Source organism: Malus sylvestris, chromosome 13 (assembly GCF_916048215.2).
Source record: "Malus sylvestris chromosome 13, drMalSylv7.2, whole genome shotgun sequence".
NCBI classification, from domain to species: Eukaryota; Viridiplantae; Streptophyta; class Magnoliopsida; order Rosales; family Rosaceae; genus Malus; species Malus sylvestris.
The window spans coordinates 2,339,930-2,471,592 of NC_062272.1; the positions used below are offsets into that span (position 1 = coordinate 2,339,930).

General features: G+C 38.4%; 14 protein-coding genes and 2 pseudogenes across 17 annotated transcripts; 10 read left to right on the plus strand and 6 right to left on the minus strand.

The window, feature by feature from the left end:
- The first annotated feature begins 7,018 nt into the window (after positions 1-7,018).
- On the plus strand, positions 7,019-8,783 carry LOC126596744 (inositol-tetrakisphosphate 1-kinase 1-like; annotated as a pseudogene).
- A 4,835-nt stretch (positions 8,784-13,618) lies between these two features.
- Positions 13,619-14,556, minus strand: LOC126596478 (uncharacterized). The gene has a single exon (XM_050263076.1). The coding sequence runs from the start codon at positions 14,341-14,343 to the stop codon at positions 13,852-13,854; it is 492 nt and encodes a 163-aa protein (XP_050119033.1). The 5' UTR covers positions 14,344-14,556; the 3' UTR covers positions 13,619-13,851.
- A 7,517-nt stretch (positions 14,557-22,073) lies between these two features.
- Positions 22,074-24,739, plus strand: LOC126596475 (uncharacterized). Of its 2 annotated transcripts, XR_007613975.1 has the most exons (4): positions 22,074-23,229; positions 23,347-23,424; positions 23,704-23,793; positions 24,560-24,739. XR_007613975.1 is itself a non-coding variant. In XM_050263073.1 (3 exons), exons 1-3 carry the CDS (start codon positions 22,387-22,389, stop codon positions 23,707-23,709), a joined length of 927 nt encoding a protein of 308 aa, XP_050119030.1. In that variant the 5' UTR covers positions 22,074-22,386; the 3' UTR covers positions 23,710-24,048. The 2 variants fall into 2 exon arrangements, 1 of the variants encoding a protein (XP_050119030.1); XM_050263073.1 differs by lacking the exon at positions 24,560-24,739 and having other exon boundaries at positions 23,704-24,048.
- Positions 24,740-25,696: 957 nt separating this feature from the next.
- Positions 25,697-27,293, minus strand: LOC126596476 (uncharacterized). The gene has a single exon (XM_050263074.1). The coding sequence runs from the start codon at positions 26,846-26,848 to the stop codon at positions 25,970-25,972; it is 879 nt and encodes a 292-aa protein (XP_050119031.1). The 5' UTR covers positions 26,849-27,293; the 3' UTR covers positions 25,697-25,969.
- Positions 27,294-29,959: 2,666 nt separating this feature from the next.
- On the plus strand, positions 29,960-32,769 carry LOC126596481 (mannose-6-phosphate isomerase 1-like). Its single transcript, XM_050263079.1, has 5 exons — positions 29,960-30,458; positions 30,673-30,849; positions 31,281-31,484; positions 31,744-32,010; positions 32,241-32,769. Exons 1-5 carry the CDS (start codon positions 30,129-30,131, stop codon positions 32,580-32,582), a joined length of 1,320 nt encoding a protein of 439 aa, XP_050119036.1. The 5' UTR covers positions 29,960-30,128; the 3' UTR covers positions 32,583-32,769.
- Positions 32,770-33,088: 319 nt separating this feature from the next.
- Positions 33,089-39,779, plus strand: LOC126596449 (glutamine--tRNA ligase-like). Its single transcript, XM_050263032.1, has 23 exons — positions 33,089-33,432; positions 33,571-33,621; positions 33,900-33,971; positions 34,089-34,188; positions 34,385-34,480; positions 35,037-35,098; positions 35,220-35,321; positions 35,426-35,518; positions 35,811-35,963; positions 36,043-36,098; positions 36,727-36,817; positions 36,896-36,982; positions 37,180-37,377; positions 37,461-37,559; positions 37,757-37,888; positions 37,980-38,116; positions 38,232-38,331; positions 38,409-38,504; positions 38,598-38,698; positions 38,786-38,891; positions 39,003-39,092; positions 39,204-39,333; positions 39,529-39,779. The coding sequence occupies exons 1-23, from the start codon at positions 33,289-33,291 to the stop codon at positions 39,621-39,623; spliced, it is 2,391 nt and encodes a 796-aa protein (XP_050118989.1). The 5' UTR covers positions 33,089-33,288; the 3' UTR covers positions 39,624-39,779.
- Positions 39,780-41,862: 2,083 nt separating this feature from the next.
- Positions 41,863-43,471, minus strand: LOC126596450 (MYB-like transcription factor EOBI). Its single transcript, XM_050263034.1, has 3 exons — positions 43,148-43,471; positions 42,930-43,059; positions 41,863-42,781 (listed from the first exon to the last, which is right to left on the minus strand). The coding sequence occupies exons 1-3, from the start codon at positions 43,281-43,283 to the stop codon at positions 42,157-42,159; spliced, it is 891 nt and encodes a 296-aa protein (XP_050118991.1). The 5' UTR covers positions 43,284-43,471; the 3' UTR covers positions 41,863-42,156.
- A 5,779-nt stretch (positions 43,472-49,250) lies between these two features.
- LOC126596421 (transcription factor bHLH75-like) lies at positions 49,251-51,309 on the plus strand (annotated as a pseudogene).
- Positions 51,310-53,636: 2,327 nt separating this feature from the next.
- On the plus strand, positions 53,637-54,646 carry LOC126596423 (universal stress protein A-like protein). The gene is made up of 4 exons (XM_050263008.1): positions 53,637-53,910; positions 54,021-54,112; positions 54,198-54,316; positions 54,406-54,646. The coding sequence occupies exons 1-4, from the start codon at positions 53,718-53,720 to the stop codon at positions 54,482-54,484; spliced, it is 483 nt and encodes a 160-aa protein (XP_050118965.1). The 5' UTR covers positions 53,637-53,717; the 3' UTR covers positions 54,485-54,646.
- Positions 54,647-57,368: 2,722 nt separating this feature from the next.
- Positions 57,369-58,960, plus strand: LOC126596422 (uncharacterized). Its single transcript, XM_050263007.1, has 4 exons — positions 57,369-57,666; positions 57,792-57,883; positions 58,415-58,533; positions 58,622-58,960. Exons 1-4 carry the CDS (start codon positions 57,414-57,416, stop codon positions 58,713-58,715), a joined length of 558 nt encoding a protein of 185 aa, XP_050118964.1. The 5' UTR covers positions 57,369-57,413; the 3' UTR covers positions 58,716-58,960.
- Positions 58,899-61,244, minus strand: LOC126596420 (endonuclease 2-like). Of its 2 annotated transcripts, XM_050263006.1 has the most exons (10): positions 61,015-61,244; positions 60,716-60,860; positions 60,401-60,572; positions 60,208-60,315; positions 60,013-60,068; positions 59,852-59,935; positions 59,678-59,770; positions 59,518-59,585; positions 59,293-59,366; positions 58,899-59,186 (listed from the first exon to the last, which is right to left on the minus strand). In XM_050263006.1, exons 2-10 carry the CDS (start codon positions 60,827-60,829, stop codon positions 59,092-59,094), a joined length of 864 nt encoding a protein of 287 aa, XP_050118963.1. In that variant the 5' UTR covers positions 60,830-60,860; positions 61,015-61,244; the 3' UTR covers positions 58,899-59,091. The 2 variants fall into 2 exon arrangements, with proteins under 2 accessions (XP_050118963.1, XP_050118962.1); XM_050263005.1 differs by lacking the exon at positions 61,015-61,244 and having other exon boundaries at positions 60,716-60,930.
- A 4,820-nt stretch (positions 61,245-66,064) lies between these two features.
- LOC126597362 (uncharacterized) lies at positions 66,065-67,359 on the plus strand. The gene has a single exon (XM_050264149.1). It carries the CDS (start codon positions 66,202-66,204, stop codon positions 67,111-67,113), a length of 912 nt encoding a protein of 303 aa, XP_050120106.1. The 5' UTR covers positions 66,065-66,201; the 3' UTR covers positions 67,114-67,359.
- A 4,597-nt stretch (positions 67,360-71,956) lies between these two features.
- Positions 71,957-72,991, plus strand: LOC126596745 (uncharacterized). The gene has a single exon (XM_050263415.1). The coding sequence runs from the start codon at positions 71,957-71,959 to the stop codon at positions 72,989-72,991; it is 1,035 nt and encodes a 344-aa protein (XP_050119372.1).
- A 12,710-nt stretch (positions 72,992-85,701) lies between these two features.
- Positions 85,702-86,475, minus strand: LOC126596747 (VQ motif-containing protein 20-like). Its single transcript, XM_050263417.1, has one exon. The coding sequence runs from the start codon at positions 86,473-86,475 to the stop codon at positions 85,702-85,704; it is 774 nt and encodes a 257-aa protein (XP_050119374.1).
- Positions 86,476-95,863: 9,388 nt separating this feature from the next.
- LOC126597165 (adenylate isopentenyltransferase-like) lies at positions 95,864-97,759 on the minus strand. The gene has a single exon (XM_050263930.1). The coding sequence runs from the start codon at positions 97,320-97,322 to the stop codon at positions 96,210-96,212; it is 1,113 nt and encodes a 370-aa protein (XP_050119887.1). The 5' UTR covers positions 97,323-97,759; the 3' UTR covers positions 95,864-96,209.
- An 18,314-nt stretch (positions 97,760-116,073) lies between these two features.
- On the plus strand, positions 116,074-118,760 carry LOC126597801 (uncharacterized). Of its 2 annotated transcripts, XM_050264636.1 has the most exons (6): positions 116,074-116,299; positions 116,752-116,884; positions 116,994-117,097; positions 117,376-117,547; positions 117,657-117,797; positions 118,226-118,760. In XM_050264636.1, exons 1-6 carry the CDS (start codon positions 116,250-116,252, stop codon positions 118,571-118,573), a joined length of 948 nt encoding a protein of 315 aa, XP_050120593.1. In that variant the 5' UTR covers positions 116,074-116,249; the 3' UTR covers positions 118,574-118,760. The 2 variants fall into 2 exon arrangements, with proteins under 2 accessions (XP_050120593.1, XP_050120594.1); XM_050264637.1 differs by lacking the exons at positions 116,074-116,299; positions 116,752-116,884 and having other exon boundaries at positions 117,363-117,547.
- Positions 118,761-131,663: the final 12,903 nt, after the last annotated feature.

Genomic DNA, 131,663 nt, shown 5'->3' on the forward strand with positions numbered 1-131,663 from the left:
CATCGATTTCGTGTTTCATTCGTATAAAAAAAAAAATTCTCAATCAACGTATTAGTTTCATTGGTTAGAATTTTATTTTACAATGGAGGATGAAAGGGGATTTGAGAATTGAAGATAAATATACTTTAAAAGTGATTTGGTGTGTATTTAGAAATTTCTTTTTTTTTTTAAATCTTATAATGTCGAAATTGTCATTGCATAATAGGGTATATAAGTCATTTAATATTAAATTTCAATGTGGGGTGTATTCAACATTACGTGGGGTGTTAATAAAAAAAGCATTTTTAAATTTTATGTCACAACAAAGCATTCATAATCTCAAAAAGTACTCATTCCTAATTAGGTTCGATTCTTACCAAAGTGAATTTGAATCACATTATTACTAGCTCATTAAGAGGCTTAGCCCACTCTCCACCATTTAGTATGGATAATATTGTTTGTTCAAAAAATAAATATAAGATACCAAAAATTGTTGGGGGCCCTTCAAATTTGGCGGCCCTATGCGATTGCACCTTTCGCTCCCCTATTATGAGTACTTTCTCTTACTGGAGCGGCAAATAAAAGAAAGTGACAGAAATTTGTATTGCTTTGCTTTTTAAGTAATAAATTTTTTAATAGGAAAGAATTATTAGCATAAAAGGAAATTAAATCTGCCAAAGATTTTTAAAATTTATGTCACAACAAATCATTCATAATCCAAAAAAGTAATCATTCCTAATTAGAATTTTGAGAAAAAACAACTTAATTTGAAAATTTTATACTTTTCGATCAAAATATTTTGAAATTTTCCATTTTTTAAGTTGGCCTTTTTTAAGGTAATAAAATTAATTAATGGTTATTTTTGTAATTTAAATTCCATTAAATGTTAGATTTTAAATTTTATAAAATGTCAAACTTAATTGATATGAAAATATATTAATATATTGAGATGCACAAAGTCAAAAATACTTTGATAAAAACTGAAAATCTCTTGCTTATGACTAGGACTTGTGAGGTCCATGAGAAATGATATACCCCAATATGATCTAGGCCCAGATTCTACAACCAACATTTCCATTGATCTTGTCGATCCACTTAGATTGTCGGAGACAAGTTTTGAGATGTATTTCTAGCAAAGTTCTAAAAGGTAATAGGTACTAATCGGGTGGCGGGTATAGACCTAGCGCTTAGAATCCTAGGCAAAGGTAAGAGCATCTCCAATAAAGATCTCAAAAGATAAATGTCAAATGTTAATTTAATGACTGACGTGACAATGTCAGATTTCCTCTTTTTCCAACCAATATGTTTTTAAATGATTTTTGTAGGACCAATTTAAAAAATAAATCAATTAAATTAGCTTTTTAAGATCTATAATTTGTGCATTAATGAGACCCACACAATAAAATAATTAAAAATTATTTGACATCACATTTTCTCATATGTCAAATTTGACATATGAAAACTCATATGTCAATCCACATAGGATTGACATATTGGTTGGAGTTTGCTCATACCTTCAAATCTGATTACATGACATTCTACTTATGATTTGACATCTCCTTTGGAGACGGTCTAAGGTGGTTTGTTGCATTTTATTAAAATTTATTATATAACTGTAGACATCAAAATTGCGGTGAAATAAATGTTCACCAACGCATTAAAATTTTGACGTGTCAAAGCATACATGGCATATGCCACGTGTCATACAAATTGTACACATGGTGTGTGACTCAACAAAATAAAAAGAAATACCCTTGGAGGATTACATAAGTTTTTTCTTCTCATTTTGGGCAATGACAAGGCAAGCACATTTCAATCCATTGAAGATCAAAACAAGGTTTTCTTCTCATTTTGGGCAATGACAAAGCATGCACATATTAAGTTTAAAATGATATTAAGTGGAGAATTAGGCCATAAAATTACCACTTCAAGTTTAAAATTGTATTAAGTGGGAAATTAGGCAATGGTGCTTGGAAAAGAAAAAAATATTTTGTGGTGGTGATTCATTCTCAAAGCCTATAAATAGGCTTCTACATCAAGGTATCATCAACCAATTCACAAATACATTTATCTACTCCCAAAATGGAAGAGAATACTCCCCACACATCCAAAATCCTTGAAGCTTTGAAACTCTAAAGCTTTCAAGCATCCAACCTCCCAAATTCAAGCAAATCCCGAAGGATCAAGAAAGCCCTCTTCGTTCTTCGTCAAATCCTCCTTCAAGATCAAGCCCTAATGGCCCTTGAAGAAATTTCTCCTTCAAGAACAAGCCCCAACAGCCCTTGAAGAACTTCCACTAATTCAAGATCAAGCCTCGACGACCCTTGAAGAAAGTGTTCAACAAATCCACACAACTGTTCATCCTAAGATCAAGCCTTGACGGCCATTTTGGATCAACAACATCACCAAATCCACATAACTGTTCATCCTAAGATCAAGCCCCAACGGCCATTTGGATCAACAACATCACCAAATCCACATAACTGTTCATCCTAAGATCAAGCCCCAACGGCCCTTTGGATCAACAACATAAACAAATCCACACAACTGTTCATCCTAAGATCAAGCCCCAACGGCCCTTTAGATCAACAACATCAATAAATCCACACAACTGTTCATCCCAAGATCAAGCCCCGACGGCCATTGGATTAATAATCATCCACATTCAAGATCAAGCCCCAAAGGCCCTTGAAGAACTTCCACCAATTCAAGATCACGCACCGACGGCCCTTGAAGAAAGTGTTCATTGTTCATCATCCGTTCATCCCGAAGAATCAAGAAAGCCTTCTTCGTTCTTCGTTCATCGTTTTTCCAAGATCAAGCCCCGACGGCCCTTGGATCAACAATCATCCACCTTCAAGATCAAACCCCAAAGGCCCTTGAAAAACTTCCACCAATTCAAGATCAAGCCCCGACGGCCCTTGAAGAAAGCACCATCGTTCATCATCCGTTCATCCAAGATCAAGCCCCGACGGCCCTTGGATCAACAAACATCAACAAATCCACACATCCAACCGTTCTTCAAGATCAAGCCCAAAAGCCCTTGAAGATCCGTTCATCACCGTTGTTCAAGATCAAACCTTAACGGCCCTTGAAGAAACACTCATCCTCAAGATCAAGCCCCAACGGCTCCTTGAAGATCCGCTCAAATCCACATTCAAAGATCAAGCCCACGGCCCCTTGAAGAAACTTCCAACAGTTCATCCAAGATCAAGCCTCGACGGCCCTTGGATCAACGAAACATCCACAAATCAACACCTTACGGAGATCGAATCAGAGGATCAAAATAGAGAGAGATTGTAACCCAAAATCATCAAAATACATAATATTATTTTGTGCACGTTGTTCTTGTCGCTTTCGTTTCAGGAAAATTTCGTGTTCACAATTTGGCACGCCCGGTGGGACAATCTCTACCTCTCATCTCTTTCTCCGTTCAAGGAATCCAAACACACCTCAAAGTCAATGGCATCAAGCAAGGGACAAGCCGTTCTCGCAATCACTGAGGGAATGATCCTAAGCACTTCTGCCGCAAATGAACAATCCATTGGCGCCACAACCGCTCCTCAACATGCCACTTCAAAGTTGGTGTCGCTAAAAGAGCAAATGGAGCATCAAAGGTGTGAGTCTGTCATCAACCTGACCTCGCTGGGGGCACCGAAGCATGCTGCTGAGGCACACAAGATGACATCCCAAAACAACCAACGACGTTCTTCGTCAGCATCTTGGATGTCTAAAGGAAAGTCACGTCTATTGGTTGCACAAGTCATGACCATCGGCGTTACCTCCATCGAAGAACAATTGGCTCAAATAAATGAAGCAATCGCAAGGTTAACCCGAACTGTGGAAGAAAAAGACTTGCAAATCGCTACACTCGTTAGTCGACTAGAGCCACAGGACGGCAAGAACCCTAACCCAGAAGATGAGCCTACGGTGGAGATAATCGATGTGAAGCCAGAGCCAGACCAAGAAACGGCACTCATGGGATCTCTTTCTATCCAGCAGTTGCAAGAGATGATTGCCAGCACCGTCAAAGCACAGTACGAAGGGAGCTCAAATACCTTCGGGTTGTACTCAAAGCCTTATTCAAAGAAGATTGATGCCCTAAAGATGCCGAGGGGATATCAACCACCAAAGTTCATGCAGTTTGATGGAAAAGGAAACCCAAAGCAGCACGTTGCACATTTCGTCGAAACTTGCAACAACGCGAGGACGGAGGGAGACTACCTCGCCAAGCAGTTTGTGCGCTCGCTGAAAGGAAATGCCTTTGAGTGGTACACGGACCTAGAGCCTCAGTCCATCAACAGCTGGGAACAGTTGGAAAGGGAATTCCTCAACTGCTTCTACAGCACCCGCGCACTGTGAGCATGCTAGAGCTAACGAGCACAAAGCAGTGGAAGGACGAGCCAATCATTGACTACATCAACAGATGGCGCACTCTAAGCCTCGACTGTAAAGACAGGCTATCGGAAACCTCTTCAATCGAGATGTGCATCCAAGGCATGCAATGGGGTTTGCAATACATCCTTCAAGGCATTAAACCACGGACCTTCGAGGAATTGGCCACCCGCGCCCATGACATGGAGTTGAGCATCGCCCATCATGGGAAGAAGGAACCGATCGCCGACTACAAGAACGACAAAATTCTTGAGACAAAGGTGGAGAAGGCTACGTGGAAATCCACCAAGGAAGCAATGACAGTCAACACATCTCCCGTCAAAATCCCTACACGAGGCAAGGCGATTCAAGCTGAAGCTTTTCGTGATCAAGAGATGCGTAGACGCACTTTGAAGGAGCTTGAGGAGAAAACTTATCCATTCCCCGACTCTGATGTGGTTGCCATGTTAGAAGACTTGCTGGAAAAGAAGGTGATCGGCTTGCTTGAGTGCAGACGGCCAGAAGAGATGAATCGCACCGACAGTCCAAGGTACTGTAAATTCCACCGCTTCATCAGTCATCCGACAGAAAAGTGCTTCGTGCTGAAAGATCTCATCATGAAGCTGGCTCAGAAAGGAATCATCGAGCTAGATCTTGACGATGTGGTGAAGTCAAACTATACCACCATCACTTCTGGCTCTTCTGACTCAAAATTTTTACCTCAACCTCAGGGGGCATCCTCCAAGACAAGCAAAGTTGAAGGATGGACTCAAGTCACTCCTAAGAAATTGCACAAGAAGCATACGTCTCATTCACAAGTCCGCCAATCGGAAAGGGGGCAAAGCAGCTCTTGTCAACCTTCAAAGCAATGTGAACGTGTTGAAGATGATGAAATTTCAACACATAGATTGTCCATCCCCATCACAATGCACGATTTCTTTCCCAAAGACTTCTTCAAATCACTCGGTCAAGGCTCCTTGATATGAAGATTGTGAGGAACGCCTCTCCAAAATTGCTTAACAAAATTCACAAATTCTCCTCGCCCGCACGAGTCTAAACTGCATGGCACAAAGCTCCTGGTCTGCACGAGCATAAAAGGCAACACCAATGCTCCTTGTTCGCACGAGCCTAAACTGCACGAACCAATGCTCCTTGTTCGCACGAGCCTAAACTGCATGAACCAAAGCTCCTTGTCCGCACGAGCTTAAACTGTAGGACACGAGGCTCCTCGCCTGCACGAGCCTAAACTGCATGGCACAACGCTCCTGATCCGCACGAGCATAAAAGGCAACACCAGACGCTCTTTGCCTACACGAGCTGAAACTGCAACACGGCACCAAATGCTCCTTGTCTGCACGAGTTGAAACTGCAAACGACACCAACGCTCCTTGCCTGCATGAGCTGAAACTGCAAACGGAGCAAAAAAGAAAATACCAAAAAAAAAAATATATGTATGCATTTGAACTACGTTTTGACTTGATCTCTTTGGAAGGGTACGTAGGCAGCTTGAATATTCAATTTCAAGTTCAGTCACATCAAATAAAAATAATAATAATAATGTTTTATTAGAAAAAAAATATACATATGTTTTATGTATTTAAAAAGAAAGAGAAAAAGAAAAAAAAAGGGAATACATACGTTATTACTTGTTTACAAAAAAAAAAAAGGAGTTCTTTTACATACATATACATACATATATATATGTATGTATGTATGTATATCCATCAGCAGCAAGCCTCTCAAAAGGAGGCCATCCAGGCCCAAGTGGCAGACTCCAAGCCCAATCCACGGTCAAGTCCAATGCCTGCTCAGACTTCAGTTACAAATCCCAGATCCCATATTTGGTTTTCTTTCCTCTATGTTATTTCTTTCCGATCCAAACAACCGACTTTCCAAGGAAATAAAAGGGAACGGCGAGAAAAGAAATAGGGCTCCCCATATCAAAGACCTCAATCTTTCTAATTTTCCCGAGAAAATAAGATAGAAAAATGATGCAGAAGCCACAACAACCACCACTGTCTCGACAGCAAAAGCCATTCAAAGCGCACACCAAACGCCAGAGAGCAATCAGTCCTCCATTTTCTGCCGTAGTTGCAGCAACTCAGCTCCTTTTCGTTTTGGGATAGATTTTTTGCAACCGCAATGTCGCAGGTGAAGAGATACAAGGCAGGCATGGAAAATGAAAAGGCATTGCAACAACAACAGTTATTGCTTTTGCAACAACTGCAAAGGCAACAGCATCAAAACCCAAATCATCTTCGAGAAGCTCGGGATCCCGACCTCGCTCCCTCCAGAAATCCCAGTCAGACGGAATCCGCTCATTCGTCTTGAAAATCAACTGGTCCGACAAGCGCCGTGTGTTCCGCCAGTACTTCCAGCACATCCTCACCGTCACCGACGAAATCGAGCAGCGGAACAGAGAGATCAAGCTCTACATGAACCTCTCCAGCGAAAATGAAAGGTGGCGATCGGTTCCGTTCACGCACCTCGCCACATTCGACACCGTGGTGATGAACGCTGAGCTGAAGAATAAAATCTGGTCCGATCTCGAAAATTTCCGCGTTTGGAAGCGGAGTTTTTTGCTCTACGACCCCTACGGCACCGGAAAACCAGCTTCGTCGTCGCTATGGCGAGGTTCCTGAGCTACGACAGGTACGACGTCGACATGTCCAAAGTCACCGACGACTCCGATCTGAAAATGCTTCTCCTCCAAATTCCAAATATAATCGGACCATTTCCGATCAGGTGGACGAGGAAATAAAGGCAGTCATCGGCAACGACCTCTCTGCCAAATTCGCTGCTCTCAAGTCTTCACCACCGTTCCGCCGCTCTACTACCTCCGTGCTCTTCAGTGCCGGCGTAACCCAATTCCAGCAACCGCTGGACCTGTGTCCTTCCTCACCAACCTCGCACTCACCACCTTCGGCTTCGGCGCACACGCCAACATCGATTGCTCCTCCTCAGATCCGAGAGCTACGAGCACTACCACAATCGGGTCTCTATGCTTGATGTCGTCATCGCCTTTGAATCGAAGCTGCATCAGTCAGGCGACAGATTCCAATCGAAGATCTCGGTGCCCAAACAGGTGCTGGTTGACCATTACCCAGAATGCGAAGAAGCAACTAATTTGTTGGCGGGGTTGGAGTTTCCGGTGATTGCAAAGCCGTTGTTTGCGATTGGCAGCGCCGAGTCGCACGAGATGTGTTTGATTTTTAGCCCCAAGGGGTTGCGCAGTCTTCTGGCCGATATTGATAGTCTCATTTTGCTGCAACAATTTGTGAACCACGGCGGGGTGGTGTTCAAGGGTTACTCAATCGGAAAGCACGTCCAGTGCGTCAAGCGGAGGTCACTGCCGGACGTTTCGGAGGAGCAGGTGACCACATTGGAAGGGGCAGTGCTTCCTTTTTCACAGATATCAAATTCTGCGAATGACGAGCATAATCTGGCTCATGATTCTCACGAAATGCCTCCGCTGGAGTTTGTTGAGAAGGTGGCGAAGGGGGCGTGGGCCTCAAACTCCATTTTTCAATTTTGACGTGATAAGGGATTCGAAAGACCCTAGCAGCTATTTTGTGATCGACATCAATTACCTTCCTGAGCATGCTAAATTGCCTAACTATGAGCATGCCTTGACTGACTTTTTTTGCTGAATCTGCTTGCAACAAGTAGTCATCCCCAAAGCCAAAACCAAAAGAAACTCCTGCAGCTCAAGGAAGAAGAAGCTGCCACAAGTTTGGAGTCCGGTGTCAAACAACACAGGGGTCATAAGGAGGAGTAAGAGGAGCCGAGCAAGAAAAGGAAATTGACAATTATGTTACTTGGATTGGGTTTTTATTTCTTTTCCAATTTAGGTAGCTGTGAATTTCTTTTTGCGATGAAAGGCTGAAGTTGTCTGAGCTTGTGTGACTCGGTTGAATTGCTGAACGTGTTGAAGCTATCGGAGGAATCACATGCATAATGTTGGCATGGGCTCGGTAGGAATTGACGAGGCGGAGTCTATTGGCCGTGCTCAGTGGCTGCGATCTGCCCTCTGCTCATCACCCAGCGCCGTTGCGACTTCTCACCTTCTTCTTCGGCCCTCAACTCACGTCCGTGCTATCCATGCTCTTTGCCCTCTTTCTCCAACTTCACAACCGCCGTCAAACGACTAGCCGGTCGTGAAGCTCGAAGCACCATCTTCTCGGCCTCCTTGCTCCGCTCCCTGCAAATTCCCCAGCCCATCATCGAAATTTATACAAAAAAAAAATAATAGAAAATGGGATGGTGGATCAAAGATGGGGAACAGCCCCATGGCAGATCAAAAGTTTCTGGTGGTGCATGGGCACTATGTGCAGAAAGAAAAAAAAATTGTAAAAAAATGATGATGGAACTTGGTGCATCCAGCACCAAAAGAAAAAAAAAAAAATAATAATAAAATAAAATAAATAAATAAATGCATTGAGAGAAATAAAGCTCGTTTTTATTTATTCTGGAAATTTTACATAAATTTGCATTATACATACTTAAAAAAAAAAAATCAAATTTACAGGAAGGGACTTTCAAGGTTGATCAAATAGCGCCTCAATACTCGGCGGAGCCCCAGATCGAAGAGGCACCAAAGAGTGATTATTCAGAGCCTCAGTACTAGGCAGAACCCCATGAGGAAGAGGCACCGAAGGTTGATCATTTAAGGCTTCATTACGCGGTACAGCCCAGAAGACGAAGGCAAATGCTGCTGGAACAAACCCACAAACCTCTGATGATCAAGTAAAATATGACCATCAGATTCTTGCATCTGGTCAATCTTCATCTTCATGTTTGTCGCATAGCTATGTGCGAGCTTATGCAATTGTTTATTCTCCTGCTTAAGCCCTCTAATCTCCCGTTTGAGACTCGTCACTTTAGCCGCCAATGATTCAACTTGACGGGTTCGAGCAAATAGGCGTTGGGCCATATTAGACACAGAACCTGCACACTGCACACTGAGAGCCAGAGAATCCTTAACAGCCAACTCATCAGACTGTTTGGAAAGTAGTATGTTATCTCTGGGAGTGACAAGGTTTCGGGCCACCACCGCAGCGGTCATATCATTCTTCACCACCGAATCCCTGACGGTAAGAGGACCAGTAGGGGATATGAAGGATGGGCGCCATATGTTGTTTGGAGAATGCGGAACTGCCTCTTCACCAAGGTTCAAATCAAGACGACGGTCGGAGGGGCTAGACATTTTCAAAGGTGTTGAAGAAATAAGAAGTCGGACAAAATCAAGATCTTAGAAGTGCACGAAGGGAGTTTTCTACAAGCAAAAAAAAAATTCAAGTGTGCTTTGAAACGAACTGCGTGCCTCTATAAAAATCAACACTCGACGAGATTTCAGAGATTGAAGAAGCGAGCTCAGAATTCGAAGAGGCCAATTCAAAAAATCGAGGAGGCAAACTCAGAAATCGGAGAAACATCTTGCTTTTCCAGACGCGTTAGCACCCGTCACGCGCAAACTCAGCTTTGCGGAAATCACGGGCAATTTGTTAAAGCGCCAATCCCAGATATCGAAGAGGCGCCAGTCTTTTTCAGCCTCGTCGGCACCCGTCACGTGCAAACTCAGCTTTACGGAAATCACGGGCAATTTGTCGAAGTGCCGATCCCAGATATCGAAGAGGCGCCAGTCTTTTTCAGCCTCGTCAACACCTGTCACATGCACACTCAGCTTGACGAAAATTACGGACAATTTGTCGAAGACTTCTGATAAAGAAGAAAGCACGTGAAGCCATACTGATCAATCACGCATTGGTTGCCGACACGAGTAAAAGAATAGTACCTCTACAGGTACTAAAGAATTTCCTATAACTGTCCACCTTCACCCTCCATAGCAAGGCAGACATACATAACCTTTCTTCATCTCCGAGAACCTTTCTTCATCTCCGAGAATGCCTTCCCAACGAAGCCTCTCGAGTCACTCAGTGTTTCTTATTCCTTGGGGTACCTCTGCAAACAAATGACACCAAAGCAAAAGTATCTCATATCACCAGGGTAGAAAGCAAGAGTATCTTATATCATGCGTTCTCCCTGTCATTTCCTTTGTCCTTGTTCTTACCTACAAAGACAAGGATAAAGAAAACAATATGCCGGAACCTCCACTCAAACTCGGATGCCACATTTTCATGGAGAACATATAAGGCAAGTGAAAATGATACCTTTCAGCATGTGGAGACAACGTGCAGAAGAAACAAGCAGAGAAGAATACAGTCTTCACAGTCAGCTCAGCAGAAGGAGTCCGAGCTGAGGAACTCAAGAAGCTGCCACATCTGCCTAAAGAAACAAGCAGAGAAGAATGCAACCTGCACAGTCAGCTCAGCAGAAGGAGTCTGAGCTGAAGAACTCGAGAAGATGCTACATTCTGCCAGAAGAATAGATAAGACAAGGGAAAATGATACATTGAATCATGTGGAGACAAGCACAACAAAGCACGTGCCGATTCATCCGCTACTTCTTCAAAATCAAAAGTATCTCATATCATCAGGTTTGCAATCATTATGGGTGGATGACTCGTTTTGACCCTCAAATTCTTGGGTCGACTTGCTAGGCGTTGTGGGCTGCATGTGCCGTTTCACCACCCTTGAATCAAATCCTTAAAGATCAAGTCACCAACTGGAAGAAGAACCCATCAATCTTGAAGATCATACCGTTGACCAAACTGCTCAGGTGTGAATTAGAAAGATTGAACAGAGCAACAAGTCGTCACCTTCACCTCGTGCCTGCTTGTCATGTGTTCGAGTCAACCTTCAAGAATCAAGCCTCAACGGCCTTTGAAGAAGCTTCCAGCCAAATTCAAGATCAAGTTTCGACGGCCTTTGAGGAAATCACAAGTCCGATTCAAGATCAAGTGTCTACCACTCTTGAATCAAATCCAGTTCAAGATCAAAGCTGTGGAAAGTCAACAAAGCGCAAAAACAATTACGTGCCGATTCATCCACTACCAAAGCCAAAGATCATCTACCACATGAAGTTCCTTGTGGTCCAATTTCAACCTTCAAGATCAAGCCTCGACGGCCCTTGAAGAAATTTCAAACAAAAGTTCAAGAACAAGCCTCAACGGCCCTTGAAGAAATTTCCAGCCCAATTCAAGATCAAGCCTCGATGGCCCTTGGATCGACATCTACAGTAAGGGACTTCAAAACGCATCTCCTACACGTGACAAGCACATGTATACGACGCGCCTTGAAGTGGGGGAATTTGTAGACATCGAAATTTCGGTAAATAAATGTTGACCGATAAATCAAAGTTTCAACGCTCATGTATTACATAAATTTTACACGTAGCGTGTGTCTAAACAAAAAATCGAAATAAGTTGGAAAAGTCATCAAACAGAACACGTGTCAACACCTGGCAGAAATGACTTATTTCATCTGAAATATTATATTCAAAATTAGGCCTTGGAAAATTCTATAAATAGAAGGCTAATTCATTCATTTGGGAGGGAACCAAAATCATTAGGCAAAATTCTTGAAGCTCTGAAGCTCTGAAACTCCGAAGCTCTCAAGCATCCAGGTTCCCGAAGAATCAAGAAAGCGTTCTTCGTTATTCGTTCATCGTTCTTCCAAGATCAAGCCCCAACGGCCCTTGGATTAACCATCCACCAATTCAAGATCAAGCCCCAACGGCCCTTTGGATCAACCATCCACCATCGTTCATCATCCGTTCAGCCAAGATCAAGCCCTAACGGCCCTTTGGATCAACCATCCACTAATTCAAGATCAAGCCCCAAAGGCCCTTGAAAAACTTCCACCAATTCAAGATCAAGCCCCGACGACCCTTGAAGAAAGCACCATCGTTCATCATCCGTTCATCCAAGATCAAGCCCCAACGGCCCTTTGGATCAACCATCCACCAATTCAAGATCAAGCCCCAAAGGCCCTTGAAGAACTTCCACCAATTCAAGATCAAGCCCCGACGGCCCTTGAAGAAAGCACCATCGTTCATCATCCGTTCATCCAAGATCAAGCCCCAACGGCCTTTTGGATCAACAACGTCGACAAATCCACACATCCAACCGTTCTTCAAGATTAAGCCCAAAAGCCCTTGAAGATCCGTTCATCACTGTTCTTCAAGATCAAGCCCAAAAGCCCTTGAAGATCCGTTCATCACCATTATTCAAGATCAAGCATCAACGGCCCTTGAAGAAACACTCATCCTCAAGATCAAGCCCCAACGGCTCCTTGAAGATCCGCTCAAATCCACCTTCAAAGATCAAGCCCACTGCCCCTTGAAGAAACTTCCAACAGTTCATCCAAGATCAAGCCTCGACGGCCCTTGGATCAACGAAACATCCACAAATCAATACCTTACGGAGATCGAATCAGAGGATCAAATTTGAGAGAGATTGTAACCCAAAATCATCAAAAATACAAATATTATTTTGTGCACGTTGTTCTTGTCTCTTTCCTTTCAGGAAATTTCCGTGTTCACAATAACATATAAATAAATATAACTTACCCTAAAAAAATACATAATTGTATTGGAATATTATAAATTGCAAAATAGAATGACATATAGTGTATAAAATATTAGAACATATTGAAAACATGAGGAACAAACATATAATGAGTGTTCATCCAAGTATTCAACAAGTCTTTACAATTATTGAAAAAATAAAATGCAAAGTGAAAGTTATCTATTTTCTATCTAAGTGAGAGTCGTGACCTAAGCTTGATAGGCGGAAGCCTAGGTAGGTCTAGGCATCATTTCTTGATTTTCAAACGCCTAAAAATTAATCAGAACAATGGCTAGCAGCCTAATACCTAAATGGTGCTAAGCGGGATTTTTAGAGTGATTTCTAAGAGCTCTTTCTTTTCTTGCTTATGATAACATTGGTAGCATGTGAAACCATTAAGTTGGCCTATTGTCATGGCCTCGATTTTAGAGATTTCTAAGACACTAACTACCATGTTTAGAGATTTGTTAAGAATAATCAAAGATCTTATGAGAATGTGCACTAATGATGATGGCAGATTTTTTATACTTTTTGTATGTTTTTAGGGAGAGTTGTCATGTATGAATGCTTCTATTAAACAGCCCAGCTTCAATGAAGTTCTGCTATCTTCCCCGTAGGCAAAGACACAGTACTATGCGGTCCATTTACTTCACTTTCTGCCAGCTTAATTTGTTAGATTTCTACTACGGATTACCATTCTAATTATCTAAAGAGTGTAAGCGCAACTATATCGATTAGAACATATGAAAATTAGTTTAATTTAAAATATTGTTTATGTGAAATAAATGATATCAAATGTTACACAATCGTGGTTTATTATCAATAATTCAAAAACTTATTAAAAACAACGTTCTTCTGCCCCAAAAATACAAATTGCCACCCATGTCATGAAAAAATGGAATAATTTCAAACCTATCTCCACAAAGTGAAAAATATTAATGTGGAAAACTGAACAAATTGAATCGATAAATAAAACAATTCATTCAAAAATCAACAAATACGCAAAAATTTGGACTCAAATTTTGATTAACTTAACACGACTGCTGCCTCTGCATTCTCATTTCTTCATAGAACCTCTCAATAAACATCTGCGCCCGCAAATCAATGGAAGCTTCTTCTTCGTGGTCTTCCCAATCCAGCGGCTCATATAAAGCCACTGCATTGTCATCATTTCCGGTGGTCGGCAGAGCTTCCAACGTGAAATCTCCATCTTCTCCTTCAACTCTCAAGCTGTTGCCCCAACATTTGCAGAGAAAGAACATCGAATACACGTCTCGAAGGCTTTCGTTCTTCATGAGCTGCCTCCTTCTGTGGTAATGAATGAGGGGAGTGTTGGAGGGAGAGAACTGATATTCTCTTACAAACCCATAGTCGTAATTCTTCAGAAGCTTCATCTTCTTTGAATATTGCAACTTCCTAATAAATGAGTTTTCAAATGATAGTTTTCTCACTCTGGCAACGGAGATAAAGACCTTCAGAAGCTTGGAGAGATTCTGAAAAACGGGTAGTCGTCTTTTCGACATTTTTTGTGAAAACTTTGAATTAACAAAAGAGAGACTTACATACAACGAGTCCACTTACCCGACCAACAATCTAGAAATTCAGTCACTCTATCTTTTAGTTGCAGGAAAGTTTGAGTAGGGGTTTGTTAAGGAGGGAGAGAGCATTTTTAAGGAGGCAAAAAGTGGAAGAAAGTGAAAGGAATCTAATTGGTGGTTGGGAGCCAAGCTGTAAAGAGCGGGTATAATGGTCGGTTGCTTCTTCTTGTTGTGTTGTTTAGGGTTTAATATATAAAGGAATAAGCAAACTAGCCGTTGGATTTTGGACCCCGATGGGTTTACTTCCTTCCCTCTATAATTCTATGAGTTTAATTGGACTTTTAAAACCGATCGATCTCACGTTTAAAAGGCTACTTTCTGATGATTTCTATATGTATTTTGATGTTTGCCACGTGATAAGAGAGCGTATGAGGAGCTTTCTGAATTGTGCGATGGCTTTGAGTTTAAGGGCAGTTCAAAAAGGGTTTATTACAAAAATATCCCTCAAGAGAATGTTTACTTATTTGGATTAGAGAAAGTGAAAGAGAAAGAAGAATTGAGAGCAGAATCAGCTTCGTTAGTTGATAAAATTCATGATTTTTTGAAGTACTAGATTAATAGTTATAATATGGAATTACGAGTTATTAAACACGAGAAGTTAGAATTTTAAATAATTCCAATAAATTACAATAAATGTAGGTAAGTAAACATTTCATATATCCAAAGGGAGTTAAGTTTAAGAGTGAAATTTTACATGCACGAATTTTTTTTTTTTCTTCCAATTATATGCATGATTACATAGTGAGAATCCTGATTCACAAATGACAAAAACACTCCATAATGTTTAACAATTTTTTTTAATGTTAGAAGAGGTTTCAAATTCTTGTCATGCATTCATAGACGAATATAACTATATATTATCAATCATGCATCCAAATATGAGAAATTGAACTTCTAAATGTTATTGCACTTCTTGTTTTTTAATTGTTAAACTAATGTATACAATAATACAAAGTTAGTTTACCTTGTTTTGTATTCAAGCATGCATATATACGTACCGTATGGAGTTGGGCATGCAGATCTCAAGTGTTTCTTTCTCCTTACACATTCCTTAATTTTCTATCACCTTCAATTAATTTGCAGTTTGAAGATGCTTTTACAGCTTTGGTGGGTTGTCCGACCCGACTTGATTTGTAATTAGGAGATTGATGGTTAGAGATGAAAACAAGGATAATACTTCCCTCCTGAGAATAAACCCTACATGGACGAGGGAGGAGTCTTGTATGGTTTTTTTTATAAGTAAATTGAGTTACTCCCTATTTTGACAATTAGTTTTACAGTAGAAATTCAATTTGCTTCATGATATTAGAGCATGTTATTTCGGGTGTGAAGCACAACGGTCACTCGGGCTCCACGTCATCCCATTTGCGTGGTTCATGTGTTATGCTTAAAAATTCGCCACACGTGAGGGATGTGTTCATAATGAATCCCACATTAATGGTAGGACGAGCCTTGCATGAACTTATAAATAAGTTAAACTATTCCCCATATTATCAATGGATATTATGATAGAATCTCAACTTTATTTAGAAAGTCCTTATTTTCTCTAACGTGACATTATTTTATCATACAAATGTCTTAATCATTTATGTTCATTATCTTTACTTCATGCAGAGATTGTATTTGAAAAATTTATACGATTTGAAAATCATTTAACCATCTATATAAATAATAAAAAATTAATAATCATGAGGATGCTACATATTATACGATGAACAGCTAAATGACTCTAAATCAAATGAATTTTCTAAATGGAGTTTTAATGAAAAGGGTTTGGACCAACAAATATTTAACCAAAAACCTCCCAAAATATTATTTAACCAAAATGGCTCAAAGTTTAATAAAAAATCATCCAAAACTATTGTACACGGTCCAAACTTACAAACCCAACCCACTACAAATATACACTTCCGCAAATACCCCAAAATGATTTGATATTGTCTTGACTTTTCACCAACCTCAAACTAGAACAAAACTGCCATAATAACTCTTTGTCTTCCTATCAAATCGAATTCCCCCGTTTCAAAAACCACCAAATCGAAGTTCAAATCGAAGTTGAAAAATGAAGCATTCATCGGAACAAAGCTGCTGAAACAAACCGGTGCAAAATGTACCAGAACCTTTGTCGGAACAAACCAGCAAAAAAGATGTGGAAAATGTACTAGAACTTTCAAGTGAACAAACTGGAGAAAAAGAAGTGCAAAATGCACCAGAACCATCGTCGAAACAAATCAAAGAAAAACTAACACTGTTTCTGGGAAAAAAAAAACTAACACTGTATTTGGAGAAAAAAAAAACCAAAACATAAAATAGTTTTTGGAAAAACTAACACTGTTTCTGAAAAAAAAAAAAAAAAAAAAAAAAAACTAACACTGTCTCTAGAAAAAAAAAACCAAAATATAAAACTCTTTCTGGAAAAACAAAAAAATAACACTATTTCTGGAAAAAAACTAACACTATCTCTGAAAAAAAAAAACCAAAACATAAAATTGTTTATGGAAAAACAAAAAAATAACATTGTTTTTTTTTTAAAAACTAACACTGTCTTTGGAAAAAAAAAACAAAACATAAAACTGTTTCTAGAAAAACCAAAACATAACACTATTTCAAGAAAAATAATCTGATACAGTGTTTGTTTTGTTTGTGTATAAACAAACATTGTATTTGAAAAAAAAAACCAAAATATAACACTGTTTCTAGAAAAAAAAAACACTATTTCTGGAAAAAAATGTTGGCAAAATTGTATCTGGAAAAAAAAAAACATTGTATCTGGAAAAATAACTGAACAAAAAGCTAACAAATCTCAAATTTATTTTCTTGAAAAACAAACGATGAACTCCACTGAAGAAGAAAAATTGAAAAACAGTACCTCGAATACACTATGTGTCACATCCCTACCCGGGTCAACCACATCCGGGGGCCCGTTCCACCATCATAGCACGATATTGTCCGCTTTGGGCTTACCATTCCCTCACGGTTTTGTTTTTGGGAACTCACAAGCAACTTCCCAGTGGGTCACCCATCCTGGAAGTGCTCTGGCTTTCTTCTCGCTTAACTTCGAAGTTCCTACAGAACCTAAAGCCAGTGACCTCCCAAAATGTCTCATGTTAGGTAGGGATAAGAATATACATTTAAGGATCACTCCCCTGGGCGATGTGGGATGTTACAATCCATCCCCCTTAGGGGCCCGACGTCTTCGTCAGCACACTTCCGGCCAGGGATTGGCTCTGATACCATTTGTCACATCCCGGCACGGGTCCACCACATCCGGGGCCCCGTTCTACCACCGTAGTATGATATTGTCCGCTTGGGCTTACCATTCCCTCACGGTTTTGTTTTTAGGAACTCACAAGCAACTTCTCAATGGGGCACCCATCCTGGAAGTGTTCTCGCCTCCTTCTCGCTTAACTTCAGAGTTCTTACGGAACCCGAAGCCAGTGAACTCCCAAAATGTCTCGTGCTAGGTATGGATGAGAATATATATTTAAGGATCACTCCCATAGGTGATGTGAGATGTTATAATTGTCACACCCCATCCCGAAATTCATTTATCGGTGATGTAAAATGACAGTTTTATCCTTGGACGGGGAAATTGTAGTGTGTATATGTGACATATTGAGACTTAGAGGTTATTGTGTGGTTTTGGCTTGGTGACCCACGTGGACCACACACACATACCACACTTACTCCCTCTATCTTCCTCTCCGTGCTCTCTCTCGCAGACTCTCTCTCTCTTCTCTCTTGTACGGACGACACCCAAAACCCACTGTAACATGATAGATCGAGGAAGAAAATGGTACCATTGTGTTCTTAAGGTCCTCGTGAGTTCAAAGGTACCAAATATAGGTAAGATTACCTTTAATTTCATGTAGAACCACAAAGCCCGATTTCCATGCATTGTTCATGCAACTTTTATTCTTTAATTTTTAGGGGATTTCAAGCTTGTAGGAAGTTTTAGGAGGTCCCAAGGAGGCTCGGAGTAGTTTGTTTGAAGAATTTGGACGTCGGGATCGCAAGAAACGATGAGTTGCAGGTTTGGTCAGAATTTCGAAGCTTCTCCAACGTGATTTCGTGATATTTGAAGCTTCAAACAGGTATAACGTTGTTATACTCATCTCTAGCTTTCCATTGGTGCAAATTTCTCAAAAAATGGTGAAGAAATGAGTGAGAAAACAAAGTTTTTCGAAATCCCCAGTTTTCGGCGACGGCGACGGTCGCCGGGGATTTATGAAGAAGACGACGGAATATTCTGATGCCGTCAGTTAGGATTAACGGTGACAGTTGAGTTTTAACGGAATATTCCTAACGGTAGTTAGAGAATCCGTCAGGATTCCCTGCTCATGGCCGCGTGTCTTGCAGTGCACTCACCGGCGTGTGGCGGCGCGTGAGGGGTCCAAAAATTAATCTAAAAAATTGGGGATGATCCTGAGGTTGTGTAGGTCACTATGGTATATTCATATACCCAATTTGAGCTATATTTGAGAAGTTATTAGCTAGTTTTGTCTATGGGCTTTAAAATAACGTTTTTATAGTTAATTCGCATATAGGTGAGACTTATCCCGAGGACAAGCGTATCCAAGGGCGACTCGGGGGCTACGACCCTTCGACTTACCAGTAAGTGGGCTTTTGGTTTTCAATATATATTTATATACTTGATATTTCCCAGAAAATATGTTTAAATAAGATTATGCCTTGAATGCCATGCATATAAGTTTATAATTCATATACGAATTGGTATATGATGCATTATATAAAATTGTGGTGCTGTGGACGCTCAGGTAAGTTGATGTGAGTTATGTTTGGTTATGTGAATTATCGATGATGTGAGATGTGATTGAATAACGTTGAGCTCATAAAACTGCACATAGGGTGCTTGTGATTTAGCCAGAGATATGGCACATGCCTGTTTATAATGTCACCTCCCGCACCATATGCTCATATTGGATCCAATTTAGGTTCACAGTTTTGTCGTACAGACCTTTACTATGGTTCCGACTCGTAGGTGATTAGCGATTTATCGCCCAGCTATTCTGTGAGAGTAATATTGAGCATAATTCTATTACACCCAATATTGTCGTATAGACCTTTTCATTTGGTTCCGACTCTTGTGCAGTATAGTGCCTTATAGGTCATTGTAGTGACTCCGGCTAGATTGACTTTTGAGCTATGAATTCAGCCGTACAGACTACCACAGGGGTTTCGGCTAATATGTTATATTTCTATGAAGTTATTCTCACCTGAATTACATACTCTGTTATATCTTGGTATGACATACATATGAGTATGATTATGTGAAGCATGTTTTGAATTGATATATTTACATATATATTTATGTATGTGCTTATATTCTAATTTTAGGAAAAATTATACATGTTTTACAGCGAGGGGTTAGTTATGTTGATAAATGAAATGGTTTTGTAAAACATTTGTTTTTGCTCACTCACGTTTTCTGTTTTGCACCCCTTCAAGTTTTAAGTAAGCTTGCTTTTGGTGGCTTGAGGACGTCGGTAGTTCTGACCTATCTAAATAATAGTAAGACATTTCTGGTACTGTATAACTAGTACTTGTCCTATTGGACTGCACCTAGACTTATTATGCTTTGATTGGGAGTGTTTACTGTTGTAACTAACTTCTATCACTTCTTGTTTAGTAGTGCACTCTAGTAATTTGGTTTTTAATTATTCGTATATTTCTTATCTCTATTGCTTCCGCACTGTGCACATGGCTACGTCACTCTCACGTGACGGCTAGCATGCCTTGATCTCGATCGGGGTGTGTCACTATGAAAAATTGAAAAACAGTAGCTCAAATTCTTCCTTTCTTCTTCATCAAATTGAAAGGTTAATAATCAGATGAATGAGAAGGGAAGGGCAGAAATTCACCTTTGGCTTTTTGCCGATGTCGGTGAAAGTGCATATCCCTTGCTCATCTTTACATAGAAGAGAGAGAGAGTGTGAGAAATTTTAGGAGGGATGGAGAGAGAGAGAGGGACAAAATCATATCGTTTTGCTTGTAAGAGATCGTATCCAATTTTCATAGAGATGGAGACGGCTCAAAATTAGGTTTGGGGTTGAAGCTGTGGTTTTTACATAATGATAGAAATGAAGTTGTTATGCGAGATTAGAAAGAAAAATGGAAGGTTTTGAATGTTAGGAAAAAATGGGAGAGAGAATTTGAGAGAGATCCATAATGAAGAGAGATTAATGGACAAAAGCTTGTCGTTAGGGATAAAATCGTAAACTCAATATTTGGGCCATTTTAATTAGACTGATTTAGTATTGGGCTTTATCCTAACAATTAAATAAAATTATTACATGGTTTTTCGTTAAAACTTAAATTTTTAAAACTCTTTTCATTAGTTTTCTTTTTTCTAAAATTATCTTTACATAATGATGCAAAAAATTGAAACAATTTTATTTATGACGTTGCTACATGAAATGATTTTCTTTCCATCGTCTTTCATTTGTTCAAGAAAAAAAATAAAGAAAAACTAATGAAAATTGCTTGAAAATTTTGAGTTTTAACGAAAATGACAAAATAAATTGTAAAGTGAATAGTATAACAAGTTTAACTTTTTAGTGTAAAAATATAATTTTTCGTTAAAATAAATATTACCGAAAATTTTTCGTTAAAATTTATAAAAAATAAAACATGCTTCTACATGAAAATAATCCATGTGTTGACTTCTTATCAACATGGCTCTTCACCCGGATGAAAAGCAATAAAAAAATGGTTCGCCATTGACTATTTCAAACCATCGGGCTTGACCTCTTGTTGAACCCACACGATACAATTCAACTGCCTTGTTATAGTAGCCGTTGGCCAGTTTACATCTATGGTATAATATTTGTACATGGGTATCTTTTTTATTAATTTTTTTATTCCTCAAATGTTTATTAATTTCATACAATTTCCTCTACGATTCGCATCAACATTTCTTTTTATTTTTGGATTCAAGGGTTATACACACATTTTCAATTTTAGATGTCTATGACTAGTAATAAAATAAAATAATAACTTCGTTCATAATAATTGGAAAGAAAGAATAAAAATTGACTAGCGTGATCTGATCATATATGACAATGTATAGCAATAAAGTAATTCAAATAAAATTTCATTAAGAATAATTAGAAAGTAAGTACAATTTGACTAGTGCGGCCTGACCGTATCCGATGATGTATATCAATATAGTAAATAATTCACCATAACCAGATTTTCTTATCTGCACGTTGGTTCAAAATTTGACTAGTGCGGCCCAACCGTATCCAACAATGTAAAGCAACACAGTAAATAATTCACCGTGATAAGATTTTCTTATCCGCACGTTGATTTACGCTTCTTCCACTCCTTTCTATAAGTGCTTAAAATTGCGAGATTCGATTATTATTGTCAAGGTTTGTACACTACACAATTATATTTGCACATGTTCCATTTTTTGTGAAGAAAAGAAAGGCATGCTTTACAAAAATGAATTTTGCCATCAAAAGGAATAATATTAAGCGAAAATAATTTTCATTTTTGAAAATCAAATGAATATAATTTTAAATCAACGGCTGGGAGAAGAGATCAAAGAGGTAAAGTTCAAACCGGAGGGTGGTTGAGGGCAAAGGCACTCAAAAACGACGCATCACCCGGGAAACCTCAGCGGTGCGGAAAACACACCAAGCGCGCACATTAGCCGTCACCAAAAAGAAAAGGAAAAAAGAAAAAAAAATCCAGAGTATATATAACCCGAACGTTAAAACGCCCTCTCTCGGAGTCTCTCAATTCGCTCTCATCGTATATAAACTTACGTTTCCCGGCGAGTTGCGAGAGAAAACCAAAACAGTAACAACAAACCCAATAGAAAAATTCTCCCTTTTTCCCAGAAAATCCCGAGATTTTCCGAGAAAATCAGAGGAGGCGCGAGAAACAGAGAAGGAGAGCTGTGATCTGAGAGTGGCTCTCTTTGGTCTGAGTTTCCGATAAATGGTGTATATAGGCGGGTCGGAGGAGGAAGAGAGAGTGGCGGCGAAGTCCATGGCGATGGGTTCCGAGAGGACGAAGGCTCTGCACAATTTCAACTTGCCGTGGGATTTGAAGTGGGGGAACCAGAGGCACCTGCGGTGCCAGAAGGAGAGCTCCGAGGCCGGCGGGAGTGGTGGGGAAGGGTCGGAGGCTAATCGGCGATCGTCGGCTCAGAGGATGGAGAGCTCGCCGGCGGTAACTCGGCGGAGGGATTTGGAGTTCGAGAAGCGGAAGTTTCGGGCCCCGAGGCCGAGGATCGAAAACGACGACGCGGAGGAAGGGATCGATGCGTTTAGGCAGAAGCTCATGTTTGATCTCAAGACGGCGGCGGATAAGATGAAAGACGCGATTTTGAGGGAGGAGGAGGTGGCAGTGGCGGGGGCGGCTGCTTATACTGACGTGGCGGCGGCAGAGGAGGATGTTGAGATGGCGGAGGTTGGCGAATCGGAACCTCCGATGGCGCCGGAGCCAGAGCCGCCGGAGGCGAGGCCGTGGAATCTGAGGACGAGGAGGGCGGCGTGCAAGGCTCCAATGGGCGGCGGCGGCGCTAAGGTGGTGAGAATCGAGGAAAAGAAGGCGAATTACTCGCCGTTGAGGAGTGAGGGTAACAATGGCGTGAAGTCGCCAAGGCTGGTGAGAGGGGCTTCGGTTTCGGGTCCAGAGAAGAATAAGGAGGAGGAGAGGCCCAAATTCTCGTTGACGCTCACCAAGAAGGAGATCGAGGAAGATTTCATGAAGATGCTCGGCCACCGCCCTCTCCGACGCCCAAAGAGGCGGCCAAGAAATGTTCAGAAGCAATTGGATGTACGTCAAATTCCCAAATTCATAAATCGTGACCCTCCTCTTAGTTTCTTGACTTCTTCCCTCTCGGCCATTCTGTTTGTTTATCAAATTAACTGACGGCGGTTGTTCTTGTTGCAGGGTTTGTTTCCCGGTACGTGGTTGACGGAGGTCTCGGCGGAGACGTACAAGGTTCCTGAGTTCCCTGAAAATACAAAGGTGATTGCTTTCTTCTGACTTCTCTCTCATAACTTCAAAAGTCTTCGTCTTCAAACTTTTCATTGATTTGAATATTTGATCAACACTGAGTCACTGAAGAAATTGGGGTCTCTAAATAATGCAATTATCCCCAAATTTAGCTGATATTTTCTTGGGGTTTTCAAACTTTCATGAGTTATGAAGATTACGGAATTCAAAGTTCCCGCTTTTCTTTCTTTCCCAAATTTTCAAATCACAACTTTGTTCAGTGCTGAACTGTTTGCTCATTCTTTTTTGCAGAGGTAGCGATCCGGGCAAACGCGGGCTTATGTGGAATGTTTCAAGGCTCTTGTTTATTTCTGACTGCTGCTGCTGCTGCTTGCAAAGTGGGTATGCCCATACACACATACACATTGGAGTTTTGATGAAACGTATCAAATCCCCTGTTACTGCTGAACGTTCAGTTGCTTTGGAACACTAATTTTGTTTGTTAATTATAATTCATCTTCCTTTCTTTTTCTGAATAAAATGTAAATAAGGGAAATCTGGGCAGATTCTATTATATCGAAAATAACATTTGTGGTCTAAGCTAGGTTTTTCCTTTTCGGTGACTGTCTAATATAATATCAGTTGCATTTGATCTCAGTGTTCCCATTGTTCATCTTTGTTTTCGTTTTCTTTTCGGGTGCATGCTTGGCCACATACTACTTGACAATTTTGAATCTTTTACTGTTCTCTTCATTTACACCATCTTTGAAACAAGTGAATGAAAGAGAAGAGTGGCTAGGGAATTAATTGTTTGTATGGAAATGGACTTGTATATTTCCTTCTTTTCTGTACATTGTAAAATATTAAACGAGCATGTTCTTTCGAATGTAATTGAACTTCTGACCTAAATGCAAGTCTAATGACTTGTTTTGAGGTCTCCGTTTCATGGAAGTAGCGTAGCTTCAAGGCGGTAGGTTGTACCAGAAGCAACACTTGGTTGCTCCTACTTCTTGCCTGTGTTTTGGTTTTTGGTGTTAGTCTTCACAGTTCTGCCCTGTCCTGCTCAACTACCTCTATTCAAAACATCGTTGTTTCACTTAACTAGTAGTATTAATCTTCATAATTCTGCAATCTTTTCATTTCTTTTTTTTGTTTCGTTTTGGTACAGATGCAGTAATGCTGATTGCCATCACATTCACACTACAAATTTCTGCAACAATGATTTGTAATACAGTAACACTTCCTTGGTCATTGTTTAGCGGAGTCAATTGTTCAAGATTTTATCTGCTGAATAATGTAGATTTTATGAAATTTTTATGAATATAATGTTTGTCTTTTACATCCTGTCCTTCTGGTGTGAGATGGATAATGTTTGTTTTCTTCTTTTGTTTATTGCCTATTGGAAGCAGGCATGCTACTGTTTAAGGTCAATCCTTCACACTTAATTTGGCTTGTTCAAAACTGAAAACTTCCATCAAACCCTAAACAGTTGGAAGTTCTGTACGTTGGTGACCATTGATCAACATCTCGTGATCAATGATCTTAGCATTCATTGTTGCATTGTAACATTGATTCGAGACTTCACGGTGATATCTGGGGCGCAGAGAAGTCTCTCTCTTGCTCCCTGGTCTGACTTTTTCCTGTCCTGGGATTTCCCTAGCCATAGCCTACTCGTTTGTTTGACTTCCACTTTGACTCGTGAGTTTTGTTCCCGGAACTGGATGACCTGTTATTCTTTTGGCAGAAAACCTCCAAGGCTGCTGTTTGACTCGGCAACTTATCGTTGCCGTGACTGCGCGTTCGCGTACTGTTGTTGGCTTTGGGTTCTCAGTTTCAAATTTCCAGTTGTTCAATTGTTGAGGCCCAACCCAGTTTGTGCCTCCAGTCCAGTAAATCTTGTTCTCAACATTTAAGGGGCCTTTTGCAGCCCATGATGGCAGCAGAACGTTGCGCTCGAGTGTACCCGTCATACCGTCACATTCCCGTTTTGACAATAAAATATACCATGTGTGTCTAGTTGCCATTTTTTGAGCTTGAACTTCCTCTCTCCTTGTTGCCGCGACCTTTTCTTGTTGCCACTGTCTGTAGCTGTTTTGGTTAATGAAGTTACTATTAGCCGGAACAACAACGAGCCATCGCTTGGAAAGTACAAGAGAGGCATCCCAAATCTTCATACATTACACAGAGAAACAAACCATTTTGACAAGACGATATTCTATTCTAAATTATGGAATTTGAATTTGAATTTCGACGAAATGAGACAGACACCTTCCCTACTCAATTACCTAACTCACTACTACAACTATTTTCAAAAGAGGAAAAAGAGAGTCAAATTTACTTATTTGGTAATTTGAAAAAGAATAAAAAAGCAGAAAAGAAAGAAAGGGATGTGACAGTGAAAGAAAGATACCTTGTTCATCTTTCTCCACTCTACTTTTCACCCTTCCAACCATCAAATTTACCCATCACCATAAAAAAATAATCTTCAATTTACAGAGTATGAATATTATCACATGGTACCTAATAATACAAGATTGCAGACAGCTAATTTCATCTGTACTTGGAAGATTTAACTCGGTCATTTCTTCTTCTTTCTAAATTTACCGTTACAGAAGAGAGAACCGAACCCGAAAAAACTCCCAGTAACTTTGGAAATGTAAGGCGGTGGGAGATTCAGAACAGGGCTGATTCTGACCCCATTGCCGTGAGATCCACTCTTTCTCAACGCCGGCTTCTGGTTCATGTTGTTGTAAGGATAATATGTACTCGAACACGAGGCAGACGATGATCTTCGGCTCGAAACCGATGTCTGTTTCTGCAAATGCTGCTGCTGCTTCTGATGAGTTGTTGTTGTTGTTTCCTTTGGAGGCAACGCTTGCTTTTGATTTGGTTTTGGAGCCGACCCTGTTGAGTTGCTTCTCGAAAGAAACTGAAGCGGCCGGATTAGGCTCTTGCCGCGAGCAGCGTCGCAGTTGAGACTGCTGCTCCGCCGGAACTGCCAGAATGGCTTTGCTGTTGGAGGCTTGTCGGTTTCATCTGCATCGGCATTGGCGTCTAAAAATTCTTTCAACCTCTTCTTCTTCTCATCTGTTTTTAGCCTCTCTGTTTTTATAGGTGTTGAGCGATGAGCAAGGGTAGGAGGAGCTGCCCTCTCATCATCAGCCTGACGAGTAACTGTTTTCTCTTCAGGCTGGTGAGTTTCTTCGGCGGCGGCGAGATTTCTCTTGATTTGGACGGGGAGAATCTTCCCATTGGAAAAAAGCTCGTCCGCCGAAGACAACTCCAGCTTGAGATTGTTTACAATGCAGAAGTCGAAATCGGCAGTGGAATCCGAGAGAGAGGAGTCTAACCGTTGCCCTTGTTTCGGAGCATGATTCGTCTTGTCCAGATCATGGGAGAATGAAATTCTTGGACTGAATCCGGGGCTCCAAATCTCCGAGCAGACCTCAATGGCCATGGTTGCTCCAAAACCAACTAACAAAGTGTTTCGAATTCGAAGAGAAGTGCCTGAAACAAGGCTTTAAAATCCAGCAGAGAGCCCAGAGTGGCATTGAATGTCGGCAGATTCGGAGTCAAAAGAAGCCAAAAGTCGGCAGGAATTTGAATTATGGGAATCAGAAGTCAGAAGCCAGAAGCAGCAGCAGCAGCTTTAGCTTTTCCATTTGTGTCTCTGCTTTGAGCATTTCAGAGAGATGCATTGGAGGATATCAGAACAATTCTGCAGATTGCAGAGGTCGTTATATTGCCTTTTCCCCCAAGTTATCAGAACAAAAGGAGAAAGATAAAGAGAAGGAAATTAAAGTGGTTGAATTTAAGCACCGAAAGGCTAGAAAAGAAGACCCTCAAAGCCTCCTCTATGAGGTTTCCAATGAAACTTTTACTTTTGGGGATGGGAAAAACAGAGTGAAAGTGAGTTGGGTGAGGGAAATGGCACTTAAAGTAAAAAAAAAAAATAATAATAATAAAAATAAAATTGTCGGTTTGTTTGATACATATTGGAACTAAATGATTAGTAATTGATATATTTTGCAGACACAACCGTTAAATGATAACTATAAATTAAAAGGTTTTAATAGCGATATTTATACGATTTAAATACGTCTACTGCAACTGAGTTGATAAAAAAGTATACTCACGAACGAATGATGAAAATATATATAGATGAAAATAAAATTTTGGCAGGAGCCACCTGATTAGATTTTCCATTAGGAAGGTGCAATTGTGCTTCATTTCTGAAATCAATCAGTAATAATCCATGTGAATATTTATCTAGTACTATAATGTATATTCTGCAAATTATAACAACAACCAAGCTTTATGCCATTAGGGTCGGTAATCCTAGAAAGTCATTGTGCATAGTTTGTGCCAAGTCTTCCGTTCGCTTCAAGTACTTCATATCTTCTCTTATAGTCTCTTTGAAAGTCTTTATAGATTTTCCTCTACTCCTTATATCCTTAGTTTCCATCTCATATATTTTGCAAATTATAGAAACCCAAAATTCTGAAATCTCTATATGAAAAGGAGCAAAAATTACATGGGAAGCAACTGGTTTTTCGGGTGGATCTAGTTGATTAATAAAAAAAAAAAAGAGCGGCCTTAAGCAACAATGCTTCCCGCTTTGTGAGGGTGGGAGATGGAGGAACGTCTATCATACGTAATCTTATCCTTCTTTCGTAAAAATATTATTTACACGACTTGAATCTGTGACATTTTGATCACAAAAAAACAAGCTTGCTCTCATCAATTGAAAAATAAACTTAATATATTTTCGGGATATAGACAGAAGGTTACGTTCAGATCTAAAAGGTTGCCATTTGGATATAGAAATCCAATTCAGCAAGTTCCAAATTGAAAATAATTTAGAGAAGCAAAGCAAAGGTGTGTAATATGTTGCCTAATTGGTTGACATAAGATTGATGATTGATGAGGCAACAATAATATGTCACGCGATGTAGGGTCCATGCGGGACTCAGCCCCATAACGTTGTTTTGTATAGGCATTATTTGTTGCGTTGCAAGCGCTCAAACTAGGTTCAACCTTATTAGGGCAAAGACACAATGAAGTTGTACTAAATCTAAAAGTTTGTGATCATGTCAGAATGTGAGAGCGTCCAACACAAAAATATGTGGAGAGACTCAAAGTTGTTCAACTACGTATGTTAAACTTTAATATTAGATGTGAGATACTTTCAACATGTCTTTTTATGCATGACGTTTTTTGGGGAACATGATTTAAAGGATCATGTTTGTGCGGCGCTTCGAGATCAATCGATCATGGTCATTCACCACATATCGAACGACTACGATTTCACCAACCTCATGTTCACTGCCTTCTCTCTTCTCTTTTCATTGCTTCTCTTCTCATGTTCACAGATCGAATGAGTTTGCGACCGAGGCATGTCGATGACTCATCGTAAACTCGATTGGCACAGGGAACGAGTTCGCCACAGAAGAGAGGTTACGATCCCACCTTCATCGGCGACAATGTGCTTTAGTGCACGATGAGCGTGCAAATCATAAACGGTGTTTGGTTGGGCAAAATTGTAAGGTGATGGATGAGGCCTGGTGTCCATGGATTTGGAGGTCCTTTGGCCGCGACAACGCGCTTCGATAGTGTGACTTTTTTTCACTGTTCAATATATCATGAACGACTCGGATTAATGGATCTCGAGGATCCGCACAAACAGAATCCGAAGAGGATCCTCTTCCACACCTTTTGTGGTTAACACTTTTCACAATTTTTATTGGATGGGACCATGTGGGACAATTGGACGGATCACATGAATATCATGTTAGAATGTAGCGTATAATCCAAAATTATTTAACTATGTGTGAAGAGGTAATCTTTAAGCACTAATATTGTACTTAAACCATTCCATAACTCTCAATATATTGAAGTGGGATCCATGATGAGCACCCGCACGAAAGAGACTTCGACAGTTTTGGTTTATTAGGACATATCTCACATGCCATAGAACTAAAGTTACGTAGATTAAAATACAAATGAATCCATATTTTTGTGATTTTTTTATTTTTTTTAAAAGATGGACAACTGATTGCAAATCACAGTTATCCATTACTTACGAAGATCGAGAAAACTCATAGAAACATTTCAGCCTTTCTTACTCACAAGCTATATTTTTATGATATTTACTCTTAGGAAAAATATGATCCTTTGTCACGCGCGTACTGATGAGATCACAATTTGCAATCATAGAACGTGTAAGTACATGCTATGCACGAAAGATTTGTCACATGGGCTAGTACATCTGTTTGACCTAAAAAAATAAGGGCTCCAAAGAAATGACTAGGACTGAGGGATAGACAATGCATGATATAGGCCCACGTAACACGATGTCAGTGTCCCTTAATTTGTTGGGCTTGTATATTCCTCGTCCCACCGCCCACATGGACCCTGTTTGGGAATCTAATTAAGCATATCCCAGAAACTAATCGTTAAGTAAAACGGAGCTAGATTTCGACCTTACCAAACGTTGTCGTTTAGGCATTAAAATACATAAATATATGCAAACGCCAAACAGCGCTTTTACCAAACGAAAACTACAGCGGAAAATTGAAGTGAAACGTCGTCAGATCTAGACCCGGATCCGACCCGCCAGCGGAACGACGCTAACAGCTTTGACTATCGGGTAACCTCCAGATTTCCACAAACCGACACGACCTTTCCCTGCATACCATCCTTTATTCCCGCAATTTGGGCCGGTTCGAAATGAGAAAATGGAGCCGCCGTGGGACAAGAGCATGAAGAAGAAGCGGAAGCGGAGCCGCCGCCCTGTCAGGCTGAGATGCTTCGTCAAGAATTACGATTGGGGCATTGTCGGCCGCAATTCCAAGGTCGCCAGGCTTTTCGCTCTCAATTCCGGGTCTGACATCGACCCGGGCAAGCCGTACGCGGAGTTCTGGATCGGGACTCATGAATCTGGGCCGTCCTATGCCGATTCCGGGTCGGAGCCCTTGAGTCTCAAGGCCTGGATCTCGCAGGATCCTAGTGTGCTTGGAGACAAGGTGGTTGAAAAATGGGGTGCTGATCTTCCGTTTTTGTTTAAGGTATGGGTTCTGTTTGTTGTTTGGTTGCTCAGAAAATGCTGAAGAGGGAATAGAAAATTGAATAATTAATGGTAGTTTGTGAACACTGTGTTTGCATTTTGTTTCTTGTCATCTGGGTAATACATTGTAAATCTGAGATTTAGAACTTTTTCCTGCAAAATGCAGTGATTTCTTTTGCAAGATTATGGAGTTTTGGGATTATTGTGGATTGTAGGTGCTTTCGGTTGGGAAGGCGTTGTCGATACAGGCTCATCCGGATAAAGAACTGGCTAGGGTGTTGCACAAGTTACACCCAAGTGTTTTCCGAGATGACAATCACAAGCCTGAAATGGCACTGGCATTGACGGAATTCGAGGCTCTTTGTGGGTTTATCAGTGTCAAGGTAAAATATGCAACTTCACTTCGATCTCATTTAGCTCTTGTGCTTGTATTGAATTTGATCTTTATAACAGTGTTGCTAGATTTAGATGACGTTTCTTATCAATGTCCTGAAAATGTGCCGATTATAGTTGCGATGGGTTAGATCCCTAGTAATTAGTAATGAAGCATAAACTCGGCTTTTGCTTTTAGCAATCAGTTCCACCGGATCTTGCGGTAAGGAAGTAAAGGAATGCAGTTGAAATCAATAAGTTAAGACGCCGTTGAAATCAAGTTTTTAACTTTATCAAGTAATCACCTGAAATGCATTTCACTTTTTACCCTCAGCTTATAAAGATTTTATAAAACATATTCAACTGAGTGCATTCTTATTATAATTATAAAACAATTTCTCTTACTCCAGATCGTTCGTCTGTTCCTAATTGTATATTTTATTTCAACCAGGACATGCTTAATAGTGTTCCCGAGATTGCAGAATTGGTTGTGGTTGGAGATGCAGAGCGAATTGTACTTGGTAGTGAGCACCATGAGAATGGGATAGCCAAAACAGATATAGAATCCGTCTTCACTCGACTTATGTTACTAAGTAAAGATACAATTGCTGAGATGATTTCTAGACTGAAAAGACGACTTAATCTAGAGAAAAAGGTACTTTCAAGTTATGTTTGCTGTAATTGTTGCCATTAAAGAGTTGCTTTCATCTAAACATATTGAAGGATATAACCCACAATAACTAAAATCATAGCTCGTTGTTCTGCTATCAGTATATACCCAATATGAAAGTGATAGGAACATTGTTGTTTGAATGGTCAGTATAACCAGAGTTCCACCTTTATCCATCATGTTTATGTTGATTGCATCACTAGGTTTTTCTTCAATTACAATATTCTTTGCTTCATTGGACCAGAAAAGGCATTTGACGGTTAAAGAACAACTGGTACTCAGATTGGAGAGTCAATATCCAGATGATGTGGGTGCAATAGCAGCGTTTTTTCTTAACTATGTGAAGCTGAACCGTGGTGAAGCAATAAGTCTTGGGCCAAATGAACCTCATGCATATATTTCTGGTGAATGCATTGAGTGTATGGCAACTTCTGACAATGTTGTTCGTGCTGGCCTTACCTCAAAACCATTGGATGTCCAAACACTTCTTTCTATGCTCGAATACAGACAGGTAACATAGATTTTCATTCTCGATTCTTTCCTTTTCTTGAGGGATGCTCCATCTGTCACTGTTGTCCAATAGATCAATAGGTGTATGCATTTACCATGACTTTATCACTGTCTCATCTGTCAATGTCTGGCTAGATTTTACTGGACATGATCATCACGCCTTCTGGTAGATATGAGCATTCTAAAGAATATAAACCTGCTTGCTTCTAATATATTGACATTGTTTTTCAGGGTTCTCCTGAAATTATGCAAGGCGTTTCTTTGAATCCATACACAACAAGGTATCTCCCACCTTTTGAAGAATTTGAAGTTGACTGCTGTAACCTTCCTCACTCTGCATCGGTGGTTTTTCCTTCAGTCCTAGGACCATCCCTCTTCCTGTTTACTGCCGGGAAAGGACATTTCGATGCAAGTCTGTCTGAGGATGATATAGTGGTGGAGGGTGATGATATAGTTGAAGAGGGTGAGGTTTTCTTTGTGCCTGCCAACACGAAGATTAGCATTACCGCCAAATCAACAGAACTACAATTGTATAGGGTGGGAGTGAACAGCAGAATATTTAGGGATTTGTAGTCTGCAGTTACTTTGAATTCTTTCTTTTTCTTTTTCCGAAAGAAGAAAAATGCGGACACGACTTCATACAGTCACATTCTTATGTAATATTTATGAGTAATATTTCCTCCGTCATTCTTTACATGTATTTTATTTAGGGTTAAAATTGTTAAATGTTAAGATGGAGCGAGATCGAATTCGCACTGGAGTACATTAGCATTATTACTTTCCATTATTACTCTAAAACGTTGTTTGCATTTTCTTGACAAAGTTATTCTCCACTCAAGCAACAATTAAAAAGATTTGCGAAAAAGAATCTCCAGAAGAAAAGGAGAGAATAAATTCGGGTTGCTTGAAGCCCAAGTTTGACGTGGAAAAATAGAATAACGACTAATGATATTTTCTTGATAAGATGTTAATAAATAAACGGGTCGGGTTGCTTGAAGCCCAAGTTGGTCAGGGTGGGTTAAATGGGTCAAGACAAACGCGTCCTTTGCTTTTACAATTCCAAGTAAAGCTTAGGGCCCACAGAAGCGCGAAAACCACAGATTCTCTCTCTCTCTCTCTCTCTCATCGCATTCCCATCAAATTAGCTGCCAGATTCCACTGCCGCAATCCGATTCCCTCTCCACTGGTTCGCCTGCTTGCCGCCCTCCGACGACTAAACCTAGAAAGTCACGCGCAGGCTCGCTCCCTAAACCCTAGAAGCTCCTTGCCCGTTTTAGCCATGCCCGGCAAGGACGACGCCGGCTCCTCCGAGAAGGAGAAGAACCTCGAGCTCTTCCTCAAAGTCGGATTGGACGAGCGCACGGCCAAGAACACCATCGCCAACAACAAAGTCACCGCCAACCTCACCGCCGTCATTCATGAGGTACTCAATCGTTGATTTTCTTCTTCTTCTGCTGCTTACTTTTCGTGTTTTTTTTAACCGATTCAAATGCATGCAATTCATAATCCCGCGGATTTATAATTTTAGTCTACTTATTTTGTTGTTCTTGAATAATTTCAGGCGGCGGTTACTGATGGATGCAATCGAACAGTTGGTAATCTCCTCTACACGGTCAGTAATTTAACTTTAAGCCATCTGTTAGCATTTCTGATTAAGCTATTAATCCAGTAAATTTTAGTGTCATTTGTAACCTTGTAGAATTTACTTTAGCTCCGTCCTTTTCTAAATGGATGATAGTTCCATAAGGGTGCGTTTGGATGACGGACTTTGAAGCTCCATGGAACCTAAAAGTCTAAATTAGTTAGGAAAGCATGGTTGATTAATATCAATGACAGTGAATATATGTTAATGATTGTATATGCGCTTTGATGTTGTATCATCTATGACAGGTTGCCACAAAGCACCCAGCAAATGCCCTTGTGCATCGCCCAACATTGGCGCAATACATTGTATCGTCGAAGGTTGGTGACCGCACCTTCTTAGTGTTTTGGATTTAACGGACATACTATTTTATAATTCTTGCTGTTGATTATTGAATTACTTTTTCTTCGAATTCTTACACAGTTTTTATTTTCCAGATTAAAACCCCTGCCCAGTTAGAAGCGGCTTTTTCATTTTTTGCAACGACGGGGCCAGAGAGTTTTGAAGTAAATAAATTTGAAGAAGCTTGTGGTGTTGGTAAGATTTATTGGGACGTATATTGAACATGTTTTGGATTTGTTACGTAATGTATATGTCTGGAATTTGATACTGGTTCCATTTATCTATTCTGGACTTAGATTTTTGTCACAATTTGAATTAATCGTATCATGTTAGTTATCCTGTTTTCTTTCTACAATTATAGACATTTAACCTTTTTGCTTTTGGCAAGCAGGTGTTGAAGTTTCAGAAGAAGAAATAAAACAAACTGTTAATGAGGTTTTTGAGGAGAATAAGGCTGCAATCTTGGAGCAGCGGTATAGAACAAATGGTTAGTTTTTTTTTTTTTCCTCCCAGCCATTTCTAGTTACACACAACACTCACAACTGAAAAGTTGTATGTTATTATAGGAAAACATGCATTCATCTATACTATGTTTTATAAATCTTTTGAGAATTTTTATCATTTTATTTATCATAGACACATCCAGAATTCAATTGTTTGGTTGATTGCTATTATTTCTTCTGGCCTTTGATGGTTCAAGACTTCTGAGTTCTGAGTATAGAATTTCCCTTAGCTGTTTGGATTCGCAGCTAGATATGGTTTTGGGAAATTGGAAATGTCACGTACATGTCTTTCCAAGGGGTTCCTGCCTAATTGTTCTTATATGCTTGCTTCTCAGCCGTTAATTGGTTGGGCTATAGTCTCCTGTCTGATCCATGTGACCTCTGTTGCTCCGAATTGTTTGGCGCCTATGCATCTGTGTTCCTGTTTAATTCTTTCTCTAACCCCCAATTCTTTATGAAATTATTTGTACTTCCTTTATGTGTTACATCAGTATGTTCTGTTTGAAACTACTAAACTTCGTATTCTGTTGTTTCATCTAGTGGGGGATTTGTTTGCACATGTTAGGAGGAGGCATCCATGGGCTGATCCAAAAATTGTAAAGGTGATCTTATTTTACTTGCCTTGGACTTATTGGTAGCTTTTTCTTTTTTGGGTTTGTAACAGAAAAACTGAAAAAGTAAGCACTAAAATATTTTTGACTGCCATATCTTTTTCTGTGACAGCAATTTGTTGATGCAAAATTGCGTGAATTACTTGGTGAAAGGACAGCAGCAGATGATGCAAAGGTTCCAAAAAAGAAAAAAGAGAAGCCTGCTAAAGTAGAGGTTAGTATTTTCCCATGTTGCTGCATTTTTTCTGAAACTTATTAAGAAGTGACTGAAGACCACTCTGCATTGTGTCTCCGTTCCCTCCTTCTCCATTTTTGTAGGAAAAAGTTGATGCTGTTTCTACTCCAGAACAGCCATCTGAAGAAGTTCTTAATCCATACTCGATATTCCCTCAGCCATTGGATAATTATAAGGTATGGACTTCCTCATTTTTTTTGTTCTTCGTTCTGTATTACAACATACCTCCAACTGTATGTACAAGGTAATATTTTGATTCAGATAACATACTGAAGAAACAAAGAAGTCATTTTCATTTATTTTCTGAATAGAGTGTATTTGTACAGTTGGTGTTTTCACCACTCAACAGTCGTTTTTGTAATTTCAAAACCCCTTGCCTTTTTTGTTGCCTTATTGAGTTGTGTGTTTTTCTTTTACATTATCGCATGTCCAGCTCTGACTTTTTGTTATCCCGTTGTCAATCTTCAGGTTCATACTTCTGTTTTCTTTAGTGACGGTTCTATTTTGAGATGTTGCAATACAAGGGAATTGCTTGAGAAACACTTAAACAGGACTGGTGGGAAAGTTTTGACCCGCTTTCCTCCTGAACCGAATGGATATCTACATATAGGTCATGCCAAGGTAAATGTGTTCTTGGATAGATTCAGTGTTTTGCTTTGTCAGTGGTTGTTCCTCATTATAACCGTAAACTATTGATTAGGCAATGTTTATCGACTTTGGCCTGGCAAAAGAGAGGGATGGAGGCTGCTACCTACGGTGAGAGTCACTCCTCTGCTTTTATAGTATGATTTTACTTTTCAATTTCCAGTAGGAGGGAGAAACAAAATAGACATGGAAACCATATAATTGATTATTGTGTTGTGGTTGATGATGTCAAAATTTATGATCACATATGATGTGCATGTACTCTTTGTATTATTGCTGAAGATAATCTTACCTAATTTTTTTGTTTGCAATATCTGGAACTAGGAGAACATGTTCTTGATTAATTCTACTGTTACAGCATCACAATATTTCTAATTTTCCAGGATAACATATTTAAACTACTGTTTGTTGCAGAAGTTTATAATCTTCTTTAAAAGTTTTAAAAATGTTCTTTAACTTGAAAGGGAAAGAATTTTTTATCTTCCTGTGTTTTTTTTTTTTTTTTTTTTTTTTTGAATCTAGTGTCTCCGGGTCTTTGACCCGACTATTCACTAGGCCACCCGCCTGACCCCACAACATTTGGTAGGCAAGAAACTCTAGCAATTGCTAGGTGGGTACCTTGAGAGGTGTCGAACCCCAGACCTCTTGGTAACAAACCAAGGGCCTGACCATTAGACTAAACACTCTTAGGTATCTTCCTGTGTTTTTGAAAGGTCGATTCCTACTTTATCACTTTTAGGTTTGACGATACGAACCCAGAAGCTGAAAAGAAAGAATATATTGATCATATTCAGGAAATTGTGAAGTGGATGGGTTGGGAGCCCTACAAGGTAAAAAAATTGGTTGGTACGTCTTCTTGATAGTCTGTTTTGTCTTTGCGCCAGCTGACTACTGCTGGATTTCTGCAGATCACTTACACCAGTGACTACTTTCAAGATTTGTATGATTTTGCAGTGGAACTCATACGAAGGGGTCACGCATATGTAGATCATCAGGTTTTGTTCAAAGTTTATATGAAAATTGTTTGTATGCTGTGATTAGTTAGCTTTATACATGCCTTACAAGTCCTCTGTGGTACAGTGTGGTCGTATCAATTGTTGATGACTTCTACTTTTGTATTCATGACATTGTTTTTATTTACAAATCAACATTGGTCTGAGAAAGATACTTACCTTTGTTAATATGGTTTTAGACACCTGACGAGATAAAGGAGTACAGGGAGAAAAAAATGAACAGCCCTTGGCGGGACAGGCCAATTGCAGAGTCATTGAAACTTTTTGAGGATATGAGACGAGGCCTGATTGAAGAAGGCAAAGCAACCCTTAGAATGAAGCAAGACATGCAGAGTGATAACTTTAACATGTATGACCTTATTGCATATCGTATCAAGGCAAGTGTGTACCTTAAATAGTTCTTCTAATTACTCGAGTTCATGGGCATCCTAATAGTTACAGTATGAATTTCTTATTGCAGTTTACACCCCATCCTCATGCTGGAGACAAGTGGTGTATCTATCCAAGTTATGATTATTCTCACTGCATTGTTGATTCTCTTGAGGATATCACACATTCGGTATGCTTTCTAGCTTTGATTGATATTCTTTCCTAATGGATAGTAGTGGCATGATTCATGATCATAAAATCATGCCAAGTTTATCATAGGGGCATCTCACTCCCTATCCTCTGTGTGTTTTCACATTATTGTGCAAATGTTGATGGTTGAGTCTTGAGATGTTGAGTCTATAGTCACCCTGTATTTGAATATGGCAGCTTTGCACACTTGAATTTGAGACTCGCCGTGCTTCGTACTACTGGTTAGTAAATGCCCTCGGAATCTATCAACCATATGTATGGGAATACTCACGGCTGAATGTCAGTAACACTGTCATGTCAAAGCGTAAGGTGTGTCAAATGTTAAGAGTTATAATGTTTGATATATAATTGTTATGTATGAGCCTTTTTCCACACTTATCAACTACCATCTATGTTGCAGTTAAATCGACTAGTGACTCAGAACTGGGTTGACGGTTGGGATGACCCACGTCTTATGACACTGGCTGGTTTACGACGCAGGGGTGTTACTCCAACTGCAATAAATGCTTTTGTTAGAGGAATTGGAATCACTAGAAGGTTTGAACTTTTGAATGTGCATGTGTGCGTGTGTGTATTGTGCCTGCTTTTAGTTATGCCAGTATATTGTGCTTCTTCATTATCATATATGAACTTGTGATTCTTTCTGCAACAGTGATTGTAGTATGATACACTTAAGTCGCCTTGAGTATCACATAAGAGAGGAGCTAAATAAAACAGCTCCTCGAACGATAGCTGTGCTACATCCCCTCAAGGTGTGTATCTTATTGGCATTGGTTTTCTTGTGGTATTTTTCTTCCATCTGTGTATGACTCATAATTTCTGGTTTAAGGTGGTTATTTCAAACCTGGAAGCTGGCACTACAATGGATCTAGAAGCAAGGAAATGGCCTGATGCTCAGACAGATGATGCATCTGCTTTCTACAAGGTAACCCTGGGTTTTGCTGATAAATATTAAACGTTGCTCCAAGCTTTTGGTACTTCAATTGTCACTGAATTTTTTATTTTTCCTTCACATCAGGTTCCCTTTTCCAATACCGTTTATATTGACCGGTCTGATTTTCGGCTTAAAGATTCAAAGGATTACTTTGGGCTTGCTCCTGGTAAATCTGTCCTACTCAGGTACCATATGGACTACAAGTTTTTACTTTCCTTTCCACTTGAGCATATTTGGGCTCAAGGGTCACAGTCTTTATCTGAATTTTGCAGATATGCGTTCCCTATCAAGTGCACAGATGTCATATTAGCTGATGATGAGGAAACTGTTCTTGAGATACGGGCTGAGTATGATCCTACAAAGAAGACAAAGCCAAAGGTCTACAGTCCATCCTTTTGCTTGTGGTTGTTGTTTGATGCTTGGAAACTAAGCTTTGGTGCTTATTACTCACATTTTGTATTCTTATTGGTCAATTTGTATATTCCACAGGGGGTGCTTCACTGGGTTTCTGAACCTTCTCCAGGGGTTGATCCACTCAAGGTGGAAGTCAGATTGTTTGACCGACTGTTCCTTTCAGAGGTTGGCCATCATTACTCTCTCTCTCTCTCTCTCTCTCTCTCTCTCTCTCTCTCTCTCCTTCCTATCCCTCCCTCCCTCGCTAAATCTTTTGGAAATTTGTTTGTCTGTCAGAATCCTGCTGAGCTCGAAGACTGGCTTGCTGATTTGAATCCAGAGTCCAAGGTGGTAATACCCAATGCATATGCTGTGCCCTCACTTGGAAGTGCTGTTGTTGGGGACGCATTCCAGTTTGAAAGGCTCGGTATGTTTCTGCATTGACCTTTTTAATTTTTTTGTACTGAGATAACGTTTTTAAGGCAAGAAGTATTCTTTCAAGCGTGTTGATAGCGGTCCACATGGAATCTAGGAAGAAAGTTGTACATAAGTGGCTCGAGTCCATATAAATTGTCTACTCATACAGAATTGTCTGAGGACTCTGTATGTTTCTGTATTGCAGGATATTTTGTAGTCGATAAGGATTCAACTCCTGAGAAGCTCGTCTTCAACCGTACCGTCACGCTGAGAGATAGCTATCACAAGGGCGGGAAGTAGGTAACGCCTTAGCAGGACACAAAACTGGAAGTTTGGGAACTCAGTGAGTAGATATGAATTACAAACTCAACTCTTCTCTGTACTGATGTTATTGTGCCAGCAAACTTATAAGTTTGAAAGTACCAAATGAAGTGAAACCTAGATTAGTATCTCTAATCCAATCCAAGGCACCAAACGAGCTCTAAAAGTTATTTAGCGTGTTATTTTTGCGTCTCGGATTGGATTACTACTCGTCCTCGTTGAGAATTGAGAATGTGTGGACGGGGAAACTACGGGTAATAAGGAGCAATTAAAGAACACTTTGGTGCTCTCTGCAGTCGGCAGTGTTGACACAAGTAAGAAATTTAAAAACCAACCAGCTGCCTCCTCATCGCAACTCCTCCTGTGTGACAGAGAGAGTGTGAGAGTTTAGTCTCTTCACGCTTAGTTGTGAAAGCGAAAGAAAGATTGATTTGATTGAAATTTTGGAGCGATAATATCTCATTTCCCCATCATATTCTTAAATTTCCAAGTTCCAAACTTCCAAAGCCAAACCCTCACATGAAAACATAGCGCACCATTTTCCATCTCTCTCCCTCTCTCTCTCACTCTCTCTCCCTCTCTCTCTCACTCTCTCTCTCTCTCTCTCTCTCTCTCTCTCTCTCTCACTGTGGTGCCCCACTTTTTCAAAGATAAACCCCCCACCCCCCACCTTCAACCCTAGTACTGATGTTCACTTTAATTCATCCACACGACTCCACGCAAAACACCCACAAGTTAGATACTCTCAAACTCACGAACCCACCTCTACAATTTTTTTGTACGATCGATCACGATACTTTAGATTATCTTCAATAGAAATGTCAAATTATAACTGTTATATTACAAATTGATGAGCGATGTGATACTCTGAAGTGCTATATCAAATTTTGTGTTTCTTCAATCAAATTGTTAAATATTATTTTTCTTATTAATGTAATCTCCAAGAGATATGTCAAAATTGTCATGTAGGTATACAACAGTAAAAAAATGGCAGCAAACTCTCTCCAATTGAGCATTCAATTTCTTACGTAGTGCTGAGTCATTTGAAGGCAGAGTCTTCTGCTGTCAAATTTATTAAATGATTTTTTTAACAAATTAATATAATATATAATAAATGTTGTTATGTTTTTGAAACATTTGATTGGTTGCCTTAATCATTGGATTCTACAAAAAGATAAAAAAAAATTATTAAATGACATTATTATTTAACATATAGGGTGGAGCAAAATATTGTACAAAATGTCAAAATTGCCACATAAGCTATTAACTATCATTTTGATGTTTAAAATTTGGCATTGGAGATGCCACCCACAATTAAACTAATAAAAAAAAATTGATTGTCAAATTTAACTCTTAATCACAAAGGTTTCAAATCTAACCTGCAAATAATACATTAGTTCGATTTTTTTTTAATATCATATGATCATAATGGCATCTGGACTTAGGATTTGACACGTCTTTTAAAGATACTTTTAATTTACCTACAGATTATAGTTATACGGACGTGACAGTCAATACAATATGTCTGCTTCATTCAAATTTCTTATCCAATAAATTATTGTACATTAAAATATTAGAATATCGCTTTGTAACATTCACCATGTGGCACCTAGAAATAAAATCATATGGTTGACCGTCGAAAAAAATAAGACTGATGTGACATAACGATCGTAATTCATTCCACGTGGCTTCTAGTTGGGGACCCCCCCCCCCTTTAACAAAGCATTAGAATTTATGTTAATTTGTTTTATATATATTTATTTTCTGTTTGCCGACGTTTAGTAGCTGCTTCTTCAACAGTTTTCCTTACGGAAATTCAAGTCAGTTCTACTGTTTGTTATTTGTTCGTTACGCTGAGTTGTCACTTAGTGAGTGAGTTGAGGCCTTGTAGATGAATAACTCATGCAAATATACTAAAATAAAGGAAATATCTATGCTCGATTCTACTAAGCGTGGATTCTCCTCTTATGTTATCGCTCGTTTTGTGCTTAGTCACTAGAGAAATAGAGCATTCTCGGACTTTGGTAATGTGCCGACTTGATAAAGTTTCGTACTTGTAACGGAAGTTTGATAGGGGTTTGAAATAGATCTCTTTGCACGCTCTAAATAGGGTTCTTTTCACCTTTCCCTCACGGTACTACGAACTATCATTTTCGAGCCCCCGCTTATTTCTTATTACAACATTCTTGTCACCCCCGTTATAAAAATTAAACAAATATTAATTGTAAATAAGATTTGTATTATATCCCCAAAAAGTACAAGGTCAAACATATGAGTACACTTAGTACAGGGTCAAACGTAAGTTATTGTTACAACGTGATTCACTTAAGTTTGAATCTTTCTTTTATAAGTTTTAAATAATTGTAAATAATAATAAAAAAACAATCAACTTCAAACAGCATCTGATTACATTACTTGTAGAAAATGCAGTTTGAATACATTCCATAACCTTAAACGACATCAACTCAGAAATCAGAATCATCCCCTGAAAATCCTCTAACTTTCTAGGTTGTCACATCCCGTCCATGTTCCATAAATTGTCAGTGATGGTGTCCAACACCCAATCATTTCCTACCATCTGGCAATCAAACTGTGAATTGTCATAATTGCCCATTGCCGAAACAGGGTCCAGGCTGAGACCCTCCATGTCATAGCTACTGTTGTCCACATAGTAACTGCCATCTGGACTTAAGCTGTTGTATCCAATGTGGTCAAATGCAGGGTATAAACTCGTCGACTGTTCTGCCATTTGCGGCACCTGTGAAATAAGAGATTCCGACGAAAGAATATTACTTGGGACGGTGGCAAGATTGGAATTTCCACTCATGTGGTAGTTGTCAAACATGTTTGTCACATTGCCAGGTGGAGAAGTTGGGAGTGGCACGGAAGGAACTGTGTGATTTGGCGACAGAGAAGGAGATGCAGAGTTCTGAGAAGGGCTCAAGGTTGAAGAACGAGAAGATTGCTTCATCTTTTGCAGCAGAATCGGCATCCAGAAACCCCGAACTGCGTCGAGAAATTGCACGCTGTTCGACTCAATGTTCAGTTGGCGCGCCTGTTTTTGCACTCTTGTTCTCCAATAGTTCTTTATCTCATTGTCTGTTCTCCCCGGCAAATGCTGCGCAATTTTAGACCACCTGAAAAAACGTACATGCATGTTATCGATATATTTTGGACAATACGGATGCGCGACATAAAGAACGGGTATTCTTCATGGAGAATTTCTGACATAACAAACATCAACTTTACTAAAGAGTTAACGTTGTGACATGAATAGAAGATGACCTATTACCCCACTTAGAGTGGAGTTCAAGGATCAAGAGCTGTTCTTGCGGAGTAAGGTTGCCGCGCTTAATGTCGGGTTTTAAGTAATTTAGCCATCTCAATCTGCAGCTTTTTCCGGTCCTCTTCAATCCTAAAGAAAAACAGAGTTGAATGCTTGAGAACCAAAAAATGAAATGGACTTGTTGACAAAAGGTTGTGATCATGTGGCTACTATTTACCTGCAAATTTTGCTAAATAGTTCCAATGGCCTTCGCCGTGGTTCGCGATGTAATGTATAAGCAGATTGTCTTCCTCAAGAGTCCAAGGCCCTTTTCTGAGCTCATTTTCTTCATTAGGGTTTCTAGGAGCAGCCATAGTTGCTGTTTTACTTGAGAGAGAGAGAGAGAGAGAGAGAGAGAGAGGGAGATATTTGCTTTGAGGAAAGAGAGGGATGAAAGTGAAACAATAGGAAGGCAAATTCAGATTTTATAGGGAAGAAGAAAGTTTTAAATAATTACAGGTTCAAATCTAAAAGTAAAACCCTAAAAGGAGTCTGTCCACATGCATATTTGGCTTTCTAAAACTTTATAAATGGAATTTTATGAGATGGTATTTGGTTGTATAGTTTCAATGGGGCTATGCATTAGCCTGCTGAGTGTTAAAGCTAGAGCTTCAAGCTATTGATGGGACACGACAAAATACATCATTTTCTTAGTCATCCTTGGTCAAGTTCAAACCACATTAATTGTACAATTCTAATGATATTGTAATTAAATATTACAGAATAGTTGCGGAATTTGAGTCGTCAGTCGTTAACTTTATACAACTGTTCGACCGTCATACTAATGATTTCATAAACAGTTGGATAGATTTGAATAAGGTTTTTTTAGCCAAAATGATCTCTGAGATTTGCATAACACATTACTTTGGTCATTGAGATTAAAAATCAATAGAAATGATCCTTGAGATTGTCCACCATCCATTATTTTGGTCATTCTGTTAAAAACTCCGTTAAGTGTTCCAGAGCTCGCCGGAAGTTTGAGCAATTTTCAAAACTTCATAACTTAATCGCTTCTTAACCAAATTTGACCCATAATATATCAAAATGAAGATAGTAAAGTGTATAACAAGATTATATCTATTTGGAAGCCCAGTGGTTTCCGGAGATGGCCGAAAAATAGTCTGAAAGGTAACTGGTCCGCCGGAAAACTAGAATTGGTAAATTTAAACATTCATAACTTCTTCAATACTTAATGAAATCGAGTGATTCAAAAATTAAAATCATACCTCTCGATGAGAAGAACAGAATGGCACCTTTCTTGATGGCTAAATTTCCATGATTTGGCCGGAAAACGGCTTGAAAGTGGCTATCTTGGTCTCGAGTTAGCCACTTTCGAGCCGTTTTTCGACCAAAACACGGCTAATTAGCCATCAAGAAAGGTATCATTATCTTCGTCTCGTCGAGAAATATGATTTTTGTTTTTGAATCACTCGATTTAGTTGAGTATTGAAGAAGTTACGAACGTTTAAAGTTTGCCTAATTTCCAGCGAGTTTTCCAGTTTTCCCGCGGACCAGTCACTTTTCAGGTTATTTTTCGGACATCTCCGTCAACCATTAAGCTTCCAAATAAGTATAATCTTGTTGTACACTTTCCTATCTTCATTTATATATATATTATGGATCGAATTTGGTTAAGAAACGATTGAGTTACGAAGTTTTGAAAATTGCCCAAACTTCCGATCAAGAGCTCCGGACACTAATGGAGTTTTTAATGGAATGACCAAAATAATGGATGGTGGATAATTTTAGGGACAATTTCTATTGATTTTCAATCTCAAGGACTAAAGTGATATGTTATGCAAATCTCAATAACTATTTTGGCTAAAAAAAAACCTTTGAATAATTAGGTATAAACTAAGGAAAGAGAAGATTAGTGAGCTTCTCGATAGTGAAATGTAATAGGGTTTCTTTTCTTCAGGGGATAGCTAGCTTCGTTTCGTTTGTGTTTGTTGTCCATCTGGATTCGACCCCTTCTTATACAAGAAACGTGATTGACTGGACAAAATATATTTACGCAGATACAGAACTGCAAAAATACAAAACCAGATGTGGAAAATGGCGTCTTCTGCGTTGGGCTGCATTGAAGCGTGATTCAAAGTATTCAACTTTGTATGACATTGACAGTGTGTGTGTGTGGTTGAAATATAATGATGCCTCATCCAAGCACCAAAAAATGCGTTTGTTCTTTTGAACGTGGTACTATTTGTTTTGATAAAAAATTATCACTCGCCTAGCCAACTAATAAATGAAAATACGTGCAACCATACCTTCTAGACCACTTAATTGTAATTAGGGTATTTTTATTATACAAATATTATAAACTGAAATCACTAGCTTTCTTTCTTAGTCATCGTTTAAAGATCAACTTTGTAAAAACTCAATCAAATTAATTAGAGATTGTTAAGTCACTCATATGTATCAAACAACTCTCAATTTTGGTAACAATTAACATCCTCGTGCTAAACCAAGCATGTATTTGATACATATCATTGACAATATCATCTCCAATTTGAATGATTTTGAAAGGATGATATGTGAATGATAATTAAGAAAATGAATGTTTTCAATTATGATATTTTTACTATGAATTACGTAAACCACAATTGAGTGGACAAGCATGTGGCCCATGGTGTGAACACAAGTATTGTCCTAACAATAAAAGAATAATTCTTAGGTGCACACCATTGTACTTCTCATTATCTACTTGGTTGTGATTACACAATTTTCAGGGTGCACGTGTCACAAACAAAATTGTTCATTTTTTTAATCACAGCCTAAAGATTATCAATGCAAAAGCATCAATAAAATTGGAAGTCGTTTAATCATCGTGATAATCTTGACGAATAATCAAATTATCATTATATTTATTCCTTCTTCCAAGTGTAGAATAACCCTTTTTTTCCTACCAATTGGGACCCTCCCTTCACCAGCATATAATTCTTGCATATCCACCATTTGAGTCTCCAATAATTACATATCCAATTTGACCTATTTTCAAAAACCTCGATTTGTTTTATACATAATTTTGAAACTAGCTGGATTGTAGAAAAAGTGGTGAGAAGAAGAAAGAATTAAGTGACATGGGGGGGTTTCAAAGTGGGGGAGGTGGCCAATGGAGAGGAGAGGGGGACCATATATGGGGTGCTTAAAGTTTTGAATAGATGCAAAGGCCAGGTATATTTGATATCACACATCAGAACATGAGAGAATCGATTATTTGAGGATAATTTTTTTCCAAATTTAGTCGAATTGCTCTCTATCGTGGGAGGGAGATGCTCGTCATCATACCTATTTCTGGATCATGTAAAAAAAGCTTGGAGTAAAAAGATAACTAGCAACAACTCATCATGTGAGATAGACTTGATCTTGATATATATCGATACAAGGCACGCGTGTTTATGTGGTGACCCTTGTTGGGGTGGGGGTACCCTAGGCTGGAGCTGTGGATCTGTGGTTGAGAATATGAGAGAGTACTATGGACGTACTGTCCAAATGATCTGTAATTATTGACGTTAAATCACCTATTGTGTAGATTTTAGATAGACAAATCACTTAATTCAACGCAACTCCTTTACAATTAGACAGCCTAGCATGTCCGCATGCAATTTATAAAAAAAGCTTCGGTGTTACTAGTAGTGGAATGTACTTGGAATGTGTGGGTTGAGGGTGACAATTGACGCAGAGCATAAACATAAGTTACAGATGGAGTGGAACATATGATACATTTACGACCTATTTGTAAAGGTTAAGTTCAATGAGAGAGAAAATTGGAGAATTCAGGAATAAGGAATAAGGAAAGTAAGCAATGGGAATCGAATCAACTAGTCGTCCCACCCTCTAGCTAATCTCATTTTTTACTTATAGATTATGAATTTCAAGATTTATTTACGCTTTTTCTGCTTTATATATTTTAGTGAACCCGGAGAAAATTAAAATAATTTTTATTTTTATTCTCAGTAAGTAAATATGTTGTAAATTACAATATCTTAATCTTAAATCTTAAAAGAGAGAAGATTTTAATTAAATTTCAGATGTCGCAACCACTTATGTATTTTAGAAATATAAATAGTATATTTGTTCCAAGTCAGGGTTGAAAAATGAGGAAAGGTGTGGGTGGTATTTGCTGTGTCATTTGTATATTTTAGTTTTATGAATTTGGTCGTCGTTTGGATTCTTCAACTGCTGCGCGGTTGAGCCGGCCTGCCGTTTGGACCGAGTTAATAATATTTGGGCTTGTTGTGTGTTGTTCCGGAAAGAGTGGATTAAATTAAAAATAAAAATTAACATCATTTGGGCCTAAGAAAGTCTATCCTCAGTCCGTATTATCGAGAGATTTTTCAGTATGACTGTCACATGAAGTGATACACCACATGTCCCTATATAAATGGTGGATTATATGTGTTAAAAGGTTAATAACTTAAAAATTAAAAAATTTCACCATTTGCATAAAAATACGTGGTGTATCATCCGTATTCCCGTCACAACTAAAAATTTCTCCGTATTATCAAGGAACTAAGACACAAAATCTCGAAGGCAATAATAATGCTTGTAACTACTTGTAAGCTACCTTGCACCTATGAATTTATATTCATAATATGATCGGTGTAATGAGAACCGAACAAAGAACCTAGATGTAGTCGTAAATACTCTAAACCACTTGCAAACCTCTTAGCCACCAAGAGTTAATAACAAGGTGATATAGTTCTTGTATAATCCCATGATTATGTCATTGTTAGTGAAATAAATTTCATACAACTTTAAATTTATGGCTTGTCATTCCATAATCATATGGCATTCGCCTATCACTTTCCTCCATGAACTAAGATTTTCACGTAAATCGACCTCCATTAATTTTTACCAAAGGAGAACACCAAAAACACTGCCCGCCTACCGATTTGGGTTACTAATAATATTGAAGTACACGTTTCTTAATAGCAAAATATTTGTTTTAGTACTCGCACTGTTGTACGTAGGCATGGTATAAGAAGAAAGACTAAAAGTTTACTTATATACATAGTAACACCGAATTGGTTTATACTGTTCGACAAAAGAAAATTCTAACACACTTGAACTTAAATGCAAGAAAACGAACACATTATTCTGACATATTGACCCAAATCACATTGGCAACAATATAATACAATTAATATATGTTGGATGAAATCAAGGTCTAAACAAGTTAAGGTCAGTAACAGGCCATTTGTGATGTACCTTCAAAAGAATTTGGACGAGGATGTTGACAGTCTCATTTTCACCCTTATATGATGGCAAAGTTATCGTTCAATATCTAAACCCTAAACCCTCTTCTGCTTCCACCATTTAAGAAATAAAAGTTTGGCATAGAATGTATGGATCCTAATTCAAAGTCAAAGATTAGCTACTCTACAAAATACACATTAAGTCAAGAATCAAAGGCTTATTTGGTGAAGATTGACTTTTAAACGATACTTAGTACAACTGTAATCTAATCAGCATGCTATTCTAGCTAGGGTTGAAAATCAAAAGGCAGGAGATGCCAATTAACTTGACAAGCAAGGAATGCATATATGCATGACATATTGTTATAAGTTGGGATTTCGAGGGGGATGGGGGGTTGTCAATGAGTCGGTATGGTTTACCAATGAGAGATTTTTCAGTGTGTTTGAAAGGTAGAACACCACCTTGTTATTATACAATTAGAGGAATTTTTTTTCTTCAAAGTGTTCCTCCAATTGTATAAGACATGTGGTGTTCTACTCTGTGTTTCGGATACACTGAAAAATCGCTTGTTATCGATGTGGATTTGGAATATCGAGAGCTCTGATAAATAAATGAAGCTCTCCAAATTTAGAAAGTTTGGAGTCAACATTTGTAACGACTCTTTAGATTGTGAGCACTCCAATTAAGGTCAGTCTTTATATTTAGTTTTACAACCTTTTATTGAATGGAGTTGAAGTGGAAACCCTATATATGCCATTTGTGGTAACATCATCATTATCCATAATGGGAAGATATATGTTCCCATCAAGAACAAAAATTGAAAACAAACAAAGCTAATCACACCAAATCAAATACCAAATTTACATAATTCAAACCCAAACCGGTTATATGGTCTCACACATGCGATACCACACACACCAGGACAATGAACCTGCTTTATTTTCACTGATCAAGTTTGAATTTTCTTCTTTGTAAATTAAAGTAGGTTTAGAATTTCATCTTGCTAAAAAACACCAGTGTATGGTCCCACGTACTGGACGCGGATATATTTAAACTTTTTTTTGGGATAAAAAAAGGATATAGAAGTTGGGATACAAAGTCAACATATAACTGAAATGAAAATCTGCAGTATCGCTAATTTGCTTTTGGACTGAAGTTTCTATAAACTCGATTGGTCTGTCTCTAAAGGCATGCAAAGCCGCAAGTTTCTGTGTAGACAAACGACTCGAAGTTTGGAAGATGGAACTCATAGACAATCTCTGTGATTTGGAGACTAGTCTTGGCACCAATATTCATCATGAAATCATGGCCCTCTCGGGCAATGACACCACCCTTACTACCGATGATTATCATCAGCCACAACCTGATGATCATCAGCTCCCTATCAACTTCACTCAACACATTCAAAGCTTTTCTCAAATTTCTGATGATCCAAATCATGAAGATATCTTAGTTGCTCATTCCACAGCTCATCTCATGAATGGAGATTTTCGCCAAGAAACCGGAAAAGGAAAGGCACGTGCGTATTATTGCATACAAAATTATATAGTTGCTTGTTAGAGAGCTAGCTAGCTTATATATATGTCGTCTGGTTAATTGACCATGGGATTGATCATGCATTTATGCTTAATTTCTGGCTAGATTGATTTTCTGAGATTCGTTTTCCTTTGTTATTGAAATGCGCGATTGGTGATTCTTGACAGTCGTTAGGAGGAAGAAAGAGAAAGAATAGTGAAAAGGATGGAGAGAAACTAAAAGAAGTAATTCATGTGAGAGCTAAGAGAGGCCAAGCTACTGATAGCCACAGTTTGGCAGAAAGGGTATAAATATATCACTTCTTTTTAAATTGCATTATGTTACCAGTATGTGGTTTAGAACTAATAATTATCTTGTTAGTTTTCAAGGCCAGATTTTGAAGCACATTTAGCTTAATTATCTTGCCTTAATTAAATAGCTAAAACCCATAATATTCTGATAACTATACTATTTATAAGTACGTGAAATTATATATTGACGGGATGTTGGTCTCACGCATTTGCTTAACATGCATGGTATTATTAGCTAAGAAGAGAGAAAATAAACGAGAGGCTGAGATGCCTGCAAAATCTGGTTCCAGGCTGCTACAAGGTATGCATAATTTGATTAACTTCTTGTCGCTTAATTTGAATAATCTACGAAAGAAATGAATGATTATTTTCTTTCTAAAATTTAACTGATATCGTTGCTCTTTTTTTTTACGGTTGAATTAATTTGCAGACAATGGGAATGGCAGTAATGCTGGATGTGGTTTGCAGTTACGTTCAGTCACTGCAGAACCAAATTGAGGTGAGTCATATCTTAAATAATTAATCATATCATATCATGGAGATTTCTTACATAATCATCGATCAGTGATCATATATGTCCAATAGAATATTAACAAAGTGCTTTGTATTGGTGGTTTCCAAGTTTCTGTCAATGAAACTTTCTGCAGCAAGTGCGTATTATGATTTCAATACACCAGGTGTGGATGCTGTGGACGCAATGCAACAGCAGCAGGTATGCATATACACGCTTACGCAAATATATATGTGTGTGTGTGTGTATCCACATTAAAATATGAATTTGTATAGACTATAATCAATATACGGAAATGTTTTTGAGATTCATTCTTTCTTCTCATGCTCTATTTACTTTTTATTTTCTAATCGAAAAAAAAAAAACAAAGGAGAATTCATGAAATTAAATAAATAGGAGTGTGCGTTGTTAATGAGCTTTTAAAAGATGAAGGTGATAAAAGCGAGCAATGTGGAATGTTGCAGGGGACAAGTACTGCATATCCGGAGGTACAAGAGATGGTAGTAAGATCAGAAGGGTATGGAGGACTTCCTCACTACAACAACGCAACATGGCCTATTTGAGAAGTGAGAGTACGCTCAATCTTCTTCAGATCCCATGCTCCTAAACCCTACATGTACACGTGGAGACAATGAAGCACAAGACGACGACCAATACCATCTTCTCTAGCTTCCATGGATCCCATAATATATACAATAAAATATTCTTTTTTCATGCTTATATATTTTTGTAGGGTGCAAATGAATCTTGTACTATATAAATGAACCAAAAATAATAAGATGGGAAAGGCTGAGACGGATCAAAGTGGTAGTTATATAGATCATGCATGATTTGAAGACAGCTTCACAGATAATAACTTGATTTGAAAGAGTCATCTTTCATGTGGATACATATGTGGGTTTCTAAGCTTACCCTTAAGATTAAGGGCACTGATGTCCCAACGCGGTTTTGAGTGCTGAAAGAGAGGCAACCTGAGACTGGCGTATAGTATAGTAGAGTACACCATTGTCTATGAATCCCCTAATTGGCCACTGAAGTAAACAAGGCGACATTACCTAAACTTAGATCGTTGGGATCATGCATGATTCACATGGAATGAGTTCACAATTATGTGGCGTTCCTTGTCCAATAATAAATTACTTTGTGTTAATTTTTCTCCACGTAGAAATGTATTATTGAATCAAGACGTTACGTGACAGTGAACCCGTTCCATGTAAGTTGCTCTCCCGAAAAGGGCAGGTTTAAGAGACTCTAAACTCTAGTTATAGTTGAGGTGGGTGGAAAAAACTTGTATGAGTGTCCCGATTATATCATTCGTGGAGCACTTCTACAAATAACGAATTAAACTTACTACTCACACACAAAATAAATTTAATAATTATTATTCATTCTTTTCTTGTTCCATATATTTGGATCCAATCTCAACTATGGCCCAAATTCACTTCAAGAAGTATAGACCAATGGGCCGCAAAACTTTTTTCATGCCAGACTAAACCTCCCAAGGCAACCCCCGGGACCTCAAAGTCAGGACCTAATTTGTAGGGGTTTCTTAATATGCAAAGACTTGGCCTTGTTGGACTTGGCAGAGTGAGTGAGTTCCTTGATGTGGAGCTCAGAGCCAGGGATTAAGAACTTGATCAATACGGTGTCGTTAATAACTTCTTTTTTCAATCTTTAGAATTTTTTTAAACTAACTGAGTTGTTGTGCTTCAATATTTGATCAGGTTGTCATGAACTTGTGGAAAGGTTTGGCATTAGCGCTGATGCAGTTGCCCGCATTGGGGAGGCATTAGCATTGTCCGATTTGTGGCTCAAATTCCTCGCACCTCTCAGAGTATGCTTCTGTAATTACGTCTGGATATCTTTAAGATTTTATTTTTCTACCACGATATGGATATGCGTGTTTGTATCTGCTAACATGGTACGTGCAACTAGAGTGGAGATAAGGTCATCTTCAACCGATCCGGTCAAAAAGTCATAGGGTTAAAAATAGTTTTGAACGACACGAAAACTATCTCCGACCGAGGGCTAGGCCAAAGGGCTTATGGGCTATACTGGGCCCAAACCCTCAAATCAAGCCAATGGGTTGGCCATTTCTAGCCGCCAGCCCTCCAGCTCAACCCATTTGAATGTCAACAGCTAGCTAACATCATGCTGCCGTCAGGCTACCGTTGAAATTTGAATTTTTTTTGGACGAATTAAAAAAAAAACTTCTAATTTTTTTTCCTATAAATACCTACACCATTCCTACAACATTGAAAGCTGAAAATAAGAAGTGACACGTAGATAAGAATCCTATCTAAAATTCGCACAACCAATTACATCTCAACATGTGACACTTGAAATCATATCCGAAAAAATTATTAAGATTACATAAAGATAAGAAATCTGGAGAGTTACTCATGTTAGCAACACGTGTCACTCGAAATCCTATAAAAAAATTGAGATTACATAATGATAAGAAATCCAGAGGCTTATTCATTTGGTGACGAGTGACACTCAAAATATGTCTGAAAATCTTATTTTAATATGGTGGTTTAATTTAATTAACCATATTAATTTAATTAAAATAATAAATTATGTTTGGCCTATAGCCCAAACATTCTCGGTTGGAGATGGTTTTTTGTTAAATGGCTATGTTTAGCCTATGATCCTTTGACCTGTTCGGTTGGAGATGGTATAAAATATGTCTAGCACGATTTATTAAATATAATTTCTTGCAAGACTACAGGGTTAAAGGGAGTCTTTCAGCCCTCATTCAATTGGAGATGACCTTTATCATACACGTCAGGTTCCCTGGCTCCTCAGCTGCTCGCATCTTGGCATGGGCCATTGTGTGTCTTGAAGCATCTTGACGGGCTCCACATAAATCGTAACAAACACGTTACAGGCATTGGGTCACTGTGACTCTGAACTGCAAGTATGGGATTTGAGCCCATTCGGTGACTAGGACTGGGCAAGATTGGAATTGTGACCCACTAGGTCGAGCCTCCGAAGAAGGTAGTTGGATTACTAGGACACCACGTGTGTGCTTCTAGTTTTGACTCTTGGTTAGGACTTGCTAGGAGTAGGCACGCAGGAATGACTAGTCATCTTATTACCGCTCTGTCTTGACTTTAAATGAACACCAAGGCAGGCACAGACGAATGTGATTTGCCTTGCCTGCAAAGAAAGAGAGTGAAAGACAGAGAGAGAGAGAGAGAGAGAGAGAGATGGAGGAGCAGGGAAAGAATGAGGAGAGGAAGAAGGTGATGGTGGCGATCGACGAGAGCGAGTTTAGCCTATATGCCTTCAATTGGGCGCTCGAAAATCTGCGCGAGACCATCCAGAGTTCGCAGCTAGTCGTCTTCACTGCACAGCCCATTGACTTCGCTTCCACTTATGCTGCCAGTTACGGAGCTGCCCGTAGGGTCTCTAAATCTTAATCTCACTACCTCTTTTGTTGAAGTTACCGGTTTGTAATTGTATGCTTGATCAAGCTGTTGTTTTCTGATTTTTCTCTATACATTGTGCAGCTGCTCAGTTGGTAACATCTTTGCTTGAAAACCACAAGAAGGTGGCGCTGGCTTTGTTGGAGAGAGCTAAAGAAATTTGTGCCAAACATGGGGTACAAATACAATCAAAGTTCCTTTCTTTTCCTTCCTAAAACTACATCTGATTTTGCGAAAAATTCCTCGTTTTCGACTGTGCAGATTGTTCCAGAGACAGTGACAGAGGTAGGCGATCCGAAGGTGGTGATATGTGAAGCAGTCGAGAAACACAACATCCAGTTGCTTGTGTTAGGCAGCCACGGTCGCGGAGGTATCCAAAGGTATGTGCGTTCTTATTCAGTTTGGAGTGTAGATGGCTTAAAACCTAGTGCGAAAATCGCTTTCTGATTGATATGTTCTGTTGGGACAGGGCTTTTTTGGGAAGCGTAAGCAATTACTGCGTACATAACGCTAAGTGTCCTGTTCTTGTTGTGAGGAAACAGAACTGAACGCTTATATGTTCTCTTGTTCTTCAAGTTAATATCCAAAACCCAAACTTGCATCTTCCGCAAGAAAATGTTGCGTGCTGCTTGATAATTTTTTAAATTAGAGTCATGTAATAACTGGAAACTTCATGATTGAATAAAGCATGCATTTTATGGTTTGATTAAGTGACACGTGTTGGCCCATATCAATAATTCATATCTCGATTGTAGACTGTACATAGATTGAAAGCATCATTCTGGAACTTTTCATTATGCGTAACGCTAGTGATACAAGTAATATTGTCCAACAGTTAACTGGTATTGCCCCACGTCTTCCATCAAATCCATCCAATTTTCAAATTCAGATTCTTGAAATTTGATCTAACGATTAAAATTATTATAATTTTTAAAGAGATTTCCTGTTTGTAGTCGTTTGATCAAATTTTAAAAGCTTAAATTTACGAATTAGGTTGATTTAGTGCAAGGGATCCGAAAAAAATATCTTTCCGAAAATGATAGTGGCCCATTCAATAAAATAATGCATTGATAATACCCCCAAGAAGATAAACATAGCACGTCAGAAACTTGTTTCATAATTCCGGAAATGTGACACGTAGAGATCGGACTTTGTGGGGCGGCTCACTAGAAAGTTTTCACGTTGTCACGATTAAGGCCAATTTAGTCAAGGAGAAATTCAAATTAAGCGACTTATTTTAGAACTTTTGAGACTAAATATTTATGCCTTTTTTTTAATTTTTAATTAAGCTTTTCAAGCTTTTAATTAAGGTGCTTTGACTTGAGTTCACGTGAGCATTAATTTATTTATTTACATATCAGCATTTAATATATATTAAATATTTTTTTTATTAATGTGCTTTCACCTGTATTTTATTTTCATTTTTTTATAAACGAACAATATTATTTACATTAAAGAGTTGAAGGAGTAGATCAAGCTTTACAATGAGTTTTGTAATAATATGGTTCAAATTCGTCCTCGATGAGAATCGAACTTTAAGACATTTTACTTATAAGTGAAGAAAAATACTAGTAGACCATAGTATTAAGTGACTATTCTTCTTGTTTTTAAATCTCATCGCTTGCTTAATTTAAGGAACTCCTATTATCTTAAGGAATAATACTTGGCTACTAAAAAATGAGTAGGAATTCCTACTCAAAATTCTTAATGTTTTAATCACTGAGTTTTGTACTTATGATCAGAACCGTTCATACTATGAATCACACTATAAAGATCATCTCTGGAAAAAATAAATTAAAAACAAGGTCGTTTAGTTAATCTATGTAGCAAATACATAGACGGTTCGTAATGCTTTTATCAATGTCATTCATTTGTTTTAAACAATTTGGTGATTAAACGACCTTAATTTTAATTGATTTTTTGTAGATGTGATCTTTATATGATGATTTATAATATGAACAGCTCTGATTATAAACACGAAATTCTATAAATTGTCAACAAATAATTTTGAGAAATTTTGAGTATGAGTTCCTACTCATCTTTGAGTAGCCAAATATTATTCTATCGTAACTATTAGAAAGTTTTTTTTAAAAATCAAAATTAATTGGTTAATTTAATACAGCTCTACAATCATTTTCAGAACCTAATTTCCAGGTCATCAATTTTTTCTGTTTTTTTTTCACTCTCCAACGTACCCAGTAAAATCTGTGTTTCAACTTTAAATTGTATGCACGCTACATGGAAATGTACCAATATGGAAAACGAATTAGAATTACATAATGTATCTAACGATTTGGTACATAACTACGTATTAGTAGTTTAGTATGTATCCGAATTACACAACGTACCAATGATTTGCATGTACCAAAATGAGCATTTCAAATATAGATTCTAGTAAACTCGGGCACTTACAAGGGCGAAGCCGGAGATTTGTATGAATTGAGGCATCTTCAAACAATAAAGTTACAATTAAAAAGCTAAAAAATTTACTAAACAAACACTTATATATTAGTCTATAAAGTTTTTCATACAAAACACTTAGAATCATTGTTGGTGAAGTCAGTCATGTTGATACTAAGAGAAATGCTAAGGAGACTCTTTCAAAGTGAGATTATTTATGGACTTTCCCCCACTTAATGTTTTTGGCGCAATGTTTAATAATGTTGGTACGAGGATTATGCTAAAAACATGAGATGACGGAAAATCCATAGAGAAGTCCAATTTTGGAAAAGTCTCCTTAGCATTTCCCTTGATACCAATTAGCATATAGGGTTTAATTTTTATTTTAATTAGGGTTGGTCATTGAGATGCAAAATTGTACAATTTTTCTGCACCCAACAAAAAATTTGAGTGGAGGCACCCACCCCCTCTAGGCCTATAGTGGCTCCGTCTTTGCGCACCTATATCAAAATGTTTTATTATTTAGCAAGTTGCTTGTAATTTCGTTAGTTAAGAACATTTATTTTTACATTTGGAAGTTTGTGTTGTTTCTCCTTTTCATAATTAGATAAATTTAGTGTTGTTTCTGTTGATTTTTTTAATATCATTCAAATAAAAAATAAATAAATGGAATTAGAAGCACTGGCAAAACGTAAACTTGACGAATTTATGAATGAGAATCCTCTCCGAATCCTCTCGAGAATTCTTTAATCAAGTTCGTTCATCGTACATCGTGCGATCAGAAATTATTGTAAATTTTTTATGTAAAATTAAATAGAAAAATTACCTGATAAAAACTAATCGTACGATACGATGAACGACATAATCGGAGAAGATTTTCATTCGATGAAAAAAGAGCAAAGTTATCTAAATCCTCTTATATGTGGGGTCGGACTAGGTGTTTGACTGGCGGTTGTGACCTGAGAAAACCCATCCTCTGTTTCTTCAACTACCATTTTGACAAAATCCATCCCAAAAACCCGATAAATAGAGATACAACTGCCCCTGGTTTTGGCAACAAAAAAGTGAAGGAAAAAAATGGGAGAGGCGATTCCGAGAGGAGAAGAAAGAATGGGAGAAGTGGTTGCAAAGGGAGCCGAGAAGAAGGTGATGGTGGCCATTGACGAGAGCGAGTGCAGTCATTACGCTCTCATGTGGGTTCTCGACAACCTCAAAGACTCCATAACCAACTCGCCCTTGATCATCTTCATGGCTCAGACTCCCTCCAACGGCAACATCACCTTCTCGGCGTCGCTCGGCGCTGCTCGCATGTACTGTCCTATGTCTTCCAGTTAAGTTGTTCAGAATTTCTTCATGAGGTTTTTCTTTTGTTCTTTTTAAGGTTGATACCGTACACATAAGTGGAGATGTGAAATCTTCTGACAAGTTGTTTGTTATTCGTGTTACGGAATTCAGGTCAGGAGTTTGTTAACTCTTCCCAAGAAAATCAAAGGAAGTTTGCGTTGGCACTGTTGGAGAAAGCTAAACAGATCTGTGCTAGTCGTGGGGTAAGGCCACCGTTCTTCATCTTCAGTCACAAAACATTATGTTTGTGTGTGTGTGTGTGTGTATATATGCTTGTATGTGTGTATATACTTTTCGTACAAGCGCTTCTTTTGAGACTGCTTTTGTTGGATTCCCAGCTGCTTGTTTTTGCTATAACTGATTTTTGCAAAAGCAGTTGGGATTTTTACTAAAAATCTTACTTCTTAGAGAATTACTTAGAAGTTCTTATTGATGAAGCACCTAATATGTGCTTTTTCAAAAAACGCTTGTGACCCGATCACTTTTATGTTTACCAAACTTTGTCAAAATCACTTTTGGTTATTAGTAATCGGTTTTAGCTCTTCCAGAAACTCTTAAACATGCACTAGGTAGTAGGTACAATGTATTATTCAACTGTGAATTTTCATAAAATCCATATTTTTATATGGCAATTAAGCCCATCAAGGTGCTCTGATGTGGTCCATGCAGATGCATGGCATCTTTGGGATATTCCACCCGTGTGAAACATAAGTTTACCATTTTGTTTTCCATAGGTAAATGCTGAGACAGTCACAGAAGTTGGAGATCCGAAAGAAGCCATACGTGATGCTGTCAAAAAACACGGCATCAAGCTGCTAGTTGTAGGCGAGCGTGGGCTCGGAAAAATCAAAAGGTTAGTATCATTTCATCCAATTTTCTACTTTTGTGTGTGTTTTCCTGCATTTCATTTAGGGGTCTGACTATTTTATGTGCCGAGCCAGGGCAATTCTTGGTAGTGTCAGCGACTACTGTGTTCAGCACGCCAATTGCCCTGTCCTCGTCGTGAAGAAATCACAAGCTGATGCTCTTGCTTGACATATGATTCGTGTTCAGTATGTAAATATTTCTACATCAAAAGAGTGTGGTGAGACATATTGTGTTTAGATTTGGATGACTCTGGTATCGATCCACATATTTTATATAGATTTGGATGATACTGGTATCTATTGAACGATGACGATGTAAGAAAACTTATGACAGTTAATATGAACCTTGTGCTGTAAAAGAACAGTATTGTTGAAATTAATTAAGTGGTGAGATATATTATACAGGGTTTATAATTGTTCAAGTGCTTGAAACAAGAGATTTCTAGAACAATACATAACAGCATGACTAAAGTACAATATCTTTAAATTTAGAGGCATATAAGCTTCTGGAAATCTTATTGACTTCAAGCAGAACAAGTGTTCTGTCACCCGAAGATGCGGTTGAGGGTGGCTGCTAGACGGACGCCACCTTGAGCTAACCGCCTATGGACTATTGGTAGCCGGGAGAGGAAGTATTCATCTGCAAATTAACAATGTTTAATGTATTCTCTTCATTTTTTTGTTCTCCTCAATTTAACGAACAAACAAGCATACACTACCATAGAATTCAACCCATTCATGCTTACCTTCTAGCACTGAACCTTCATTTGCACCCTTGTATGCCCAATCACAAGCTGCTTTGATGCCTTCAGATGCGTATCTGTAAATAAGTACCCGGTAATTAAACTTGGTTAGCGAATCATGTAGGCCGAGCCTTGCTGATCTTATCATCAAGCAGAAACTTAACACAACCAGAAGGCTCGAAAACATAAAGTTTGGTCAAATTTGTAACATAAGCGAATGATACATACACGTCGGGGCACGCTGTCTTGTTTAGGCTGCAGGTCTCCCAACCCTTAACTTGATCTGACCATTCAGTCTGTTTTCAAAGAAATATTAAGCATCAAGGGACAAACTTTAGGATTCAGACATTCCAGAAAATATTCTACTGCAGTTGATGTTGCAAGGTACCGTAATGTTCTGTTTAATCGCGTCAATCAGTTCTTCGACGTTGGAATTGTAGAATCTCTCTTCTGCTGTCTCAATTATGTTGGAATCCCATATCTATATGCATCGTACATTTTGAAAATTTAATTACATTTAGTAGTAGTTTGTGGAAATTTTGAACTGGCAAATGAGACTTACATGATGAAGATTTTGCGTCGTTGTGTACCAGTGAACATCAATTGTGTTGCCTCCCTTGTCCGAACCAAAACCTACATGCAGAGGCTGCGTAACACGCGTAAGGTCACGATCATTGGTAACATTACATCATGTGTGTTTTGGTTATACAGATTGTGCCATACCTGGTGGATGTCTCCTATAAAATGGGAAAGAAATAGAAGCGCCTGCGTGAGGTTATCTGATATCACAATAAAAACAAAGTTAAATAACAAAACATGGTCATGTAATCGTATGGTCCAACTATGGAACGGAATCTAATATATCATCGATAATGTATTGATATGATCGTCTCTATCTAGAAAAACAAAAGGATTTACATTTAGGTTGAGAAGAATGGCTACTGTAGGTGAGAAGCTGCGTGGTATAGTTGTTAATTGCCCCCGCAACACAACGCCCCTTCTCTCCAGTCTCATCTTTGCAGTCCCCTGGAGATTAATCATTAGTAATTACATTATTAATTAGAATTAATATTTATACGTGCATACTAATCACATGTTTAAAGGAACATACTATTGTACTGGTAATTGCAAACTTCAGGAGTGTTAATATAGTGAAGGGCAGATGACCAGTGGTAAATAAACTTGACATGATCTGGCCATATGCACAGGCTGCCCAAGTCATTCTGTGCGTAGTCAGGAAGCAGTTGCTTTACCGCATCCGCCGCCGTCGTGCTCAGCCTAGACTGTCATCACATCACCCAAAAGAAAAAACACACCCGAACCGTTACTAAACATTTAACCCAGAGGGAAAATATGGTACATCTTTTTTACTCTAGCCAACTTGGTTAAGTCGAGATCAGAGAAAAATAAGACGTTGGATAAGAACCTGAGCAATTCTGCAAATTGTGAGATGCCCATCAGTTCCCCAGCCATGAATCACAGGAAAAAGAAGGAGCAGCGAGCACAAGGTAACAACAATCTGGATCCTGCCAAACTCCATTGGTTCCCCTTCCTCCCAAGAAACAAGAATACTGAAAAATGCAGCTAATAAATGGCGGATTTTCTCTGTTTTTATAGTTAGTAATAAGAAAACAAATTGGAAAGGAATTTAAATTGAATTATGTGGATGTCATTTTACATATAAATTAACTTTTGTTTTTGGCAGGGATGGAGATAGGCTTTCACCTGATTGAATCATGTGGATGACATTTTACAAGCACGACAATTGTGGCTCTCTGCGTTCACACACCAACCGGCTACGTGCTTGAAAAGGAAGGCAACTTTTAAAAAGGAAGAGATTATATGAAACGGGAAATGGTGATGGAGGTGGGAATGCAACGGTTACGGTACGTGCCCTAGAAAGCCAAGCAAACAGAATGTACCAAAGTATCCCACAGTTCCTGTGCTTTCCCTCACTCTTTACATTAAGTCTTGGATTGAAGCTTCTCTCAGTTTGACTTGGCATCAACGTTGATGCAGTTGCTTGCACGGGTGATGCATGCGTTAGTATCTTTAGATTTTTCCCTCAAAGTCCTTGGAACTCTCGAAATACATTTCAATATTTACGTTTGGATCTTCTAAGTTTTTCTTCTACATACGTACGTTCTGTATGCATTCTTGGATCTGTGATTAATTGGGAGAATTCATTAATCTTGTTTTCTGTAAAATTGTTAATTACATGACCCTTCATATGCAATTAGGGTGGAGACAAGTTTTTCATAGAGGCTAGGGTCAATGGCTCCTCATGCACTCAAGCTGCCAAATCGAGAGGTTTGTCATTCGATGGCAACTGATTTGTAGCTCAAATAATTAAGAATATTTATCTCTGCATAACTGTACCAAAGTTCATCTTGTACTATAATAATTTTTAAAGATATGACCGTGGAAGATCATGCATGTTAAGTAATAAGTCTTAAGGCAAACATAAGGCTAGAGAAAGGCTACAATGAAAACCAAAGATTGCCTATTACTATTAACCTAACATTTTCCTGCCTCCACCCATAATATTCATTATTTTCTTATTAAGCTATTTTTTTATAAAAATATTTTTACGTCATTTTCTTGTAAATAATGCTGTAGGCCCAGAAATTAAGATGGGCCATCTCAACTTCGGTAGAAATTTGAATAAACTGTGGGTCTTGAGCACACGCCATCCATCTCAACATGAAGACGAAATCGCCTTCGGCCCAGCTCCAAATTTTCATATCTCAAATTTCATCCCCTTTTCTTCCGGGACCAACTTCATAGATTGAATTGAACATGTGCTGAAATTGAATTCAAATAAATAGTTTGAAAAGCAAATATTAGCTATGTTTCCCACTCCTTAGCTAGAAAGATATGTGGCCATGAAACAGAGATTAAGTGGAACAAAATTGACTGGACGGTAAAGTCGTGGAAACATTTTTTTTTCTTCCATATTTTGGATGTTGGCTCCATGGAACAATATACTAACTATTGCTTGAACATGGAAGAATTGAAATCGTAGATCAAAACATTATGATTCGATGGAGAGATAAATTGGTGGCTCTTTCCATTGTGCAAGCAAGATTGGTTGGATTAGCCCACTTTTATGTTGGGTATATATTTACTTATACGGCTTTCTTTAAACTTCAATTACTATGTTTGATCTCGAAGAGAATGTACAAAAATTCTTTTAACATTCAAAGTTTGTAGAAGTGAAGATTTGTTTCTAATTAATCAATGACCACCTTGTATTTGAGAAAAAATTAGTGGCAATATAAGTAGAACTTTCATATGTAACACTTTTTTTTTTTTTGTAACTCTTTCTTCAATCATGTGATGAAAGAAATAAAGAAAAAACAAGTTGGAACATAAAATATGTGAGATTTTCGATGCATATCTTGTATGCATCTCCAAATACATATAGCGTGTTGAGTTTGAGATTTGATTTGATTTTGTTTTTTGGTCGTTGGGTTGTTAATAATAGAAAATAATGGGATCAAACTTAGACATTAATTATAATCAAATGATTGATAATTCCAACTAGAAGGGAGAAGAAATGACCAGAATATGATCATAATCTTTGTATAATCTAATCTCAAAGTCAATATTTTTGTGGGGATGGGATGGTCATTAACTACTCTCTTCCCGTACGCGTGAAGTTTGGCACAAAATATTTATTAAGACCAATGCATTTCACGTTACATATTTTATATGCCTTTCAATTTCATCAGCTGCAATCTCCTAATTATTTCTACGTACCAGGGATTGGTTTTCGACTTTTTATACGTTTTGAAAATAAAATTAGAAACTTCACCGAGCAATTTCATTTCATTTATCAGTATTATCCACTCACTCATTTTTATTTTTTACGCACTTCATGTTAATTTATGCCTTTTGATCATTTTTAATTTATTTGATATGACAAACGAAATTTAAAAGATATATAAAAAGATATAAAGGGGTCCCAAAAAATATTGCTTGCATACCCCGTAAATTAGTTTTAACTTTTTGGATGTTGGGTCTTTGGACTTGTTCCGCTTGGTTTAGCTTGACTTGACTTTTAGTTCGTCTCTTTTTATTTTTATATTTTCGTTGTTGTTACTAGTCGAGTTCCCATTAGTGGTCTTTGAGATTTGGTTCCCATTTACACACAAACTAGAGAATTTTCCATATTCGGAATGGTAAACTACTTTTTTTTTTTTTTTTTTTAATAAAAGCAACGATGTGATATTGTATTGATAGCGATTCAAAAGCAACAGAAGATTACATAGACAAAGAAAACTCTCATAGAACTAAATGCTACTGTTAGTCAACAAAACATCAAGAGGTTGTTCGAACCAAGCACACTCGCACGGGAAGGATAGGGCATAACGAGCAAGACGGTGATCATATGATGTGTGAGCTGCAATAATAAAGCTTAATTAATATCATTATAGTATCATATTGACCGTGACCATAATGATGTGTGTATTTGGAGCATATACCTTGTACCTGCTTTTTGCTTGGTAAACCATTGAAATTGAAGAAGAAACCAGACTCAACCACCTCGTTTTGCACTGATTAATTAATTGGACCTCAAATCAAAGCCCTTAATCTCGATAAATTTTTAGTTGTGATGAGAATACGTATGATACACCACATGTTTTTATGCAAGTAATGGAAAATTTTAATTTTTAAGTTATTAAGCTTTCAACACATATAACCCACTATTTATATAAAGACACGTGATGTATCACTTCGTGTGACTGTCATACTGAAAAATCTCTCCTTAATCTCTACATTAAGTAATAATTGTTTTGAATTTGACAGTGTAGCTGTCGCTGTGTATTAGCAGAGAAGTGCGCACCATGCGAAACACACTTGGGATTGAAATTGTACCAAAACCAGAAAGGAGGTGCGTCTGATTAATTTCTTATAAAAGTGGACAAATGGCATCGACATTTCTCCATCATGGTCGGTGAGTCACTAAATCGTGCAACAGAGGGCACGCACCGGCACACCTCTAAAATAAGAAAACCCAATGCTAATAGTAATCACGCTAATTATTAGTGTTCAAGTGATAATGAGTGAATATCTAATCGTGAAAAAGAACAGTAAGACACTTAAAATGTTACTGGAAGTATAATGAATTCTTCACGATAATGATTAAATAGCTAAATGATATATGATTTGGACGAATTTTGTAAAAATAATATTTGAATGAATTATTGAAAAACTAAGTGTCTGCCAATATCGAATTGCCCGGATCTTCCATTTCAATTTACTGTGACCCAAAATCAAATTTTATTTAGTATAAATTAAAATAGTTATATCACTTGCTATTAAAATAAATAAAGTGTTTAAACCTTAAAAAAAATATTTGTAAAGTGACCTGAAATATTACGGGTTAATAAAGTATTAAATGACTAATTTAATTAGCACTTGAACGCTCATTTCACAGTAATAATCATTGACAAATATATGCTAAGAAGACTCTTTATAGACTCTATGCTACCTCATTTTTTTACACAATTAATATATAATATTTTTATCTAAATTGAAGTTGTCTGTGAATTGACAGAAAATTTATTAAAAAAAAAATCATACTTTTAAGAGCGAAGTTGGCATTTTTCTAACTAAGAGCATATAACAATAAAAAAAGATAGCTACTAATTGTTTCCAACCAAAATGTCAAATTATGTGTGGCATGACATGAAATGGCAGCAAAGGAGTTTGGTGTCAAATTTGACAGCAACTACAAATTTTTTTTCACTAATTATTAAATGTCTTTTATTAAGATTTTAATATAATTTATTATTTGATATTTCAATTTCAATTTGTATATTATAGCCGTTAGTACATATTACCAATGCAATGTTTAATTTCTTTATTGTTAGTTGATTGAATTTAAAGTATAAGACATAAATACAGAAAAAAATAATAATGTGATAAAATAATAATTTAATTTGACATATCAAATGAAGAGAAAAACATAAAAATATGTCTAAATACTATATAAATTATCAAATTTAAATTTTATATTTAAAATTTGATATCTTCTTTAAAGATGGTTTAATGCAGCCAAAAATACATAGATACCAACAAAAAAATAAGGTTAGAATTGCAGGAACAAGCAATGAGATTTGACTACGTGTCAATATTCGAGTGTGGAACCGTCTAGGACCTGACCACCAAAGGTTTTTGGACCGGCCCTGCAAGTAAAAGTTGAGTATCACATCCTCCTGGCTGGCTGCCAATGAGTCAGCCACACCGAATTCCATGTTTTTGACACGACAAGTCTTTATTTATTAGTGTGACTATTTGTCTTTTTTAATATGGCTTCACTTTTTATCATATTTTTAATTCATACACAAGTGATATATATTAAATTAATTCAAACTATAGAGACGAAGATTCAATAAATATTTCTTGATATCTGATCCTACATAATATACTTTCTGACTGTAATTGGTGGATTTATTTGTATTATATAAATTTTTTTATACAATTAGATTTATTTTAAATTTGTCTAAACTCGACCGAAAATTGTAGTTTAGGATTTTATTGTAAATTATTGAATGAGAATTCGTACTAATGGGCATAAATAATGTACATATATTATAACACGTGAATTAAGAAGGCGCATTCCTTACGCAATTCAACAGTTTCTAGCCACGTTGTATTACAATTGCAAATGGACCGCTACGCTTTTCTGACGTGGAACGGATGTACCTGAAACTTGCATACCAAGTCGTTATGTTCTGCATCAGTCTTCACAACTAAAACCTTTTTTTTAATTTCTGGTATTCCCTCATTCCAAATTTCCAAGTAATTTCTTCGCGTCTATATAATCCCAAAGCCCCTCCTACCTCAAACCTCCTCCCCTTCTTCTTCTACTTCGTCCTCTTCCTCTCACCACCGCTCTCAGCCATGGAAATTCCGGTGCTCAACATAATTACTGATCTTCCGTCCCGCCTGACCTCGCTGCCGGACCCATCTTTTCTATGGCAGAGTTTGTCGTTTCCCGGAATCCAAAACGTCTCTCAAGCTTACAGTTTATGGACATGGGGAGCTCTAGTCCTCGCAATTCTAGCTTCCTTCGGCACCCTCATCGCTATAATCAACATTTTTGTCATCAGTCTCCGCCGCCTCCGGATATTAGACCCGCAGCCGCTTAATCAGCAGCTCCACGACGGCGAGTATTCCGACGTCAGCGACGACGACGATATCTGCTCTGCTTCTTCAGCGTCCTCCTTATCCGATGAAGATTTGGAACCCGAAATATCGTTCGACGACGAAAGTAATTCGATTGGGAGAGATGAACAATTCCACGTCAAAGGCGCGGGTTATTACGGTGACGACGGAGTGCACAATCGTAATTTTGGACTCCTCCGCCGCCGAAGCTTCGGAGGACATCGATTCTCGTGGTCCGACTTCACGGCGGGCAATAGCGTCGTAAATCTCTGGGACGCATCGTCGCCGGCCACGTTTTTGTCAGTGAACTCATCCCCGTCGGGGCCCGTTTCTCTGGGTGTCTGGGACGCGCGCGTCGGATGCCGGATTCCGGCGATACTCGCGGAGTGGGGCCCGCAGATCGGGAGAATAGTTGGAGTGGCATCTGGTGGCGTGGAGAAAGTCTACGTCAAGGATGGCGTAACCGGCAATTTGACGGTCGGTGACGTGAGGAAAGTGGCGTCGCCGTTAGGGAGTGTAACGGAGGCTGACATGGACGATACGTGGTGGGACGCCGACGCCGTTGTTGTGACGGACGAATCAGCGGTGAGTGGATGTGACTCGGCCGTGATACGGTGTTGTAGCGCGGTTAGGTCTTATCTGCTGTAAATTATTAGTACGAAACAACAGAAATCAAATAATGCCAGGTCATTATTTTGTAAATATCTTTTAATATTATTTACCTGGATTTACCATTTTTTTTACCTTTCAATTTGTTTTTCTTTAGCTTGTAATCAACAGAAAAATGGCAAATTACAAGCTTCATACTAGCTTCCTCTGGTGATGGAATCGAGATCATTTCTGGATCTCGTAGTTTGAAGTCAATGAATAAAAATTCGGACCAATTATTTTAAATTGTATGGCCTCATTAATCTTTTCACTTATCCATTATACAAACTAATGGTACAGATCTCTCTTTTCCTATCTTGAACAGTTTGGATTACTCTATTGTCAGCTTATAATTGTGAGATCCGAAGAGGACTTGAATTCCTGGTGACGAAGGCTTGACAGTTGAGTCGATAATCTTCTTCTTTGCCGCGTGTTTTGGTTGTTAATTGTTAAACAAATATAAAAGATAAATTGTGTATTATACAACTTCAATGTTGAATGTGGCCGGAAAGAATCTCACCAACCAAATAAATTGTGTATGCTTGTGAAAATAAACAGAAAGATGGATGTAATCTACGATGCCATTGTTTGAAAGTACAATTGTTCTTGAGGCATGCCTCATAAAAGTAGAATCATGCTTCGTCGCTGAAAAGTCAAATCACAAATGAACATGTATCTGAATAATTAAAATTGAAAACTATAATTAGACGCTTTTCCTTTTGTGATTGAGTTTCAGCAGCGAAGCATGGTTCATAAAAGTAGGTAGCAAGGCCACTAAAGCAATGGTTTCAACATCATGCTACAATTCACATAACATGTTGTGCTCTCCCTTTAATCAACATCACATTATCTAGCTTTCTGGAGCATGAGAATCCCGAGAGGGGCAACAAATTTACATAGATAGAAAAAGATCCATATCTTTTAGATGTTATGGTTGAGCAATAAACCGTTTGCCTCCAAAAAAAATAAAAAGAAACATAATCGGGACTACTCAATCACCCATATATATACATACATATATATAACTTGGAAGTGTTAGAGTGGCTAGATCAAGCGTCTTATTCTTCACACTTGCTACGAGTTTGTAGAGAAAGAAGCTTCAATGTATCTTATATAGCACTCTTGTATTTTTTTGGGAGACTTTGGATGCGGTCCTTAGTCATGAATATTCTTTGATTGAAACCTTGTTAGTTTTTAATTTTTGATTGAGATCCCTGAAATTAATGTGATAATTTATTTTTATGTACGTTACTATTTTTTTTAAATTAAAAATTAGAAATTTTAGTTGTTTATATAAATGAGATTTTAAATAAAAAACCATAATTTGTGGGATTAAAAATATTAAAATATAATCTACTATTGTGTGTGTGTAAACATGGGTACATTCATCAAAATTAACCAAAAAAATCAAAACATGGGTATATTCTTCAAAATCACAAAAAAAAAAAAAAGATATTAAGCTTAATAACATTAGTAAATTTCTTCGGTTAAACTTGACATAGATACATTTTAAAATCAAAGAAAAAAGAATGTACCCATATAAGTTTAAAAATAGATTAGAAAAAAATTGAATATATTTTATATTAAAAAAATGGTACATTTTACATATAACAATTTTGTATATTTAAGAATGAGTACATTTTAAGATTAAAAAGTTTTACATGAATGGGTACATATAATTAGCATGGGTACATTTAGCAAAATAAAAAGTACAAATAAAAAAAATATGGGTACAAATACAAATAAACTTTAAAAAATATGGGCACAAAAAGAAATTAATATATGGGTACAAATTAAAATTGAAAAGAAAATTGGTACAAATTAAAAAAAATTACATATTAAAAATGGATACAAACTAAAACTAAAAATATATGATAAAAAATTTAGTCGTAAATATAAATATACTAATTGTAACATTTTTAACATTAAATGAATATATTTAGAAATAAAAAATATTTAATTATTGAAATAATTAATGATTTAATAATACCAAGGACCTTGATCAAAAATTAAAAATGAATAGGATTTCAATCAATAGAGTAGTAAAAGGAAGGATGAGAACCTAATTTTTCCTATTTTTTTATATAATCCGCCTTATGGAGAAGAGAAATGCAACCTGAACATCCTACGTTTTTAGAAATTTCCACGTATTTTAGCAGGAAGTTTAATTTTCTAATGATAGATAGGTCCAGATTTCGCATGCTTATCTTATGCTAAAAGAAAGATAAATAAAACAGGTGTCTTACTCTTAGACTTGGTCCATGAATAACACAAAGGTAACTTGCAGGGCACAACTAGTTACGTGACCATTTTTATATTTTCTTCCCACGAAAATGAAAACGCACGTCGTTTCCCAGAATCCCACTGTCCCACATATTATTTTAGTACCAGGATGTACTGTAGGCGTTGTCAAATGGGGCTCCCGACGCTTTGAATCAAAGGAAAACTAATGAAAAGAGTTTGAAAACTTTGAGTTTTAACGATAATGATAAAATAAAGAGTAAAGTGAATAGTACCAGGTTTGACTTTTTAGTGTAAAAATGTGGTTTTTTGTTAAAGTGAACAATATCAAAATAATGAGTAAAGTGAATAGTATTAGGTTGCCAACACAGTGTTGTTTATCCAAACTGAAGATGCGTTGGTGAACAAGGGAAAAATAAAAAATCTCAAGGTGTTTGAGAGGTTTCACGTAGAGCGAGAGTTTGCACAGTGCAGATTTGTGTGTTGATTTGGAGGGGCTTTGAATGATACCCTCCCCTATTTATTTATAATAGCAGTTCCGCATGGTCGATGTAGAGTCCCACTCGAACTATAATTCATTGGTCGAATCCTACTAGGTTTCGGCCAATCCTAGTTCACGTAAGATTTTGAATTCCACCCTATTATCCTCCAGGTTCAACCCTTGATTCTTGGCATATTTTCTTATTCGAAGCATAACTAACCTTTGAGGACTCCTTGTTCTACTAGGACTCGGCCGACCCTTCTATTCATATAAGATTGTGTTCGGATAGGATTCGACCAAACCTCAATAGGCTGGGTTTTTCTTGAAAATATTCTGAGATACCTGATGTCGTGTTGTTGACCCTAAAAACTACCAAGCCTACGTGGCGCGCAGACTGAGTAATCTATAAGCTAACTACGTCCTTCGGTGAATGCTGGGGGTGCCAACTCGTCGGTCAAGCTCGACCGAGGAGTAAGTTTGTTGATGTTGCGTTGGGTGCGCGACTGACTTCTGCGTCTTACGATTACGGCCGAGAAAGGAACACGTCTCGGCCTCTTGGGCTCTCGAACCTGAAGACAAGGTTACTATTCTTACGAAGTTCATGAATCGCCGTCGTCGGATTCGGTCATAGTGATGTTATTCGTCAGAGTAAACTCTCGCCGAATCGACACCAAAGTGTAAGGGGATAAATACTCAAAGCGAATATAAGTCTTAATAATGAACGTGGTTTGGCCGTCTGAATGCCGAGCTCTAAATCCCACTTGGGAGTATCCAATCATAAAATAACTCGGCGTGCAATGCGCTGAGCTCAATAAACTGTAACACCTCACTTCGCCGAGAAGGCTAATGAGATGACCTCAATCAATAAGGATCCGGAACTCCTTCTCGACCGAGACTTAGATAGGTAACCAACCGTCCTCGCCGCAGTGCTGTTGATGCCAACGGAAGATACTGCGAAACCAGCTGATTCTACGATGACAGAGCTATCTATGCCGACTTAAGATATCACCGGTTGCTTTCACAGTGCTGTTGATGCCAACGGAAGATGTGTCAGCGAAAAGAGAAAATAAAAATCTCAAAGTTGTTGAGAGAGTTTGAGCAGGGCATTTGTTTGTTGAATTGGAGGGGGCTTGAATGATGCACAGCCTCCTCTATTTATAGCATTGGATACCTTTAAAGCCGAGTTGCAACCCTACTCGGACTAAGTCTTCTTCTCCTGATCAAACACCAACTCGACCAGTCCTATTTTCACTATAATTGTGAACCTAGTCCTCTATCGAGCTGGATTCGTTTTCGGGTTATTGATCTTGCCGGGACTCTTCATTGCATCAGGATTCGACTCGTCTTGCGGTATGGCATAATCGACCCGGATTTGGAAGTCCACGACCTAACCGGTCTAGAACTAACTAATCTTTGAGAACCGAATCCTGTCGTAAGGCCTTCTGGGCCGAGACTAATTCTATACTCGGCCCAAACTAATATTTTGGGCCCAAACATTGCCCCCTCGCTTCTGAGGTCCTCGGCCTAAATTCTTTGGTCGAGTTTTGACCTTGAAGAAGCGAATCTATCACTCAGAACCCAAGTACTCTATTTCTAAGGCGCATTTATTGAGCACGATTGCACGATCTTGATCCTGCTAACCAAAACACCACGTGGCATCCTTTAACACGGCCAATCTCTAATAATGACGTCTAAGGCGTGCGGCTCCCTGAACTGTCGTGCCATCATGACATTATTGCTGAACATGACCATGCTACCTCAATCTGCGAGCCTTTCGTCATCGTGCAGACGCCAAAACGTCTTTGGCCCTAAATCTCGCCGCCACACGCAATCGTGCGCCCCCAAAACCTGAGACCCTCGGTCTTCTCAACTGCATTTCCTGAATGTCCATAATGATTAGTGATTTCTTCGATCGATTTTACCCTTTATTTTGAATTTCGAACGATTGCCCTTCCTTCCACAATTCTATAAATACCGAAATTCTCTCATTTGTACTTCACGCTTTTAAATTTTCTGAAATTTCTCGCCATCATTCTCCAGTGCATTTCTTCTTTCCGTGTGTTCGTTCTTCAATCTTTAACCCAGAAAGTTCTTTTCTTGTCATCCCTTCAACCATTCACCATGGCCTCCTTTATCTCTAAGCTTTCTAAGGAGTGTGACCAATGTCAGAAAATCATCGATCGGAGTTCAATCAAAACCATCAGATTTGAGAGCGACATGAGCACCCCTCATCAAATCTTGGGTCCTCTCTTTAAGGCGGCGGTGCCATCGACCATCACTGGACTTCTCCAGAAGCACTGCCTATCACCCTTGCTACAAGGGTTCGACTGGTCGAAGTGGGATGTGGCGAGGCCTCAAGGCTTTTTGCCCTCGACCACTACAACCTGGGCCACGTGGGTTGTACGAATGGAAAAGCTCTTCGGCGAGCAATGGAAAGCCCTAGGCATCTACGACGCCATTCACCTTTCGTCCATGGAGGTCATTCTGGACAAGGAGCTCCTCCTAGTGGCTTTATGCTTCTGGTGTTCGGCCACTAACACCATGGTCCTCCCTCTCGGCCCTATTGGCTCCACCATCATCGACCTTACTGCCATCTTGGGGACTTCCCCGACTGGAATCCCAGTCGACTTTGCCCTCCCTGGGTACCCGTCGAACCTTAATTTGAAGGCGTTATTCGACAAACGGGCCCTTGAGACGCTAAGCAGTGAAGGCCAAACACCATCGAAGGAAGAGGTCCACAAGCTTCACAAGAACTTCTTCAACTACAACACCCTCTACCTTCATTTTGCCGGCCGAGGAGAAGAGGCTCTGCGAGAAGGAGAACACAAGGCGTTCCTCTTCTATTGGTACAACAAATTTATTTGTTGTACCAAATCTAACAAGTGTTTGGTCGAGAATATGCCAGTGGCCGAAGCCCCAGCTAGCGGTCATACTCTGGCACTCAGCCCGGCCATTCTCGCCCACCTCCTACGCTGCTTGGCCGAGACGACCCTGGATAAGGTCAATCCGCAGCAGAATGGTCCCCTCTGGGTCTTCCAACTCTGGCTGCAGGTCTACTTTGTTCATCTTCGGCCGACGATTGCTGACTTCTCGCCTACTGAAGCGTTCGGCCCTCAACTAGATTTTCGGCCAATCCCCCCTCACCAAGCCGAATAAGTGTTCAGGTACTTCTTTGCTTTCGACGACCTTTCTAATGACGAGTTCTTGATCTGTCGTCGTTGAGAATACCCTTCGTCGATCAGACTTCCTACAACAACATGGGGTGCGGACGAAGATGTTAAACTTCGTCAATCCTGGGGGTCTTTCGTACTTGCTTGTGACCTACCTCTCGGCTGTGAGGGTCGCCGAGCGAGTTGGGAAGTGTATCATCCTAACTTCCTTGCTCAGCAGCTTGGCTATCTCCAAGGTTGTCCAGTCCCTCTTCTTTCCTCAAGGTCGGTCCTAAGCCGTGGACGTGAACCTGGCTCTTCAAAGAAGGAATGTACCGACGCCAAAAGGGAGTTCTAGAAGCGGTGCCAGAAATTTCGCCTTCGACCGGCCACTCCAGAAACTCTTTGTACTGACACATTCGGTGACTGGTGGGAATAGTATACCGAGCAGTTTTTTGGTGTTCCGGTCGAAACTGTTTTGAATAACCTCTTCGGTGGTCGACCTAAGAAGGCTTTTGCCCCCCAAGCCCAAGGTAACGGTTTACTTTGCCCTTTTCCTTCAACCTTGAACTACTGATCTGCTTTGCTGATTTGCTTTTACTTTCTCAGGTAGCCGATCGTTGAAAAAAGTGGTGGTGGTTGCTGCGGCTGCAGTCGAGAGAAAATCGATCGTCTTTAAGAAAGCAAAGACTGTTGCGCAGGCCTTGTTGAGCAAATGGCCTCGTCGAAAAGTCGAGCTGACCACCGAACCTTTTCGACCCGCCAAACGGATCAAGAAGCTAGCAAAGAAAGGAGAACGGGAGATTCACGTCATCTCTAGTCAAACAATGGGAGCGACGACTCCCAGCGTTTCCCCTTCTCCCCCCATCGCCCAAGCCTTGGTCGAGAAACGGTCAATTCCGACCGAAGAAACAGTCCAAGTACGGCCTGTTTCTAAGGTTGGTAAACCAGTTGGTGTTCCACCGGTCGAGGCTGCACCTGTTCTGGAAAGGGCAGTCCCTACGACCAAGAGAACTTTCCCTGCGAATCTAAAACCCTCGGTCTTCGTTCTGGAAGAGAGTGAGGGGAGCGACGAAGTTCCACTGGCGAATCGCCCTTGTTCCCGCCGTCAACCTCCTCATATGTTTGAGGTGGTTGCCCAAGTCGGCCCTCCTATGGCCGACCGTGGCAAACGACCAGCCGAAGAGCCAGCAGCGGCGACAAAAACGCCCGCTCCTCCACAGGACCAGGACCTCAATTCTGCGTCCAAAGCGGTTGTCCCGGTCGGCTCTTCTACAACTGACCATGGCAAACGACCTGCTGGAAAGCCAGAGGCGACGGTGGAAACGCCCGTTTATCCTCAGGACCAGGACCTCGATATTCCTCCGTAGGAAACCACTTCGGCCTTCGTAAGTACCCTCTACCGCATTCCCTTGATTATTTTTCTGTTATAGAACTCTAAACCAGGAAAGTACTAACTGTCAGGTGCCTGTACACTCTTTTCATCGAAAATTTTATGCACCGAAGGGTGTTATCTATGTCTCTTGGCCGCCTCAGTGGCCATCGAACGTAGATAACCTTCATCGGCCGCGTGAGCTGAAAAGCAATCTAAGATATTAGGCTCGACCATTAAGTTCTTTAGGTTCGAGTAACGATCCTGAAGACATGGCCGAAGTCTCCTCTCGACAGGTTTAGAAAACAAAACCTTCTTGTTATCTTTTTATGATTTCCTTGAGCTTAACCTAATTTTGTGTGCAGGCTTCATGGGAAGTCGAATTTAAAGCCCTCTTGTCTAGCACTACTGGAGGGGCTGGTCCTTCGGCCACCACAACTGAAGCTGCTGATTCAACTGCTCTAGCTCGGTTGCGAGAGGTCTTGTCTCTTTCGGTGTCGCAAGTACTCGAACGCAAAGGTCTTGATTTGCTCGGTGCTTGTCTAAACGACCTTAGAGCCGATGGTCAACTGAGCGGTGAGGCTATCGTTCAAGCGTCGTCTACCTTGGAGCGGGTTCGAGATAACTTTAGTATTTTCGAGAACGCTCTGAAGGCCGAAAAAGACTTGCAAGCTGCCATAGCTGTCCAAGATACTATCCGTCCAAAGATTGATGCTTTGAAGGTAAAAGGAGAGGCCTTGGCCGACCTCGACCGTCAAATGGTCGAATTGGCCAAACAAAGGTCGGCCATTGCTTCCGAGCTTGCTAAGGACTTCGAGTCGGGCGGTAAAGCTTGTTTAACCGAGTATGCGGCGAGCATAAAACGAGTCGAGCAGTTAAAAATGGAGAAGAAGAACCGGTAGGCCGAGGTCATAATGGGCGAGGTGGGGTGGTTGGAGCTGAAGGCCCTTCTCGGCACTCTTCGTCCTTCTTCGTCTTGAATGTATTTAAACGTAAACTGATCGACTTATTCAATTTGTATATACTCTTCTCGATCTTAATGAACTGATTTTCTATTCCCGCATTTCCCATGTGACCGGATAATATTCCTTCAAAAACTTCCCATTGATTGGTAGTTTGTGAACTAAACCGGTCCGGTCTCTAAGATGATATGCCCCTTTGCCGTATATTTTATTTACAACATACGGCCCTTCCTAATTTGGCGACCACTTGCTGAACCTAGGGTCTTTTAGTCATAACCGCAACACCGTTTGCCAAACCAATTCTCCCTCGCCAAATGTTTTCTGTCGTACCTTTTGGTTATAAGCTCGCTCGGCAATCTGTTTTTGTGCCACCAGCAAGTTATAAGCATCAAGTCGCGCTTCCTCTAAATCTTCTAACTCCTGTCTCATGGACTGATTATATTCGGCGCTGAACAAACTACTTTGTTCAATTAGTCGCAACGAATTTATGCTTAACTCGACTGGTAACATTGCATCATGTCCGTAGGTTAGTGCATACGGGATTGTTCCGGTCGTCGATCGGGGTGATGTTCGATATGCCCACAAAGCCTCATTCAACTTTAAATGCCACATGCCGGGCCTTTTCTTTATTATTTTCTCGAGAATGCCGATCAACACTTTATTACTTACCTCGGCCTGCCCATTCGCTTATGGATAATACGGTGTAGACTGTTCAAGTCGAATTTTCAAACTTGTCGTATATTCTCTAAACCTCTCGGCTGTAAAGATTGTGCCATTATCAGTTATAATCGTTTCTGGTACACCGAATCTGGTCACAATGTGTTCTTCCACAAAGTCGCAAACTTCTTTAGATGTCAGCTCGGCATATGATTTAGCTTCGACCCACTTAGTGAAGTAATCGGTTGCTACCAGTATCCATGCATGCTTGGCAGCCCTAGAAGATGGTGTGATTGTACCGATTACGTCCATGGCCCATCCTCTAAATGGCCATGGTTTAGTGACCGAATGTAATGACTCGGCTGGGACCCGCTGTATAGGACCATGAATCTGACATTGTATGCACCCTCGTGCGAACTCGATACAATCCTTCAATATTCGTGGTAAAAAATAACCGTGTCGTCGAAGCAACCACTGTATTTTACGTCCGGACTGATGAGCTCCGCAAACCCCTTCATGGACTTCTGTGATTGCTTGAGCACTCTCTTGGGGGCCCAGGCATAGCAGTAATAGACCATCCTTACCCTTTCGGTATAACTCGTTTTGATACGTGACATAGTTTGTGGCATGAACTCTTGTCTTGTGACTATGTTTGCCATTATGGTTGTCAATATATTACATAATGGGCTTTCTCCAATCATCTGGTATTGCCTCGACGGTGCAAACCTCTATAGGGTCTTGTCGGTCTAGCAACGAAGGTAAGGACATGACTCTGGTGCGTATCACGTTGTCGCGTTGGAGGACTTGCTGGTTAACCAAGGCCTGGTATAGCTGTCGTAACACCGATATTTCTCGGCCCAACTTGCCCCCCAGAAGTTATGCACCGGAGGTGATTTGAGCAAATTCGTCCGCATCGGTATTATGGATCTGGGAAATATGCTCAAATGTAATACCGTCGAAGGATTCAGCCAAATAGCTGGCGACCATGTGGTAGAGTGCCAGAGTACAACTCATGCAGCGGAAAGACCCATTAAGTTGGTTAATCACAAGTTCGAAGTCGCCGAATATTAGGGCACGGGTGGCCCGCAAGTCGCGAAGGATGCCAAGGCCGATGATAAGGGCTTCGTATTCAGCCTGATTATTTGTGCAATCAAAATCCAGCTTGAGCGAAAAATACCAACGATCGTGGTTAGGGGATTGAATGACGATTCCAACGTTGGCCGATGATGAAGTACTTGAGCCGTCAAAGTACATCGTTCAGTAGTTAGCGCGTGTTTCGACCATGCCGATTTCGACGTTGGTGTCCCCAAAACCATAGGGGGAAAGGTGTTGAGCGAGGAAGTTAGCCAATGTCTGGCCTTTGATAGCTTTATGGGGTACGTATTGCAAGCTAAACTCGGACAACGCCATTGTCCATTTCCCAATTCGACCTTTTACGATTGGTCGGGTGAGCATGTACCGGATGACATCGGTCTGGGCAATGACTTGTGTGACCGATGGGAGCATGTAATGCCGAAGCTTGGAGGCGGTAAAGAAAATGACGAGACAGAGCTTCTCAACGGGGGAATAATTGATCTCCGGTTGATTAAGATTTCGACTGAGGTAAAAAATAGACTGCTTTCGTCCGACATCGTTGTCTTGGACGAGGAGGCAGCCGATGGACTCCTCGGCCGCCGAGATATATAACTTGAGAGGCTTACCGCGCTGGGGTGGAACGAGGACAGGTGGTGTTGTAAGGGAGACTTTGATTTGCGTAAACGCCGCCTGATGCTCGTCTTTCCATTCAAATTTATCTGAGTCCTTAAGTTTCAAAAACTTAGAGAACGCTTTCATTTTACCCGCCGAGTTAACTATAAATCGACGAAGAAAATTTATCTTACCGAGTAAAGACTGCAGTTGTTTCTTCGTCGTCAGGGTGGAGCATTGATGATTGCGCGTGCTTTATTTTCATCTACCTCAATCCCACGGTGATGCACAAGGAAACCGAGAAAATTACCAGCCGACACACCGAAGGCACATTTGGTAGGATTCATTTTGAGGTTGTGTTGACGCATTCGGATGAAAGCCTGTCGGAGATCGTCCTGATGTGTCTGCCAGCATTTAGATTTAATGACAACATCATCGATGTAGACTTCGACGATGGTTCCAATTAAATCGTGAAATATGGTGGTCATTGCCCGTTGGTAAGTGGCGCCGGCGTTCTTAAGGCCGAATGGCATGACAACCCATTCGTAGGTGCCGAGTGCCCCCGGGCAGCGAAAAGCAGTCTTGTGCACATCGGCTTCGGCAATGAAAATTTGGTTGTACCCAGCATGTCCATCCATAAAGGATAAGATCGCAGGATTTGCCGAGCATCGATTAACAAATCCGAAATCGGCATTGTATACTCATCTTTGGGAGTTGCCAAATTCAGATTTCTGAAGTCGATGCAAATGTGCAATGCACCACTTTTCTTTAAAACAGGAACGATATTGGCCAACCATTCAACGTATCAAGCTGTCCTAATGAACCCTGCTTTCAAAAGCCAAACTAGTTCATCCTTGATACCGAGTTGCACTTCGGTCGAGAATCGACGAAGTGGTCGACGGAACGGTTTACATCCAGGTTTAATACGTAACTCATGCTCGACGAGAGTGCGATCTAAGCCAGGCATTTCATGGTAGCTCCAAGCAAAACAATCTTTGAATTCCTCAAGTAGGGCATGAAGTTCGGCTTTCATATGTTGAGGAAGTAAAGCACTAACAAATAAAGGTCGTGGGTCATCGGCCGTCCCAACATTAATTTCCTCCAAGGGATCTTTGACTTGGGGCCGATTGTCTTCGACCTCGGCCGGGGCGGCTTGAATTTTGTCAAGAGATAAGACATGACCATTATCTCCTTCAGTGAGGAACTCGACGAGGTTAACGCCTGAATTTGGTTGTTTAGATATAGTATACCAATGAGCCAGCAGTCGTTCCAAAGTAGATGAAACCACGGCCTGACGTTTTTCCCGATCGGTGTCAAACATTGGGATCGGGGATGAAGTTAGCTAAACCGAGTCTCGTCGAATCCTGGTGGACAGTTTCGGCGCCAACCTCGATAACTTTTTTAACAAAAATCTGAGTCGACCGTCCTTCATCATTGAAACCCTGTAGGGTGATATAGCCGACGTGATCATCATAATACCGTGCTTGGATCATGTTAGCCTCGAAGGGTTGATTATTGGCCGGGTGAACAATGACAGATTTACCGTCCCAAAAGACGAGCATTTGATATAATGATGAAGGAATATAGCTGGCTTGATGAATCCAGTCTCGACCGAGCAATGCATTATACTCGGTCTTGGAGTCGACAATGAAAAAAGCGGTCATGTGATTACGGCCGGCAATACTTACTGCTAACGGAAGTACCTCTTTGGTTTGGGATTTGTCTTCGACGAAACTGCTCATCGTGATCTAGACGGAATAAGTTTGTCATTGGAGTGACGTAAGGCCTTCATGATGTTTACAGGCATGATATTGACGGTGGCTCCACAGTCGATAAAAACTTTAGAGACTGGATACCCTTCGATATAGGCCGTTACATACAATGGCTTCAAATGATGAAGTTTGGCCGATGATGAACGAGGAAACAATTCAGCCGAAGTTGCTTTCAGACTATCATCTTTTGCTGTTGACTCGACTTCAGCAATAGTTACAAAATCAATATGACTAGCTTCCTCGGCAACTACATCACCATCGAGGAAATTCGGTTGAGCTGTGCTTGACTGAAAATCAGCGGGCAAAACATGGACCATACTGCCATGTTATCCAGGACTGACGGGCCCATCGGGTTATGATCCTCTTCGCTAGCCTCGTCTCTTTCCTGGTTGGCGACTGCGACATCCGCTTCCGTCAGAGTTGGACAAAGAGACTCTTCTGCTCCTTCTTCAATGGTTTAGTCCCGCGGTGTCTCTTCGGCAGCCTGTTGGTTCTGCATAAGTGCCTCAGGTGAGTCCGAGATCAAAAGTGCGCTTAGTGCCAGGATCCGAACTTGCTCCTGGTACTGTATACGGGCATCCCTGGTGTCAAGATAGGCATCCAGCCGTGCGACACATGCTATTTCATCGGCCGTAAGGCCGAAGAGAGAAACAACCGAAAATACTTCGAAGTGATATCGTAAACACTAAAGGTTCTCCATTGAAAAAGGAAGGTCGGCTGCATCGATATCGGTGTATGGGTCGACTTCAAAACCAATGACACGAGCTTCTCGTATGTGCTGGAACCTAGCTTTCAATCCTGGGTCTGAGGTGTTCTGAATGATTCGTTCGACATCCGGGCAAGTTAGGACAAGATCGATTATGTCTTGACATGCTTTCGGCAAGCCATACAAATCGTTGGTCGAATGTTTCTTATGAAACTCTCGCATATATTCCAAGGCCTCCCCGAGGACTGGTGGATGTAAATTCCGTCGAATTTTGATCAAAGGTTCTCATGTGGCTGGCGGGGTTAATTTACTTTCAACTTCTTGCCTGAAATGCTCGAGGTGTGCCTTCATCTCCCCGGGCCGAAGAAGAAGTTTGATCCGTTTATCAGCCTCTTCGAACGTGGTTTCGATATCTTGATTGACCAGCCGTTTCCCTTGAACCAATTCTGTCATAATCGTTGGAGGTGGTCGTTCATCGTCGTTGGCAATTGTGTCCTTCGGCCGCCATTTAGGGACTGAAGTTTCTTGGGCTGCCCGTCGGCGGGCCATGCAATCTATTGTTTGTTACCGACATTTCTGGGATTTGGACAGTGCGGTGTAGACGCCTTTTGAAGAGTGATATGTATACCAACGTTGGTCTCTAGGTTCGGAAGGTTTGAAAGTTTTTTGGCTCCGCAATGATTCCGAGCTACTAGAGTTACGTATATAGTAATCCTCGTCATAAAACAGAGAATCAAAATCGAGGCGTCGTCTGACTGAAGGTGTCGCTTCCATCCTCACTTTAGGACCGAGCCTATAAAAAACCCATTGATGTTGGCCTGCGTTAGTCACCTTTTGCTGGGTTGCGGCTGTAGGTTGTTCCATTATAGGCGGAGAAGACTTTTCCTTTGGCTCGATGTTGACCTTTGCTTTACATTTACTGCATAAAACCGCCGTCCCACTGTCTTCATCAGTGCTGTAATCTGTCATAGGCTTGACAATAGCGGGTTCCATTAAAGCTGTAGGTGGTTTGTTTGAACAAAAATCAGCCATGAAACGTGGCTGAGAGTTCTGATTCTGAAAGCGTTGCATCGTAACAGCTTCGGCCTTCCCTTTTCCTTTGTCTTTAGGTAGGCACGCATCTACCACATTTACTGTTGCCGTGGGGAATGGGTCAGTATCAACGCTCATCTTCTTATCTGGAAATCTCAGTTTGCCATTATCAATCCAGCTTTGGACGTTGTCTCGAAACACGACGCAATTATTTGTCGTATGTTTGCTTGAATTATGGTATTTGCAATATATCTTTCCTTTAAGCTCTTCGGCCTTGGGAATGTTATGTCCAGGCCGAAGTTTAATGATCTTTGGTGATAACAATTGATCAAAAATTGCATCGGCCTTTGTAATATCAAAAGTATAGACCTTTGATGTTTTCATTGTTTCTTCATGGGTCGAGCGGGTTTTGGCTTCCTTAGAGTCAATTTGAGTCAGTGCCTTGCAAACGTATGGCTTGTCTATGATTATATCGGCTGCATCCACGCTAACACATTCACCTTGGCCGATGCATAACTGACAATGGGATTTTTGTAAATCGTCCATTTGGACGGAGCTTTCGAGATCTTCTCTTCACGGAGCAAATAATCATATTGCTCAACATGCTGGGCTAGTTCATACATATCCCAAAAATTTGCCCCCAAGAATTTCTTTTTGTATTCTACGTCAAGACCATTTAGAGCAAGTCTGACGAACTCGACTTCAGGGAGAGGTACTCGGCACCAATTCCTGGCTGATTTAAATCTGGTAAGATAATCCATTGGTGATTCGTCGGATGCTTAAGCCATCCTTGCTAACGAGGATACTGACACTTCCATTCCTGGCCGATAAAACTGCTCATGAAATTTCTCGACCAACTCTTCCCAACTCTGGACAGAATTCGGTGTAAGGTTGATATACCAAGCAAATGCTGAACCCGTCAGCGAAAAATTGAACAGTCGCAGTTTGTGAAAGTCGCTATTGACATCTCCGCATTGCGCGGTGAAACGAGCCACATGTTCCAACGAGGATAAGGATGATTCTCCGGGGAAAATGCTAAAATCCAGGATTTTGAAACCTCTAGGGTATTCAAACTGTTCCACATAAGCCGGATACGGATGTATAAATTTAAGGAACTTCGGCCCTTTCTTTATGGCCGAATCGATCATCCGTTGGACCTCAGTCATATCGACGAGTGTTGCTTCCACTCTCTGGTCGGATTCGTCTGACCTACTGTTCGATCCTCCTCATCTCTCCAAGTTAATTGGTTTGAGCCGAGCAGGGATTGACTTGGCCGGTGCACTTGGTAATAGATTATTTCTCGGTGGCAAATGCTGGGCAAGATCGAAAGTCATACCGTCGCTGACCTTACTAACCGGTATTTCGAGTAATCTGGTTTGTGCATCACTGGTATTGCGTATCACGTCATGAAGTTTATCGATTCCTCGACTAAATGTCTGTTCAACCGTCCGAGATTGCTCGTCAAGCCATTTTCGAAGAAACGACCTTGTTGGTGGATCAAATCATTCGCCACCATCCTCGTCACAATCCTCTATTATCCCTTCATTGAGAACGCAGGTGTTCCTGTCGGGGATTTCAAGACTGCGAAACTGACTGCCGAGATTAACTTCCTTTTCTCAGCGAGTCGCGCTCGTGGACTCAGGTGTTACGGCACTGATGGGATTTTGCGCCTGTGGCACACTGTGTCCTATATTTTGAATTGGTACATCGGCTGTTGATTTTCCCATAGCTGTTTTCTTTTTTACCGATCGTGTTTCAATTGGCATGAACTTCGTAGTTTAGCACTGGGTCCCACCGGGCGTGCCAAAATGTTGACCCTAAAAACTACCAAGCCTACGTGGCGCGCAGACTGAGTAATCTATAAGCTAACTACGTCCTTCGGTGAATGCTGGACGTGCCAACTCGTCGGTCAAGCTCGGCCGAGGAGTAAGTTTGTTGATGTTGCGTTGGGTGCGCGGTTGACTTCTGCGTCTTGCGATTACGGCCGAGAAAGGAACACATCTCGGCCTCTTGGGCTCTCGAACCTGAAGATAAGGTTACTATTCTTACGAAGTTCACGAATCACCGTCGTCGGATTCGGTCATAGCGATGTTATTCGTCAGAGTAAACTCTTGCCGAATCAACACCAAAGTGTAAGGGGATAAATACTCAAAGCGAATATAAGTCTTAATAATGAACGTGGTTCGGCCGTCTGAATGCCGAACTCTAAATCCTACTTGGGAGTATCCAATCATAAAATAACTCGGCGTGCAATGCACCGAGCTCAATAAACTGTAACACCTCACTTCGCCGAGAATGCTAATGAGATGACCTCAATCAATAAGGATCCGGAACTCCTTCTCGACCGAGACTTAGATAGGTAACCAACCGTCATCGCCGCAGTGTTGTTGATGCAAACGGAATATACTGCGAAACCAGCTGATTCTATGATGACAGAGTTATCTATGCCGACTTAAGATATCACCGGTTACTTTCACAGTGATGTTGATGCAAACGGAAGATGTGTCAGCGAAAAGAGAAAATAAAAATCTCAAAGTTGTTGAGAGAGTTTGCGCAGGGCAGTTGTGTGTTAAATTGGAGAGGGCTTGAATGATGCATAGCCTCCTCTATTTATAGTATTGGATACCTTTAAAGCCGAGTTACAACCCTACTCGGACTAGGTCTTCTTCTCCTGATCAAACACCAACTCGACCAGTCCTATTTTCACTATAATTGTGAACCTAGTCCTTTATTGAGCCGGATTCGTTTCCGGGTTATTGATCTTGCCGGGACTCCTCATTGCATCAGGATTCGACTCGTCTTGCGGTATGGCATAATCGACCCGGATTTGGAAGCCCACGACCTAACCGGTCCAGAACTAACTGATCCCTGAGAACCGAATCATGTCGTAAGGCCTTCTGGGCCGAGAATAATTCTATACTCGGCCCAAACTAATATTTTGGGCCCAAACACATGTATACGGGCCGGGCCCATAAGGCCATCTCCAACCGATGGCTGGCCAGAGGGCTCGTTTTAGCCCTCTGGCCCTCCAAGATTCTCCAAGATATTAATATTTTAATGAACAGTACAAGGCCATATTTGCCTCCGTCTCCAACCGAGGGCCAGAGGGCCAGATGGCTCGTTTTAGCCCTGTCAAAAAAAACCGTCTCCAACCGAGGGCCAAAGGGCCATAGGGCCAAACGTAATTTATTATTTAAAAACTACAACTTAATTTTATTTAAAAATCATGTTGGTTAGTGTTGTATAATTTTTATGTCGGTTAATGTTATTTAATGTTGTTTCATGTTACTTAATTTAATTTAATGTTGTATAATGGCTTAGGAAGTTATAGGAAAAAATTAGAATTTAAAAAAAATATGAAACAAATTTTGTGAAATAGAAGTTATAGGAAAAAATGGAATTTAAAAAAAATATGAAACAAATTTTGTAAAATAGAAGTTATATGAAAAAAATATGAACCAAATTTTGTAAAATATAAGTTATAGGAAAAAAATAGAATTAAAAAAAAATTGAAACAAATTTTGTAAAATAGAAGTTATAGGAAGTTATAGAAAAAAAAAGAAAAAAAAAAGGTTTAAATTCATAAAAAAAAAAAAAAGGATTTACAACGGCTAGTGGCGCTAGCCGTTGGAAGTTTGAATTCAAAATGTTATTTCTGTTGGTTGTAACCGACAGAAATAATATATATTATATTATTTCTGTCGGTTATAACCGACAGAAATAAGAAACATTAAAAAAAAAAATAGCCAGCCAGCCAGTCGGCCCTCCAGCCCTCCAGCCCTCTCCGATCCCGTGGGGCCCTCCCAGATTCCCGAGCCCTCTGGCCTAGCCCTCGGTTGGAGACGGTTTTAGGGCTATTTTCGGCCCTCTGGCCCTCTGGACCCTTCGGTTGGAGATGGCCTAATCACCTCACCCGAAAATGTCATTTTGGGTCCAAACAGGATCTTAACTAAAACAAGATTCAATTAGCTACTAGCCTAGCTACATGTGGCATCGTCAAACCAGTATTCATGTTTTTCCAGACTACTCGTGTGGATGTGGTTGGTGGTCAAGTCAAGACTTGAGGCGTACAGGAAGTTGCACAGAGGGCTTCTTGTTTCTAATGCAGTAGTTGAGCAGAATTATAGAATATGTCAATGTACATGCGTCATAGAGTTTGATAATGCTAAGTACCCAAAACCTTAAGAAATTTCAGAAGGCTCAATATATTTAGTTTCCAGCTGCCAATGGTAACTCAATATATCCCCTAACCCAATCGAGGTTAAATGTAGAGATTTAAAATCCCAGAAATCCATACTTACATTTAAGTTAAGGAGTAAAAACTAATTAACAAAACAAGAACCATGAATGAATTAATGAATGAATTAAGCTATGAACAAGCAATGGACTTTTTCTATCAACATACAAAAAAACTGAATAAAAGAAACAGATAAAGAAACAATTAACCAATAAATTAACAGTGGTAGCAAATAACCAACTAGCTCGATTGGATAATCCTCTAGTTCTGCTTATTAGTTGTTCATCATGTAGTCAATATTCTGGGAGTCCCTTGATGAACTTGAACATTGATGGAGATATCGAACCGCCGAAGTTTGGAGACGCATGCGACGAGGAATCGGAGAATCTGTAAAGCGGCCTTGGCGGGCAGAAGAAATCCGCTGAATTATTTGCGGTCGGCGTAAACAATGGAATATCTGCAAAATACGGGCTAGGGTTGCTGAACATGGCATTGGGAGAATATCCGGAAGATGATGAGCTCCCCACTTGATGTTGAACATTATTAATCATACTATTATTATCGTAATTCCCACCACCACAATTAATCTCATCCGTCAGATCCGAACACGACTCGTTTCCATCACGGCTGCGGCTAATAGCAGATTTAGTAATGTCTGTATTGTCGATATGGTCGTCTTGACACGATGAAACTTTCACGTTTGCATGATCTTCATGAGTAGTGTCAGTGTCTTGTCTTTGGTCGTTGACCTCGTCGTGAGTATTATCAGAGCGCGAGAGGCCCGTGAGCTTTTGTACCAAAGCCATGAAATCGCGCGCCTGCGCGTGGATGATTTTCGGAGATTGGGTGTAGATGATCACCGGCTGCCGCTGCTGCTGGTGTTGCTCCTCCGTCTTGTTGGCGGCGGCCATGCGGGGATAGTTATTGGGAGGTTTGTGGATGAGATGGGAGCTTCGGTTGATCTTCAACGGGGAGGGACGGCTTCCGTTGATCATCATCTGGTCCCTCCTAATTGATGAATGTTGTACTTGACGATTATCATCCAGCTGGAACTTTGCAGGGTTCATGCTCAATGATCTGTTACCTAATTAAGCTAACTAACTGATCTTAGGTAGCTCCAAAATGAAAGGATCAGTTAATCAAGTAACTAATTAAGATGTCGAACTAGCAAATAGAGAGAGAGAGAGAGAGAGAGAGAGAGAGAGGATGACATTAATTTGATTAGAGGGAGAGAGATGTGTGATATATAGAAGGAGAGTATGAAAGAAAGAATGGAAGCCAAGCCAACATTTCTGACCGTTGACATTTATCATAGTTATATACAAAATAAAGAATAATACTATTAACTGGGAAGAATATTGGCAAACTGCTATCCCATTCGTCCGTTGCCTTTTGCCTTATGTTTGAGGTTTGGTTGTCCTCTTGGGCGCCTTTGTCGGCTGCCAGTGCCACACGCAACGCCGGTGCCGCTCGGTCAAACAAAACTATTTTTTTTTCTTTTCTTTTTTTCTATTTTATTAATTGTGGCTCTTCTGCATGCCTAGCTCCTTGGTGGTCACACACACACACACATATATATATAATTTGAGAAATTGTAATATATTAAGAGTCTGATGCTAATTAGATAGTAAGTATAACATACTTGAACGTTATAAACATAATGCTCGATCACCTAGATTAGGCTAAGCGGTCACCTCAAATATTTTTTGTTAGATTAAATTAGTTTTAAATATTGTATCGTAAAAAATAAAACAAAAAGCATGTTATTAGCACTGTTTTGTTTATTTATTTATTTTTTGAAACAGCACTGTTTTATTAGCACCTTGAAGTTCAGTTATACAGCCTGCGCGGCTCTTGACACTTGTGTTGAGCTCCCACCTTATTTCCTCAACAGAGTTGGGCGTGAATATTGGGAAGTTCCCTTTTTTGAGTTCAGTGAATGGAAGGCAATTTAACTATTTAAGACTTGAGATTTACCAGTATATAAGCAAAATTACAAATTTATTGTTTTTTATTTATTTTCTGTGTGTACATCATATGCATATGGTGTTCACTGCTTGATCTTTAATTGCAGATAATTAAGTGAAATTTTAATCAGTTTGACGGTGAGGAATGGCGATTAGTTGGGGCCAATGGGCAAATCCCCTCTGTCAGCCTCAAACTATGGTCAAATTTTCTAATAAAATATCTTGAGACTTTTTAAACTTTTCAAGAACTTGAATTTGGAGCTTTGACTAATTGGATAGTATTTTTATTCAATTTTTTTTTTCTTATAAACTTCAATGTTATATCATCATATTCTCTTGACCTAGATCAGTAAAGTCAAATTCTTGTAGTTTATGTTGTTCACTAACTTATTTTTTGTACTTTGGTCAAAACATACATTTGACAAGTATATTATCATGGTGGCAAAGGCACAATTCAATCCAGCTATATATTATATTTCATGAACTGCTGCGTTTTCAAAGTCAATCAATTGAAAATTTATGCTCATTCGTTCAGCCTGGCTTGCAATTGCAGAAATGATCGAAGGACCTTCAACTCCCCATCCTTCAGTCTCCCTTTTGACGTGCATGCAGTGATCAATCTGGCTAGCCGCACCGTCAAATCACCCCTCTACGGCTCTACCGCTCTACTTAATTTCTGTGTGGTGACATTTTTGGAAAACATCCTTCTTTGTAACGTGCACATTTTTGCTGCTTCTTAAAAATTTGTAAGCGCTTGCGTTAATGGTGTTTTATTATAAATTCATTTTTTATTAAAAATCCATGTGCTAGCCACAATTAAGTACCGAACTTATAAAAATAAGTATCAAAAGCAATTAAAAGTGTTTTTGGCTATAAAAATAAGAGCCCCTTGAGTTTCATATTTTGATTGAAGAAGAATTACACGTCTAATATCGCGTAGTGGTCCAATGCAAAGGGACCAGAGGGTGGAGTGAGCCTCTGGCCTAGTGACTCAACACTAGTTATTTGGAAACTCACACGTTGTCCTTGTAATAACTAAAAAAGATATTATCAAACAACTGCGTACACAGTCAATAACCAGCAACTGAGGAAGACATTGTTCTATTGTCGTCCTTAATCGTCGTGATCGTAATCCATGACGAAATTTGAGGTGATATATATTGGTTCACGTCAAATACAGAAAATTAAGGTGATATATATTTCATCAGGTTTATCTAAGAGATGGTATGATGACTACGGCTTTCTAAGATTTCAGGTGCTGCACAACTTATTAGACTATTCAAATTTGGATAGAATAAAGAGTTACCAGACATTTCTTGTAGTGCACGATTCACAAGAATTTTTTATTTTATTTTCATAACAATAATAAAACTCAAACTTAAAATCCTTTACTCACAGATGAAGATAAATATCATTAAACCATAGTGCTAGAGATTCTTTCACAAAAAGATTAATGATCATTCCACTTACCAGACATTTCTTATTATTTTCTAAATCATCCCACTTACATGACATTTCTTTTTAATTTTTACAAATTTTTGTTTGGTTGTTAATTTATTTTTAAACATTTGTTCCAATTCAAGTCTAATATTCAACAAAGAGTAATGCGTTGACCAAATTTTTAGACCAAATTTGCAAATCATATGACGTGTCATAAAAAAGTTTAATTTAATACCCATTTATTACTTATACATATCAATTAAAGACTCAAAAACATCATTATTTTTTAAATCCCATATTGACAAGGTTAGTAAATATGAAAAAACACATCACAATTTATATAAAAACACTTTAAAAGTTCAAATGGAAAACAAAACTCATATCTATCTACTTGTAAACTTGGAGTATTTTTGTTTCCTTCTCACGATACAAAATAAATTAGTTTTTCCGTATTTCTAAATTATTAAGTTTAAAGTGATTTTCTAAGTATAATTTTATCGATGTCTTACGTGTGAAAACAAATAATTTTTTTATATAAAGTGAGGGCACATTTTTTACGTCACCCCGGATCTAAAAAATCTCTAGACCGACCCTGAGTACGTCTCATAAAAGCATGACACCTCACTGTATTTTGATCAATCGGCTTAAGCTTAGAGCATTGATCACGGTTTTTCTTTGTGGCCTTGGAATTGTTTTGTTTCACTGGATTACTGTGGCTTTCTGGATTCGATTCTTTGGTAAACAAAAAGGCCGGGCCTCTTTTATCAGATTAGGGCATTCGGCCCATTATCTGTCCAATGTCCAGTGTCTGTATTGTACGACAAAGAAAAGATCTGTATTTCATATATCATACGAAAAATGGCATACGTTGAATAAAGTTCGCAATACGAGGAGTATCCTAATTATATAACTATATAAGCACATGTAAGGAGTAATTTTTTCTTGTAACCGGAACACAGATGGTACACCACGTGTTTTGATATAACTAAGTGGTGGAAAATTTTATTTTCTAAACTATTAACTTTTTAATACACATATCTCACTATTTGTATAGTGACATGTGGTGCAACACCCTGTGTTCCGGTCACACTAAAAAATCTCTCACATACAAGGTCCTTCATCTCATCAATGTGAGATTCATTCTCAAGACGCCTCCTCATGTGTGGTAATTTTCAAGACTAACATGTGGATAATACAACTTAGGTAACGTGGAGTACGTGTGGCCGTTGGGCTTCCCACACCAGGCAATATGCTCTAATAGCATAAATAAAATTGGGGTTCTATCATAAAATCAATTGGCAAGATGGAGAGTAACTTAAATACTTATAAGCACATGAAAGTCCCTCTTCTCATCACCGTTGGATTCATTCTCAAGACATGCCATCTTTTTTTCTTTCTTTTTTTTATCTTACACACTCTTGTAGAATCGTGTTTATTATTTTTGTTTGATTTATTCAATTTCATGACTAGAAATAAAAAGAAATGTGTGAGAAGCTAAAAAGAATTATAAGGTCAGCTCCCATATATGTTTATGTATGCATTCCTAATAGCGGTATACACTCGAAGTCACGTATTACCTTCCTAAGGGAAAAGAAAAGAAACTCAGAAGGTGGATCAAAAACAGTCAAAATAGATGAGCTTCTAGATGGGCTAATGGAGCAGTAAAATGGTGTGAACTCCTCACCATTGCAAACCCCACGTCCACATGGTTGTCATCGTGCTTGCAAAACGCAAAGTAGGTCAGAGCAGCACCCAGTTACTCTTCTATATAGTGCTGCTCAAACAATGACTAATAATATTACCACAAGTCGAGAATAATATTGCATTAAAATACATGATATTTAAATATTAATTTGTTTGGTAAATTAAAAATTATATAGTTGTTGTTATTTTATTAGGGTTTTTAGTTCTTAGTTATAGGATCATGCGCAAGGCAATCGCACGCGCACTGCATCTCTCTGCCATCGTCTCCAGTCTCTATATTGTGTATATCATCAGAAAGTGGTAGCAGAATTAAGCAGTTGCAGTTGCAGAGGGAAGGAGAGAAGGCCTCTCTCTTCCTTCTTCTTCTTCTTATTGGGTTTTGCAATAAAACCTTCATGCTTCTCTCTACTGATCTCACACACACACGCATATTTTATACATTATAAATAAAAATATGTTTCAGAACATTAGCTGACTGCTGACTGATCACTCACTTCTCGATGCTTTTGTCTTTCACTCTTTCGATCACTCCTCCTTGGATCTCCCGTTCACCCTTTTTAGGCATTCCCTTTCTTCTGCCATAGAATTTATAAGAAAACTAATGAAAAAAACTTGAAAGTTTTGAGTTTTAAAGATAAGGATAAAATAAATGGTAAAGTGAATAGTACCATGATTGATTTTTTAGTGTAAAAATATAGTTTTTCGTTAGAGTAAACAGTACCAGTAGCTTTTCATTAGAGTTCTCTTAATTTAATGGTTCTTTATTTGTGCATTTTTATTTTTGTATTTTTCAAGCAATATTCACACTGGGATAGCTTCACTAAAACCAGCAAGTCACCACGTTCAACCATTTTGCTAGCTCCTCCAACATGTAAATTTCAATTTTCAAGCGCCACAATATGAGCAAACCCACTTCCCAACTTAATTATCTGTTCTCTTTCAATCTCAACTACCTAAACATGTCATATTGATTAGAATAACTTTCATGCACCTAGAATGCTAATTGTACTTTTTTTAACTTTCTTGCGTAACAATACGTGATTGATTTTTGAATCCCGTCAACATGACATTACATGTGTACATGAAAGTTTTTATGAAGGCAAATGCGAATGCGAGGCATGTCTTTGACAATCCGTTTCCCTCCATGCATAGCTAGGTCTTGGTGGATCAAACCTCTATATATATAAATTACTTTATATAATAATGTTTGTTTTGTAATTTCGTTGATTCTTGAGTAACACAACAAAACAAACATACTCAGCAATGTGTAATAATAATGGCTATATACACGCATGTTTGTTTGTGTTAGTTACGAGATGATCAGCTAGAACTCATAATTCATGGTCCCCTTATTAAATTACTAATTTTCTCAATTTTCCGTTTGTATTTGCTATTTCATGCGCATTGCATTGCACATGCTGCGCCCTATGTTAAAAACTCTCTCAAAAGTATGACTTCAAAAAATAAAACGCAGCCGCCTCACATTTTAACATTAACTCATTTGCTAATATTATAAAATATTGTATCAAAAGCACGAAGTGACAAAAACTCTATAGAGCGTCCAACTTTTGAGAAAGTTCCATTAGCATTTATCTTCGCAATAATTAACTATCTCTATAAATTGTAGATGCATCTTAACTAAATATTGTTCCAGTTCAAAGAACTTAACCTCTAAAATTGATGATTAATTGGTCTCAAAGAACATGAACCTTGTCTCTCCTAATTCCTCTATGCATTTAATTTTGTTCTGCTTAATATATATAAAATTTAGTAAATAATAATTAATTTGTTATTCAGGTTACATCCTAGTTGTTGATTATTCAAATAATTTAAAATTTGATGTCCTTGAAATAATGTCTCCCCCTCTTGTGTGGCACCATTGCTGGCAGAACCGTACCATTCCACCATGCCATGCCACGCCCTACACTTTACTTGTTATATCCCCATGCCACTGTCAGCCAATTTGCATCCTTTATTAAAAATCCTTCCTCAAAAAACTTACCACATTTAGTATAGGTGAGCATAGTCATGTCAGTTAAAATCGATGTACTTATTACATCCGAATTTTAATCTTTATTTACATAATTCAAACTATTAGACTACAATTAGCACACTCCTAATAAAAATTTTGATTAGCACCAAATACATAATTATTCCTTAAAATGCATCGGTTTAACAATTTGGTCTGCGCCTAAATATGTTGCGGACCCAATTGAGGATGTACGTGCACATAGTTGGTCCCCACGGATATATGTCATGCCAAATCGAGGTCACATAATCTGGGAATTCCAGGGAAAACATTTTGAAGCCTTGATTTGGATAACGACCTCAAATGGATAATCTCATTCTGAAACCTCACGTCACCAAATCACATCACAGAAGGTTTTATAATTGCTTCTTCAGAACATTCATTGTTAGAATTCCTCTGTCCCACATCGGCCATAGAGCTTGAGAACAAGCCCTCTAAATAGAATTACCATATTCTAACTAACACCGAGGCCTTTTGGATTAAAACCTCACACCTGACGGATTAAGCATGTGATAAAATGGGGACAATATCGGTGTTGTTGGAGTGGGCCTATGGCTCGTCGACCTTAAATTTAAGATTCATAACCTTGTTGTCTGTAGCTAAAAAGGTTTCCTACACTCTATAGAGACCACAGTGGTATTTCAAACTAATTTATGTTTGACATTGTATTGTTGGTCAACGGTCCGGTATTTCAAACTAATTTATGTTTGACATTGTATTGTTGGTCAACGGTCCGTCAAGCTCTCTATGGAGACTACGGTGGTATTTCAAACTAATTTATGTTTGACATTGTATTGTTGGTCAACGGTCCGGTATTTCAAACTAATTTATGTTTGACATTGTATTGTTGGTCAACGGTCTGTCAAGCTCTCTATGGAGACTACGGTGGTATTTCAAACTAATTTACGTTTGACATTGTATTGTTGGTCAACGGTCCGTCAAGCTCTCTATGGAGACTACAGTAGTATTTCAAACTAATTTACGTTTGACATTGTATTATTGGTCAGCGGTGGTGGAATCTTGACAAATGTAGGTAAGCTCTCTATGGAGACTACGGTGGTATTTCAAACTAATTTACGTTTTGACATTGTATTATTGGTCAACGGTGGTGGAATCTTGACGGATGTAGGCAAGCTCTCTATGGAGACTACGGTGGTATTTCAAACTAATTTACATTTGACATTATATTGTTGGTCAGCGGTGGTGGAACCTTGATGGATGTATGCAAGCTGTTCTCGGATGAGAGGGTGGGAAGTTTCAAGTTTCATGCTTTTCTAACAATACTGCAGATCATTTGGAAATTTGAACAGTTTTATTTCACTTCTATGGAGACTACGGTGGTATTTCAAACTAATTTACATTTGACATTATATTGTTGGTCAGCGGTGGTGGAACCTTGACGGATGTAGGCAAGCTGTTCTCGGATGAGAGGGTGGGAAGTTTCAAGTTTCATGCTTTTCTAACAATACTGCAGATCATTTGGAAATTTGAACAGTTTTATTCCACTTGAAATGGTAAACTCAATTGATGTTCCTTTGTTGCTCTGAAGTTTGTAACTCTGCTGGCACAAAATTGACTAGTCGTGACCTCCATATCAAGGTTCAAATTCCAATTAAATCTTGCAGCTACAATTGACCTGAAGTCGTTCTCCAAATCAGATGTCTGCAATTATGTTTTATGCAGCAGAAGCACTTGAAGGAAAAGCACTGTGAGGACGTGCATTGTTGTTTGAGAATGGAAGGAAAGTATCACCCTAGCCTTCGCTTGATATCATGTCCTACATATAGAATCCCTAATATTAGCAACTCTACATTAATATTATAAATACTACTTGGGACATGAAATTACACATTTTTCCAAAATTCCCTCACGAATTCCCAAGCCACAACTCACATCCTTAATTATACACAAAATAATTCGTTGGATTTGAGTTGTATTTTTTCTCGTTCTTGAGTAATTATTGTTAAATTAGCGTGACTTTAATTAATTACTACATAATTTAAATGAATACGTCACATATTGTTCCTAAGAAACTGAAAGAAACCTCATAAACAGACGAAAAAGGGAATGCGAGGAAGAAACAAATGTAGAAATAGAGAAAACTTCTAAAATGAAGAGGACTAAACAAGAAACTCATTTAACAACAATCAATGTCACGCTTTCCGTCGGACTTAAGCTACGTGGTCCCATCCACGGTCAAGAAGAAAAATGCAAGTTTTCTTAGTTTAAAAAAATGGATTTGTGATTTATTAACCCTGAATTTGATCAGCTGATAAGCATACAATTATGATAATACATATATCATCTAAGAATAAACACGGAAGGTTGAAGGAGACTAATTTATAAGAACGTGTGTAGTTAGTGTATCTAGAAACAAGATAACGGACCAATTTGGCATTTGACAAGATCTACAACAAAATCTAGTAAAATTGCCAAATCTCCATCTCCCTTGCTAATCTGGCATTTCGCACAAAAGCACACTTTTATTAGATTTTCTTCCCTTTTTCGATCGGAAAATCACTTGTATCGCCAGCAGATACTACAACAAGTCAGTTTTTCAATTACCAGCAGAAAAAATTTAACTGCAACTATACCTTACGTGATGTGCAGGCCCTTTATCTAAAGGGTTATTCTTTTTTTCGATAGAAATTGGGACTAGTTGGCGGGTCCATTTCATATCGAATTTTAACGATTTGAACCGTCCATTTTTAACAGTTTCACTTCATAGATCTTCTTTACAAAATATTAACTAAATCGAAAATGTTTGAGGTATCTAATTGAGTTCAAAGAAATTGACGAACGCTGTTTTTTAACAAACATTGAAATTTCATCAAGACAATCAAATAGATAAATAGTTACGGATTGAACTGATTTTTTGTAATGATGATATATGAATGAATACTTGAAAAATATACGGTACGGATTGTTAAAGTTCGATATAGTGTGCGTCCCACAACTAGTTACCATATTTATAAAAAAAAATTGAGATCTCTTTGGATACAGACTCTGATGTGATGTGAGATATAAGCACAATGCATAATCTTTTACTTAAAAATATTTCCGCACGGTAGACTGCAAAACTAAATTTACAAAAATACTCCTTATTAGAGAAAGATAGGCTATACTATTGTATTTGGACCTCACATGTACTAAAAAATTCGAATTTGTGTATCTAAATAATATCACCCGAACAATAAAGGCCGATGTTGTATTAGGAAGGAACAATAATATATAAAAAATTCGAAGAGTTTAGTGAGTGATTTGCTCACTCAATTACATTTGAGAGAACAAAATTCACGGAATTTCCCTATTTAAGTTGCGAAAATTTCACAAAACTCTTTTTTTTTCACTTGCCAAAAGAATTTTTTCTTTTTCCTTTTTCCTTTTTTCCCTCTCAATTTCCTGTATTTCGTGTTTTTTGCATTTCCCTCCCAAAATCCAAAATTTGTCGCATTATGGTCCCGACTTCAGGTCCTCGGTCTTCCAAGTCCACTCCCACCTTTCGATTTTTCCATTTTTTTTCTCCGGTGCATACGGGAATTGGGAAGCAGAGGCACAGAAGAACTTTCCCCAAAATTGTTGACGAACTAAACATTTGGAGGAGAATTAAAAAAGAAAAAAGAAAAAAAAGGGAATGTATAGCTGGAAAAAGCTGGAAGACCTACTCCTCCAAGAAGCGCTTCACAATCTTCGCGCTTGGTTCCACCACCTGCCGCTCCCATATCTCTGACCACCTCTCTCCGCCGTCATTTTCCGGCGTCGACGTCGCAACCACCGCCCTAAACGCGTCCGTTGCGTCTAGTCTCCGTAAGTCCCACCCTCCCCCTCTTAACCGTAGGATCTTCCCTATCTGCCTCTTCGCCAGCTGACACGTGTTGTCCTTGATCACCCTCACCGCCTCTTCGTATGCTCCTCTCCGCTCCCGGTCGTCGTCCTCGTCTCTTTTACTTTGTGGGTATTTTTTAAAATACCGAGTGAACTCGGGCACTCCAATCGCCTTTCTCAACCCTGTCGGAACCGCAGCTGGGTCCTTCTTGTCCTGGCGATCCGGGTCGCAAAACTCTGCCAACTCGTCGAACATTCCCGAGTCGAGCATTTCGTCGACTCGCTTTGATAAATACTCCGTCAACACCGCCATCGACACGTCCACCCAAAGAAAACAGCAATTGTACCTGAGCTCGGCCGAGACGGAGGCGTCGAAACCCGGTTCGAAGACATTGGAGCCCGGTTCGAACCGTTCCGCGACCATCGCGTGAATGAAGGAGTTTGACCCGCCTACGAGCATCGGCACCTTCCTCCGATTGGTAATGCCGGAAACAACCTGACCGGCGACGGCGCGAAAATCGGCGGGGGTGAAGTCGCCGTCTAGGGGGTCGAACTCGCCGAGGAGGTGGTGGGGGACGCCGAGTCGTTCCGGTAGGGGGAGCTTGTTGGTGGTGATGTCTAGGCCGCGGTAGAGTTGTATTTTGTCGGAGTTGACGATTTCGAAGAAGGGGAAGCGGCTGGCGAGGTCGAGGGAGAGGCGGGACTTGCCAGCGCCGGTGGCCCCCATGATGACGAGAAGCTTGTCTTTTCTTCGTGGGCCAGCGGAGGTGGGGCCGGTGGCCATGTGGGCCGAGCGGCGGGGCCTTTGGGGGAGGTGAAGCGGAGGAGTGGGGTGGTTGTAGAGGTGGTGGAGCGGCGGGAACAAGTTGAAGCGGTGGAAGATATAATTCGTATTGAAATTGAGATTAGAATAATGGAGGGAGTGAGTTGGGAAGGCATGAAGTGTCATAGGAAGAAAGAGAGAAGGACAGGCTGGTAATTTTGTTGAGCTGGGAATATGTGATCAGGTAGCTGCGCACACACTGCACGCACATATACGGACTGTCCAACGGAATAGAGAGAGAGAGAGAGAGAGAGAGAGAGAGAGAGTGGGAGGACAGCTAGCTGGATGATAGTACAATACGATAGGTATGATAAGCAAAACAAAAACAAAAACCGGCAGCTTTTGTGGTGGTGGTGGTGGTAGTGGTGGAGGAGGAGGAGACACGATGCGGCAGAGGAGAATGAAGGAAACGGCAATGGGGTGTTTTTGTCCTGGAGCTGTTGGCTAATGCTGGACTACTATATATCTCGTCATGCTCCGTGCTCTGCGCTCTCTCTCTCTCTCTCTCTCTCTCTCTCTGTCTCTCTCTGTTGGACGCTTGTTAATTTGCTTCCGGCGTTCTGGTTTTTATTAGCTCTCCTCCCATCGTGCTTCATTTTCTTGTTTATATACTCGCGAGAAATTAAAAACACGTGCTTATATTTTATTTGTGACATATTATATGATTTGAAAATTTAATTTATAAAAATTGATTTGTCTAGCATTACTTATTAAAAAATAAATAAATTTAATGAAAATAGTGGTGTCACGTTTTTAACTATTTCACCAAACTCCATTTAAGGAAAACTAATGAAAAGGGTTTGAAAACTTTGAGTTTTAACGATAAGAACAAAATAAATGGTAAGTGAATAGTACCATGATTGACTTTTTAGTGTAAAAATGTGGTTTTTCTTTAAAGTGAACAATACCGAAAGTTTTTCGTAAAAATTCCCCTCTATTTACCCCTCTCTCCTCACTATTACTAGTTCACACATCCTATGTATAAAAAGAACGGAAAATTTACTTTTAGATCATGATTTGTTTTTTTTGGAGTTTTAACAAAACACTTTCGGTACTGTTCACTTTTAACGAAAAACCACATTTATACATTTCTTTGGTACTATTCATTATACCTTTACAAATGACTTTTCATTAAAAATGAAGTTTTTTTGAACTTTTCGTTAGTTTTTTTTTTTTTTTTTTTTTTTTTTTTTTTTTTTTACGATGGGAAAAAAAGTCCTAACGAGCAATGTCTCGTAGAGATAGAAGACCTACGGGTGGTGAATTTATTTTTCTGAAGAAGAAGCAATTACAATATCATTGCAATAACAACCGAGTAACTCCATGCTTCGAAGGACCATCAATGGTTGGACCAATCATACGAAACTCAAACAATAAGCAAATGGAAACGCGTGCCAATAACTGCGTTTAATACATAAGGTATAAGTGTTATCGGAAATGATTGAGCCTCAAGCATTTATAAGTGACTTGTGGTCTAGATAACTCGACCTCTAATGATTCCACGGGAAAACCCTATGCTAGGTCACCAAGCAAACACCATTGGGTGCGTTTGGTACGCAGACGGAACGGAACGGGACGGGACGGGACGGAACGGGACGGGACGGGACGGAACGAAGGTGTAATTTTTGAAAAAGACATGGGGTATATTTGTCTTAAAATGGTAAAACATTGCGTTCCACAAACGTGGAACAAACCCGTTCCAGGGGGGGAGGTGGAACGCAAAAACTCAAAATCTGTCCCGTGGAACAGCCCGTTCCACCCATTTTTGGCGCACCAAACGCGGGACGGAACGCCTCGTCCCGTTCCGTCCCGTCCCGTCCCACGTACCAAACGCACCCTAAAGGAACACCAATTGCCCTCTTAATTCTTTTTTTGGTTCTCTCTTTCACACATCAATTTCTCTGTCATGTTCAACGGTCCATGTATCCCATTCAACCAATACCCTTTTTCAAACCCACAAGTCATGTGTACTCGAGTTTCTAGTACGTATTTACATATATTTATATATTTATACACTCATATTGTAAAGTCAAATGTAGGGTGAGTTTGGCGCAACGGAAATGTTGTTCCTTTGTGACCGAAGAGTGTACCAGTTTTGGGACAACCACTTTACAAAGTAAGGGTAATGGTTCGTACGATAGACGTTCCTCTCCCCCACCTCCCGAGCACTTTCACAAAACGGAGAGCCTTGTTAGCTTGGAGTCATTTTTCATATTGTAAGGTCAAACCAAGTTTAAAAATGCAGATTCAACCATTAAGTTGGAGAGGAAATTGGATGATGCATGAATTTGCATATTGGTCCTGAGTGAGTTAGGATACGATGCATTATTATTTTCAAAGTGTCACGAGAATTTAGTACAAGATGCATCTTTCTCTTGCTTAACTCTTTTATTTTAAGTAAGTCTTTCAATCGTAATGATTAATTATCTCATGTCCTTTTATTTTAATTTAAGATTGCATAATCCGGCCTTCCATTAACGGTCAGGTGCATCCTCCCAAAACCCTTTAAAATCCCAGTTATTGGAAGCACAATTCGACATTACAGAGGGGCTCTTACATTGCATGCCATTCGGGGTTCAAAACCTGCTGGCCAAAATGGTTTCTTATTAAAGTTGAGATTCTACTCCTCCCCTTGTAACATATGTGATCAATGACGAAAACTCAATCCTCTATTTCTTGAGTTAATTATACATATTCATTATTCTTTTAATTTATGAATGTCCTCATTGGCACTATGGTCTACTAGTGTTCTTTTATGTTTATAAGCCGGTTGCCCCAGGTTCGGTTTCCAAAGTCCTGCTCTCTTAAGGTTCTCATTTTGAAGACCCGTGATGACCAAATGCATATTAGATTCAAGATTATATTAGTTCATATCTGAAGGCTTAAAATATTTGACAACTTAATAAAGCAAAACTAGAAAATGAGTTTTCTAATGGTTCATGCATTTTAAGTTGGTTTTGCTTTATTAAGTTGTAAAATATTTTAAGACTTTGGATCTAAGCTAATGTAATTTTGTGGCTAATATACATTTGATCCTTACATATCCTCAAAATGAGGACCTTAAGAAAGCATGACCTCATTTTGACAATAGTAACTTGTAATCAAATTCCACGTTGATTTCTATGGTGGTGAATTTTTTTCAAATTTAGTATTGTAAATTATATTTTGCACTCTCAAGTTCGGATGAGGTACAAACTCATACCTTATTTTTTAAACATGGCAACATTATACACAAACTTACAAATTCATTACAATGTTATACTTCCGTTAAATATTATGTTAATACTTCCGTTAATCAATTGGCCGGTAAGCTTATAATGGCGCCCAAACTTGAGAGTGTAAAATGTAATTTACCCTAACAATTAATAGGCCTTCTCAAAATTAATATTGTCGCGTGCACACACACACATATAGATATATATATATATATATATATATATAAAACCAGTTTAGTGTTTGCCAAGTAAGTTGACCCCAAATTGTTTTCTGCATCCTCTTAAAAAAAATATGGAAAACTTAACTTAGATTAGATTATAATGTGTTAGCAGTGACAAGTAGCTAAAGGCAGCAGCTGCGAAACCCTCCGGCAGTCTTTTCGTCTGGCTTTCTTCTTCCTCTCTTTATTTTTAATAGGTTGCTAACTATTTTTCAAGTATATTATTGGCAAATTGCACTGTCACACTAGTATATATGATATATCCTGTTGTGTTATTTTATTTTTGTTCCACTTCCATGCTTACAAATGGTTTGGTAGCAATACGTTTGCCGGCCAGTTGAATTTAGGGCCGCAAACATCAACCAACATGTGGATAAATTTCGACACCTGGAAGTAGGTACGATAATGTATAATAACGTTAATTAATCTTGTTTAGTGATCTATTAATATAGATCATACCTACATCATAGATAATTATCGTCTTAAGCATGCAAAACAGATTGAACAAGCGCGCGCGCGCACACACATATATATACACACACACACACATAAACACTGGGAAACATAATAAAATGCTGAAGGCCATGCCGTGACTCCCTGCCTGTATAAATAAGTAGTGCATGCTTGTCAACGAAGCGTTTGCTTCACTTAAGGATAAGCGTGGCGATTGGTCATTGGTGACAAACTGTCGATGATGAGGGATAGATAGCTTGCTCTTCAGTTTTGGCGCCGGCGATGGCGTATGTGAGTAGTCTCTCTCACATCGCAATATCACATGGCCATATACGTTTGTTAAGTGGTTTATGTGCAGATGGTTACGTACTTATTGTATCATCGGCAGTGGATGGTTTGTATGTCTGGATCCTGTTTTAATTTGTTTGTTTTGCATTCCAACATCCGTTCAAGTTAAATGCAACACTAATTGTGTTATCTTGTTCACAATTAGGGATATGTTGCTAATTAATTACATGCATAGTCCACAATACATGTATTTTATAAAAGGGTGTTGTTATTGGTCACAAAAAAAAAAGGAGTTATTCTACTGTTTTTCGTGACAAAATTTATAAAAGAATTATGCACTATGCAAGTCATTTTGAGAGTAAAATTATGTTTGTGGAGAAGAATTTGCATGTCATGAATGCAATATTAATTTAGTGTTTTTCCGTACATTATTGTATAATCGGCATAATACATCAAAGGAGGTGGATTGGCTTGCCCTCCCATTTCGGACGAGGATCCTCTCCTGAGCTAAGGATGAGGATCCTCCTCATCAAAGGATGTGGGCCGTTGGATGAAAATCCAACGGCTACAATTATTATAATTTTAAAGTGACCCCTCTGTTTGTAGCCGTTAGATTTTCATCCAACGTCCCACACCCATTGATGAGGAGGATCCTCATCCTTAGCTCAGGAGAGGATCCTGGTCCTCCCATTTCCATACTCTTCTCATTCTCTTTTGTTTTGTGTGGTTATGGTTAAGCCACATCAACATTTTATATTTCTATTACTTTTTGTTTTATTATTTTTATAAAAAAATCAATATAAAATGTTGACGTGACTTAACCGTGACCATACAAATAGGAATGGATAGGCAGAGTATGGAAATAAGAGGGCATACAATCCTACTTCTTCCTCAAAAACCCATGCCATTGCCTTGGAACCAGGATCCTCTCCTGAGCAGTTCCCTAGGGATCCTAGGGATCCCGCAATCATGTCCGTTCATCATATATCGTGCGGTCAGAAATTATTTAAAATTTAAATTTTAAAATTCAAATATGAATAGTATCTAACGAAAACTGACCGCACGATATAAAATGAACGGACAAGATTGCGGAATCCCTAGGATCCCTAGGGAACTGCTCAGGAGAAGATCCTGGTTCATTGCCTTGTATGTCGTCCGTACATGGTCAGAATGGTGTCATATAATTGAGCATACTTGGTGACTGACGCTGGGGCCTCGTTTTGTGACACGGACTATGGGTATTTGTTGGTGATGACTGTTCTTTTGATTTGATACTTTTTGTGACATTGGCATTACTCAAAGGATCAGCAAAGGGTAAGGATCCTCCTGACCAAACCTATCAGGTTGTTGAAATTTTATCTAATAACTACAATTATTATAATTTTTAGAAAGATTCCTATTTGTAACCGTTAAATAAAATTTTAATGATCCAATAAACTTTGTCAGGAGGATCCTCATCCTTTGAATTCAGGATTCTCAAGCCAAGAAAGTGAAAACCCAAAAGCAAAAGAAAAAGAAAATTCAAAATCTTATTGTCACATCAAACGATCAAATATATGACAGAAATGCGGCGGCAGGGATATCTGACCCACCTCGTCCTAGGATTCACATTATTAGTGATTAGCTACATCAGTTAAAATGTGTATATCGAGTGCTTATCCAACAATGCATCAATAACTAAAAGCTTGCATTATGTACGTGATTACTAAAAAATAATGGAGGTGTATTGTCTGCTCTTTTATTTCCATACTTTTTATAACATTTTTTGTTTTATGTGGTCACGATTAAGCCACGTTAACAATTTATATTTTTATTACTTTTTGTTTTATTATTTTTATAAAAAAAATCAATATAAAATGCTAACGTGGCTTAACCGTGACCACACAAACATGAAGAGATGGGAAGAGTATATAAATGGAAGGGTAGACAATCTACCTCCAAAAATAATTGTGCTATGTACGTTGCAAGTGTTGCATTTTCTTTATCGCCTTCAAGGATAATATTGTGAAGAGATTCTATTTGGTAACGAAAACCTAATCTTAGTTCTCACAACTATCCAATGAGCACGTCTAGTAGGAAACTGAAAATTGTATAAATAGAATATCACATATACGCGACATATTTCAATGCTGTTGTGAGGTTGGTGAGTCCCTACCCTCATTGAGCAAGGTTGGTGTTTGCCGCGACCGGGACAGTTGCAAAGCCAAAGCCAATAAGAAGCAGGTCGATCGGCGACGACGATGATGAACGACAAGACAGTTATATGACTCGTGATGTGGAAAACTGTGAAAGGTGGTTAGAAATTCTTTGAAATCGTGCCTAAAGTTTTCTAAGATTTAGAACTTTAAATTAAGATATGACTGAGAGAGTCGGTGTTGAACAGGTGGGATTAAAGCTCAAATAATCAACTTCATCATCATTACCAGTACACTTAAAGCTCTTCCCATTACCCACCATGGTATGAATATTTCCAACGAATTAAACTGCAATTCATGGAACCCTGAAACCATGACATTGACTGGTTTCTGTTGAAGAATACAACAATTCTGAATCGGTAAATTCACAAAGTTAAATATAATTTATATTGAGTGTTTTTACTCTTTAAATGACTTATATTTTGTGATTTCACTTATAATGATACCGAAATTTTTTTGTGAAAAATTAAGTCATCGTGTGTATGTTGTGCAGTTAATGAACGATATCGATATAATTAGTAGCGAGCTACGTATCGTTTTTCTAATAATTGACACGAAGTCGATGCTAAAATGTGGGTAGATATGAACGATTGTGACAGCAAGGAATTGACCCCAGCAACTTTAATCTAAAAAGGCAGAGAATTGAAGCTTGAAGAGATCCTGAAAATAACGACTTTGGCATTTCGACCGGCCTCAGTCTTTATCTTTGATTTGCAATACGTACTATTTTTTATCCTTTTGACTATAAGTTCAAATTAATCATCTGGAATTGGATTATGGCCCCCTTAAGATTCGATGCATTGGGGCTTAATCAATAATCAATCGTTTTAGTAGGATGAATTTGAATATTAAGTAGGGTTTCGGTTCATTTTCTTTCTAAACATGCGCGTGCATGCAGTTCATCAACCAGCCAATGGGCCACATGTTGCGCGTGGTTCAAGGAATACACGTACGCAGGCTTGCGGATGGTTCTTAGGCATTGGCCAAATTTTCTCTCGAATTTTTAAAAAGCTGCCACTTTTTCTTATGAATTTCAATTTAATCGATTATTTATAAACTTTTATAATAAACTAATTTTCTTCTTGAATTTTAATTTTAATTAATTGTCCCTAAATTTTTATAATTGATCAATTTTTCTTTAAATTTTAACTTTCTCCCTAAACCCTAAACCTTAAAATTCAAACAAAAAAGTGCACGAAGTGAATGGCAGAAGGGAAGAAGAAAAAAACCAATATGTTGTGCATATTAAGAATAAAATTACTTTTTTACTATTATAAAATTAACAGAGAGAAAATTAATCACTTACAAAAATTCAGAATAATTGACTAAAATTAAAGTTAAATGCAAATAAAACGAAAAGCAAGCCACCGATTTAGAACTGTTGACTATTGAATGCTTTTTCTAGTTGAAAAATTAATTCACCAAATCGATTCATATACTTGTCTTCCTCTACACTTAAACTGGAGTTCGTTATCTTTTAAGGACATGGGTCTTCTCCGGATCCATGTATTATAATCCACCAAATTCATGTATTCGGATTATTAAAATTTGATCTAACAACTAAAGTTATTATAACTTTTAAAATGGATCTCTGCTTGTAGCATTTGGATCAAATTTCAATGGCTTGGATATATAGATTTGGTGGATTAGGATAAATGGATCCGGAGAGGACCCATGTCTATCTTTTAAACAATTTGCATGTGCTTGGACTCACTTCGTAAACTTGCGAGATGATCAATGTTTTGTGTTCACATTCCAGAAAATGATATGCACTAATGTGTCATATTGTCATGTCATAAGTAAAGCAGTAAACATTTGTGTGCTTATATTTCTCATCATATAACACGTGAGATATAGTTATATACAACGAATAACTCATAAGAGATTGTACACAGAAAGTAAAGATCAATAGATAGCAGCAAAGGAAGGTAGGTTCAATGGGTGACTATGACCCCAACGAGGTGATTTTCTTCCCACTGCATTTCGGTGTTGACCCGAAAGATATGTTCATGCAAAGAAAGGCAAAAAACCTTTTCAGATCGTATCTCTTTTGTAAATAATTTAGGTTTCTTTATTAGATACATTACTAGGACCAACACAAATTTGAATTTTAGTGCATTTGATGTGTAAACATATGTGTTTCGAAGTGTTTTTCAAATGATCATCGAAAAGTGTTTTTGATGAAATTGGTCTTAGAATTAATTACTGATAAAAATGCAAGTGAATAATGAAAGAGCATTTGAAGTACTTCCTGCAAGAAGCACATAACTAGTGTTTTTTCTAAAATGCACTTCCGGTGCATGTTCAACTCAAAGCACTTTCACCAAAAATGTTTTTAGTCATTTTAAAGTCTCTTTCAAACATGCCTAACAAATATATGTCTCAACTGCCCTTTTTTAATGTGTCAAATGCATTTTTGGGAGTGGTAAAATATTTAATTATGATTAATATACTTTAATTTTTATTGAGAAAAATGACTTTTAGATATAATGCATATCTTCCAAACGAATCATATGACTTACAACATAAAAGATTTTATTGAAAAAAATTATAAATGAAAAGTAAAATATTTTTTGGAGGTATTTTGTGCGCTCTCATTGCGATAAATTTCTAGCTCCATCTTTGTTTGAGATTACTCTTGGGCGGCACAAGTTGACAACTAAAAAATGCCAAAGGGTCACTAACTACTAATCACATCCCTTAAACAAGTATACTAAAAAATCCACAAGCAAGATGAAAGAGACACATACTACAAGCTAACGATAAAAACAAAAACTAAAAAACGACACGATTATACTGTTTCTGGTGAACGACACGGATTATGTTTTTTTTAATTACACAAACTTGGTTAGAGTATTTTATTTTTCTCCACTTGGCTTAATACGGATTAACACTGCATTTGTTGGTCATCTTGACATGTACAGTGAATGGTCGCCGCACTTATCATGATGAAGTGTTGTGTTTAGTTCTTCTTTTAAGAGAAGATTAGGTGATTAAATCATTATTTAAACACAAACATAATACAAACAAAGAATTATTGTTAGTTTATGGAGTTTGGAAGATGGGTTTGGTTTATTGTTCATATTTAAATATTTGGGGACAACCCAGGTTTCCAGTTGGAGTGCTGTTGAAATGGAAGTCAAATGGAATATGGCTTTTCAATTGTTAAAGAGTGCCACTATTTCTAATCACTAATTAAGATTTATTTGTAATCACATATTACATAATATAATAACAAGAAGAGAGTTCTTCACAACATTTCAAAACAGTCATTATGTATTTCAAATTTATCCTAAGGCAATTGAAAGTTCGTATAAGAAGCGCATGATAATATTTTAGGCTGTTTTGGGAAGTGCTTTTAAATGATTGAAAACGGTTCTATAGAAAGTAATTTTGAAAACTAGTGCTTCTTGCAAGAAGCACTTCAAGTATTTTTTCAAAATTAACTTACATTTTTACTAAGAATTAGTTTTCAAAATATTTTCTCTAAATGTCCTTTCAACATTTTATAACACTTCTCAAACAAGTCATTTGTGAGTAGCAATAACAATACATTAAAAAGAACTACAGAAAAGAAATATGAGTTTGAAAGGGCCAATTGGGCTTTAGTCTTTAAGCCCAATAATCTGCCTAAGGCCCATTCCGTTGGAGTTGAATCCCACGGTGACCCAATTGGGCAGAAAGCCGAAACAACTATCATATAGACCCAACGTTAGGTGATCTATACAATACTATGTGATGATTTAGGGTTTGTTTGGTATTCTATTTGAAATTTTTTATAATTTCTCAAAACATTTCTTAAAAAATTTTCTTGAAAACAATTTTATTTAAGACTCAAAAAAACTTGTTTGGTATGCAATTTAAAATTTTTAAATCTTACAACTTAAACTTGACAAAGATATCCAAAAAGAGTGGGTCGAGAGAGAAAGAGGAGAGAGAAGGAAATAAAGTAAGAGATGATTGGAAGAAAAAGAAAGAAGTGAGAGAATCAGAGGAGATAGAGAGGAAGAGGAGTGAACCGAGAGAATGAAGAGAGCAGATTGGAGGAGAGACGAAAAAGGTAAAAAAAAAAAAAAAAGAAGGGGGAGAGAGAAAGAAGAAAAGAGAGATAGATTTGGAGTGAGAGGGGAGGAGGGAGAGAAAAGAAAGGAATGATTTTAAAGTTAAAAACTCTAAAAACTCATCTTTTGTGTTTTTAGAGAATAGACTATATTTTTTTTGTTAGTCTTGAGTTCAGTTTTTGAAAATAGTCATACCAAACAAGTTTTTAAGGCCTAAAACTTGAAAATTGTTTTTGAGTTTAAAAAGTTAGATTCAAGTAGAATATCAAACAGACTCTTAAATTCTTGTAATCCAGCAACAACCATTGATTAACGAAGTCAACACCCACAAACTATTGGAAGTAGAGCTCCAATTTCCCCTTATTTTTTTCCCTCGTTAAAAGGAAAAATGAATTTATGTGCTAATGAAAATAGATTAATGTTTTTTGTATCAAATTCGAAGATAAAAGCTTGTATTGAGTTTATCAGATTACGTCTTTTTTATGGCATCTCTCACAAAAATATGAAATCCTTATATGTTTTATATCTCATCCGACTCTATGTAATCCCATTCGATATGAAAATTCCATAGTCAAATAGTCCTATATAATATTTTTGCGATTTTCACCTTGGTCCCTGCCCAAGCTCTAGAAAGTCCGGTACAAATTTAGATAATCATGACAATTTCTCGTCAACTCCTTGAGAACGTCATATATTTCTTAGTTTCATGGTGCCTCTCTTCTAAAGAATAAAGAAAAAGTCAACAGCATAAAGTAAAGTGAGTTACAAAGTTCAAAGTTGAAGTAAATTATTTTAAGTTTCAATTGGCAAATTAGAGGAAATATTGAATTTTAGAGGATAAGTCAATAATTAAGGCAAGATTATGATTTTCTCGTTTTCTTCGGTATAAGCAAATCAAAGAGCAACGCACTGCCCGTGGTCAACGAGATGGCTCCTGCAAACAAATGCACTTGTTTGCCGAAAAGCACGAACTTTTGAACATCAGACGTTGAATCCACTCGACTTTCCAAAAGCCAGTTCATCCATAGCCATGATCCCTTCTCCAACTCCGAATTTTCGACCACCCGGCCCTCCTCCGTTTCGCCGGAAATCTATCTCTCAGATGAAACATCCACAAAAGCAGAAAAAGGACTAAATTTCTCTCCGTAGGTCTTTTACAATGTGATTTCTTACAACAACAACATGCGATCAAGAACAGCTGTGGAACTTCTGAAGGCCATGAGTGATATCGAAACGCAGTTGGATAAGGCCAGTCTGCCATTTCTGCTTTCTGCAAAGTGCTTTTGCTTTTGTGACATTGCAGCACTTTGAAGCTCTATCCAGATGGTTTTCACTGCATTCTTCAAGGGGAGCCCGATGACAGAATTTGCACTGTCCTTGACGAAATTGTAACATGGATTGATTCCCGGTGCTTAATTTTATTCGTCAGACATGACGCGTTTATTGATTTTTGGTCTCATTGATTGAATTACCATTCAAAAGCTGGATATGCCATGGACTATATATATCCGGGTTTTGGTCTTTCAGAAGGATTGCATGGTTACATCCCAAGCTTTGATCAATTAGCTGATGATGTTATTGAACAGTATACACCAAGATTAAAGGTGTTACACTGATTAGCATCTTGATCATCAGATACTACAATCCTACATTATTATCTTTTAGCGTAATTAATTGAAAAAGGTCTTGCTTTGCATATTTCGACAGGAAATAAGTATTATCAGGGATCTTAGACTGATTAATTCTTCCTAAAATTTGTTGGAAATTCAAATAAAAACAGGTTGTTAAAGCAAGCTGTTAGTTTCTTTCCAGGTTGTTCACCTACAACTACAAACATCATTGCTCCCTCCATCTGTTAGCCGAAAGCTGATTACAAGACAATAGTGTGCTGCCATGTGATGTGCTAGCCGAAAGTGTGTTGATTGCAAGCTGGAAAGATAGCTGCATATGTGTGCTAGATTGTCCAAAGTTCATATGATCTGTTTGTGTGTGCTGTTGTGTTTATTTTATTAAAAGCACTTGAGTGGTCCTTCATTTTTTGCTTGTATAAATAAGCCTCTCGTAAGGCTTTAGAAAATGTCTCTGATTTGTCATTCCATTTCAGAAGTGTGTTTGCAAACTCTTTTAAATATATCAAAGTGCATTGTTTGCCGAAGCTTGTAGCTTCCCTCATTTCTCTATTTCTTTGTCCAATTTTATTGAGAGTGCAAAGTGAGAGGTGTGATAGAGTTTGTAAACTTATTACCCACATATTTTGGTATTGAGTTAGTAAACTTTTTTGAATACCAACAATTGGTATCAGAGCCAGAATACCATTCTGGCAAGTGCAGCAGTTATGATGTCCAACTTAGTGCAGCTCCAGGTTCCCACATTGAAGAAAGAAAATTACGAAAGATGGTGCATCCAATTCAAAGCATTGTTTGGATCACAGGAGCTATGCGAAATAGTCAGTAGTGGGTATGTTGTACCCACTGCCGAACAAGAAGCCGCATATACTGCAGAACAAAGGAACACTCTCAAGGACTTACGAAAGAAGGACTAGAAAGCGCTGTATCTTCTATACCAGAGTCTGGAAGATTCAATGTTTTAGAAGGTTGCAGAAGCAACAATGAGCAAGCAAGTATGAGACATACTCAGTACAATCTACAAAGGAGTAGATTGAGGCAAGAAAGTGAGGTTACAGTCACTTTAAGCAGATTTTGAAACTGCTCACATGAATGAAGGGGAGAGCATCTCCAACTATCACTCAAGGCTCATTGTGATAGTAAATCAGATGAGGAGAAATGACGAGAGACTCAATGAAGTACGAGTTGTGGAGAAGATACTCTGGTCACTCACATATAAGTTTGAGCATGTGGTGACTGCCATTGAGAATCCAAGGATTTGGAGGCGATAAGCGTAGAGGGGCTACTAGGATCCCTCATAGTTCACGAGCAACGCATTCAGAAGAATGCAAGCCCCACAACGCTAGAGCAAGCTTTGGAGTCAAAGTTGAATATTGACAAACCAAATGGAGGTCGTGGGCAGTGGAACTCACATCGTGGGAGTTCATCCAACCGTTGAAGCTGTGGAAGAAGATCGTTAGAGAATAGCCATGGAGGAAGAAATCTATGCCATCGAGAAGAATGACACTTGGGAGTTGACAAAGCTCCCACCAAATCAGAAAGCTATTGGTGTCAAGTAGGTTTACAAGATCAAACGCACTGCAGATGGGAGTATGGATCGATACAAATCAAGGCTTGTAGCAAAGGGCTACAAACAGAAGTATGGAGTGGACTATGATGAAGTCTATGCTCCAGTTGCAAAACTTGACACGATAAGATTACTAATCTCTCTTGCCGCTCAGCATAAATGGAAAATTTATCAATTAGATGTCAAGTCAGGCTTCCTTAATGGAGTTCTTGAGGAAGAAGTGTACGTGGAACAACCAGAAGGCTTTCAAGTACAAGGAAAAGAAGATAAGGTGTATTGTTTGAAGAATGCTTTGTATGGCCTCAAGCAAGCACCACGAGCTTGTTACTCAAGGATTGACAACTACCTTCACCAAAATGGATTTCAGAAATGTCCATACGAGCATTCATTTTACATGAAGAATGGTGCAAAAGGGGAGTTCTTAATTATTTGTCTCTATGTAGATGACTTTTTGTTTACAGGAAACAATGAAGCAATGTTCTGTGAGTTCAAGCAATCCATGTTCAGTGAATTCGAGATGACTGACAATGGATTAATGTTATACTTTCTTGGCATAGAGGTGAAGCAAGAGAGTGACGGTATCTACATCTTTGAACAAAAGTACATGAGAGATATATTGGAGAAATTCAATATGGACAAATGCAATATTGTCAACACTCCAGTTGCAACTGGATTGAAGTTGTCTAAGGAATGAGAAGATGAGTTTGTAAGCTCAACCATGTACAAAAGCTTGGTTGGAAGCCTAAGGTACCTTACAATCACAAGACCTGATATAGTTTATGGTGTTGGACTCGTGAGTCGATACATGGAAACACCAAGGGAGTCTCATTGGCTGGCTGCCAAGAGAATTTTAAGGTACATAAGAGGTACTCTAAACTATGGTCTGTTTTATAATTTTGGTGAAGATGCAAAATTATTTGGTTATTCAGTTAGTGATTGGGGAAGTGACCAAGATGAAAGGAAAAGCACAACTGGCTATGTGTTTTTTTCTAGGATCAACAGCTTTCTCATGGACTTCAAAGAAGCAATCAATTGTTGCTTTGTCATCATGTGAAGCCGAGTATGTTGTTGTAGCCTCAACAGTGTGTGAGGCAATTTGGTTAAGAAATCTGTTGAAGTCAGTGTGTCATCCACAAGTGGAATCGACTGTGATTCATGTGGATAATATGTCTGCAATCAAGCTTGCAAAGAATCCTGTTCAACATGGAAAGGGTAAGCACATGGATACCAGGTTCCATTTTCTGATGGACCATGTGAAGCAAAAGACAATTGAGCTTGTCTATTGTCACACGAAGGAACAAATGGCTGACATCTTCACTAAGCCACTGTCAGTTCAGCCATTCAAGTTGCTATGTGAAATGCTAGGCATAAAGGCGTTTTGATTTGAGGAAGTGTGTTGGAAATTCAAATAAAAACAGGTTATTAAAGCAAGCTGTTAGTTTCTTTCCAGGTTGTTCACCTACAACTACAAACATCATTGCTCCCTCCATCTGTTAGTCGAAAGCTGATTACAAGACAGTAGTGTGCTGCCATGTGATGTGCTAGTCGAAAATGTATTGATTGCAAGCTGGAAAGATAGCTGCATATGTGTGCTAGACTGTCCAAAGTTCATATGATCTGTTTGTGTGTGCTGTTGTGTTTATTTTATTAAAAGCACTTGAGTGGTCTTTCATTTTTTGCTTGTATAAATAAGCCTCTTGTAAGGCTTTAGAAATTTTTTCTTGTATAAATAAGCCTCTTGTAAGGCTTTAGAAAATGTCTCTGATTTGTCATTCCATTTCAGAAGTGTGTTTGCAAACTCTTTTAAATATATCAAAGTGTATTCTTTGCCGAAGCTTGTAGCTTCCCTCCTTTCTCTATTTCTTTGTCCAATTTTATTGAGAGTGCAAAGTAAGAGGTGTGATAGAGTTTGTAAACTTATCACCCACATATTTTGGTATTGAGTTAGTAAACTCTTTTGAATACCAACAAAATTATGAACGACAGGAAGACCGGAGTTGAAGGGGTTTCCCCGCTTTATACTGGGGCAGTCCATGCGTGGCGCGGTTACTCTCAAGGTGCACTTAAAGGAACCATATGCATGGGATGAAGTTCTTGTGGCACCAATGTGTAAAGTAAGCCAGTTGTTGCTCCAATATACACATTAGCCGCACTACAAACTAGGATTCATTCATTTTGATTTCAACTTTCCTTTATCATGAAGTTCTGTCGTACCTTGTAGCTCGGTTGAATATAAAGGTTTCCATGTATAGAGCAAAAGGTTGAGTCTCGTTGTTAAGAATCATTGTTTTCCTTGTGATGACCTCATTAGGCTTTTATGCGAGCACTCATTAGGAATTTACAGGAATCATCTGCCAATTTGCAGACATCGCAATGTCTTGACAAATCAAGAAAGCAGCCATTCGAATATAGTTTCTTGTGTGCAGAATTTTCTACAAGTTGATTCCCGAAGTTGTAAAACCAAATTTTACTTTGTCTAGAACATTGTTTTTCATTATGGAAAATTTTCTTACCTTGAGTTGCCGAAAGATTGCAGAGGACGTAACACCTCCAGCGGCCGAGCTGAAGATATTAACTTTCATGTCAAAAGTTATGCGGAAAGAAAAGCTTGTCCCACATAATGAATTAGTGGAGCTGGCCTTCAAAGACCTTCGAAAAGGGGAAATGGTTCGTCTTTCATTTCATCTATCCACGTGAATTCACTTGTATGAAAAATGTGATGGATACAAATTGGTGTAATATCAAAACATATTTACCTGCTTTCAGAGGATTCGAATTTTGGTATCCAATGGAGATAATTGAGTCAATGTTTGCTCATCCCTTGTCAGGCAGTCTACAATGTGATATGTTACAACGACAACGTGCGGTTAAAAACTACAGGCTACTTACGATATCGAGATGCAAGTGAAGAAGGTCAGGTTCAGTTGTATTTTATGTCGGATGTGCATCCATTCTTACTTATTGCTGCTTGATGCGTTTGTTGTTATGTCACGGACTAACAAAATTGGAGATATGTCAGGTTTCAGCGCCACTCCTAGTTCTTCATGGAGCTGCAGAATAGGTGACTGATCCCCTAGTGAGCCAATTTCTCTATGAGAATGCCTCTAGCAAGGATAAAACCCTAAAACTCTACCCGGAAGGTTATCATTCCATTCTCAAAAGAGAACCAGATAACACCATTTTTACCGTCCTTGACGATATTATCTCTTGACTCGATTCCCAGTGTTTCCCTACCTAGCTGTTCCCGTTGATTCTGTGTAATCTACCATTTGATCCATTGGTTTTGTTTTTCCTTTTACTATCTCTGGTCAAAAACTGCATATATGTTAGTTTATCTATATTTTAAACAATATGGGATTGTAAGCTCATTCGTTGTCTGCAACACGGTGATCACAGATTCGTCATACATGCAAGTTGTCTATAATCATTTGTGGCACGTTTACGTAAGGGTAATCGGCATTAGGAAACGGAATTGAATTCCAATTATGGAATACTCTAGTGTTTACCAAATTTGAGGTAATCAAAATTTAGTGGGTCTCACACAAATTTTGGAATTCAATTCCGAAATTTAGAGGAATTGGACTCCTAACAATTTGATGGTATTTGGATTCCGGAGGATTAAGGGAGTGAGGAATCCATTTTTCTTACCCATTGTGCCCATGCATAAAAGTTGAAATTCTAAATAAACCCAAGCTATCGTCCCCAGTGTTATCCCTCTCCTTCTCTCTCACCACCGTCGCACATCCCTTGCCCTTCCCAGGACACAGACCCAACCACCATCATCTTCCACAACAATTAAACCACAAAAGTTGATCAAACCACAAACCAAGAAAAATCCTAAATTATCCGCCACAAGCGCAACTCGCTCACAGGACTTGAGAGCTCTGAGCGACTCCTTGAAACTTTTCAGCACCGACTGGGAGAGAAACCTTTCAGTTTTCGAAATGAGGTTGTCCTCCGAGTACTCATCCGTCATCTCCAAATACTTTCCGGCGCAACGTAACGGCACGACGTTGGAGGAGCTCAGGTCGATCTTGACGCCGTAGCAGAACTTGGCGGCAATCTCGAAGGTCTCGGAACCGCCGGGGAAGTCCAAGAGGGATATTTGGCACTGGACTTCTTCGATTTCGTCGGTGTCAACTTGCTGGTAGGGGTTGGATGGGTTCGTCTCTTGCTATGTGATCAGGATGTGAAGCTTTCGACTTTTCGACATGAGAGGGAACTATAAAAATTCAGAAAAATTTGAAGCTGTTAGCTGAAATTTTTGGTGGTGGAAGGAGTTGAAATGCAGAATGTGCTATCCAGGTGTTCGATGAAATGACTTGTGAAGATGGAAGGTCATTTATACTCTAAAAAAAATGTAACAATTTTACTAAAGAAAAATTCTCTCTAAAAAAAAATGAAAGAGTAAAAGTTTTACTAAAAATAATTAGCAAATAAAATAGATTAGTTAAGCAGGGGTACTTTAGTAATTATATTAAATTTTATTCCGATTCATATGAATTAGTAAACAGTTTATATAGATCAATGTCATTTGTACTCCGATGCCAGATAGTTTTGGTAAACAACTTCAATAGGAATCTAATTATGATCCAGCTCATTCCAATTCCCCCTCAATTCAATTCCTCCTCAATTCAATTCCTCTCAATTTGATTACGGATTAGTAAACGCACCGTTGAAGTAGAACAATGAGCGCTGTTGAATCTTACAATACTAAACTCTCATTATGCCTGTCTAACGAACTGTGATCACCAGCCTTATCTCACGACATGTGAGAGGTAGTTTTTTTATCACGCGTGCTCGGGTGTGTTCTTGATTTTTCTTTTGAAATTGGTTTTTTTTTTTTTTGACGGATCTTTTGAAATTGGTTATTCACTTCATATCCCTTAAAAAATATAGTTGTTGCTGTAGTACGTGACTTCAATCCATTACTTAGAGGTGAATATAAAAATAATTATGGTCAATGTATTTATTTTAGGGCCACACGCTTATTTTTAAATCTTTATTTTAAGAGCACTATAATAGATGAGTAGTAAAAAATTAATAAGGATGTGTAAGAAATATAAGGGTTTATGAATAAAACTATCTTTATTTTGTTATCTTCATGACATTTTCCTAATCTTGTCTTATTATAAATTTAGATTACGGGAAAAATTTAAAGATTATTGCTACAATTAAATCTTAAAAAAAAAAAGGAAAATTAGTTCAACAAAAAAAATAATAAAAAAAAATCAGCAAAAGAAACTGTACCACATTTTATGTTTTAGTTCGGTAGGGAACCACTGATCCAGGGCTCTGACCCAGAAGCTGAAGACAAGTAGTTGATTCTCTGCGATTATCCCTTAGAAACTCCAAAAATCGCAGTCTTAAGGAGTTTATTAAGCGATCGGCATTCCACAAGAGGGCTCGTCGTCTTCGTTAGGCATCCATGTCTCTGTTAAACCAGCTCTTCAACCGAGGCGTTTTCGGCACAAAATGGTTGGTGAATCCCATCCTTTTATGTGTTTGTTTAAATTAGTCAAATTAATCATCTGGGTCTCCTTGTTCTTTGCTTATCACGATTTAATTTCGTAACTAATTATCCAGAATTTTTAGTTCTTTTGGTCAAATTTTAGTTATCAATATGTTGTCGAAATTCTTGATTTTGTGAGGTACCCAATATTCAACAAAGCATATTACCATCTGGGTTTCTTTGATTATTTCATTAGTATACCTGTGGAAATACTTCGATCGGTTTTTTCTTTTTTTTTCTTTTTTTTGCATTTCTGAGCTGTTGGCACTAAATGGTCATTGTTTTTAGTAAATTGGTTGTTTGTTAACTCTGCCGGGTGTAAAAATTTGGAGACTTGGAGTCAAATTTCTAAACGTTTGCAATGCTGTTGTAATAAGGGGTCTAAATCCTTAACCTTGCCGGGTTTTTTTTTTTGTAGCAAAACATGTTTGAATTTGGGTATTTCACGCATCAAATTACTGCAAAACAAGAGAGATGTGCAGCTCAAAAATATGCGCAAGGAGATTGCACAGTTTTTGCAGGCTGGCCAAGAAGCAATAGCCCGAATTCGGGTACAACTTTCAAAATTGTACCGAAAAAATTTCGATGCCTATTTGGTTGGAGTTTGTTGCATGTTTGAATTGTTATGGATAATTGTGGTGAACATTTGATAATGGTCAGGTGGAGCATGTTATACGAGAGCAAAACATTTGGGCTGCTTATGAGATATTGGAGCTGTTCTGTGAATTCGTCCTTGCACGGGTTCCCATTATTGAAAGTCAGAGGTAAATTCGTTAATTGCTGATAATAGTTTCGGCTTTAGATAACTTCTGATACTTAGCCTCTCTTGTTATATATGCATGTAAAGACTTGGTGCATTACTTAAAATATGTCTTTGGAGTCTGTCATTGTTGTTTGTTTTAAACAGTAGGACACGAAGACACGAAATACTAATGCAAGTTGGAATACTATGAGCATTGCGGTTTCCTTTAACCCGCAGGCATATTGGATCTGTGTTATTTTTGCGCATATTTATATCAATATATTTAGTATCTAATGACAGGGAGTGCCCAACGGAATTACGAGAAGCTATATCGAGCATAATTTTTGCTGCTCCAAGATGCTCAGATGTTCCAGATTTAATGCAGATCACAAATTTGTTTGCAGCAAAATATGGGAAGGAATTTGTATCAGCTGTGTCTGAGCTTCGTCCTGATTCCGGTGTCAACAGAACAGTTACGTGGTTTTATTGCATATGTAACAGTGAGTCTTTGAAGAACAGCATCATATTTGTAAAAAGAAACTGATACCACTTTTTCAATTTGTTTTATATGATTTTGGCAGATAATTGAAAAGCTTTCAGTTAGTGCTCCCTCCGGAGAGGCAAGGCTTAAGGTATTGAAGGAAATTGCAAAAGAGTACAAGCTGAATTGGGATTCTTCTGACACTGAAGCGGAGTTTAGTAAAAAGCATGAAGATCTGCTGGTACTTTTCCAACTTAAGTTCTTTTTCCTTATTCAAAGTGATCAGTTGTAGCTTAATCTTCTGACATTATTTGTGTCATTGAAGCCATGATTAGGCACCTTGACATATATAGTTTAGTTTTGTAATCGTCAATGGATGCAACTTCTCATGATACGTGAATTCCTTGTTGTGCTGCTTGTGCTTTCAGTCACAAGCATATTCATGATACAGGAATTTCTTGGTCTTAATTTGTGATCTTAGTTAACAATTATCCTTTTTATTGTTCTATATGGGATTTAGTGGTTTGATAGGGAATTGGATTTTCAATTGGATAGATTTCAAATAACATTTGAAGTTGGACTCACATCATGAAACCATATGTTATTAGGAGATATTTATTTTATTTACACTGATTACAAAAATTTTGGACTTTTTCTCATTGTTTGTAGGGTGGACCGAAGCACATAAGTGGTGCTGCTGCACCTTCTCAAGCTCCCGCAAAACAAATCACATTTAGTTCCCTGCCTGCTAATGGGGCACATTCTATTGTGCCTGCAGATATTAAACAAGAACCTCAATACCTTAATGCTCCAAGATCTTTAAGCAAGACACCATCGTTCACTAATGAGATTCAACCATCAGCGAATGATGATAAAGCAAGACCAGTTAGTGAAACCAAAGGGGAGACAAGACCACAATCGTCTGATATCCTCGAGAGAGCTCGAGCTGCCATTGCCTCTGCTGAGCGTGCGTCTGCTGCTGCCCGTCAGGCTGCAGAGCTGGTTAAGTCCTTATAGTGCTCAAGTGAATCATTTGGATACGTTACTAATTGCAAAGAAAGTGCTGAGGTTTTAACCGTACCCATGAATACGATTTGTATATTTGTATCTTGTGATCTGAAAAACTCAAATTTTTTTCTCTATCATTCACCAATTGTTATTGTTGCAATCGCTTTTGCTACAATATATTTTGTGTTGTGATTGACCGGAGGGCACCTGCTCTGGCTTTTGCACCGACTCCTAAGATTCTTAAGCTTTAAGGCTCGTCAATGAACCGTGAGCCATTAGTTGTGCTTGTGATTTGCATATTTTCATTCGTCAGATGGGAGTGGAAGGCCATCTGATTACATACCAGAATTAAGTCAGTTGTGTGGATTTTTCTTTTTTTCGGAATGTTTGATTATATAGACTAATCATATCCAGATATTGTCCTTGATAATTATAATATAGACCCGGAATGCTGCAATGCACGCATCAAAATTTGGATCGAAAACGGGTGTTTGTAGCCCTCACTGAATGAGTAAACACAGAATTAATGTCTTCCAACAACACCGGATGCTTATGTATTCGCTTGTTGTTGTGCCAATAAGGTTCCTCTTTTCTTCTATTCATGTGGCGTTTTTAATAATATATATGCTCGGGCCTTGCCTAGTTTAGGGTTTTAATAACGGAAGAAGAGATTGCTGTGTGGTTGGATCGATGTTCAAAATATTCGTTTCACACAAATTTGTAAAATATGAGAAAGTCTAACTAGTCAGGACTCAAACATTGTTTGTTTAATCATGTAACATTTGTATATTCTCTTTAAAGTAAACATAGATTACTTATTACACTAGTAACTCGCCTGGTAATTTACTTTCTTTTTTCCGAAACTAGAACCGTATATATGTACGAGGAGAACGACGGTAACATGAAATTTGCAAACATTGATTGGTTGCAAAACAACCAAAAAAAAAAAGAAGAAGATGAAAGCCGAGGAATTGGATCATCTCTGAGGCAAAGCCTCGGGATCCTCTTGACCTAATAACACAGACTGTTGAATTTTGATCCAACGACTATAAACAGGAGGATTTCTCTAAAATTATAATAATTCTAGCCGTTAAATCAAAATCCAACGGCATGTGTTAGTGGGTAAGAAGAATCCCGAGACTTCGCCTCGGAGAGGATCCAATTCCGAAAGCCAAACCCTAAACTGTACAAAAGGAAAAAAGTTTGACATGGATGATCTGAACAAACCAAAACATTCTTGTTTGCTTTCCCAGAGAGTCCAATCCGATCTACAATGACACTGCTATTTATCTATAACAGCTGCTGCCACAGCCTGATGAACCTCGATCTGATAACCCTAGTGCCCTAGCCTAGAGGCTAGACCTCATTACACAAGGCTGCACTATTGCATATATAATAGACATGCTATATATTTAACCTAGCTAGCAGCTAGGCTAACGATAAAGGTGACAGTACAGTGGTAAGGAGAGACAGTTTACATGACCTGATGGTGGGTATAGTTGTACAGGACAGAGATCCTAGCCGGATCTTCCCCAACAAGTCCTAAGGCCATCTCCAACCGAAGGCTGGCCAGGGGGCTCGTTTGAGCCCTCTAGTCCTCCAAGATTCCCCAAGATATTAATATTTTAATGAAGAGTACAGGGCCATATTTGCCTCCGTCTCCAACCGAGGGCCAGAGGGCCAAAGGGCTCGTTTTAGCCCTGTCACAAAAAACCGTCTCCAACCGAGGGCCAAAGGGCCATAGGGCCAAACATAATTTATTATTTAAAAACTACAATTTAATGTTGTATAAATGGCCTAGGAAGTTATATGAAAAAAATAGAATTGAAAAAAAATATGAAACAAAATTTGATTCATATGAAAAGGAAAAAAAAAGAAGTTTACATTCATTAAAAAAAAATTAAAAAAAAATTAAAAAAAAAGAAGTTTAAATTCATTAAAAAAAAAAAAAAAAAAAAAAAGAGGCCTAATAATACAACGGCTACTAGCCGTTATATTAAAAAACATTTCAAACTATTAGTGTCGGTTATAACCGACACTAATAGTAGAACTATTAAAAAAAAAATATCTTTAATGATGTCGGCTATAACCGACAGCAATAGGAAATCATTAAAAAAAAAATAGCCAGCCCTCTCCGATCCTGTGGGGCCCTCCCAGATTCCAGAGCCCTCTGGCCTAGCCCTCGGTTGAAGACGGTTTTAGGGCTATTTTCGGCCCTCTGGCCCTCTGGACCCTTCGGTTGGAGATGGCCTAAGGATTCGGAGATTTGGACATTTGAAATTTGATTCAACGACTACAATTATTATCATTTTTAGAAGATCCCTCTGTTTGTAGCTGTTTGATCAAATTTCAATAGTCTGGATATCCGGATCCTTAGGATTTGGTGGGGTGAGATCTAGCTGGAATCTCTATTCAGTTGTACATATATATATATATATATCATAGATAGAGAGTCACGCTTCTCTCATGCAAAGACTAGGATTCTCTCCCCTCCTCTTCTCTCACATTCTCTATTTTGCCTTTCTCTTTCTATATAAATTAATATAAGATGCTAACGTAGCTTAACCGTGACCGTTTAAATAGAAAAAGAAAGAAAAAGAGGGAAAAAAAAAGGGGAGAGAATCCTACCCCCTCATGCAAACACAAAACCCACGTCGATTTCTCAAAAGACAACAGTACTCTTTAATTAAGTACTCATGCATGAAACTTCAGCAAACACTTCTGAAGGGCACACTTACAACAATTAGCCGTACGTTTATATTCACTGTGTCTCTGTGTCTGCGTCGTGACAAAGATGTAACATTGTTGGGTTAGCATTTAGCAGCATGCATGAGAGAGAGAGAGAGAGAGAGAAAGAGAAAGAGAGTTATAATTAGACAGCTATACGTATGAGGTAATATATATCACACCAAAAAAAGAACACCTGGTTTGAATCATAACATGCCATAAGAGGTGGTGGTGGTGCTCAACCGCGTGATCTTCACCAACAACCCACATTGATATTGTGGAACTGAACAGTCGTTTTCGTCTTGAATTTCGTTTTAAAACCCTAATTCTCCATTGGTCGCTTGCTTTAGACCTCCCAGCTGTACCTTCCACTACGAATAATCATTGCATCCCCATGTGGGGATACACACATACCCTATAATGTATCTTGATCATATAAAATTAATAATCGAAATTATTTAATTTATTAATCTTCATTTAAGATCACATGTACAAAAAAAATAATTTGAATTGGAGATTTTTCAATCACCTAAATGTATCAAATAAATGAACGGTTCTATATGTTACTTAGTACCTACATTGTTGATTTATTATATACATTTAAATAATTAAATGATCTCCGATTGAAATGATTTTGAATGGGTGATCTCCAAATGAGAATTAAGAAATTAAATGATTCTGATTTTGAAATTTGTACGATTAATATACGTTATTTGCAAGGAAAAATGAGCTCATCCCTATGTTGTGTTTGGCTCATACATTTGTGAGTAATTATGAGTCATGTGTTGACAACAATTGAAGACATGGTGACTACCACAAGCAAAGTTATACTTTATAGACTAGGTATAGACTTTGGTGCATGCTAGGTAGGCTAGGTGATGATTATGTCATGTGAACTTAAGACTTTTTGATCTTGGTTGTTGGCATAGTTGCTAGTGTATGCCTATAACTGGATGCAATATTTGTGCATTTAGTAATGCTTAGAAAGTGGGAAGGTAAGCATCATAGAAGCATCCAAAGGGAGAGCATCCGGCTCTCCCATGAGAAAGGTTGAACATGGGTTGAGAGAAAATCAAGAGAGCTAGAGTGAAAAGTATTCTAGTGAAAGAACTCTTGGGGTAGAGTGAGACTCTTGGGAAAATTCTATGAGTGGGTGTGCAAGGGATTCGGGATTGAGTTATGTTGATTTAAATCATGTGTACTTGTACTGTTATTCTCATAGTAAAGAGCAACATCTCTCCGATGATGTAGGCATGATTTTTGCCGAACCTCGTAAATTTCTCAGTGTCTTTATTTCTTGTATTTTATTCTGTTCAGCTTAGTGTGATTTGGTGAGGTTGTAATCTGAATCTTGTTTCCGCACTAACGAACAGGCCAAGGTACAACAATTGGTATCAGAGCATCGTTAGAGGCTTTGGTTTGTTGGAGGTCTAGATTTATTCACCATGGAATTTTCAGTTGAGCAGTTTAATGGGCTGTTTTACTCTTGGTAGATGAGAGTAATGAAGCTCGAAGAAATGAAAGACCTATTCAGGGATGCTTGGATCAACTGCGAAAGTTGATGTTGAGGAAGAAGACAGAGGCCTCTTTCTTCTTACCTCACTTTTAGATTTGTACGAGAACCTTGTGAAACTTTATTGCATGGAAAGATACAGTAAGTTTGGAGCAGGTGCAAGCTTCTTTGGTGTGGAATGATACACAAAGGAGACCATGGATGATGGTGGGCACGAGACTGCTTAAGCTATTCAAGGTTGAAATCGTGGAAGAAAATTGGAAAGAGGATCTGAGAGAGACAACAGGTTCAGATCCGGTTCCGGAGGCAAGGGTCCACAGTGCTACGGTGCAAGGCCGGGTTGTAGCAAGTTTGTGGCATAAGGCTTCGAGTATGCCCTCTAGGTACTCGAAGCAATACTTCTCCTGGTGATGTTTAGTCAAATGTTGCAGGGGTTTTGCAGCATGTGGAGCTATGGGATTCACAGGTGATGAGATGGTCCTGAGGAAGGAGGAAGTGTGGGAATTTTGTCTGGCTCGATGGGTTGTTGCTGGAAACGGGCGCGCTAACGAGTTTCCAGGTTGCAGACAATGAAGAGGAAGAAAACCTGTTAGAGGAGACGAGGGTGTGTCGAGATCCTGTCTGAAGCTAAATGGTGAATTTTAGATTGCAGCAGCTGCACATGCATTAGCCTTGACTGAATCGGAACAGGACCAACGAGGTTCATTCAGGGTGTGTATGTTGGTACGTAAGGCTAATGGGCTTTGGTGATGGATGCAAGGATTTTTGCATGGTGTATTCGCCAAAGTGGAGATTGTTGTGCTTGGCTCATACATTTGTGAGTAATTATGAGTCATGTGTTGACAACAATTGAAGACATGGTGACTACCACAAGCAAAGTTATACTTTATAGACTAGGTATAGACTTTGGTGCATGCTAGGTAGACTAGGTGATGATTATGTCATGTGAACTTAAGACTTTTTGGTCTTGGTTGTTGGCATAGTTGCTAGTGTGTGCCTATAATTAGATGCAATATTTGTGCATTTAGTAATGCTTGGAAAGTGGGAAGGTAAGCATCATAGAAGCATCCAAAGGGAGAGCATCCGGCTCTCCCATGAGAAAGGTTGAACATGGGTTGAGAGAAAATCAAGAGAGCTAGAGTGAAAAGTATTATAGTGAAAGAACTCTTGGGGTAGAGTGAGGCTCTTACGAAAATTCTATAAGTGGTTGTGCAAGGGATTCGGGATTGAGTTATGTTGATTTAACTCATGTGTACTTATACTGTTATTCTCATAGTGAAGAGCAATATCTCTCCGAGGATGTAGGCAAAATTTTTGCCGAACCTCGTAAATTTCTCGGTGTCTTTATTTCTTGTATTTTATTCTGTTCAGCTGAGTGTGATTTGGTGAGGTTGTAATCTGAATCTTATTTCCGCACTAACGAACAGGCCAAGGCACAACACCCTAAACGTTATTTGCAAGGGAAAATGAGCTCATCCCTATAAAAGAAATTCAAACCAATCAGCTCTTCTGGGGAGTTCCCTACTAGCCCTGCCTTCGTCATCACCACCCCGCCCCCCCCCCCCCCCCCCCGCGACATACTGAAAACCATGTCTTTTGAACCAAACGCAACGTCCATCTTCCAAATCTAAACGCTTCACTTTATATTGAAAAAGGCAGTACAAATTTCACCTTCAACAAACGTAGATTTATTTCAATAAATTTTTTCATTAATGAAATTATCTTTTTATACTGTATTTCTCGTCAAATATATACACAAAAATATCTTCATATTATAACTAACTAAATTTAAAATATATGGATAAACACAACACATGCAAAAGTACGACTTACAACTATCCTGGCCCCTAGCCTATATGGTACGTGTGGACTAACGAGGGCTAGGTGTTTGATGATTGCGAAGTAACCAAACAAAGCAGTTCTGGTTTCGTTGTAGCTATGGCTCACTTTGGACTACATATAGTTAGAACCATCTTTACTTTTTAGTTGGCCAAATCGGTTAATGGTTATGGTAATAGAGTATTCAAAATATACTCTATGTGGTAGAAAAATTATGATTTAAACTCTCGCTGTTAACAAATCTTAAAAATGAAGTTTCTATTCAATATCTTTTAAATGCAGAAATAAATATGTATTTTTGTTCAACCCCACGCTTTCTTTGTTCATGTTCGTCTCTATTCTCTCTCTAATCTGTATCTCCACCAACATTTTCAGATGAATATATAATGAATAATGAATCAGCCCATCAACAAAAAAAAAAAAAACAAAAAAAAAATTTAAAATAAACCAGCCAAACCAACATTTTTTTTTCTGAAAAAATATTAAAATTGCAGAAAATTATCATGAATCAGCCTCATCCAAGAGAGATTTTTATGTTACAAATGGATAATTTTCGAGTAATGCTAGGGAAACTAAATTTTGAGACTAAATTTGCAAACTAAATGATGTGTTACCAATATAAATGAGCACATCTATTAACGCTTAAGTAATAAACCAATTATTAACTTTTATATCTTTTAGTTTCCAAATTTAATCTCTCTAGCATTAGTTTGTTTTGATCGGTTGTTTGGAGGGTTCCTTGAGTCAGCTGCAACATTTTCTCACCGCGCTGCTTCTTCATCTTTTCCTACGAAAGATGGGAGTTTGCCATCCATTTTTAGAAAAGAAAAGGAACAATAGTTAGCAACTATGTTTTTCACTTTTGTTCATGAGTCTCTCGGCAAAAAAAAAAATAATAATAATTACAAAGTATAAAGCTTCCTGCTAAGACTATGAAAGTAGGAGTTAAAAGAAGTAAAATGTTGCAATTTTTTTTAATGACTTCAGGAACTGTAATTCTCCATCCAGATCAGTAAAACAACAATTAAGCAAATAAATAAGAGAACCAATAGAATCCTCTATGCATGTATCGAATGTTAATCTCCAACTATTTTTTATTTTTTACTGTTAAGATTTAAGAAACGTTCATTGACATTAAAAATATGATAGCATGTTTATGTCCATTGCGGCCGACCTATATACAAAAACAATGATGAAATAACTTTTACGTACCCGATCTTTTTCCACAGCAAATTGTACAAATGGGTCGGGCAGTGGCACCTCCTCTGTGGGTATACCGTTGCAATCCACGATTTATGGAATTGTACTCACAAATTTCCTGCCATACATGAGTACAATTGGATTAACAAAGAATGAACAGGTTTCTTTCAATGAATCTACGTACTAACCGATCGATCATCCGAAAAAATGATAGACATACTTGATAAACCGGATCATCGATCATACAAGTTGCAGTGCCAGTTCCAATCCTCATGAGAAATTAAAAACAAAGAAAATTTAAATTACAGCAGTACCTCTAGTACTATCATCATTTGAAAAAATTGCATACGCATGTCCCATAGTTTCCTGTAGCTCACAATTGAACAGGAAGATGTTCACATGTCACTATTTAATGTGATTATCTTAATTTGTAGATAGCTAACAAGTCAAATCAATTGCAGCTGTGTGGCCTTTTCTCTAACAAATAATGGAGCAAATGCCAAAGGGGTGTGATATCCACACACCCCATTTTACTTCTCACACACCCTTCTAATTTTTGATCGTCGGATCGGATGAATTGAAGAAGATCAGCGGACAGAAAGTAATAAGGGTGTGTGGGAAGTAATTTGGGGTGTGTGGATAGCACACCCCAATGCCAAAAAGTATAAAAAGAGAAGAAAAAAAAAACAAGTAACTAAATTTATCGTGAATAATCCAAGTAAGGCAATCCACGAAGTATTCTAAAATGTTTTTTGCACCGTTAATTAGGGATTTTTAAATGGATGTATATATAAATATTGATTGGAAATTCGGGTTACATTGATACCAAGTGAGAAAAAAATCCATATTCTAACCAAATTACTAAATACGACTTCAACCCAGCTAATATGACCTATGAAAGGGAAAAAAGGGGAAGAACTACATTAATCAACCTTGAAGATTAAACAGATGTTTTTATAATGTGGACGTAAAATTATACTTCTTTTTTCTTAATGTACACAAGATGGGGGAATTGATCGAAGATCGAATCAAAAAGCGTAATAAATCAGCATCATGGAGAATGCAATTTGAGGAATGGATCAAAGATCAAATCGAAAGATGTAGATCAAACGGGTCACAAGCCTAACTCACGGCTACCGTAAAATGTGCATTTTTAGCTGAATTCTATTGTTTACTATGTTTTATCATCATTCTAAGATTTTAGGACGTTTTCGGTATTGTTGCTATTTGTTTAATTCGTTTACTATTTGAACTCCTTGAAAGTGTAGTGCTTATTAAGAGGCATTATATATACCACCTTTTAGGTTCTAGGTTGGTTTACTTGTGCTTTCTGGATATCATTTAATTAATACTTTCTTTTTGTCACAGCTTGGTAGTAAGAAAAACTATAATTGCCAAACATTATTAGGAGTTTATTGTCCTGGAGATGGAGATTATGTATTGCTAGCTGTAGCTAGGGTTTAGAATTGCTAAAAAGCAAAAAACAAGAGAAATTTCCAATGGTCCAATTGGTTTGCCTAGCTAGCTGCTACAGTCGCTTTCTTCTTTGTAAACACTAATGGAAGCCATTAATGCATGAACGTTGAATGGGCCGGGGCAGTGTCGAGTTAAAGTATTTTGGTACTTGAAAGAAACAGAAAAAACCTAACTGGCTACTTACTTTCCTCACACAGTACCAGAGTACACACAGAACTCGCACGCACACACAGAGACGGAGATATCTCAGACCATATCAGATCATATGATCAGGAACTATTAGAAAACCAAATAAGTGAAAGAGATAATAAAGATACAGAAACTGATAGAGTGATGGATCAGTTAGATTATTAGCTATACGTATAGTCACAAAGATCAAATAATTCACTGTAAAAGCTGATAAAATATTCAAAACAGCTTTAAACATTCTCTCAAAACTGTATGTATACTGTATGTATGTGTGTGTGTGTGTATGTATATTGCGTGCATAAGCAAAGCTGGTCTACTCTATCTCCGATTAGCCCGTCTACTTTTACTGAGGCTATATATATATATATATATATATATATATATATATATATATATATATATATTGTAGTTTATGCATGCACGCTCCACCTCTCTCCCATATTTTCTGTTTCAGCCTCTGATCTCTCTCTCGAGTATTAAGTTGTACAATATTATTATTAGATTTAGCAACTTATAGGAGTGTAGTTTCTTGTTGGAATGACTTTTATCACATAAGTACTTTGTCACTTGCTTCCGTATAAATTTTACAAAAACATGTGTAAGTTTTTGTTTACATGACGTTGTATATATCATTAACACAATACACCAAGTTAATGATACATCCGGGCCATGTAATGTGCTTTCCTAATTATTGGTCTTCTCTGGTTGTAAAATAAGGAACTTTAATAAAAAGCTCTTGGTACTATTCACTTTAACGAAAGATCATATTTTTACATTAAAAAATCAATCATGATACTATTCACTTTACCATTTATTTTATCCTTATCGTTAAAACTCAAAGTTTTCAAACAATTTTCATTAGTTTTCCTTATAAAATATCATGGTTGTCCATGTGAAACATCCAATTATCCGTGATCCATCTCTCTCTCTCTTTCTCTGTGCCCGGATCTTTGTCAACCTATACAGTCTCGTACCTTTCTTCATTAGAGATATTCATCTCTTGGGGTCGCACCAATATTGAGGAAGAGACTCGCTGTACTAATACACTTTCAATTTTTTTTTTCTTCTGATAATTAATTAACTTAACTATATTTTTAGAAAGATGATTACAATTTCATTATCATCTATAAGAGTGAAATATAACAAAAGAGTACACTTCTTAGGTTAAATAAAAACGCATGCATACCACTAGGGGAACCCTAAACTCTGTTCATAAACTGCATTTCTATATAGTACAGTTGATTGATCCTTTTTTTTTTTTGGTATTTTTTTTTCTTTTTCCGTGATTATATCTTGTATTTTAAGTTCTTAAAAGAAAAGAAATATAGGTTTGTTTATATCATTTGTCGTTTTTAGTTGATATACACTGCTGCTGCATATATAGCAGTTAGTTGTCAGTAAATTATTTAAAACAAATACCATATCCAATGAAAGATACCTACAAATTAGATAATCAAATGTTACTTGACTTTATATCTTTATTGTAACATTTAGGGTAGGGAGCCAGCCTCTGTACTTATGATCAGTAATTGAATGTGCTAGAACATCCATTTGACCTAGCTATAGCTCTGCTCTGGTTTGTGATTTGTTCTGCAACTGAAGATTTTGAGGTGGTGAAATGTCTTTGGGAGGTTTCAAAAGTAAAGGAGAAAACGTGGGGTATCGTCGGGACAAAGTTCTAGCTTCGTCATGGCACTATCGGTAGTTATTCACTAATTAGCAAGTTAAGTTTCACCATGTTAACGAAGAAGCATATGAGTTTAATCAAGTTTGTTAAAACAATGTGTTCTCCCACCCAAGTTCGAATTAGTCTCTATCATTTGTAAACTTTGAAAGAGAAAACCATGCTAAGGAAGATTGATAAATTACAATCAAACTAATTAATAATTAGGATCCATAACCTTGCAATAGAATGAATAATATAACAAAAAGTAAATAACTCGAAGGATCTTCAGTTGTATAAAAATGTGCTTGTGGGTCCAGCTAGGTTTTAGCTGCTAACCAAATCAGGTTGAACACTAGCTTGCTAGCAGTACCCAGAATGGGCCTCAGATGTAGTTCCGATAGTTAACAATGTGATTTCTTATCTGCAAAAACGACTAGCGGTAGTGTATGGTTGCAGTCCAGCTTAACCTTTTACATAAACATAATATAATATATACATCTGTGTATATATATACGTCTCTGTGTGTGTGTGTGTGTGTGTGTGTGTGTGTGTGTGTGCGTGCGTGCAGGTTTAGTCTGCAACAAACTAGTTAGCTATATATATAGCTAGGGCTAGGGCTGCTCTTTTTGGTGTCTTCTATCTTCAACTATCTGTCTCTTATGTAGCTCCTGGTGCCCCACCCTCCTCCCTACCAATCTTCATCAGTCACTTCAAGTTGCACTTTTAAGCACCTGAACCCCTAATCGCCTTCAATCTTCAGCCTCAGCAGTTGGCCGAAAAATAGGTTGGTCTATCCATATATCTAAGCCAGCTGATTCTTCCTCCATACTCACACCATAGCTAGGGTTAGCGCTGCAGTAAAGTGTTCTGTGTTCTTCATGGCCTTGTGGCTTTCATTTAACGAGATTCTCAATCAATCCGGAATTTAAGAGAATATGTACCCACCATGATTATTTAATTGGTTTCAGGTTCAAATTTTTTCTAAAGTCATCAGTCCATGTCTCAGATTGCTTAAGTCTTATTTGTTTTTCTCTTAAAATCAATGTGATAACATTCTATATATTAGGTCAAAATTATTAAAAAGAATCTGCATTTTTATTTTATTTCAAAGTTGCTTATCCTAAAAACATATAAATTATTGCGGACAAATATATATATATATATATATATATATAGTAAATATTTCAACACAATGGTAGGGTAATGTTTTCACATGGGAAAAATTATAATTTTCGAGAGAGAGCAGAGTGACCGTGGAAGAAATTTAAGTTTGAGTAGAAAAAGTACTGTACTTGTATTATTGAATTTGAAAATGTGTGATATTTTCATACAGTAATTTATCCATATAATGTGGAAAATAAGGTTATAGATGGACTTTTATACTTGACAAGAAACGTTACAAATGGAATTTAATTGATCAGCGTAAACAAATATAGAGGTGTCAATACATAGCTCTAGTGACCAAAAAATTATTGTGGGAGTGGATCTGCACAGTCAAACAAGAAGAGTAAATCCCTAAACGGCTTTCACATGAACAAAACTACAAACGACACCAATATAAATCTACTCCACAACACGACAGACGCAACGAATCCAAATTGGTGACAACACCATTCATCGCTCTGAATAGCGAAGCCACATAAAATTATATCAAAACGATGGTAATTGGTTATTTGTTTCATGAGAAAATTAAATATCTATGAATTATACTGAAGTAAAAATATAATCACTTTGTAAATTGAAAGATTTTCAAAAAAATTATAAATTTTTAAAAAAGTTTTCACAATGAGTCTTATATCACTTAGTAAATTGAAAGTTAAACCTATTTGATTAGGGTAATGTTGGATATACTAAAATTTTAAACTAAATGATGTGGTTGTTGATGATTGGATTATTACTTAAGTATTTATTAATGTGCTTACTTCCTATTGGTAACACATCATTTAGTTTAAAATTTTAGTCCCTAGCATTACCCATTTGATCAATTGTCTTAAGACCCTGCCTTCTAGCTCAGCATACATAAGCATTCTGTTTTTTTTTTTTTTTTTTAATTTTATTATTATTATTTTTTATCTATACTAAGAGAGAGAAGGTGGGGCTTAGCCTCACAATGGGTCAACAATAAATAAATAGTTCAAATTCGCCTTTAACAAGAATCAAAGCTAAGAACTTACAAGTAAATAGGAATACTACTAAACCGTAGTATTAAGTGACAACATTCTTTGTAAGCTTGGTGTTCGTATAGGCTAAATATACATGGTATCAAAAGTTCTTACGAACTAGTGAAGCCTCTCAAATTTTCTTTCTCAAACCCTAATTATGTCGTCCCTGGTAATTATTTTTCTTTTCTCAAACCCTAATCATGTCGCCCCCGGTAATTATTTTATTTGCAACTATTTTCTTAAAAAAAGAAAGAAAAAAAGTCTACAATACTAGGGAGTATTGATTATTCCGCCACAGAAGGACTTGGATCAAATCTAACGACTGTC

Bases quoted from the DNA above. Each gene is read 5' to 3' on its own strand.
- LOC126596478 (XM_050263076.1), bottom strand. From the start codon at position 14,343: ATGTCGAAAAGACGACTACCCGTTTTTCAGAATCTCTCCAAGCTTCTG.
- LOC126596475 (XM_050263073.1), top strand. From the start codon at position 22,387: ATGGTGTATATAGGCGGGTCGGAGGAGGAAGAGAGAGTGGCGGCGAAG. The intron at 23,230-23,346 runs GTACGTCAAATT...TTCTTGTTGCAG, and splicing joins ATGTTCAGAAGCAATTGGAT to GGTTTGTTTCCCGGTACGTG.
- LOC126596476 (XM_050263074.1), bottom strand. From the start codon at position 26,848: ATGGCCATTGAGGTCTGCTCGGAGATTTGGAGCCCCGGATTCAGTCCA.
- LOC126596481 (XM_050263079.1), top strand. From the start codon at position 30,129: ATGGAGCCGCCGTGGGACAAGAGCATGAAGAAGAAGCGGAAGCGGAGC. The intron at 30,459-30,672 runs GTATGGGTTCTG...TGTGGATTGTAG, and splicing joins ATCTTCCGTTTTTGTTTAAG to GTGCTTTCGGTTGGGAAGGC. The intron at 31,485-31,743 runs GTACTTTCAAGT...TCATTGGACCAG, and splicing joins GACTTAATCTAGAGAAAAAG to AAAAGGCATTTGACGGTTAA.
- LOC126596449 (XM_050263032.1), top strand. From the start codon at position 33,289: ATGCCCGGCAAGGACGACGCCGGCTCCTCCGAGAAGGAGAAGAACCTC. The intron at 33,622-33,899 runs GTCAGTAATTTA...CATCTATGACAG, and splicing joins TTGGTAATCTCCTCTACACG to GTTGCCACAAAGCACCCAGC. The intron at 38,892-39,002 runs GTCTACAGTCCA...TATATTCCACAG, and splicing joins CAAAGAAGACAAAGCCAAAG to GGGGTGCTTCACTGGGTTTC.
- LOC126596450 (XM_050263034.1), bottom strand. From the start codon at position 43,283: ATGGCTGCTCCTAGAAACCCTAATGAAGAAAATGAGCTCAGAAAAGGG. The intron at 43,060-43,147 runs GTAAATAGTAGC...GTTTTTCTTTAG, and splicing joins CTATTTAGCAAAATTTGCAG to GATTGAAGAGGACCGGAAAA. The intron at 42,782-42,929 runs GTCATCTTCTAT...ACGTTTTTTCAG, and splicing joins CACTCTAAGTGGGGTAATAG to GTGGTCTAAAATTGCGCAGC.
- LOC126596423 (XM_050263008.1), top strand. From the start codon at position 53,718: ATGGAGGAGCAGGGAAAGAATGAGGAGAGGAAGAAGGTGATGGTGGCG. The intron at 54,113-54,197 runs GTACAAATACAA...TCGACTGTGCAG, and splicing joins AAATTTGTGCCAAACATGGG to ATTGTTCCAGAGACAGTGAC. The intron at 54,317-54,405 runs GTATGTGCGTTC...CTGTTGGGACAG, and splicing joins GGTCGCGGAGGTATCCAAAG to GGCTTTTTTGGGAAGCGTAA.
- LOC126596422 (XM_050263007.1), top strand. From the start codon at position 57,414: ATGGGAGAGGCGATTCCGAGAGGAGAAGAAAGAATGGGAGAAGTGGTT. The intron at 57,667-57,791 runs GTTAAGTTGTTC...TACGGAATTCAG, and splicing joins GTACTGTCCTATGTCTTCCA to GTCAGGAGTTTGTTAACTCT. The intron at 58,534-58,621 runs GTTAGTATCATT...GTGCCGAGCCAG, and splicing joins GGGCTCGGAAAAATCAAAAG to GGCAATTCTTGGTAGTGTCA.
- LOC126596420 (XM_050263006.1), bottom strand. From the start codon at position 60,829: ATGGAGTTTGGCAGGATCCAGATTGTTGTTACCTTGTGCTCGCTGCTC. The intron at 60,316-60,400 runs GTATGTTCCTTT...ATTAATCTCCAG, and splicing joins TTGCAATTACCAGTACAATA to GGGACTGCAAAGATGAGACT. The intron at 59,586-59,677 runs GTACCTTGCAAC...CTTTGAAAACAG, and splicing joins CGATTAAACAGAACATTACG to ACTGAATGGTCAGATCAAGT.
- LOC126597362 (XM_050264149.1), top strand. From the start codon at position 66,202: ATGGAAATTCCGGTGCTCAACATAATTACTGATCTTCCGTCCCGCCTG.
- LOC126596745 (XM_050263415.1), top strand. From the start codon at position 71,957: ATGGCCTCCTTTATCTCTAAGCTTTCTAAGGAGTGTGACCAATGTCAG.
- LOC126596747 (XM_050263417.1), bottom strand. From the start codon at position 86,475: ATGAACCCTGCAAAGTTCCAGCTGGATGATAATCGTCAAGTACAACAT.
- LOC126597165 (XM_050263930.1), bottom strand. From the start codon at position 97,322: ATGACACTTCATGCCTTCCCAACTCACTCCCTCCATTATTCTAATCTC.
- LOC126597801 (XM_050264636.1), top strand. From the start codon at position 116,250: ATGTCTCTGTTAAACCAGCTCTTCAACCGAGGCGTTTTCGGCACAAAA. The intron at 116,300-116,751 runs GTTGGTGAATCC...TTTTTTTTGTAG, and splicing joins GGCGTTTTCGGCACAAAATG to CAAAACATGTTTGAATTTGG. The intron at 117,548-117,656 runs GTTACGTGGTTT...TGATTTTGGCAG, and splicing joins ATTCCGGTGTCAACAGAACA to ATAATTGAAAAGCTTTCAGT.